This window comes from Stylophora pistillata, chromosome 11 (assembly GCF_964205215.1).
Source record: "Stylophora pistillata chromosome 11, jaStyPist1.2, whole genome shotgun sequence".
Classification (NCBI taxonomy): Eukaryota; Metazoa; Cnidaria; class Anthozoa; order Scleractinia; family Pocilloporidae; genus Stylophora; species Stylophora pistillata.
In genome coordinates, this window is record NC_142529.1 from 24,551,689 (window position 1) to 24,677,394 (window position 125,706).

Genomic DNA, 125,706 nt, shown 5'->3' on the forward strand with positions numbered 1-125,706 from the left:
TATTATTAAAATAAAAAATAAAATCAAAATAAAATAAAATAAAATGAAGTTAATATATTATATAAGAGTAACTATTAGAAAGAGGGGGGAAGCATTTAGGGTTTAGGGTTAAATTGCTAATGTTATATTAGAGTATTGGTTATAGTTAGGGTTAGAGTTATATTAGAGTTAGGGTTAGTGTTAGTTTAGGGTTAGGGTTAGTGTTAGATTAAGTTTAGGGTTAAGGTTGGTGCTAAACTATGGTTGGGTTAGGGCTAAAGTTTGGGTTTGGGTGGGGTTAGGGATAGTAATAGGTAAGGGTTTACGAGGGTTTGTGGTATGGGGTCTATTTTTTTGACTGTAGGAAGGGCAAAGGGGTTATTGATAGGATAGGATAAAAGGATTGTTGATAAAAAGAGAGTATTCTCCTTTTACAATTATTTTTATGGACAGGTGAGTGCAGGGATGGGAAGGATATAGGTAGAAGAGGAGCAGTCTTTACTCCTATTACCCTCTTGATTAGTGGTTGTGGGGATGTGATGAAAAACTGTGTTAGGCATTTTAAATTATAGATGACATATAAAGAGAATATGGTATTGTTAACACTTTTCCTGTGAGTTTACGGTGAGGGGTTATGTTAAAATGTTTTGGGGTGGGGTGGGCTAAGGGTCCAGGTTTATATCTGTTTTCAGGGGGGGGGAATAAAAAGAATAAATTTGAGGTAAATAATGTTGAACTTTGTGTAATAAGAAGGATCTGTAAAGATCTAATAAAATACATATATTAACAGAATACTATTATATATTATAGTATAAGGAGTTGGATCGAGGAGTGGTAAAAGAAGATGTGAAGTGTCTATGAAAGTTGTTCAAAGATGGAGAGAAATGGAAATCAACCGGCCGGGTGAGGAGAGAAGGGGGCATCCGCACCAAGGCTCCTAATGGTTGTGAGTCGTCAGGGGCAAAGCACAACCGAGCGAGGATGTTCCTAGCCTGGTACCAGGTCAATGGCTGACATCCTCGTGCCGAGTCCTTTTTGAAGAAAGCGAGAAAAACTACACAATTATAGTGAGAAATTAGAAAGTCATTGGAACCTATTCCAAAGGGGAAACAAAACCAAAAAAAAAAAACCAAAAAACCAAAAAGACAAAACAAAACAAAAACAAAAAACAAACAAACAAACAAACAAAAACAAATACAGAAACAAAGAAAGCTTTTTGATAATATAGAGGGAAGTAAATATGCATACTAAATAAAGAAAATTTCAGATATAATAGAAGAGAAAACTTTCTAAAACAAATTAAAAAAAAATTTTTTTCAGAGATAGTACGGAGGAGAATGCAATGTTCAAGTAGAGAAACAAAGAATGCGGTGCTAATACTGAAGAGAATACTCATGTAAATTAAAAGAATAATAATTAAATGAATAAAAATAATTCTAATTCCGGTTTCGTGACACTTCCTTTCAGTGTACGCACACTTGAAATAATTATTAATTTTGTTTTTGTTTTTTGTTTTTATTCAGTTAATTATTTTTCTTTTAATTTAATTGAGTATTCTCTTCTGTATTAGCACCGCATTCTTTGTTTTTCTACTGGAACATTGCATTCTCCTCCGTACTATCTCTAAATAAAAAATAATTTTTTTAATTTGTTTACACAAGTTTTCTCTTCTATTATATCTGAAATTTTCTTTATTTAGTATACATATTTACTTCCCTCTATATTATCAATTTTTTTTTTGTTTTTTCTGCTCTTTTTTTGTACTGTTCGGTTTTTTTTGTTTTGTTTTTTTGTTTTTTTGTTTTTTTCCCCTTTGGAATAGGTTCCAATGACTTTCGAATTTCTCACTATAACTGTATAGTTTTTCTCGCTTTCTTCAACAAGGACTCGGCACGACGATGTCGGGCATTAACCTGGTACCAGGTTAGAAACATTCTCGCTCGTTTGTGCTTTGCCCCTGACGACCCACAACCATTAGGAGCCTTGGTGCCAATGCCTCCCTCTCTCCTCACCCGGCCGGTTGATTTCCATTTCTCTCCATCTTTGAACAACTTTAATAGACACCACATCTTCTTTTACCACTCCTCGATCCAACTCCTTAAACTATAATTTATAATAGTATTCTGTTAATATATGTATTTTATTAGATCTTTACAGATCCTTCTTATTACACAAAGCTCCATATTATTTAACTCAAATTTATTCTTTTTATTTACCCCCTCCCCCCCCCCTAAAAACAAATATAAACCTGGATCCTTAGCCCACCCCACCCCAAAACATTTTAACATAACGCCTCACCATAAACTCACAGGAAAAGTGTTAACAATACCATATTCTCTTTATATGTCATCTATAATTCAAAATGCCTAACATCCCATAGAACCACTTATCAACAGGGTAATAGAAGTAAAGGCTGCTCCCCTTCTACCTATAATCTTCCCATCCCTGCAATCACCTGTCCATAAAAATAATTTTAAAAGGAGAATAGTTTCGTTTTATCAACAATCCTTTTATCCTATCCTATCAATAACCCCTTTTCCCTTCCTACAGTCAAAAAAATAGACCCCATACCACAAACCCTAAGCAAACCCTTACCTATTACTAACCCTAACCCCACCCAAACCCAAACCCTAACCGTAACCCACCCTAGTCTAGCACTAACCCTAACCCTAAACTTAATCTAACACTAACCCTAACCCTAACTAACACTAACCCTAACCCTAATATAACTCTAACCCTAACTATAACCAATACTCTAATATAACATTAGCAATTTAACCCTAAACCCTTATACTTCCCTCCTTTCTAATAGTTACTCTGATAATATATTAACTTCATTTTATTTTATTTTATTTTGATTTTATTTTTTATTTTAATAATATATAACATATATTTTTTAAAATTTTAAATTGAGTTTAGGAGCGCGCTGTTGTTACAGAGGTCGCTCCCTCAATTTTAACACCTAACTTTTATGTTTATTTTACACACTCATCCCCACCCTTGCATACCATTTTTTTCCTTTTTTACCCATTGATCACGAGATTGTTCATTAGTGGAGTGGGAACCCATTTTCATGGGATCCCATACATCAACACCAAAGGAAGCCACAAAGGTTGCTAGTGAAACTACTGATTAATATATTTAATACTACACAAACTTAGACAAGCACTATTATTCAATTGCAAACCACTGGTAATTTGCGCACAAAATGTCTCTCATAGGAGGAATATTTTAATTATTTATGATCTTTTGAATAATATTTCCATCTTAAGACCTATCTTAAGAACGGTTCAGAATATAGAGCAGGTAGAAATTGTGCAAGAACATCTTGTCACTGTGCAACTGATTCCTATTTAGGATGGTAATAAATGCAAGGCTCGCACTCGAACCCCTGGGGAAATTTTAAAATTTTTTGTGGCACAAAAGTGGATGTGAAGTTGCTGAGAAGGCGAAATATCTTTGTTATACCCAGGGTAAAGTAGATATTGATGATGCTGACTGCAAATTTAACAATATTTGAGAGACTGTGTGCCTCCTACTAGACGTAATCACCTGCCGTATCTCCTTTTAAAAGATATTCCCTGTCTTATTTCCAAATTAAATTTGTGAAAAAATTAATTGAAAAGCAAATTAAACCAGTATGCAATTACTCGCTCCTGTAAACCACTTATCTTTTGAGTTTTAAGAAGAGGGAGGATTGAAAGAGAATCAACGAAATTATGAAAGTATAAAGGGTAAAAAGGAAAAGTTGGTTTTGTGACATAATATTCAGTTCCCACCTGTCGTTTTCATTTTCATGTTTTATCATATAAGGGGAAAAATTACTGAATTGTGATTGGTCAAGACAGAGGGCATTTAATCTTAATTTTTGTAATGGCCCCGGGCAAAATTACTTGAAAATGATTGATTGAAAATCACTTAGCAACAGCTGCCAAGGTAAAGAAATTTCTGTTTGTTTTGTAATAATGGCGTCCCGTTTTGCGCGAGATCAGTAAGAAAACATTTTTCCCCTTATATTATAAACAGGTAATCACTTGGGTCCTCGTAAAATTAAGAATTAACATCACTTGTGTTTTCGGAAGTTGCAGAAATTGCCCGAGTCGCGTAGCGACGAGGGCAATTTCAGCAACTTCCGAAAACACGCGGGATATTAATCCTTAATTTTATTCTGCCCCATGCGATTACCTATACTAATTCGATTTAGATGCGATCCGTATAAAAGCTGAATGTTTTTATCAACAATTTTTTAAAGAACGTGTGCAGATCACAGAATGTTGTAAATGCTTATTCTTCTCCAATGACAGATGGTATGAGAAAGTTTTTGAGGACTTATAGTTTCCCTTAGCGAATGTTTTACCACTGAGTTTTTCTTTCGAAATTTGAAGGTGCGTTTATAAAAAAGGCATCGCATACCTCTATAGACTACCCCCTCTGACACTTAACGCTTTGGTTTCATCTGTTTTCTACCAAAATTGGCTCAGTTACTCATGAAATGCTGCTCTAAAAAATTAAATTAAGCTTTTATCATTTAATAAAAAAAATCATGCTTTTACTATAACAACACAACCTGTGAAAACTGAAATCGCAAAATATGTTTTAGTAGGAGATTTTGTGGAGTGATTATTGTAAGAAATATCTTATTGACTTTGCAGATAAAAAGGTGGGGCCATGAAATAAGTGGAAAAAGCCTCTATGCAGAACTTGGCTAAAAATTAACCCTAAAATGCCAGATATTTGAGAGTCCATCAAGTAAAATATTACTTTCTTTTGCGAGAATAAAAATCAACTTTTAGAATGGCATCCAAAAATAACCCTTGAGTGAAATGAATCACCTTTCAAATGTCAAATGGGTAACTCACTTTATCAAAATAGGGAGATAAAATTTGACTTGCATCATTTCTAAATCTCTAATAAACCTTAGTTACCCTTTTTCTTCCCTTAGCTACTCTTTATTTGTTATAGAATTTTTCTTATATATCACATTCATTTCTCCAGTTATTCACTTAATCTTCTTTTATGCCGGGTGAGTTTGATTCAGCAGATATGTTGTGTCGGTTGGGTGCCCCGTCTTGAAAGGCTCCGCTGACCGCAGGCTACCCAGTACTCTGTATCTCAATGAGATATTAAAAAAGCTTCAATAACTAATTCTCTATTCAACGCTCCACGTCCAACCTTCTATGGCCAACATTGTTATTCAAATATATATTTTTAATTGCAAACGGTAAAACGTTCATTCGACGTATTCTGGACAGCTTGCCTGAAAAAAATTTTTACCATTTTAGTAAAAACTAATTTGCGAATCTCATCATAATCAAGGGGAAAGGCAAATGAATTAGCTTTCTTTAAATCCACTGTTTAAACTCCGTTATTTGAATGCTGGAAGATCAAAGAGTTAACACAAGCAGTAAATTAAAGCAGACAATCAGACAAGAAGTGTGCTTTACCGAGGGGTAGACCTTGTTTCCACGTCTGCATGATTGAAAATTTACGGTTGAGAGGAGAAGATATGACATGTGATAAAAAGAGTAACGATTACAACGAAGAGCTACTTCGAAATAGTTTATTGTATTCGAATTATCTAAAGAATAACTGACAGGTGAAAAATTGTAGCTCGGTAGCCATAATCAAACACCATGTTTCCAATTCGCGCATATTTAATGAAGTAGTGAAGGCTATTACCATTTTGGGATTACAATGCTCTTGGGATTCTGCTATGTTTTCAAAACTGAAATGTGTTAATATGTTGTTACTGGCGCCAGGAACTCAATTTTGTCATAATTAGGAACTTTTCATTATGTTTATAATATAGTATATTACCCTTCTCAGCGAATGAAACTGTAAACAATCTTTCTTCGCTTAATCTAACTGATGATGAATTTGAACTTCTAAAGAATGGGCTAGGTTTCTCTATCAAACCTTCTCATCTCAACAAGACGGACATCCTGGCTTCCTTCGAAAAGATCCACTGCACCATGAAGAACAAACTTATGGACGAAAACTCCGCTACGCACCTAAAAAACTGAAATCGCTCATCTGGCTCAAAACTATATCTCTTCCAACCGTCCTTCAAGCAACGATCTAAAGAAACACCGCATCCTACGAACTCTTAAGAACAATTCCAATATTATAATTCTCAAGCCCGATGAAGGTAATGGAGTAGTTATTTTAGACTGTAATATTTATTCAGACTCTTGTTTTGATTTACTTAATGATAAATATAAATTCAAACTACTAGACAAAGATCCCACTTTATTAAGAGAAGGCAGACTCAAACGTTTCATTAGTTTACTTAAGAAAAAGCATTCTATTGATAATGATACTTATACCAAGATTTTTCCCAAGGGTTCACTACCAGCAAAATTTTATGGCCTTCCCAAATTACATAAGAAACGTGAAAAACATAATCAAACACCTCTTAGACCTATTGTATCTTCTATTGGAGCTTATAATTATAATTTAGCCAAGTATTTAAGTTCTCTTCTCGCCCCACTTTTACCTAACAAGTATTCGGTCACAGATTGATTCTCTTTTGTTGAAGAGCTCAGGAGTTTCGATCTTAACAACAAGTTTCTCATTTCCTTTGATGTTGAAAGTCTTTTTACCAATATTCCGTTAAATGAAACTGTCGATATTGCTGTTGATCTTATTTTCAAGCATGACCCTAAATTTTCGATAAAAAAATCCTACCTTAAGAAACTGCTTTCATTCGCTACAGCTGAGATTCATTTTCTTTTCAATGGAAAATTTTATGATCAAGTTGATGGGGTAGCGATGGGTTCTCCGTTAGCACCCATCCTAGCTAATCTTTTTCTTGGTTTCCACAAGGAAACGTGGCCAAATAATTTTAACCATTCGACTCGCCTTCTACTTTATAGGCGTTATGTTGACGACACCTTTTGTGTCTTCCACAATGAACAAGATGCGATGTCATTTTTTCATTACATTAATTCACGGCACCCGAACATAAAATTCACTTTCGAAAAAGAGCATGATGGTAAACTCTCCTTTCTTGATATATTTATCGACAACTCTTCGAATGATTGTGTTTTTTCAGTTTTTCATTAAAAGACCTACACTGGTCTCTTAACAAATTTGTTCAGTTTTATTCCAAAATTGGCCTTATCCAAACTCTTATTGACCATATCTACAAAATCAACAACACCTCTTCCGCTCTTCAAAACGATCTTAAGAAACTTTCCGACACCTTAAAACGTAATTCTTTTCCTTCGCATATTATTGAAAGAACTTTCAAGTGGTATCTTGACGGGTCCTCCTCTCAAAATAGCCGGAACATTGATGACAATAATACGCGTTACTTTAAACTCGATCCCTTTTGTCGGCTATTATTCTAAACTAGCAAACCTTAAACTCCGACAACTCACTAAACGCTTTTGTAAATAGGTCCTAAATGTCAAACTAGTTTTCACTTCTTTCAAATTTAAAAACATGAATGAATGAATGAATGAAAACTTTATTTATGTGTCAAATCGATCTAGCCGAGGGTAAGAAACCCTCTACTAATAGGGGACACCTAAACTCAATACAATAAGTTAAAATTCAACTAATTTAACTATTTACAATAGATAAAATTTAAATACGTCATTAACATTAAGAGCTAAAAATTTAAACTGCCTTATTTAATACTCATTATTAAATCAAATAAGCGCATAGAGCGTTCCCTGAGCCAGCTAATTGTTCATGTGCTACATAAAACACAGTTCTCACAATCGTATTCTAATTAAGACGAAAGGTTAGTTAAACAGATCTGTTTTTTAAAAGATCGTAGAGAAGGTGAGGTTTTTATGTTAGTTGAAAGTCGATTCCACAGCAAAGGGCCAATATATCTTAGGGAATGTTTTCCATGAGTAACAGTATTAAATCTAGGAATGTGGAAATCTGCGCCTCTGAGGTTGTAAGTGGAACTTTTCAATGAAAACAAATTTTTGACAGTCGGTGGGCACAGATTATGCCTCACTTTAAACATCAAACAAACTATATCCTGTAGCCTTCTTTCATAGAGAGATTTTAAATTAGCCTTCTTAAGTAATTGCTCATATGTAGATTTACTATCTCTGAAGACCGCACGCAAACCCCTCTCCTACGTGCGTTCAAGTTTTCTCTTGTCACTTGCTCGGAAAAAATGCCAGGTGAGATGGCAGTAGGTGAGGTACGGGCGGATAGCGGCCTTAAAGAGGTGTAGTTTAGCAACGGTGAGCACTAAGTTTGGTGTGAGTAGTCAGTGGTCAGTGCGCTGGACTCTGGGTTAAACGGCCCGGGTTCAAGTTCTGGCTGGGGCTTAACGTTGTGTCCTTAAGCAAGACACTTCACTCATATTGTTTCGTCTTCTCGGATAGGACGTAAAGCCGGAGGTCCCGTCTCTTAAAGGGTAAGGGGTAAAAGACGCTAATTTCCCATGCACGAGATTACTGTGTGCTGGATGTCCTTCCCTGGGGTGGGTTGGGTGGGAAAACAGCAGGTCCACATCAGCTTATACAGTTGCTTGAACAAATAAACATGATGATGATGATGATGAGTCTCATTAGTACACCTATCATCTGGTTAGCTTTCTTGCACGTGATGTTTATGTGCACACTGAAATTAACCTTGTGGTCAATAGTGATACCTAGTAACTTCATACTGTTCATAGAATCAATGTCAGTTCCTTGTACATTTACTTTTATCTCATCTCTCCTGTCTCTTTGTTTATTGTTAATCAACATGGTATGGTATTTGGAGAGGTTCCCCTTAAGTAAGTTCGAGTCATATCCTGAAGATGCTTTTCTTGCGTTTGCATTAAGGTTGTCATTAATCGTAGCAATGTTATCACTAATTTAAAAAATCTGATGGTCATCAGCATACATGCCTAGATTCCGTTCAATCTCATAGACTAAGTCATTTTGAAAAATATTCCACAGCAACGGTCGCAAAGCTGACCCCTGGGGGCAACCTCGGTTAACCCGTTTCCAAGAACTTTTTCGAGATGCAAGCTTCACTCTGTTAGAGCGCCCACATAAATAGGAGCGCAAAAAATTGATGAAAGTTTCTTCAAAACCATATGCTCTTAGCTTACTCAGCAGCAGAGCTGGATGCACAGAATCGAAGGCCTTTGACATATCCGTTGATGAGATTCCAACTAGGTGCTTATTGTCCCTAGCATGTCTCCAGTTCTCGATAAGATTAATAAGAGTAGTCTCACAGCTGTGAGTCTTCCGATAGGCCGACAGGGCTTGCCCAAGACGGTAATCAAACATCCCCACAAGTTCAGTGTTCAAAAACATGTTCAGTGTTAAAGATCGTACTCCTGATGCTCTAAAACCCATGGTAGTTTATCAATTATCTTGTGCGGGATGTAATTCCCGTTATATTGGCGAAACTAGTCGCCACTTCTCTACGAGGATAAAGGAGCACACAGAAAGCGATAAAAACTCGCATACTTTTAAGTATTTTAACACATATCCTTGTAAGAACAAATACTCCCTTTCTTGCTTTAGTATTCTGGATTCTGCCAACAACTCATTTGATTTAAAACTCAAAGAAGCTTTTTATATAAATAAGATCAAACCTGAACTTAACAAACAATTACAGCATTATAACACTTTTCTAGCATTTTAGTTCACACCTTTAATTTCATGTTTGTTGTCACGCTGTAATTAGTACCCCTTTTGTATTGCATCATACTGTAAATATTTTATTCATCTACCTGTCTGTAATATAATTACTCACGTTCAGTTACTCATTGATTGAAGATGGCATAAGCATGCCGAAACATGTCTCTAAAAAAAGTTGTCTACTTCTTACAATGTTTATAACGAAACTATATAAAGATGTCGACTTTGTTAACATCTGTCACTACGTCAATCACCACTACCCACAACAATCCTTCTAAGGACTATACTTTCACATGTTGTGTTACCAACATCACTTTTCTCTGAAAAGACTGTTAATCAAGTGAAAAGTTATATTCCTAAACAGATTCGAATATTCAAAATGTGAGGCTGTCACAGTCCGTGCACATACAGCTTGTCTTGTGAAAAACATCCTCTCATTTTATTGATCACGATCGAATTCAAAAGCTGCTAACACCCGCTCTTAAGAACTTAACCCCGTTTCTCATGAATTCTGTCTGTATGAGACAAACACATTGAATTGTCTTGCTTAAAGAGGTTTAATTTAAGGAAAAAGGTTAAATAGAGAATAAGAGGTTACAAAATTTAAGGTGTTGTTATTAACCTGTCTTTGATCCTTTTGAAATTTCGATCGAATTTGAAATGAAGATATAAAAACTGGAAGAGTTAGTTGGTGAAAATCACTTGGCAGTAAAGACATTGGTTTTCAGTAATACTGTCACACTTTTCGAACTCCTTCATTTCAGCGTTTTAGGTAATTGCTTTTAGTTTGGCAAAGCTGACAGAGAACATTCGTTGTCCCGAGTTCCAGCATTGCAATGAAATGACCATCAATATGTGACAATTTCATCTTTTTATGGTGAAATAACAATTATAACACCGACGAATTGATGTCTGATGTTTGATGTTAATGCACACCAAAATCTACATTAAGACGTCAAACCATACTAATATGGAGAGTTCTCGCTAACAGAACTTTTAACTGCTAAAACTTCACCCTCTATTACAAATAGCTGAAGATGATTCGCAGGAAAGTAACTGGCCCAATACAAATAATTCACCCTATTTTATAGATAGCTGAAGATGTTTCTCAGGAAAGTAACTGCCACAAGTGAAAGAGAATTTGTATGGTCAATGGTGTTTGAAGTAAACTGTTTACCGCTAGATCTACTTTCAGACCTTTTTAAGGCATAAATGCAGAGGTCACTGCAGTTTGATGGGTAGAGACCATGACGTTATCTTAAATTTCCAGTCAGGTGCGACACACAGAGAACAAAGAAAAAAATGCAAATATTTTTTTAGGGGTAACTATGCAAGTGTAACAACAAATTTATTCTGAGTAGTTTTATGTATTCAGTTTTCTGTTCTTACCAATATCGATTGACGTTTTCGAAATAGGCTTTTCACATTTAATCAAGATACTTCATGGCGTCCCAAGATTGCGTAAACTATATCAAAAGTCGATAAACCACCATATTAACAACTGATTCCTTGTTGTTTTTAAGGATCATCTGCAAAAGAGTAGAAAGTAAAGAAGGATGATAGCGGCAGCAAATGTAATGGAAAGTGGATCACAGACAGAAACGTTTGAAGGATGGCACTACTCCCCCTTTTGAGCAGGTGAATTAAGACAACAGTTCATTTCATTCACAGCTGTCAACATTCTTCTCTTCATTACAGCATTTTTTGGGAATTTACTTATCCTTCTTGTCCGTCACAAAGAATCTTACCTTCATCTTGTATCGTTGTCTGGCCATAACTGACTTGTTGGTTGACGGTTTGGTTACTCAGCCCCTCTATCCCACCCACTGGATGTCGATGGCTCATGGACACTGGAGTCTTTGTCGATACACATTCGACGCAGCCGGCGTGACAGGTTATGCGTTAAGTTCAGTGTCTTTGCCGACGTTGACGGCTATTAGTGTTGAACGACTTCTCGCCATGCTGTTGGGACTCAGATACAAAGAGATTGTAACTCTGAGGCGCACGTATATCATTTAAGCAATTGCTTGGGTCTTAGAAATATAGAAACAACCACCACCACCAACCAATATATTCTGCATATTTACTTTCATGTATAGCTTTTATTACAATTTAGTTAGTCATTATAAATTAGTTTTAATTAATTTTAGTATCATAGGCCTTCACACATGAAGAGCCACACCTTTTTATGTGGATATACTGTGAATAAACCGTTATTATTATTATTATTATTATTTTTTTATTATTATTATTATTATCTCCAGTCCCTGGTTTATTCTTTCATCTCGATTTCCGGATGACTTTTTGGTATTACTCTATATCAGTACCGTCTTGCCTGGTTTTCTCAATCGCCTCGTACACAAAGATTTTCCGCACTCTCAGTCATCATGCAGGCTTAAGAACAAGATCATGTTCAACAACAGCCGGGCCAACCAAACGTACTGAACATGGCACGATACAATAAGGCAGTTTACAGTGCACTTTGGGTGCAGTTTGCATTAGTTTTCTGTTATGTACGTACCAGCTTCCGCAGTGGTTTAGTTATCACTTTTAGTAAAAACCGATCTCCGAATTTCATTGTAATCAATGGAATGGCAATTGCCATAGCTCTCCTTAACTCCACATTAAACCCGTTCCTTTACTGCTGGAGGATCAGTGAGGTGAGACAAGCAGTCTGCTTGGATGAAGCTATTTAAGACTACGGCTGTAAGGAGAGAGTAGAAGAAATACTATTTGATAAAAAGAGTAAGGAAAACTATAAATGACCTGCTGCATTTAAATTTACTTATGGAAAACCGTCATGCGAATAAGTTGCAGTGTAGAAACCATTCAAAGAATAAACATGTCTCTCATTTGCATATTTATTATGAAGTAGTGAGGGTTATTATTTTTTAATTAGAATGCGCTGAGGATTTTGCGAGGTTATCAAAACTGGATGAGATATGTCAACTTAGCTCAGAAATATGGTTTGCAGAAGTTAAGGTGCTGTTAAAGGAACCATAGTGCTTACAACTTACTACTGAAGTAAATGTTTAGAAAAGAAGTTTATCTCGCCATTTTACATGGAGTCATCGTTTGAGAGCAACACAAGACTAGCTGCTTTTTTCAGTATGTTACCAGCATCAATTAATACTGTTTATAGAGAGCAAACTTACACCTCTTAAAAGCTTATTCATAAATTCTTTGCGCAAGTAATTTTAAAAGCACTTTTATTACAAATTCCATCGAATATTCAAGAAGAAGTGACGCTATCACAGGGCATTCAAATACAGCTGGTCTTGTGAGAAAACACTGTTTCATTTTGATGACAATTGAATACAAAAGTTGCTAGCACTCGCTTATGAAAACCAAGATCGCCCCTAATTAACTTTGAGGCGCACACAAAAGTCACTTTAGGTTTCTTCCGGATATTATCTATAGTTGCTGGTTTATTTTTTCATCTCAATTACCGCATAACTCTTAGGTGCGACTTCAATTTATATTTATACCATCTTGCCTGGTAATCTGAACGCCTCGTACCCAAAGATTTTTCGCGCATTTAGTCATCATCGGGCTTACGTGCATCATCATGTTCAACAACAACCAAACGCACTAAAAACATGGTGTGTGATACAGAAAGGAAATGCACTGTGGATGCCATATTCAAAATGTCGTTTGTAAATTTGATAAACAGGTCACTTAGACAAACACTATTGTTCAGTTGCAAACCGGTGATAACTTGCATACAAAATGTCTCTCGTGGGAGAAATATTTTAATTATTTATGATCTTTTGAATAATATTTCCATCCTTAGATCTATCTTTAGAACGGTTCAGGATATAGAGCCAGTAGAAATTGTGCAAGAATGTCTTGTCATTGAGGAACTGATTCCTATTTAGGATGGTAATAAATGCAAGGTTCGCACTAGAACCTCTGGGGAAATTGTAAAATGTTTTGTGGCACAAAAGTGGATGTGAAGTTGCTGTGAAGGCGAAATATCTTTGTTATACTCAGGGTAATGTAGATACTGATGATGCTGACTGCAAATTTAACAACATTTGAAAGAAAAACAAAAACATTTGAAGTTCTGGTTTACTCGTTATCATTGGCAGGTGGATTGCGAAAACAATAAAGTTATTTCACGGTATAATTTGGATATATCAACAAAGTTGAAGTGGTAAATTGGCCACCGAAGCGAAGGGCTAACGCTCCGACGAAGGGCTAACGCTCGAAACGTCAGCTTTTGTAATCGTTACGGTGGCCAATTTACCACTTCAACTTTGTTGATATATCCAAATTATTTCGTTACTCCCACCGACGCAGCCCCAAACAGTTTCTTTCGAAACTATCAGCCTTTATTTATTTCATGGTAGTCCACATCCTCCTCTCCCTTACGGCATTTTTTGGAAACCTTTTCATCCTTATTGCCTTTCATAAAGTAGGTTCCTCTCATCTTCCGTCCAAACTCTTGTATCGTTGTTTGGCAACAACTGATTTGTTAGTTAGCCTTGTTAGCCAGCCTTTCATTGCTACTTATTGGATGTCCTTGGCTCACGAAGAGTAGAATCTTTGTCGATTCGCATACAACGTCGCCTACATAACAGCCCATGCATTGTGTCTTTGTTGTTGTGTCAGTGTCTTTGTTGACGATGGCTGCCATAAGCGTGGACAGACTTCTCGCCCTATTGTCGGAGTTGAGATACAGACAAATTGTTACTTTAAGGCGCACATATTTTATAGTAGCAACCTCTTGGCTTCTGTTTGGCGTCGCTGTTTTATGTTACATCCTAGACTACCGAATAGATACGTGGTATGGCCGCATTATTATACCATCTTGCCTAATAATCCCAGCTGCCTCGTATAAAAAGATTTTCTACGTTCGAAGTCATCACCAGGCACAAGTACAGGCTATTATACGAGAACAACCGAGCCAACCAAATGCACTGAGCATGGCACGGTACAGAATGGCAGTGTATAGTGGACTGTGGGTGCAGTTAGCACTGGTCGGTTGTTTCGTGCCAATAGGTGTCCTAGCAGTCGTAATCGCATGGAAAAATACATACTCATCACATTTCATCGTCGCCTGGGGAGTGAAAACTGTCTTAGTTTATTTCAGTGAAATAAGCCAAGCGGTAAAGCAGACAATTAGGCAAGCACTTGTTGTCCACTTGTTGTAAATCTTTTTTTCTTTTACTCATGTGTCTGAGCTCAAAAAATGTTTTTTTTAATTATGGCTGCTAAAAGAGAAGGAACGGTTATAATCCCTTAGTAGAAGCTACAAGATCCAATGTTGTTTTCTAATGGTTAAAGAAAAAAACAAAGATTGAAAAATCAACCTTAGCTCACTAATAGCGTCATTATTATGAAAACAAACACTTGTAAGCTAAAAAGGTATAAAGGTTTTGAGGACTTATAGTTTCCCTTAGCGAATGTTTTACCACTAAGTTTTTCTTTCGAAATTCGAAGCTGCTCTTATAAAAAAGGTATCGCATACCTCTATTGACTACCCACCCCCCTGACACTTAACACTTTGGTTTCATTTGTTTTCTAACAAATTTGACTCAGTTACTCATGAGATGCTGCTCTAAAAAAAAAACAATTTAAGCTTTTATCATTTAACAAAAGAAAAATCATGCTTTTACTATAACAAAAAAAAAACTGTGAAAGCTGAAATCGCAAAATATGTTTTAGTAGGAGATTTTTTGGAGTGATATTGTAAGAAATATCTTATTAACTTTGAAGATAAAAAGTTGGGGCCATGAAATAAGTAGAAAAAGCCTCTAGCAGAACTTGGTTAAAAATTAACCTTAAAATGCCAGATATTTGAGAGTCAATCAAGTAAAAAATTACTTTCTTTTGCGAGAATAGGAATCAACTTTTAGAATGGCATCCAAAGATAACCCTTGAGTGAAATGAATCACCTTTCCAATGTCAAATGGGTAGCTCACTTTATCAAAGTCTTGACAATGGGGAGATAAAATTTGACTTGAATCATTTCTAAATCTCTAATATACCTTAGTTACCCTTTTTCTTCTCCTGGCTACTCTTTATTTGTTATAGAATTTGACTGCTTTTCTAAAAATTCTCTTATTTATCACATTTATTTCTCCAGTTATTCACTTAATCTTCTTTTATGCCGTACGAGTTTGATCCAGCAGATATGTTGTGTAAGTTGTGTGCCACGTCTTGGAAGGCTCCGCTGACCGCAGGCCACCCAGTACACTGTATCTCAATGAGATATTAAAAGGGTTTAATAATTCTCTATTCATTACTCCACGTCCAACATTATATGACCAACATTATTATTCAAATATGTATTTTTAATTGCAAACGGTAAATCGTTCATCTGCCGTCTTCTGAACAGCTTGCTTGAAGAAAAGGGACAACAAGCTTCTTCAACTTTTAATTCCTCGTGACCATAAGAAACAATCACAATGAATTGACTTGGTTTTTGCACTTATCGTCGTTTTTTTTTTCTTAATTCCAGTTCCGTGTGACACGTAAAGATAAAAAACTCAATCATATTTAGAATCACTTTGCATCTGTAACCATACATTAATTTTTTTTTCTATATTATCGGTTTTCCATTTTCCCTAAAAACCTATACTGTTAATAAAGTGGACTTTTTAACTTCAGTTTTTCTAGGCTGAAAACAATTCATGGCGTCCCAAGATCACTTGAATAAATTTCATTTACCCTATTACCTAGGTTTTGCAACGAATCCGATCCAAACAACACGTTGGTCTATGCGTTGGTCAACGCGTCGGCCGACAGAAGGTCACCTATCGGTAACCGATCGCTCACAGTATATTTGAATTTTGAAGCAAGTGTTTTTTTCCTGTCTAAACGTGAAATTATCCTATCACAAATAACTTTTTTCTTCCTCATCATTTCCAATTCAAATTCGCGGAAAAACTGGCATTTTTCTCTTCTTCCATGTGACACACCGGACACTCTTCGTAAACTGTCTACTCAGACGCAACTGATGAAGTCTTTATGCAATTGTTATTCGAAGAAAAAGGTTTAGATATATTTAAATTATCTTAAGAACAACCTTCAGGTAAAAAAATTGCAGTTTAGTAACCATAATAAAAGAATAACATGTCTTTTATTTGCATATTATTTATGAAGTAGTGAGAGTTATTATTTTAGAATCAGAATGCGCTTAGGATTTTGCGATATTATCAAAACTGGATGAGATATGTCAACTTAGCTCGGTATTATGATTTGAAGTCAACGTGCTGTTAAAGGAACCATAGTGTTTACAACAAAACTTTGTAAAGATGTGGACTTTGTTCATATGTGTTCAAATATACTGAAGTAAATGTTTAGAAAAGAGCTTTATCATCACTATTTAACATGGAGTCATCGTTTGAGACTAATACAAGACTAGCTGCCTTTCAGTATGTTACCAGCATCACTTAATACTGTTTATCGAGTGCAAACTTATATTTCTTAAAAGCCCAGTCATAAATTTCTTTGCGCACGTAATTTTAAAAGAACCCTTATTACAAATTCCATAGAATATTCAAGAAGAAGAGACGCTATCACACGGCATGTAAATACAGCTGATCTTGTGACAACGCACTCTTTCATTTTAATGACAACTGAATACAAAAGCTGCTAGAACACGCTCAAGAAAAACTAAAGATCACTCCTAACTAACTTTGAGACGCACATATATCATTATAGTTTTTGTTTGGGTTTTATTTCTAGTTGCTGGGTTATTTTTTCATCTCAATTACCGTATAACCCTTAGGTGCAACTTTAATTTATACTTATACCATCTTGCCTGGTAATCTTGATCGCTTCGTACCCAAAGATTTTTCGCGCTCTCAGTCATCATCAGGCTTACGTAAATCATCATATTCAACAACAGCCGAGCCAACCAAATGCACTGAATATGGCGTGCTACAGAAAGGCAATGCATTGTAGATGCATTTAGCTTTGGCTGTCTGTCACGTGCCAAGTAATGCAGTGGGGATCGTTATCATTTTTAGTAAAAACCAAAAACCAATTTGCGAATTTCATCATAATCAGGGGGAAAGGCAAATCAATTATTTTCCTTTAACTCCACCGTTTAAACTCCATTTCTTCATTTCTTGAAGAATCAAAGAGATAAGACAAGCACTAAAGCAGACAATCAGACGAGCAGTCTGCTTTGCCTAGGGGTAGACCTTGTTTCAAAATTTATGATTGTTGTGAGAGAGGAGAAGATATGACATGCGATAAAAAGAGTAACGACAACTACGAAGAGCTACTTCGAAATAGTATATTTTATTCGAATTCTTTAAAGAACAACTGACAGGTGAAAAATTGTAGCTCGGTAGCCATAACTAAACAACACTATGTCTCCAGCTCGCCCATTTGTAATGAAGTAGTAAAGGCTAATATCATTTTGGAATTAAAATGCACTTAGGATTCTGCCATGTTGTCAGAACTGGATAAAATGCGTTAACATGTTGTTACAGGAGCCGAGAACTCGATTTTGTCATAGTTACGAACATCCCATAACTTTTATAACAAAACTTTATAAAGGACTCTATTAACATTTATTTTACAAAGTGACCACAATTTTCCATTGTCTATTACCTTATTGGTCATAGGGACGACGACAACAATGTTCAAAACTAAGGTGAAACCACGAGTGGTTTCTCTGCAAAGTGAAGAATAGCACCAGAGAAGTGAAAAGAAACACTTCACAACGTCTCGCGTTTCTCTCTACACTTCTTTCGTGCTATAGTCGCTTTCTGCTTGATTAATAACGGAACAGACCACAGTCAAGGCTCCTGTATTTTTTAAATTGTTCTTGTCCATTGAGCGCGCGAGAAGTTCTTCAGTTGTGGTAAAATAAAGTATACTGAAATCAATTCTGTGAAAAGGAGTTCATTGTCATTTTTCATAAAAGTTATCGTTGGAGACCTACCAAATACGCAAACTATAACGGAAGAAAATTATAATAAAAAATGATAAAAAAAAACTAGCTGTAACCTTGTTGATATGACTAACTGTTTTGCAGTATGGCATCTGCATTAATTAAGACTGTTAATCGAGTGCAAAGTTATAGTCCCTAAAACCCTTTTCGCAATTTCTTTACGCAAGTAAATTTAAAAGCCCTTTTATTGCTAAATTCGAATATTCAAGATGCGAAGCTATCACAAGCCGTGTACAAGGGCTGTTGTCTTGTGAGAAAACATTCTCTCATTTTATTAATAACAATCCAATTCAAAAGCTGTTCACACCCGCTCTTAAAAACTCAGCAACGCTTGTAATGAATTCTGTCTTTTTGAGACAAACGCATCGAGTTTTCTTGCTTAAAAATGTTTTATTTAAGGAAAGAGGGTAAATAGAGAATGAAATAGGTTACAAATTGTAAAGTAAGAAATGGTATGGTGAGCTCGTTAGGTAGTGTTTGGAAGAGTGATTTATTTCTTTATTCATATATGGTAAAATTTCTAGTACAATGGCTAACAACACCGTTCTAACACATATTAGTTTTTGCTTGCCCCATATGGCTGATTCAAATTCGCAGAAAAGGAAATATTTGCTTGCAAATAGAATTTTTATGCTTCTTCTTCTCATTGTGTATTTTTTATCTCTTTGGCGGGTCTGGGACTTGGGGTGGCATTTACTTGGATTATAGCCATTACCCTTTAGGATACTTGTCCTTGCCAAGTGACCAGGCTCCCATGTGTGTTGCCCAGTAAACATAGCTCAGGCAAGGCAGCATTTTTGGTTTGTGCATATAATCTATAAGGTAGAAAGGGCATAAAGCAGTCCTTTTTTCCTTTGTTGTGACACACCAGAGCTGGGCACTTTGCATAGTCAAACGCTGCTGATGAAGCCTTATGTAATTGTCTTTCCATGTGAGGTTTGACCAATTTTGACTGGAAGGGTGCTGTTAAGACTGATATTCCTCGTTGTTACCGAGGATAAACTGCAAAGAGAAGAAAGAGTAAAGGAGGATGATGGCGGCAGCAAATATAACGAAAAGTGAAACACAGCCGAAAACATTTAGAGGATCATCATGCAACCCCTTTTGGGTAGGTGAATTAAAACAACAGTCCATCTCATTCACAGCTGTCAACATTCTCCTCTCCATCACAGCATTTTTTGGGAATTCACTTATCCTTGTTGCCCTTCACAAAGAATCTTCCCTGCATCCGCCATCCAAACTCTTGTATCGTTGTCTGGCTATAACTGACTTGTTGGTTGGTCTGGTTATTCAGCCCCTCTATGCCACCTATTGGATGTCCATGGTTCATGAACACTGGAGTCTTTGTCGATACTCATTCGACGCAGCCGGCGTGACAGGTTATGCTTTAAGTTTAGTGTCTCTGCCGACGTTGACGGCTATTAGTGGCGACTTCTCGCCATGCTGTTGGGACTCAGATACAAAGAGATTGTGACTCTGAGGCGCACGTATATCATTCTAGCAATCATTTGGGTCTTATCTCCAGTCCCTGGTTTATTTTTTCATCTCGATTTCCGGATAACGTTTTGGTATTACTTTATTAGTACCGTCTTGCCTGGTTATATCAATCACCTCGTACACAAAGATTTTCCACATCCTCAGTCATCATCAGGCTCAAGAACAAGATCACGTTCAACAACAGCCGAACCAACCAAATGCACTGAACATGGCGCGATACAAAAAGGCAGTTTACAGTGCAATTTTGGTGCAGTTAGCATTAGTTTTCTGTTGTGTACCAATGTTCACAGTGGAAATAGTCATCACAATTAGTAAAAACGGATCTCCGAATTTCATCATACTCAGAGGAATGACAGCTGTCGCAGCTCTCTTTAACTCCACCTTAAACCCGTTCCTTTACTGCTGGAGGATCAGTGAGGTAAGACAAGCAGTAAAGCAGACAATCAGACAAGCAGCCTGCTGTGCATAGGGAAAATTTTGTTTCCACGCATGGATGAAGCTTTTTAAAAATACGGCTGTAAGGAGAGAGTAGAATATATTCCATTTGATAAAAAGAGTAAGGAAAACTATAGATAGCCCGTTGTATTTCAATTATCTTAAGAAGAACTGCCAAGTAAAAAAGTAGCAGTTTTGTAACCAAAATAAAAGAATAATATGTCTGGCATTTGCATATTTATTACGACGTGGTGAGAGTTATTATTTTTTCATCAGAATGCGCTTAGGACTTTGCTATGTTATCAAAAGTGGATGAGATATATCAATGCAACTTAGCTCAGAAATATGGTTTGATGCTAACGTGCTGTTAAAGGAATCATAGTGTTTATAACGAAACTGTGTAAAGATGTGGACTTCGTCGATATGTATTCAAATATACTGAAGGAAATGCTTAGAATAAAGGTTTATCATCACTATTTAACATGGAGTTATCGTTTGAGACCAATACAAGATTTTAATATCAATTGAATAAAAAACCTGTCAAAACTCGCTCAAGAAAAACTAAAGATCCCTCCTAATTAACTTTGAGACGCACATATATCATTCTAGGTTTCGTTTGGGTTTTATCTTAAGTTGCTGGTTTATTTTTTTATCTCAATTACCGTGTAACCCTTAGATGCGACTTTAATTTATATTTATACCATCTTGCCTGGTAATCTTAATCGCTTCGTACCCAAAGAATTTACGCGCATTTAGTCATCATCAGGCTCACACACATCACCATGTTCAACAACAACCAAATGCACTAAACATGGCGTGATACAAAAAGGCAATGCACTGTGGATATATTTAGCTTTGGTTACTTGTTATATACCAAATATTACAGTGGAAATTTTTATCATTTTGGTAAAAACCAATTTGCGAATTTCATCCTAATCAGGGAGAAAGGAAAATGAATAAGTTTTCTTTAACGCCACTGTTTAAACCAGTAAATTACAGCACACAATCAGACAAGCAGTCTGCTTTACCCAGGAGTAGACCTTGTCTCGACGTTTGCATGATCAAAAATTTACGGTCGAGAGGGGAACATATAACATGTGATAAAAATAGTAACGGCAACGACGTAGAGCAACTTCGAAATAGTATGTTGTATTCGAATTATCTAAAGAACAACTGACAGGTGAAAAATTGTAGCTCCGTAGCCACATCCAAACAACACCATGTCTCCAATTCGCGCATTTGTAATGAAGTAGTGAAGGCTACTGTCATTTTGGAATTACAGTGCTCTTAGGATTCTGCTATATTATCAAAACTGGATGGAATGCCGTTAACATGTTGTTACCATGCCAGGAACTCGATTTTGTCATAATTAGGAACTTTTCATAATGTTTGTAACGAATCTATAATATAAAGATGTGGACTTTTTTAACATCTGTTTAACAAAATGTCCATGAGTTTTCCATTGTCTATCACCTTATTGACGTCAACAATGTTCAAAACTAAAGAGAAACCAAGAGGTCTGGGGAGAAACACTCGACACATCTTGTGTTTCTCCCTACACTCCTCTCGTGCCTACCCGCTTTTCAACACCGGAACAGAGCACAGTCTATGCTTCTCTGTTTGTTCAATTGACGATAGCTCTTCAACGAGCGCACTTGAATATCTACATTTATTGTAAAATAAAATCTGCTGAAGTCAGTATTGTGAAAAGAAGATCATCATCTTTTTTTCATAAAGAGATATCGTTTGAGACCTGTCAAATATGCAAACTATAACGAAGAAAATTATGATAAAAATAATGAAAGCTAGTTATAACCTGGTTGATATCACCAGCTGTTTACAGTGTGTTACCAGCATCAAATCTCACTGAAAAGACTGTTAATCGAGTGGAAAAATTATATTCCTCAATACCCTATTCACAGATTATTTTGTGCCAGTAGTATTACTGAAAAGCACTAACTTATTACCTAATTCAAATATTCAAGATGTGAGGCTATCACAGGCCGTGTACTTACAGCTTGTCACGTGAGAAAACATTCTCTCATTTTATTGATGACAATCGAATTCAAAAGCTGCTAACACCCGCTCTTAAAAACTCAGCACCGCTTCCAATGAATTCTGTCTGTATGAGACAAACACATTGAATTTTCTTGCTTAAAGGTGTTTTATTTAAGAAAAGAGGGTAATAGAGATGAAAGAAGTTGCAAAATTAAGGTTACGTTACAAATGGTATGGTAACCTTGTAATGTTGTGCTTGGTAGAGTGATGTTATTCGCCTTTCTTTGATCGTTTTGAAATTTCCATCGAATTTGAATTGAGGATCTAGAAACTGGAAGAGTTAGTTGGTGAACGTAAATTGGCCATGAAGACATTAGTTTTAAGTAATATCGTCACACTTCTCGAATTTTTTCGCTTCAGAGTTTTTAGGTAATTCTGTTTTTGCTTTTAGTTTGGCAAAGCTGACAGAGATCATTAGTCGCCTGGAGTTTATCGCAATGAAATGACAATCAATGCATGACAGTCTTATCTTTTTATGATGAACTGACAATTATAACACCTACGAATGGACGTTTTCTCGGTAAATTTACCATTAATACGCACTAAAATCTAAATTAATACGTCGAGCCATACAAAATGGAGAGTTTCCGTTAAGAGAATTATTTACTATTAAACTTCACTCTATATTGTAAGTAGCTGAAGATGATTCGCAGGAAAGTAATTGCCCCAAGGGAAGGAGAATTTGTATTGTCGGTGGTGTTTGAGGTAAACTGTTAACGCCAGACCTACTTTCAGACGGCTTCTTTAGGGCATAAAGACAGAGGTCAATGCAGTCTGATGGGTAGAGAGCATGCCATTATCTTAAAGTTCCAGTCAGGTGCGACATGCAGAGAACAGAGAAAAAAATTCAAATACTTTTTTGGCGTTACTATGCATCTGTAACCACAACTTTATTTTGAATAGTTTTATGTATTCAGTTTTCTACTTTTACCAATACCGATTAACGTTTTCAGAATGGGCTTTTTACTTTTAAAGATAGTTCATGGCGTCCCAAGTTTGCGTAAATTATATCAAAAATCGATAAAGCACCATATTAACAACTGATTCTTCGTTGTTTTTAAGGATCATCTGCAAAAGATTATAAAGAGTAAAGAACGATGATGGCGGCAGCAAATGTAAAGGAGAATGGAACACAGACGAAAATATTTAAAGGATCAGAATGCTCCCCCCTTTGGGTAGGTGAATTAAAACAACAGTCCATCTCATTCACAGCTGTCAACATTCTCCTCTCCATCACAGCATTTCTTGGGAATTCACTTATCCTTGTTGCCCTTCATAAAGAATCTTCCCTTCATCCGCCATCCAAACTCTTGTATCGTTGTCTGGCCATAACTGACCTGCTGGTTGGTCTGGTTACTCAGCCTCTCTATGCCACCTATTGGATGTCCGTGGTTCACGAACACTGGAGTCTTTGTCAATACTCAATTAAAGCAACCCGCGTAACAGGCTTTGCGTTATGTTGTGTTTCTTTGTTAACGATGACGGCCTTAAGCGTGGACAGACTTCTCGCGATGCTGTTGGGACTCAGATACAAAGAGATTGTAACTTTGAGGCGCACGCATATCATTTTAGCTATCATTTGGGTTTTATCTTTAGTCAATGGTTTTTCTTTTCTTTTTCCTTTTTATTACCCTAAAATCCCTTGGTGGAGAGCTATATTTATATCATCTTGCCTGGTAATCTCAATCGCCTCATACACAAAGATTTTTTTTGCTCTCAATCGTCATCAGGCTCAAGTACGTTATCCACATCAAGATCAACATCAGACGAGTCAACCAAATGCACTGAATACAGTGCGATACAAAAAGGCAGTGTACGGTGCGCTGTGGGTGCAGTTAGCATTAGTTTTCTGTTATGCACCAAGTTTTACAGTGGGATTTGCTACCATTTTTAGCAGAAACCGATCTCAGAATCTCATCATACTCAGCCGAATGGCAGTTGTCATGGTTCTCTTTAACTCTACTTTAAACCCGTTCCTTTACTGCTGGAGGATTAGTGGGGTGAGACAAGCAGTAAAGCAGACAATCAGACAAGTAGTCTTTCTGGCATAAGTCAATTTCTACTTCGACGGCTGCATGTACTGTTTTTTTTTTTAAAGCTGATTTTAAAATTTCGGCTGTCAGGATAGAGGAAAGGTGATGGAAATTTAGAGCCACTTATAAATAGAGTATTGCATTCAAATGTTCTGAAGAACAATTGACAGGTGAAAAATAGCATTAAATCGTTTAGTAACTATAACAGGAGAATGAACCCTGTGGCGAAATATTTTATTATGCTTTTTTATTCATGCAGATTACCCCAAGTAGCCTAGTCTGTACGTCTAAGGAATGATAAAACATAAATTCAATGAAGAGGCTAGCTAGGCTTAATTACATGAGTACGAAATAGTACTGAGCAGGCCTTAATTAGTGAAGATACTTAAGCAGAATGCGCTCAGGATTCTGCCATGCTCACAAAACTGGATGAGATATGTCTTGTCAGCTCAGAAGGATGGTTTAGAGATAAAGTAGTGTTACAGGAGCCAGGGGCTCCATTTTGTCACGATTACGGTCATTTCTGAACAATGTCCCGCGGTCTTTTCTTAAACTCCTTTTATCGAATTGGTATACAGTTGAAAACATCCAAATTTACCCTTCACTAGACCGTGCTCGACCCACATGTTACTCCTGGCCCCGTTTCTAGAAGGTTTTCCCGGTAACTTGTAGGGCCCGTAAAGCTGGCCTGTTTTCATTCAAACGGGAGTTTCAAAATTTATACAAAAAAACAATTTGAGCTAAAGATACAAAATGGAGCCGTCAGGGAGCCAGAGAGGGGCTCCTCTGTTTTTCAAATTCTGATTCTAATATGTAGCTTTAGGCCTATTAATTTGGCGGAACTTTTTTAATCAAGCCCGGGCCGCAGCTGTGGAAGGTACGCGCTCTCAACTCTGCGCATTTCCCGCATCCCATAAGTCATCGTAAGCACGGCAAATTTTATCAATAAAATAAGAATCATGTAAAATTGGTTAGCAAGTTTCAAAAATTCGTAATCATCGTGATTTCTAGACATTTCAGAGTTATGTCCTGGATACTCCAAAATTTTCATTTCTTTTCTTTGTTATGTTGAGTTATTAGCTATGCAATACTGATTCTGATCTATAAATAGAATATGACACATAAAAGGTCTCAGCCTTTTTGGGCTATTTACATATGCGGACCTTGTATTTAGCTGCTGTTGTTATCACTCGATAAGCTCTCAATAAAGCTGTGATAACGAATGCGATTGAGTACAAAACATATTTTCTCTTGGCCAGTAATGGAGCAACTTCCTACCAGAGAAAAATGGAGAGTTCGACATAATGAATGTAATCACCTGTCGTATATATAAAAACTTTCATTGTTTACGACGGAACTGTTTTGCTATCAAATAATTACTCAGCAAAAAAAATTTCACTTACCTCTTAGATAAGTTAATAAAGCAAACAATATAAAAATGGTTTTTGGTAGCTTAGTGCTCTGCACCTATGAAATGATGGAATAATTTTATTCGGTAGCAAAACCGTATTGTAGAGAATACAATTCAGTATAGTTAAATAAAAACAAAACAAAATAAATAAAACAAACGTTGGTTAAAAGAACGTGGTGTTGGTGACCATAACTTCGTCCGTAGGAAGTCTTCAAATTGCTTTCTAACCGATTAGCATCTGCAGTACAAGCATTTTGGTTTTCAATCTCCCATTCGTTTTTCAGTATCATAATTCTGACTGATCCCGACATCACAGCATTAGCATAAGCAATTCATCATCTGTCAACAGCAGTCGGTAAAGGTTTTCTTTAGTCAAACACTGATTTTTCCACCTTTTCCTTTCAAAAAGTAATATCATAGGGTATAAATTTTCCCTTGTTTTACGATGCCGTTTTCAATATTTTTTTTCATTTGATAAACTGGTCACTCAAACAAACACTATTGTTCAGTTGCAAACCAGTGATAACTTGCATACAAAATGTCTCTCGTGGGAGGAATACTTTATTTATTTATGGTCTTTTGAATAATATTTCCATCCTTAGATCTATTTTGAGAACGGTTCAGTATATAAAGCCAGTATAAATTGTGGAAGAAGGTCGTGTCGCTGAACAACTGGTTCCTATTTAGGATCGATGGTAATAAATGCAAGGCTCGCACTTGAACCTCTGGGGAAATTGTAATATGTTTGGTGGCACAAAAGACACTTGAGATCGTTCGCCCATTTCAAATGGAGTAAATGATATAGTTAATATTCTTGAATAGATATGCATTATTAAAAGCTGATATTTAAGTCGCAGTGGATGTGAAGTTGTTGTCAAGGCGAAATATCTTTGTTATATCCACAGAAAGGTAGAGACTGATGATGCCGACTACAAATTTAACAGCATTTGAAGGAAAAACAAAAAAATTTGAAGATCTGGTTTGTTCGCCATCATTAGCTGGTGGAGTGCGACAACAATCGAGTTATTTCACGGTAGTTCACATCCTCCTCTCCCTCACGGCTTTTTTTGGAAACCTTATCATTCTTGTTGCCCTTCACAAAGTAGGTTTTCTTCACCCACCGTCCAAACTCTTGTATCGTTGTTTGGCGACAACTGATTTGTTAGTTAGCCTTGTTAGCCAGCCTTTCATTGCTACTTATTGGATGTCCTTGGTTCGCAAAGAATGGAATCTTTGCCGATTCGCATACAACGCAGCTTACATAACAGCCTATGCATTATGTTCTGTGTCTCTGTTGACGATGGCGGCTATAAGCGTGGACAGACTTCTTGCTCTGTTGTTGGGGCTGAAGTACAGACAAGTTGTTACTTTAAAGCGCGCATATTTCATGGTAGCAACCTTTTGGGCTCTGTTTGGCGTTGCTGTTTTATGTTACATTTTAGATTACCGCATAGATCGGTGGTATGGCCGCATTATTATACCATCTTGTCTAATAATCTCAGCCGCCTCTTACATAAAAATTTTCTACGTTCTAAGTAATCACCAGGCACAAGTACAAGCTATGATACAAGAACAGCCGAGCCAACCAAATGCATTGAACATGGCGCGGTACAGAAATGCGGTGTATAGTGGACTGTGGGTTCAGTTAGCACTAGTCGGTTGTTACGTGCCAATAGGTGTACTGGGAATCGTAATCGCATCAAGAAATGCATACCCATCACATTTAATCGTCGCCTGGGGAGTGACAATTGTTTTAGTTTATTTTAACTCAACGTTAAATCCTTTCCTTTACTGCTGGAGGATCAGTGAAATAAGACAAGTAGTAAAGCAGACAATTAGACAAGCACTTGTTGTCCATTGAGATAAATGTTTTTGCTTAACTCATGTATCAAAGCTCAGACAGCTGATTTTTTAAATTATGGCTGCTAGTAGAAGCTACAAGATCTATTGTTGCTTTCAAATGGTTAAAGAAAGGGCAAAGAATCGAAAACCAACCATAGCTCACTAATAGTGCCATTATTATGAAAACAAAAAACTTGTAAGCTAAAAAATCATATGTTGTAGAAACAAAATTGATGTCTGATTTCACTCTCTTGACTAATCTTGTTGTCAAAATAATGTAGTAATTGAAGAAAATTTTTACCACATCACAGAGAGACAGCTTAACAATTAGCGATTTCACCGTGTTACTTAACCATAGGGAGAAAAAATTTTGGGGATGTTTTGTAAACATCCCTGGTTTCAATGGGCAGCTATCAGGGTGCCTTCTACTAAACGTAATCCGCTTGCCATATCTCCTATAGAGAGACTTTCCCTGTCTTATTTCCAAATCAAATTTGTGAAAAAAAATTAATTGAAAAGCAAATTAAACCAGCATGCAATTGCTCGCTCCTGTAAACCACTTAGCTTTTAAGTTTTAAGGAGAGAGGGTGGAAAGAAGATGAACGAAAGTATGAAAGTATAAAGAGTATAAAAGAAACTTTGGTTTTGTTACATAATATTTGATTCCCACCTGTCGTTTTCATTTTCATGTATAATTCGAATCGGATGCGATCTGTATAAAAGCTGGAGGTTTTTATCAAATTTTATATAAATAAACATCTGCAGATCACAGAATGTTATATACATGGGTAATAAATAGTCATTTTTATCCAAAAGTGGTAGGAGTCGGGATGTTTTCATCCAGCATCATTTGAAAGGCCCAGTTGTCAGTAGTACTCCTCTACTAGTAAAGTGGACGCTTTTGGTAGATGGATTACGTAGTACGATTGGCAAGATTTATTTAATCTCAGGAGTGTTAAGGATAAATTTCACTTGTTCTCTACAACAATACCGGAAGCAATGGACCACTTCTTCCCTTTACAGCGCACAAAGTGTTGTACTTCTGACAAACCGTGGATGACTTCCAAGCTCAAGTCCGTAATCTCACGGCGTGATCCTTTGTGTCACATGGTAAAGATTCTACTGCTTTTAAACATTGGCGAAACATGGTTCGGCAGGAATGTAAGACGTGCACAATGAACTTCTACGAAAGGAAAGTCGCGGCCTTGAAAGATAGCAATGTGAAATGGTGGTGGAAGGAGATTAAGGGCTTGACAGGACAGAGGAGTACTACTGACAACTGGGCCTTTCAAATCTCGGATGAAAACATCCCGACTCTTACCGCCTTCGCTGATTGCTTCAACAATTTCCTTGCGGGATTGACTGCTCCTAATATTCTCCTTGACTTGACAAACTGTGAACTGGACCTCGAGGACGTCCCTGAGGAGTTCCTTGTTGATCAAAGGTTGGTGTACAATGCTTTGCGACAAATAAAGCCCAACAAGTCCCTAGGCCATAGTCCAATTCCCAACAAGATCTTAAAGGAGTTTGCAGCAGAATTGTGCCCTGTACTCACTGACATTTATAACTCGTCGTTAAAACAGGGCTACTTTCCAGCTCAGTTGAAGGAATCAATGGTCCGGCCCATGCCTAAAGTGTCGCCTCCCAAGTCTGTGGACAGTGATTTAAGACCGATTACTCTCACCGCTCAGATAGCCAAAATCATGGAAGGTTTCACACTTAGCTTCCTGTACAGCCAAGTCATCGATAACATTGACCCCTTTCAATTTGCCATACTCTGAAAATCAACGACAGATGCCTTAATTTACATTTTACACTGCATTTTAGAAGCCCTAGACTCTGGATACTGCTATGCTAGAAATTTACATACTGACGTTAGCAAAGGGTTCGATCTTGTGGACCATAATGTCCTTTGCACTGAATTGCGTAATCTTGGCGTACGTAATGTCCTAAATGCCTGGATCGGATCATGTTTGTCATATAGATCGCAGTTTGTTAAAATAGCTGGTGCTACCTCGGGTCGTGTCGTACCCAGGGGTGTTATTCCCTAAGGGACCAAATTGGCCCCCTTGCTGTTTGCCTACCTGGCCAGGCAATGGAAGATCAGGGCTAAATATGTTGACGACTTTTCAGTTGCAGAGATTATACCTAGGTGTTCCACTAGTGTTTTTCCGTTCATTGCAAGAGATATTTACACTTATGCTAACGAGCGTGGCATGCGCCTTAACCCTGTGAAGTGCAGGGAGATGTTTATCGACTTCTTGCACTATAAGTCGCACCATCCTCCTTCTTTACAGCTTTCTGGGTCTGAAATCGAGCGTGTCCACAAGTACAAGTTGCTTGGGGTGTATGTTACTGATAATTTATGCAGGAATACGCACTGTGAGTACATCGCGTCTCCTGCATCTATTAATTAGTTAATTTGGTTAGGCAGGGGACGTTGAAGAACCCCCTCACGAGATTACCGTAATGTGGTCTGGCCTGTTTACTGGGAATTGGGGGGGAGGGGGCATCTTCAAATAAGTTTCCTTCGATTGTTTGTAAACTGCTGATGCAGTCCGGCCAAAGTCCCCCGAAAAGTGTTGTGATACGCATTTGATCGTATTCACATGTTAATTTGAGCAATATAAATATTAAATTATTATTATTTTGGCTCAATTACTCATGAAAAGCTGCTCTAAAAAACCTACTGAGGCTTTTATCATTTGATAAAAAAAAAAATTATGCTGTTACTATAGCAACGCAACTTGTGAAAACTCATCGCAGAATACGTTTTAGTAGGAGACTCTGTGGAGTGTTATTGTGAGAAATATCTTATTGACTTTGAACATAAAAAGGTGAGGGTATGAAATAAGTGGAAAAGCCTCTATGCAGAACTTGGTTAAAAATTAACCCTATAATCCATCAAATATTTTTGCTCACGCGCGATTGTTTCAAATGCCCGTGACCAAATATCTGGGAGATATTTGAGGTAAGTATAACTTCCCCAGCAATTATAGATATACACGTGCTTTGATTGGTCAATGATTGCGTCATATCTCGCTGTAATCACCTCGCACGGTTATTATAGCATTTCAATATGGCTGCCCCGCATTTTGTCTATTATTAAATGTTATGCAGAAAGTGATAAACGCGATAGAACAAAATACAATTCTGAAGAACACAAAAAATACGAGTACGATACAAGTGATCAATAGAATTGTGACCGATTGATATCAACAAAGAAACGAAATTACTACGGAATTAAAAAGCATCTGAGAAATTATACAAGAACAGTTTTTCTCCCCAGGCTAATGATCCGTGAATGTTGTTGAATAGTCCCTTCGACTTAGTCTCTGGGATTATTCGACAATATTTTCTGAGCCTGGGGCGAGTTACTACTTAACATACCGCAACTGATATTCCCCAAATTTCAAACAAACTTCCGTTATACCATAATAGTCTTTGTTTGAAATTTTATTTAGGATGGGAGAACGTTTTGTGGTTTTTTCGAAGAGGGAATATGTTTTTTGTTCATAGATTCGCACAAGAATACATTGAAAAATAAACATCCCACGCAGTAAACGGTAGGCTTTCGTAAAGACTTTTTTTGCCCATGCGTTGCAAAAACATTCGAAGGATGAAAAACACAATAGCCTCCATTGGTACGAAAATATGCTCATATATAAGTGTTGAGACGTTGTCTGTTGGTAGAAGCTCACAGTTTTCTTCGAGCTTCGCTTTCGGAAAGCTGTTCAGAGCTCAAAACAGATAATGTCAGCGGATGAGTATCCGAGCATATTTTCGCGCCAAAAGCTAAGAAGGCCATCATTTAAATAAATTTGCTTGTTATGGCATGGTCACTTGAGAATGTGGGCTAGTCTATTTGTTTGCAAAATCATATGAGAATACATTAAATAGCTGTAGTTTTTTGTGCTATACGATCTGTTAGAAGTATGTGCTCCAAATGTATCCAGACTTCCCTAAGGGAAGTCCAGAAAAAAAAAAGCGTCGTAGAGCGAAATAATGGTTACAGATGATTTAACATATTTTCCGTCTAATGCTAACTCATTTTTGAATTAAACCTGGGGAGTCAAGTTGATTCATAGTTGTAGTTCACATTATCATTTAAGTAGGTAAATTTCTCCCAGATAATTAATAGTTCTTTACTATTCATCGAGCTTTCAGGCCCTCAGTTGGTGAAGAACGGTGAAAAAGCGAGCGCGCGAAAACTTGGCAAGCTTGCACAACTGTAGATATGGTGCATGCATTTGTCATGGAAACAGACTGAGAGCCTGTTGTTCCAAGCGATTCGTTACTATCAAATATATAGTTCTCTTTAATATTGAAAAGGGAATCACAAAAGAAAATAATGCAAAAATTTTCGTCCACCTGCCGCTTACGTGGCAGCTTTGTCGTAAAGGTTATCACAGGATTTCAAGTGCAATTTGGAATAGGTAGGCACAAGAAATTCTCTAAAAGACCAAAGAAACTGCACAAAGCTAGCTATATATAGGGTGACTGCAATTTGTGCTTTTAAAATATTAGGGGAGCTTAGTTACTCCAAATTGCGAGAGAAAAATTATGCGTTCATTTATCAATGCTATGCATGAAAAAGAAGTTAAGACATATATACAAAACAAGGGAAGCACATGTACAAATTAAGTCAACGTGCGTTTGGTCAACACAACTGTGTTCGATCAAATCAATAATTTCCTGATATTTTTGTTTAGTTTGGCTGAATAGCTTGTCACACAGTTGCTTGCATTGAATTTTTTACTCTTTGTACTTTCTCTCACGTTTTTTTTTCTCTCGGAAACATACTCTTACCTCGATGCAGCTAAAAGTTTTTATTATATCCGCTCGTCGAAGCTGATACTAATTAGCTAAAAGTTTTTTTTTTTTCCGTATGCCGAGGCTAATAATAATTAAACACCTTCGAGAATACACAAATGATATTTCACCTACGATGTCAATGGAAATTTACCTGAATAAAGGGTAGTTTTGGTCACACTATAGAATGTTATTTCATACCTGAGGTGCACTCAATCATAAAAGGGAAAAACTACATGCTTGTGTTATTAGAGCACAGGAGACAGTTGTCTTGCGCATCTGAAATGAATAAACGCTATTGGCTTTGTTTAATATGATTATAAACATCAGGAAAGTAAATGTTACAAGACAGGTGGGTGTTGGTGATATGATATCTCTCCCGTTGGGAACGGCGATAGTCTCCAGGGAAAGAAAATGACTGAAAGAGCGATTCTTACAAAAAATTCAACAGGAAATGGAATACCTTCGAATACATTTGTAGACCTGGTCTGTTCTCAAACATTAGCTGGCGAATTAGGACAGGAATCAATTTCGTTCTCAGTGGTTAACATTTTCCTCTCCATCGCAGCATTTCTTGGGAATTTTCTCATCCTTGTTGCCCTTCAAAAGGATTCTTCCCTTCATTCGCCGTCCAAACTGTTATATCGTTGTCTGACAACATTACGAAAATTGGAAGCTTTGTCAAAAATTATTTGACGCAGTCCACATAGCAGGGTTTGCCTTGTGTTTAGTTTCTCTGTTCACGTCGACGGCCATTAGCGTGGACAGACTTCTTGCCTTGTCATTAAGGCTTAGATACAAACGAATTGTATCCCTAAAGCGCATGTATATTATTGTAGCTACCTTTTGGGCTTTATCTGGTTTTTCGGCTTTCTGCCACATCTTGGATCCCCGTATTTCCTTTTGGCTTAGTCGTGTCTTAACACCATCTTGCCTACTTATCTCAGTAGCCTCGTACACAAAAATTTTCCGTACCCTCACTTACCATCGCGCTCTGGTGCAAGATCAACAGCCAAGCCAACCAAATGCATTGAACATCGCGCGATATAAAAAGGCTATATACAGTGCACTCTGGGTGCAGTTAGCATTCGCCGTTTGTTTTGCACCATATAATATACTGGCAAATGTTATAGCTCATCGAAAATCACATCCATCACATTTCATCGTCATCTGGGGAATAACCGTTGTTTTATTTTACTTTAAATCATCTTTAAACCCGTTCCTTTACTGCTGGAGGATTAGCGGGGTCAGACATGCAGTAAAACAGACAATCAAGCGCGCTCTTCGGTGTGCGTCAAGCTAAAAGTTCTTTGATTCCGCGAGGATAACAGTTCGACTTGTCATTATTATCAGTTGTTTCAGTTTGAATCAAAAGTATTTAAAACAACTACCATCAAGCGTTTTCGTAGTTCTGTCGTTTGCTGCTAATATAATCAAATTGAACTTGCCTTATCAGCCGATTTTTTAAGCATTGGAGCTTAATAGAAAATGAACGATTTTATAGAGTAGAAATGAAGTAGAAGAAACATTTTTTTGGGATACCTAATGACTTGCACCTGTCCTATCCTGTAAAGATTCCTTAGTATTTAATTTTCAAACTCCCCAGTGAACAATAACACGAACTGAACTTGAACATTCTATGAGAGACTTAGTGAACTTCGCTAAACACTCACGTCTAAAAAACCTTACCTTTCGCGGAAACTTCGCGCTCAACAAAACTGTCAATAAAAAAGGATATTTAACACGAAAAGTTACTACTCCTAAGGCCACGTACTATTTCTCATAGCAAGCTCAGCTGAATTTCTCAATCACACTTCTATTAACGTGGCGCCCTTCAAAAGTAAAACTATGTGTATAATAATTAACACAATATTAATAGACACGGCATTTTAATTTAGTCAATCTTGTCGAATGGAAAGCATACAGCTTTGAACCAGCTAAAGTCTGCATATTCTAAAGCTGATTCAAACATTTATTTATTCAATTAAAATAGGTTGGCCGGCGTCTCAAAGTCTCTCTGGATCTGTCTTGTAGGATATAATATAGCTTGAGGCACAAAATCCCACGCAATTGCTCGTCGCTAAGAAATTCCATGTTTTATCATTGGGCGATTACAAAAATTTTAAGACAAACACAAGAAGAAAAAAAAGAAGAAAATTTGACTTGTTTTGACAGTTCAGTCACACACTTCAAATGAATCAACAATACTCGGGAAGTTTTATGAAATTTTCAGTTCATAAAGAGTAAAATTTTTACTGACCGTGGCCTGGGAGGTACTTTTCTGTAGTGTTAGAACAAAATGTATTCTGTTACAAGTACAGAGAATATGCGAAAAAAAAAAAAAAAAAAAAAGGAAAACGACTGCGCTTAAGGCGATGATGTGATAGCGATAGGAAACTCAACAGAAAGTTGGCAGATCACACAATGATTTTAGCGATTTTAACCGCTATTTTATATAATCCAATGACGGTTGGCGTGAGATAATTCTTGTTTAGTCATATTTAACAATTATTCGTCGAAGACGAGGTGAATATCGTCGAATAATCCCCGAGACGAAGTCGAGGGGATTGATTCGACAATATTCACCGAACCTGAGGCGAATAATTGTTCTAGTATAATTTCAGAGCTGAACAACAGAGAAATTTCTAAAATCATAACATTTTAGTAACATTTATTAACATTTCATTTTAAATTTATATTTTCATTTATATTATCATTTATATAACCTGAGGGTCATATAAGGAACCGCTCGACTAATCAGATTAATGGAAACTCTTTGCTCAGCTCTGAAATTTAATACTAATGCAAAATAATTCATGGCTACAGATGTTAGTGCGTGTCTGCCTCCAAAGGCTAATTCAACTTTAAGAGCTGAATAAACTCATCGTTGTGGTTCACACATCGTCCTGTTAGGTAAATTCAGTTGTTGAAAGAGTCAAGAGTCAACTCAACGACACATCTAGGTTCTCAATTAGTGGGGACGGGCGAAAAAGTCAGCGCGCAAAAAATTGGTAGGTTTGTGCAATCGTGGATAAATATTCAAAAGAGAATAACAAGAGAAAATAGTGTAAAACGGATACATTCACTTGCCGTGTCTGTGGCAGCTTATTTCGCACAGGCAATGACACAAGCAGTCAAGCGTAATCAAACCAGCACTTTTGTAATTAATATTGTAGCTTTTAAAATTTTTTTCAAAGCCACAAAAAAAAATTAAAAAGTCAGGTTAAGTAGATTGTTACTTCTTCTTGCGCAGAATTAAGAGTCTTCTTCACTGTATTACCTCCTCTCTGAATCTTGTTTCCTTATAACTGAATTTCTCTCCGCCAATCAGATTGAAAGAACATTTTATTAATTATTCAACTGCATCAAACAGATCACGACTTAACTACCAGGTAGACTACACATAACAAGGCCTACTCTGGGACCTTAAGTTGCCTTAAGTCACTATTGGTTAAACAATGTTATTAGGGTTTATAATCATAATTTATAATTTACCAATTTATATAGCACATATTTAAATGCGCTGATCAATAGCGCTTATTACATTTTGTTGTCAAGGTTGAGATCGGACGTCAGCATATCTGGCACCTCTGGCAGCTGCTTCAGTCCGGGTAACAATCTCACCTTCCCACTCATCCCACAAATACCCACCCATCCTACCCCAGGGAAGGACATCCACCACACAGTAATCTCATGCATGAGAAATTAACATCTCCTACCTATGACCCTGCAGGAGACAGGGCCTACAGTTTATTCGTCCTTATGAAGGAGACTAGAATATCTATCCATTTCTTGATTATTATAAAAAGGTAGCAAATACTCCTCAGTTATTTTAAGACCATTAGTATTGGTCCAGCCGGGCATCGAACCCTCGACCTCTCGCACATCACAATCCGGTGCTCTAACCAACTGAGCTTACCAGAAGGAGGGTTCCACCCTAATCCCAGTTGACCCCATTCACTACAGTCTAATCATAAGGATCAGTGGAGGAGGCATGGTGCTGCATGGTTAGTGCACTGGACTCCACATTAGTCCAGTTTTGGTGTCTAGTGTTGGAGCATTTCATTATGTTCTTGGGCACGACACTGTAACCTCAAAGTGCCTCACCTTTTCCAGGTGTAAATATGGGTACTGGTTGGTAGGGGGGGGGGAGGTAACCCTGCAATGGACTATGAGTTTAATTATTGTTATTGTGAGGTGGGTAATGGCTTCCATATACATAGAAACCGCATGTGAAAATAGTCATGCACCTGTCTAGCCCCTATGCTGGCATGGGTAACTCCTACATGTAGACAATCCTGCTGTAGGAAATCTGACAATGTATACTCTTCCACCTTCTTACTAAAACAGCTATTGGCAAGAGTTTCATTTAAACCCATACATTAATTATGCATAGAGTGTTGCAAAGAAACCTTTTCATTATCCAACTACACTTAGACAAGTACAAATAACGCCATTGATGAGTACAAATATTATGCGGTATTTGTACTCGTCTACTGTAGAGTACCAGTTAAACAGGTTTTCTCACATCGTGCAAGCGAAAAATTGGATTATAGTTACGAAAAAAAAAGTGGTGGACAATTTGAATCATATTTCCAACTACGAAGAGTCAGAGTGGCTGGCAAATATAGATCCAAGTTTAATAGACGAATCGAACGAAGAAAAACAGCTAGATGACCAGGAAATTTCTTCATTAACTGAATAAAATAAAAACAACAACACGACAATGCACCAATTCCATTCCGCTTCGTATACTTCTGTCACGCACTCCTCATAGATAAATATCTGTAAAATTCGCCTGCACTGAAATAACAGTTTGGTGTGTTGGATAATAAATAACTTATTAGACGTTTTGTTGTGTAGTATCGCTAAGTATTTTTACTCGTTATTTGTGTTTTGACAGCGCTCGTTAAAATACGGCATAACTCGTAAAAATACTCAGTGATACTACATAACAAAACGTCTAATTGACAATTATTCCACAAGCGCGCATTGGATATACACCGAATCGAAATATGGCATCCACTTTGAACTGCCATTGTTCTGGACTTACTAGTCTCTCACACATGTGATAATCCTTTTGCATTTCCATGTGAAGACGAGGCTAGTAAGTCCAGAACAATGGTAATTCAAATTGGTCGCCATATTTCAATTCGGTGTATGAGATGATAGACAGCCAACGGGGAGCGTAGCGCCAAGTTGGCTATAATCATCTCATATCCAACAAGCACGAGTGGAATAATTGTTTAATTAAAAAAAAAAAAAGCCCCCCAGATATTAGGTAAATCTTCTCGACTTTATTCTGTAAGAAGAAACTGGATATTACAATTAATGTACAGATATTAGATTATGGTATATTGGCTCATATACCATAATGGCTAAGCCAATAAAAAGTCTTGAATTGCATTATCCAATGATCCAGTTTTTAATGATATATATATTTTGTCTTTATGAAGTGAATGCATAATTAATGTATGGGGTTATATGGAACTCTTTCCACAGCCATCTATTTCAACAAAATTTCTCTCTTGTATTTCACGATGAAAAAGTTGATAAAAGGGTTGAGACTGCGTATCATCATCAGGATATAATAAAGATTGAATCACATTGATTTGCATGTTCAGTGGAGCACGTAGAAAGAAATAGAATTAATTATCGTAATTACAAATTTGCCTCGACTACGCGCGGCGGGAAAATCAGGTCATGTGACTTGTAATTTAAAAGGAACAATTTATGCTGTAAGATTCATTCGAAGCTAGTCATCAACGGTCATAAAAACGCTAACATCAAGGGATCCAACTACGCAGAAACACAAATTTTGACTGCGACGTAACCATGGATGTAACAAACCGTGTCTTACATTAGTACAAATAAAATCTAACAACGTTGATCCCTGGGCTAATCTTCAGAATAAGTAGCCCCTTCAATCATAGGAGCGAACCACACATAAAACCTACAGTTTCAGATCATCACGATAAAACAATAGAAATTAAGGTATTCTGGAGAAAGGCTCAATTCTTACCACTCACTTATACCTTGAGCAGTATAAATAACATTATAAAAAGTCAACGAAACATAACTGAAGCTAAATTTTATCCACTTAACCTACCCAGAGTAAAAGAATGACAAAAGTGGGCCATTTCTCCAGCATAAACTTATTGATCTGTTCTAGCTACTTCTACCATAGTGTAGGTGGTTTGCAACCAATCTCTAGAGATACAGGTAACAATGGTGAAAGGAAAAACTGCTGGTGGACGAACAAAAGAAGCTAACGAGATATCTATTGTTTACGTCCACCAACATGGCGGCAATGACTTAACGTGCAAACCACCTATGCGACCAACTGAAAACATTTCAAATTTGTAGCTCGACAAACCTACTAAAGGCGTAAATATTTATCTATCCTGAGGCTTTGATAGTCTTTTTGTACATTTCTTCTTCGTCAGTTGGATGACAACACACATGAACTACTTCTGAGCCAAGAAAAGCCTTTTACTGCAAACATGGCTGCCAGAAATATTTAATCACGTGACTTAAGGTTTGTGGCGTGACCAAAGTGCACGTGAGAGCAACACTCACGCGAGCCTGCTTAAAAGTATACAGAGCAATTTATCAGCGCGAAAAAAAAAATTATCAAAGGACTTTAAAAAAATTCACTCAGAAAGTTAAACTGGGCGACCGCTTCAATGAAAACACCACGCAAGTGCTTTTCCCTCATGGAGTAGATTGTCATTATGGCCTGCATTCTTTCCAATCCGTACCCACCGAAAAATCCCACCTTGTGTCTATTGGCTGGTTACCTGCTTTGATTGCGTAAAGAAATGGCAAATTCGAGGTGTGGGATTAGCCCTTAATCCTCTTACCTACCAACCGCGCTCGACTTATAAATATCCTGATGTGATTATGCAACAGTTCAGTTGACCTCAGGCCTTGCTCTTGTGAGCTTCTCTGCTCATTAAATATATAGCTTTGAATATATACTTGGCCTCCACTCTTTCTTTCGCCTCCGATAATCGCACACGAGGTAAAGTAATGGAAATGTTTTGGTAATAGCAGATAGCATGGTATAGTATAGACTGGAAGATGAGCAAACTGATGAAAGTTTATTTCAAGGTTTTAGTGTAACACAACAGTGTAACTCATGCAATCATCGAAAAGTTATCACAAAATATAAATAAATAATACAAAATTTCCACGGGCTCGGACTTCGCAAAATCAAGGATTGCTATACTGATTCAAAGAGCTATGCCGGTCGTAGTATTGCAACTTACTGCTAAATGATCTTTTTACATGAATGAAACGAACTATTGACCTCAAAACATAGCTCCTCGACTGTGGCAGTCATTGTCGTCCACGAAAACAACATGCATGACAGCCGATTACGTGACCTGACAAGTTTCCATGTATCACGTGATAAACGATAAATTATCGCGCGATAATAAATATTATCGCGCGACAAAAAAAAATGTGTCATGTCCCCTATGGACCACCGTAGAGACAAGTTTACCAAGATAACAATTTTTATAATTTGTGAGGCTTTGTGAAATAATTAATAATCAAGTTATTTTTAATTAATTATGTGGGAAATGTATTGATAGTTTTATGTAAATCATGTCTCTTTTCTAAAATTAAAAGTGTGTCTTTATGTGTATATTTTTGGGTCATCCTCGGTGTAAAAACCTGACGAGGTTTTCTTAGTTTCAGGAGGTATTGTTTTGCTGTACGCTATTGTTATCTTTGTTTTACGTCACTCGTGAGCTTCACAGGTTTTTACACCGAGGATGAGGTGATAGGTTTGTTTGATGTTAGGCATATAACCCATAATGTATTCCTGGCTATTTATTCACTAGCTTCGACTGCATAATTTAACAATAACTGTTGTGGTAATTCTGTCTAAACATTTTAAGCTAAATTGGTTTCCTGGCTATTTATTTGGTAGCTTTGACTGTTTAATTCAACAATAACTGTTGTGGTAATTATGTCTGAACAATTTAAGCTAAATTGGTTTCCTAGCTATTTATTCACTAGCTTTGACTGTATTCTTTAATAACTGTTGTGGTAATTCTGTCTCATTATTTTTAGGTAAATTGGTTTGAAATCTGGATATTTTAGATTAAGGTGACTTATGAGCATACAAAAGTAACCAAAATGACTATTGTGTATATTGCAAGGGATTCTGTAAATATTTTCAAGGTTTATGGAGAGACTTTTTCAAACTTTGATTTTATCACTTCAGTCAAGTAAAATCACTTTAAGTCGCCTTAAGTCACCTAAAGTCGCGATGTTTTTTCTGCTAATTTTGCGTAAGTCGCCTAAAGTCGCCCAAAGTTACGGCGACTTAAGACCCCAGAGTAGGCCTGATAACACGCCTATCGCCGGAGTACAAATATCCCGCGATATTAATATTTCACTAGGAAACAAGCTCTTATCCCGATTTAGCCTTAAGCTTTTTCCTTTCAGAGTGGCGAGAGCGATAATGATAAAATACCTCTTGAGATCACGTCAACGGAATGCTGTTGAAATGACAAAAGCATTTTTCTTTGTATTATTAAATGTTAACCTATTACCTGAGGTACACGCAAAAATTAAAGGAAAAAAAAAATTATGCTTACTTTGTTAACACGCAATAGACAGCTGGCTGGCATATTTTGAAGAAGCGAGTAAACGCTACTTCTGTAATCTTGATGTGTGAGTTATTACCAGTTACGAAAAAAAAAAGATGAAGTTATCGTAGATAGGCGGGTGCTTGCGATACAAGATTCCTCTTGTTGCGATTGCAGAAAGCCGGCCGGAAAAGGAAACAGGCCTCAGAATGATTGCGACAATAAATTCAACGGAAGATGGAATACATTCGAAAACTTTTAAAGAACTTGTATGTTCACATTCTTTTGTTGGTGGATTACGACAAGAATCAATTTTTTCCTCAACGGTGAACATTTCGATTCTCCATCGCAGCATTATTTGGGAATTCTCTCATCCTGGCAGCGCCCTTCACAAGCAATCTTCCCTCCATCCACCGTCCAAACTCTTGTATCGTTGTCTGGCGACATCTAATCTGTTGCTTGGTCTTGTTAGTCAGCCTCTCTATGCTGCCTATTGGATGTCGTTAGTTCACGAGAAGTGGAATCTTTGTCCAAACCTTAATGATGCATTTCACGTAACAGGCTTTGCGTTATCTTTGGTATCTTTTTGCACATCGACGGCCATCAGCGTGGACAGACTTCTCGCCTTGTTATTGAGACTTATTAGATACAGACAAATTGTAACTCTGAAGCGCGCATATATTACAGTGGCTACCTTTTGGATTCTGTCCGGTTTCACTTCTTTGTGGTTCATCTCAGATCTCCATATAGCCTTTCTGCTAACTCATATCCTAACAGCGTCTAGCCTACTAATCTCCATCGCTTCGAACATAAAAATTTTCCGCGCTCTCATTAACCATCGCGCTCAAGTACAAGATCTACGGCAAAGCCACTTAAATGCACCAAACATTGTGCGATTCAAACTAACGGTGAACAGTGCACTGTGGGTACAGTTAGCATTGGTTGTTTGCAGTGTTCCATATAGTGTAGTGGCGAATGTTATCAAAGACAGTAAATCATTCTCATCCCATATGATTGTCATATGGGGGGCAACGGTTGTTTTAATATTTTTCAAATCACCTTTAAATCCGTTTCTTTACTGCTGGAAGATTAGGGAAGTGAGACAAGCAGTGAAGCAGACAATCAGACATGCACTTTGCTGCTCGTGGAGTTAAATCTTATTTGACTTCCACCAGCATGACAGCTCGTATTCCAACGATTTTTTTTAATTCTTGTCTTTTTTTGTTTTGTTTTGTCTTTTGTTTTGTTTTTATTGTTTTTAAGTTGACTTACTCTTTGAAAAAAAGTCGATAGTGAAAGCTTCCCTCATGAGTAGTCGTAGTTCTCTCTTCTGTTGCTGGTTAAACAGTTTGTATGAGCGATCATCAATATAAATTTGCCTTATTTTAAAAGTGGGAAATGCAGCTGACTTGTTTGAAGTATAGCAAGGTTGATAGAGATTGACAGCTACCATAATATTGAAATTAGTGTGGCTCATTGTGTTCGCTTACGTAATAGCTTGCTCTTGTCATATTTTGTTAGCCCTTCGTCGGAGCGACGAACGAAGGGCTAACGCTCGAAACGTCAGCTTTTGTAATCGTTACGGTGGCCAATTTACTACTTCAACTTTGTTGATATATCCAAATTATTTCGTTACTCCCACTGACGCAGCCCTAAACAGTTTCTTTCGAAACTATCAGCCTTTATTCATTTATATTTTGTCATATTATGTGATAATTTTTGCGACCGACCAACATGCCATTTTTCACCGCAAAACCATAACACAAATTCCTAGCCGTGTTTAAAACACATCACTATGAATGCGAAAGTAATACAAAGCCGCTATCACGCAATTCTGTGCTTTTTTCTACGCAAATTGATATTTTTGAAAACCCGAATCAGAGAACCTGTACTGCCGTATTGGTAAGGTTAAAAGCGAACTTAGTACGGAGAGAACTTGCAAAGGTGTTTGGGGGAGAAACTGCTGTCCAATTTGAAAATAGATTCTGAAAAAAAATTCTGAAGACAGCCAAAAGTGGACGAGGCCGTAGGCCGAGTCCAATTTGGCTGTCAGATACATTTTTTGAATCCGATTGTTTCAAGAATTGGAGAAGCATGTAGTCCTCTTCCTTCTTAAATATAGAGCTAATCAGTTGTAATTTGGAAGTCAGTCAAGCTATCATCATTTTATTTTTAAAAACTGTCCAATTAAGTTTGAAACTATCTAAATTAATCCTTACATGGACAGTATAAAAAAAAATTAGAATAGCAGCTATGCTGAGAATTAATTTTAATTTCGGATTAACCCGCCACCAGTTATAAAATTAAGATTTTTATTTCCCATCTCACCAGGGCGACGATTCTCTATTACACCAACAAATTGTCGAATGTATTGTAACATAGAATTACCTTGCAGGCTAAATTAAACTTGCAGGCTAAATTCTCCCTGTTATCATACAAGGGGCAAAATTACTGAATTGTGATTGGTCAAGACAGAGGGCATTTTTTCTTAATTTTTGTAATTGCCCCGGGAAAAATTACTTGAAAATGATTGGCTGAAAATCGCTTAGCAATGGCTGCCAAGGTAAAGAAATTTCTGTTTGTTTTGTAACAATAGCGTCCCGTTTTGCGCGAGATCAGTAAGAAAACATTTTGCCCCTTATATTCTAAACAAGTAATCACAAGGTTCCTTGTAAAATGAAGGATTAATATCACTTGTGTTTTCGGAAGTTGCAGAAATTGCCCTCCTCACTGCGCGACTCGGGCTATTTCAGCAACTTCCGAAAACAAGCGTGATATTAATCTTTAATTTTACTCCGCCCCATGCGATTATCTGTACTACTCTCAATCTGTTTATATTCCCTTGTTATCAGTCCCCCAATGGGTAATAAGTTAGCGGGACCGCTGTCTCTTGGCGACCCACATACCCCTCCCCAACAATCGAGACCCACATACCCCTCCGCAGCAATCGAGACCCACATACCCCTCCCCAACAATCGAAGAAAAAAATCCCGCCGTGCGCGTTGAATATCGGGAAAATTTCGAAATATTATTAGTTTTGAGACGTACAAACTAGAAGTGATATAAGCTGATCAAGTCATCCTCAAGAGCAGGAAGTTTCTTTCGAAAGAAACTCTTTTGTGTGTTCTGTGCTTTAGTTGTGAGCTTAAAGAGAGATTCAAGACTGAAGAGTCTACTGCCGCTCATCTGTTGTCGCTGTTTCTTGAACTGCTATGATGTTCAGCTGAAAACATCCGGTAAATACTGTTCGTTGCGTAAGAAGATGTTACTAGCTAACACGGGATTATAAGTTTGGTTATGAACTTACTCCCGAACTTTTAATCAGAGAAACATCGACAAACCGTTTTATTCTCTTCAGCAATGAGTAACAGAGTCATTTTACCGGCCGTTTCATCAAGATCTGCGCGTCATCTTGCCAGATCTTGTAACGGATCGGCACCAGGCAGTTTTAGCTCTGGGTTCGATGACTTTACCGAACCGCTTCTTCATGGAACTAGCTTTGAAGGTTCAGTCCACTATCAATCGATTTATGATTCCTCTGAGTTCAACGGTAGCCAGAGAAATCGCATCGAAGTCATGAGAAAACGACTCAAATCGCACTTTATGACTCCGTATCAAAAATACAAGTATCGTGGAAGGAAACCGTGGAAGCTTTTGTTGCAACTGCTCAAATTGATCATGGTTACTGTCCAGGTAGGCTCATGAACGTTGTTTGCAAACGTTATTAATTCGTATTCCTTTGTTTGTTGAAATGTATTGTGGAAGTAATTATTTCCCTAGTTCGTTTATGATCTAGATAATTCCGATCACCTTAAAACCTTATTTATGGCTGTGGTAACTTTTCAGTTTTCAATCCAAGCCATGATAAATTGTTTAACACATAACTGAATTCTCAACGTCAACTTATTTGTATTACAGGGAACATTTAAAGAATCATAACTGCTCATGTATTCTGATCGTCCGGGTTAGAGAAGCCTTGCAAAGTCGTAGTTATTATTAATTTAGCACCATGCACCGATATCAGCGATAATTCTCGACTACTCTATAAGACCATACTCGATGCATTGTATTTCTCTGAAGTGTTACTAGCTATGCCGCATCGTAATTTCCAGTATATGTTGGCAAAATAAATTTCTTCTAAAGCAGCATCTGGTGGAAATTGAACAGTGGGGTTGAAATGTTTAAGTCATGTGATTGTTATGATCACTTTTGGTTACTGGTTCCTGATCATGTGGTGAACCACAATTCCTTTTCTAGTTTACATGTAGTTTGTTTTTTGTTTGATTTTTACTTTTTTATTATCATTGTTGGTGCTTGGAAGGATGAAGGAGTTTTTTTTGGAGAGGAGGGGAGTAGCTGGGGCTAGGGTGGAAAGGGGAATACTTATCTCTGAGTTAAAAACCCAAAATTAGCCTGTCATGTGATGGATGCATGTAAGGGATTTTTTATTTTAGCTAGACACCAAATTAGCCTGTGATGTTGTGGAAGCATGTACGAGATTTTTCATTCTAGTCAGACACCAAATTAGCCTGTCATGTGACGGAAGCAATAAGAGGACTTTTGAGTGTGCCATTGTAATATACTTGAGGCTCAACATGAACGGTAGCCAACTAGCCACAGACTTGTACAAATACAGTTTTGGCAAGTGGTTTTTTATTTCCACCCGCCAGTTTGGCTACTAAACAAACTGAAATTGTTGTAACATTTAAGGTGTCACTAGCCACTTGGCTAGTAAGTTGAATAGTTAGTGATGTTGAGCCCTGATACTCCTTACTCTATTTTTTCATTTGTGGAAAAAAATTTTCCCCAGATATTTTTTAAAGTTTTAGTAAAATATGCAAGTTGTTGATAATTGCAAGACCTTGGAATCAAGTTTTGTAAGGTCATCTTGTAAATGTATTGCATGCAAAGCATAAAGATTTATTGTGTAATGAGCTAGAATCCAAGGCTGTGCTCTAAGAAAAATTGAAGTGAGCCCAGTGCTCTGAAACTGTGGAATCCAGGGAGCCCAGCACAAGCTTTGTATGAAAAAACTAAGATCCTGAGTCACCCAAGAACAAAAGTAAGGCGCCAGGGACCACCGAGCACTGGAATCAATTTGCAATTTAAGGATAAATTGCTGCAATAGGACTGCCAACCAGGTTTTTGACATCATAAGGAATGAGGAATTTGATGTCTCTTTTTTATCTACATTTTGTTTTGACAGGTGTACCTTTATGCCTCCGAGCTTTTCTCAGTTGTCACCTTTAAGTATGATAGTGAGCAAGCATTTAATTATTTGTTCCTTCTCAACCCCAATCAATCAGACTACTCCATCTACACAAAGAATCAGTTTTACTCTCAAATCCGTCACACTGTGAGACAGGTTAGTGAGGAACTTATTCTTCATCTGGAAAACTATGTGAGATGTACAATGGCCTAGCTTGTGGTCAGGGCTTTAAATTATGGCAAGAGGTCATAATTTGAGCCCTTTTTGTTTCAATGTGTTGCATAGTTGGTTAGCAAGTCAGTCTTGTGCATGTATGTGTGTAAGGTCTCAACCAGAGCATGCCACTAATTTCTGTTGGTTGCTAGGTTGTCAAGCTGCCCCCTTGTCTAGTCTCTGTCCCTCTTTTCCCATTTTACTGTTTGCCCCAAAGTTTCCTCGGCATAACCTCAATTTGTGAGCTGTTAGGAGTCCATTTGAGGGCAACTCTGGGCAGGGCTATTGGTGAAATTTGGAGCACTGGGCCAATTAATCTCCATATTCTTTTCACTGTGTTGTATACTTTGGCATGATACTGCATACAGACATGCTCTCTGTTGAGGAGTGTAAATGGGTACTTGCAGTAGGTCATCAAAACTGGACAAAACACTGGGGAGGTAATTAATGTATAATGGCAGTCTCGTTAACAAAATTTTAAGCAATAGACCACACTTTTTATTGGTTTACTGGCATAATAACGTACATGGGATGTTACGGGGATGCAAGTGAATTACAAACTTTTCAAAAACAAACTTTTCAGGTAGAACGTTTGGTGTGTTGCTTTTATGAAAGAAATTTAAACAACATAGCACTAACAGTATGTTTCAATGCATTATGGGTTTACTAGTGCAATAAATGATACTTTTATGGTGTACATAGTATCTTAGCTATTTTATAAAAAACTATAAAAAAACAATAATGGGCACAATTTTTTTTTTTAATTTATGATTCATTATACTGTGGTCTTAATTTTAAAGTGGTCAGCTAGGTTTCACTTGGTGTTCTACTAAGAATACTCAAACTTATCTTGAAAGCAGAAGTTTTTATTGTGATTTCACACTGAATTGTTGTAACTTTAGAATTCATTAGGAAATGTGTAGCAGCCAGAGGGGAGAATTAATAATCATATCATGGGAGATAAACTGTTGTTATCAGGGTTTGTCTAACACTTAGATTTTTTCTTTTCAGTATTATCAAATCCAAGACATTGCTGTCGGGACCTTCGGGTTTCGGGAAAAAGGTGGTGAGGTTAATCCACCACGCTTTTGTACATATCAGTATACCAACAGTTCCATGGACCCAGAAAAAGAATCTTATTATTTTTCAAGGCAGACAAGCTATTGTATCCTTACCATTATTGCATTGATTCCAAATATCAATTTACAATAATAATTTAATGAAATCAAGGCTGGAAAATCTGTTTTTCTTTTTGTGGAAATCCTTCATATTTACGTTGGTCTCACCTTCTCTAAGACCATATTTAACCTTCAAGTCTCCTCTACCTCATTTTTATAGTTGCTAGTAGTCCTTACGTGTGTCAATAATGTGTCCCAGTAAGTTTATGAGTGATGAGAATTAGTATAGGTAATTGCATGGGGCTGAGTAAAATTAAGGATTAATATCACGCGTGTTTTTGGAAGTTGCTGAAATTGCCCGAGTCGCGCAGTGACGAGGGCAATTTCTGCAACTTCCCAAAACACAAGTGATATTAATCCTTAATTTTACGAGGAAACATGTGATTACTTGTTTATAATATAAGGGGCAAAATGTTTTCTTACTGATCTTGCGCAAAACGGGACGCCATTGTTACAAAACAAACAGAAATTTCTTTACCTTGGCAGCCGTTGCTAAGCAATTTTCAGCCAATCATTTCAAGAAATTTTGCCTGGGGCAATTACAGAAATTAAGAAAAAATGCCCTCTGTCTTGACCAATCACAATTCAGTAATTTTGCCCCTTATATGATAAGGGATTTTATTACACGACTCGGGAAGGCAGAGGGCCAATAACTAAAATCAACCAATCAAAATGCTATATTGCCGGTCAATATTCTCTCAGTATTGGACTGTCCCGAATGGTCCTGAATGATACCACACTTGTGTCCCTTTGAACTTCAGTCATGTAATAAATCTCTTATTATCCAAGCTTGCTCGGGACCATACTGGAAGAATGTCGGCCCTCGGTGTACGGACCTCACTGTGCTCGGTCTGTACTGTCAAGACCTTGGGTCAATATTCTCCCAGTACGGCCCTCGCCCTTGGTTAATAAGATATATTTATTGACTCGATGTAACACATTCAGGTGATGTTTTTTTTTTTACTATTAACCTGTTTTCTTGGTAATATTTCAAAATTGCGAGAAGTTGCTCGTTAATCCTTTCTCTGTGTTGAAGGGTTGAAAGGAAGAGTAAAGATTTGAAAGGAAAGTGAAAAACAAAAATAATTATATGCTACAGGATAGTATTCTGCAGCTAAATTTTGATGATTTGAGCTATTTTTTGTGCAAATCTGGAGAATATTCTCTGATTGCTCAAAACACCATCCTCCTGGTATCACATTTCTTTAGTGGTGAAGCAAAAGATGGGGATGGGGTTTGGTTATAGTGGGGTGGGTGGGGTCTACACATTTTACTAACTTTTCGCCATTATCATATGCTGTCAGTGGAAGTGGATTTTATCTGCCAAATAATCTCAATGACACAAATTAAAAGTAGTATTTACTTTCTTAATGCTTCTAGCAGAAATTAGAATTTGGCACTCCCTAGTTAATTTCGTTAAACATAAGATATTTTTCTTCTTTGCCACCACTATTTATTTGAATTTGTATTTTTTTCTTGATCTGAAGGATAAGAGATTATTTTGTTTATTGCATCCAATGAATTTTCCTTTACACATGAATATACAGCTTGCCATTCTCTGTTAAAGACAAAGGCATCAGATCAAAACATCACATACTTTTTGAAAAGAAATAAGCTTCCTGAAACATTTGAAGGGTAATTTAACAAGTTCAATGTTAAATGGTTCTGTCAAAAACTTTACATTGTTTTATATTTGATATTGGCTTTTCCTGTATTTTATTTAGTTACATGATTTGTATCTTTGTCTACAACGAAAGCATACATAAGTTAAACTGGTTGGAAAACAATAAGTCTAGAGGAAAAGAAAAAATTGAATTGCGTTATTCTTTTCTATCAATTTATAACTCAGGGCTGTCATCGATACAAAGTAGCAACGAAGATTCATTTGGTGTAGCACAAAGAATCATGATGAAGCAGTGGTAGTGCTGTATGCAAATATGTGCAGCACTTCTTGATAAACTTTAGACCATGCATAATAGTGTAAAAATTATATGGGCTAACACCTGACTGCCAACAAGGGTCACCAATTTTGCTGAAAGTTTAGTGGTCAAACTATTTGTGGTGTAAAACTGTTGCAGTTTGGTGCTTGTACATGTATGATGTGCATGTATGATAATTATGCATGTAGCCAGAAGAATTAGACCTGGCCTTGTGTTGCTAGTGCGATTGTGTAGAAGCATGCATAGGAATTAATGCTCATCATTTTTATGTTCCTTTTTTTTTTTTTAGCATTATAAGTATTACTCTGAACGTTGAACTGCGTTCTCTCCATGTGCAAAAGCCTCCCAGAAATCCAGCATGTTACTTTTTCAATATTAGTGTAAGTGCAGTCTCAAGTGATTGTCAGTAAACTTGGTTATATTTGTTTCAAATTTGTGGGAAAGTTCAGAAGGAAAAAATTAATCAGCATACCAGAAGATAGATCAACAGAGAACAAATAGACAAGTTTGAGGGCAGATAGTTAGATGAGGTAGGCATCTAGAGTAACTGTGATGCTACATCAGTGGGGGGTATTAATTGCAAGACAATTTAGGTTTATTGATAAATGTAAATTAGCCACTAAGCTGATGTTTCGTCCAAGTGAAAGAAGGCCAATAGACAGATACAGTAAAACTTATGAAGAGTATTGAAAATTCTAGATTATAATTTTGTGGATTTTGCTGAATAGTAGGCTGGGACATTGTGTTGTGTTCCTAGGCAAGACACTTTATTCTCACATTGCCTCTCTTCACGTAGGGGTAGCGGCACTGGGGGGTAACCTTGCAGTGGACCAGCATCCCATTCAGGGGGGAGTAGAAATATTCCTAGTGGCTTCATGCTACTGAAACCAAAGTAAATTGCTGGCCTAATGGGCCACTTGGTTCATAAACAGAAACAGACTTAGGTGCAAGAAATTCCCCTGCATGTAACTCTAACTTCATCAAGGAGGAACTGAATGACTGACCGTTAATTTACATTTCACAATCCAATGCTCAGCCTTAAGCTTGAGCTACAGATAATTTGATGAGCCACATCATATCTTGGGCACATAAGTGACAAGTATTGTGCATACTGGTGGCATTAGTACTGTCTAACAGAAGGTAGATAGGAAATTTTGAGCTCAATCATCGCATAAAGAAATTTGGTAATCATTTTTTTTTAACCCAAGCATGGGACAAGGAAAAACATCTGAGTCTCAAATCAAGAATTGAACCCTAGAGCACCAGATATTTTGAAAACTTCTTTTTAAATTTTGCAGATACAATTTGATAACAGTAACCATGATGGAAAGGTGCCTGTCACATTGACTTCTGATGGAAAGAAGGATAACTGCTCTGCTAGTAATTTAACACATCTAAGATTTGAAGGTACCAATTACATTTTTGTTCCCTTAATGCAAACTGCGGATGTACAAATGTACTGTAAAGCTATGCCTGCCAGGTCTTACGCCTGGGAGGGATCAAAAACTTCAATCATATTATGTTAAAATTATTGTGCCAATTCTTGCTTGAACCGAGGAACTCTGTTTTCGTCTAAGGCATTTTCCTACTTCGAGAGGTTTTAAGGAGAAATCTAATTTTTGAAAATTTTTAGGGAGTGTACCAAGTTTTTGGAGGTTGTTTTGTAAAAGAAAAGCGGTGAGGAAAACGCACCTCAAGCAACAGAATAGGAAATCAACCATGCGAACGAGTGAAAATCCGTGTTTCCGCGGCAAAACCTAGCGCATGCGTATACGTTATTCAGCTCTGTCGGGTGCATCATATTGTAAGGATAGGTTAGAAGCTAGTCCCGGGCCTCCTAGGAGTTAACGGGTTTTAGAAGTTTAAACTAGCACCTTTTATCACCTCTAACACCAAAGAATTCTTGGTGAATACGCATGTATACCTTCTTTTGTTTTCGTTTGATTGTTGTTTAGGTTCTCAAGAATCCAAAACACTGCATATATTTGTGGACATTTTGACAATAATCTTGTGCATTCTCTCAGTAACTCTTTGCTCGCGTTCAATCTTCCGCCACTTGCAGCTTGTGAAGGTAAAACATTAGAATTAGTGAAATCATTGTCTAAGTATAAAAATAGGAAGTCTAGGACTGCATGTGGCTACTTATATAGCTCAGTTTACATAGATTTGAAAAGAATTAAAGTTTGTATAATTACACCAGAAGGTAGTGTTGCAGAGGAATTGTATTCACGCGCAGAACCAAAACCAGCCACATTCCAGAAGAGAAAGATGATTCTAGAATACAGTGATTGACATTCAGTCATTGATTTAAAATTATCATATTAACAATAGTCATTATGATTGCAATAATAATTATTATAACTGCATTTCAAAATGTAGTGATGTTTGGCTATTTTTCAGGCAACCCGAAGGTTCTTTTCTCAAGAAATTGGAGACCACCTGTCCTGGTACGACTGTTTGGACCTTATGAACTTGTGGTTTGTGTTGATTGCAATCAGTGACACCTGTGCTATCCTTGGATCCGCGATGAAATTTCTGATCGATGTTAATGTAAGTAGTTTCTTTTGTAACGATAAAAAAGACTTGTCACCTTTCGTGTAGATAACTCAGGTCCCACTTTTAAGCCCCCTCTCTTACACACAGGCTTATCTTTTTATCTTTTAAGCCCCCTCTCTTACACACAGGCTTATCTTTTTATTTTTTAAGCCCCCTCTCTTACACACAGGCTTATCTTTTTATCTTTTAAGCCCCCTCTCTTACACACAGGCTTATCTTTTTATTGGCGATATTTTCATTCCGTCGATTACACTTCTTTCATAGATTTTCAAAGGCCATGATAATTATGAGAAATTTAGCTTGTAGTATTAAGGTCACGGGAGGGGGGGGGGTAGGTGGGGAGGCAATGTACTCCTGTATGCAGCATGGTATTGCAATTTAGTCAGAAGGCTCACGCAACTCTACCATTGTGTGAGAACGAGAGAGTCTTTTTTGTTATGTTTTGTCTCAAGGAGACAGTTATAGGAGACAGTTATACGTTATATTCCAGACGTGCTTTAGAATACGCCTTCCCTCAGCGTGTGGTAAGGGGGGGGAGGTGAAACTCCCAACTCCCCCCCCCCCTTTGCATTCTTGCAAACTAGTAACTTTATCCAAGAAAAAATTTCAAACATTCCTCTTCATTTAATTATAAGTTCATTTCTGATTTGACGAATGTGTTGGCCCCGTTTTACGCTTTCCTTCAACCAGTTACACTTTTACAGAGCAACTGAATGTTCTGAATATGCAAGTGTCATTTATTGGGAATTGATAAAAAAGATTTTTGTGTTGCTAACTAGTGTTCTGGCCCGTACATCTTTACTGTAGTGTACGCAAGAGATATACGATCTTTGCAGCATATTCCTTGGGGTTGCAGTTTTGCTGACATGGTGTGGATTGTTAAGATACCTCGGTCATTTTAAGAAGTACAATGTAAGTTAAATCAAGATGACCAATCTACCAATATTGGCGAAAGGAAAAATTGGTTTCCCTCCCGGATCGTGACATGTATGTTTGACTTTTCGTGAGCAACGGTAAAGCGGTGGTAAGACAGAACTAAGATCCAAGTAATGCAAGCCTGTATTGAAGATTCATGACAACGTCTGTTCTACATAAATTTGAAACAGTTTCTCACATGAACCGAGTCATTCTTTTTTTTTTTTTTTTTTTTTTTTTTTTTTGCCGGAACATATGCGTCATCTTTCGAAATAATTTCCTTGCAGCGAAACGGGAAGCGTTAGGGTTTACATGCGGTTGCTCGCAAGTGAATATTACTTTGTGAATTACCTCCTGGTCAGCCAATCAGCGTGCGAAAACGGTCATAGCGTTTTATAACACTTTTCAACTACAAAATCTGTTTGATTAATTGGCAAGTACAACTAATCTACAAGCGGTTCTGCTTTTCGACGAAGTGCCTCACTCCCAAAGTTCCATACGGCGCCCTAACATTCATTTGTTTTGTTGTTGGTGGTTTTATTTTTTTGTTTTTTTTTTGTTTTTTATTTCAAGTCTAGTAGTTCAACATTTAATCAGTCTTGTCTTAATTAAAAACAATGTAACTTCGTTGTAGATTCTTTTGGTTACACTCAAAGCTGCGGCACCCAGCGTGCTACGTTTTACTGTGTGCGGTTCATTATTGTACTTTGGTTTTCTCTTCTGTGGTTGGATCGTTTTAGGACCTTATCATGAGAAGGTATGTCACGAATTATTTTCCTCGCAGTGAGTGCGATATCGGTTTTTCAAGTGTTACTTAACACGGAATTCACAAGTCAGGATTTTCCTTGAATTGCATAATTGAATAAAAATAAAAAATGAAATGAAAACAGCAATGATACTGGTTTCATCCTGAGCGCAAAGCATAAGATACAAAACAATATCATTTAGCCTCGTTTTCAACTCGCAATTCCACGCTTAATACCTCGCTTCGTTAACCAATCAGGATACAGGATTTTAATCAATTTTATGTTTCTATATTAACTATTAAGCATCATGGAAATATGAAATTTTCAATTGCCCTGTCATGTTTCACCCTCTCCATTTTTCTCAGTTTCGCAACTTGTGGACCGTATCAGAATGCATGTTCTCGTTGATCAATGGAGACGACATGTTCATGACGTTTGCTGAGATGGATCGAAAGAGTTACGCCGCCTGGGTATTCAGCAAGATTTACCTTTACACCTTCATCTCGTTGTTCATTTACGTGGTCCTCAGTTTGTTCATTGGTATCATCAGCGATACATACGAGAGAATGAAGGTAAGAACGAATACGTTACTCATTCTTGGTGCTGCCAAAAAAAAAAAAAAATAAAGCCTGTATAAAGAGCTAAGTGACCCATCAGGTCTGCGCTAAGCTACGGTTTCCGTTGCATGAAGCGATGAGGAGTATTTCTACTCTCCCCTGTATGGGATGTTAGTCCATCGCAGGGTTACCCCCAGCATTAGATTTGCCGGTACCTACCTAAACACCTGGGTGAAAAGAGGAATCGGGAGAGTAACGTGTCTTCCCCAACAACACAACACAATGTCCTCGGCTAGGGCTCAAATCGTCGCTCCGCTAGGTTGCGACTACTAGAGGACGTGTTGGGGAGTATGCATGAAGTATAGAGAAGGAGATCTGAAGCAAAAACCAGCCCTTTCGAAACTATCAGCCTTTATTCTTTCGTTTATAATACTATTGTAATGCGTGTGATTTTAAGAACTAAACGGTGAGTATGAGCACTGACAAAGACATTTACAAGTATTCATGGGAAGGGGATCTGAAGCTGGCATTGGGTGACCTGTGCAGTCAGTGGGCGTTCGAAGTCCTTAACTCGTTGTACTCAGCCGCCGGTTTTTTTTTTTGTTTTTGTTTTTTTTGACAATATTTTCCTATATCCCTACACGTATTATGCATTCAGCTCTTCCACGGATAAAGAAAGTAATGGCGAAAATAACAAATTGCCATTGAGACTACGGCTTTGTTTTAGAATAGCATGGGGTTTCTCAAGATTCTTTCTTGTTTTTCAAGTGTGGGATTTGGCCGATTAAAGCCTACTTTTCCAAAGGCAAACGTATATATCAGTGTGAAACAACCCTTTTCAACGACTGATTTTGGAAAGCTAATTTTGACCCCTCTTACAAACAACCTAACTTTACGATCCTGACCAGTCACAACTGACGAGGATGAAATGAGTCATATAGGCAATGACGATACGGCAAAACCGATCAATCAGTGTTTTCGAACCAGACTTGAAAGATCCGACCATTAAAAAAAACCCTTACTTTTATAATGTCAGGCACTGGAAATAACAACATTTCAGACTTCCGAGAGTCAAGTAATTAATTTTCACCCTTTCTAAACGTCATCTCTTTCAGGATTGGGGCCACCCTCCTTGCACGAAGCTACAGCGATTCGTGCATGGTAGTAACTGCCAGCGGTGTAACACAGAATACAGAGATCAAGCTGGAGAGAACGATGATTTAACAGGGGGAACATCAGACTAGGATCTCACTAGTTCAAACACATAAAAACAACAAAATCAAATTTACGAAATGATGTACATAGTATTGACAAGAAGCATGGCTTTTATTGGAATCTAATTTGATGTATCAATTTTACAGTGACCCAAATTAAGTTATATTTTTTTTCTAAGGAATCGTTGTTGACAATCCCCTTTCTGCCTGTTCAGCCCTGGTGTAAAAAATAAACAATTTTGATTGGAAATTGTTTTATCCAAAAAGTACAAATAATCTGTTTCGGATGTCATATGAAATATTTTATGGTAGCCAAAAGTTCAGAATACATCCTATTCCAGGCGTTAAATCAAGCAGAGGCAGAGAAGGATCGCTCTCTCTTTGTTAACAAAGTAAATATGAAAGCAGGAACAAATAATTAAAGGGGATTCTTATTTCTGTTTGCAATTTTTTTCTTACCAAATAAAATTTTCAGACAGAAACTTAACCACATCTTCGAGGTTTGCAGATTATTTTTCTCATGTTTGTTGGTCGTTACGGTGAAAACAAAATTTATAGAAAAAAAAACAGCCACTTGTCGAAATTGCTTGTTTTGTTGTTGTTGTTGTTTTAATATTCCAGGTAAAGTTGGCGGGGTTCAAATGCACATATTTTTTTTCCAAAACTCGCTGGCCCAATTCGGTTGTTCATCGACTCGAATTCGAATTCCCGATATTTACCTTTTGACTTGCTTATTTCTTTATTAGTAGATACTTTTTAAATTTACATGCACTTGTCGAACTGTCTAAAGAAACAGAATCGTGCTGATTGACTAGAAAGACCAGTATGCGACTCCTCACATAACCACTAAGACAAGTTGATAAGTTGTGTCAGTACACATTATGTCGTGAATGGTCAAAGCTGTTTGCTACTCTCGAGACCGAAAAGGATATTTACAAAATGACGCTACCAGTAACATACCGAAACAACTCGACTGAAATTCCCACGATTAAAACTGTACCCCCCTGGGTGCACCACAGAATATATCAGCTGGCCCGGCTGAACGATGGTTAGCAGATGTCAAATTTCATATCAACGCTTCGTAGAGTTGTCACGGAGGGAGCGTTGTCTTGGGTACTAAGACTAGATAAATGGGGCCTAACTCCCTCCTTCGATAGTTTGACCCATAATCGAGTTATCGACGTGGAGCTCCCGCGGTGTACTCGCCTCGATTGATTCTTTTGGACTCGCGCGACGGACCTCGCCGAAAAGGAGGGAGTGCTCATTGTCAAATCAATGTGGCACTCGACTGAAGAGAAGACTCTACGGCACTGTAATTTTAAGTTGAAAATTATGTTCCACTGTTTTTCAAACAACGCTTGAAATAGCGGCACAAAGACCTCATTCTTTCTTTTATTTCTCATTTTTTTTTTTATTTCTCATTCTTTCTTTTTATTTCTAATTTTTCTATCTTCTTCCTTCTCTTAACTTAATTTTTATTTATTTATTTATTTACATATTTCTCTTTTCCCTTTGTTTACAATATTAATAGTGTATAAATACCTTGGTTAGTGTAAATATAGAATTAAAGTAAAGTAAGTCTTGTGTAAATGTTAAGATACACTAGTTAATTTCACGCGTGACAGTGGCCAACTCGAAAGCTTACGCTCCTTTGGGCACTGTGCACATTTTACTTTAGATTATTCATGTAATTTACTGTTCTTATATATTCTGACTTTTGTAATCTATAGCAATCTCTACTGTACCCTCTTGAAATAGTGCGAATAAATACATGAAAATGAAATGAAATGAAACTCGATCCCACTCGAACTAAGGTCTAGTTCTTCAAAAGACAATTTTAAAAAACGTTTTAAAACGTTTCGTTTTAAACAAGTTTCTTTTAAACTTTTACTTTTTAGATGAAAAATATGTTTAATTATCTTAGAATTTTAACTTAGTTTATTCCTATAATTTTTTTCCGTTCTTTCCATTCTTTTAGCTTTTTAATAATCTAAATGTAAAACGCCGTGAACAATTAGTGGAGTAGGTACCATATAAATATTTTAATCTATTTATTCATTGTAATTAGTTCAGAACCTGAATGATGAATAAGTCTCCTATTTCTCAAGTGTACTCCGGTTCAACTTACGATTCTTAGCCAGAGTTATACGTTTCTAAAGGCGACACCTTTCGACCGGAAATGGTAAAATCAATTGAAACTTTCCGTCGTCGATCAACTGTTAACCTAATTGGTCTGCCCTTTGGTCCGCCTACGCAACGCCCTCCTACACGCCTCTCTCTAGGAGCGCGTAGACTGGAGACGGCCCTACTTTTCCCGCCGACTTCATATTATTCAACATGGCGGAAACAGAGGAGCCCTCAGCGGACATTACAGAAGTTGGCTCGCAACTTGAAGAAAATCCAGCGATCCAGGATGAAGATCAGCGAACGAGAATGACACAGTTTCCTCAGACTAGAATTCGCAACATGATGAAGATCGACCCAGACCTTCATTTGGCCAACAGAGAGTCTGTATTTCTTCTTACGAGAGCCGCCGTTAGTGTCTTTTCGCACCTTCGTGTTAGTTCACTTTAGTTTAAGTCGGCTTAGAGTCGACCTTGTAGGTGCGAGGTTCTGATTAACGCTTGGTTTTCAGGGATCTCGATCTCTGTTTAACACGTGGTTGCCGAAATAATGTATACAGTGAATGATGGTGTTATGATCGAATGGAGTCCTTCAAGAAGACTGTAGGCATAACGTATTTAAACTGAACTACCTACTGCACCATTCATTTGCAACCATGATGTACACACTTCCCTATTGGTGCTAAAATGAGGCTGATGATAACCATCATGTGCAGAAATTTGTTAAACTGTAGGTGTGATTTGGAAAGAAATCTTGCACAGATGGTGGAAGGAATTAAGCCTGAGTTGGTGTTTGTGTGGGGGTGGAGGGGGGAAGCTGTTAAAACCGTGGGTAGGGTGAGTAGCATCAGTTTTTGCCAAACCCCTACCCTTCTTTAGACCAAAATACATGTTGCTCACTACAATGTTGTAGGTTTGAATAAAGGTTCAACCTTACATCAGACAAAAAGACGTTTTTAAAAACTTTAACATGTACATAACAAAAACTGGACACAAATTTTTAACCAAGTATCTCTTCGATGTCATGGTTTTAAATTATTTTGACACTTTCAACATTATAGGAACTGTTTGTTGATCATGTTGCCAAAGAAGCATACAAAAGAACAATTATGGGAAAGAGAAAAACAATACAGAAAAAGGACCTAGGTAAGAGTACACAAGAAATGATTAAAAATAACCCTCTAGTTCACAGAAGTGATTGACATGTATCTTCTCATTGTAATTCTGATATGTTATCCTGCAACAGGTTCTGAGAACAGATATAATAATCAGCTAGCAAGTGTTATGTTGATTTAACACAAAATTCTGTTGTCTAATGTGCAAGGATATACATATGATGCACGATCCTCGCAGTAGATATGCAAGGATATGTTAGGCAGTATATAGAGGGTTGATGTAGACAATAATTTGAGCTGATGAAGACGTGTTTTTTTAAATGAGAGAATGGAAACACACAGAAAGATTCCTTTGATGCTAAGAAAGCATTTTTACATAACCTTTTACAGATACTGTGGTTGATGAAAATGAAGAAATGGCATTTCTTGAGGGTGAGTATACAAAATTTCTTTTACTCTCTCCTTTGCATTTTAAATTTCCCATTTTTCTTAGTTATTTGAAGATTTTGTCTCTGCATGTATTCTCGTCTAAAGTAATAGCTGAGCATGTGTTTTCCTGAAAAGCATAAATCTAACTTTTTTCCCACAACTTCTATAAAATGTGCATCAGCACTTACACAATAATTTGGATATATCAACAAAGTTGAAATGGTAAATTGGCCACCGTAATGATTACAAAAGCTGACGTTTTGAGCACTTACACAATATGACTTAATTTATTAAAAGTTTATAAGCTAAGTGGTTTACTGGATTTTTTTTTTTATGGAACACTAGCAACCAACTGACTGTACATCAACTGCTAAAATTAACAATAATAGTTGATAGAACATTCTGAAAAAAATTTATTTTTCCAGAACTCAAAAAGTGCTCTTAACTGTACATACCTTGTTTCAAGTTTTCTTAAATCAATGTCAATAAAACATATCTTGTCTCACCATTCAGGTCACTTATAGTTTGTTTGTTTACTTTTCTTTTCATGTGTAGGTACCTTGGACTAATCTTTGTGACTGATCTTGCAAATCAGCTGTTACTGAACACTGAATATCAGGTAGCAGTTAAGTTTAAAAAAAAAAATAAAAAAAAAAGGATCATGCAGCAGTTTTTGGGATTACTTTGTCGACCTGAGAATGAAGAAATGGAGGGAGATGCTTTACCTTCTGTAGTATGGCTTAGGGCTCCAAAGTGTAACCTTTTCTTTTAATCAACATTCATTCTTATGAAAACTTAACTGCTGTGTTTGTATCAACTGGCAAGACTAGCTAACAGAGTTTGGACTACCAGTAGTCTGAGACCTTTGGAAAGTTGATGGCTCATGCCAAACAATTTTCATGAAAAAATTGTATCTTGTGCGACTGTTGCAGTTCAACAGTCATACGAAATGCCTGGCTCTTATTACAGTCAGTAATTGACCAGCAACTCTTAGTTCTGGTGAGACACTGTGTATGCTAGTGAAAACTTGAATTTTCTTTCATTGATAAAAAGCAATCAATGCATACCTAGTACCATATTGTTCAGACATACTGAGTTTTCTTATGAAATTTTGTAAATAATGTAATTTTGATGTTTGCCATGACATGAAAATGTAATAAAGAAGTACATTTTGTGCTTTTCTCCTACTTTAAAAAACAATGTTTTAGGGTACCAGATTGCACCTAAAACATTACTACCAGTATTCTTCAATTGACAAAACTGACCAGATCAAAAAAAAAAATCATACATCCCAATACTAATCATTCGTCAGTTTCTTTAGTTTACCGATAAAAATTGAAAATCCCCATAAACAGTTTAAGCAAAGCAAGCACCAAAACTTTTCTTACAAAACCACACATTCCTTTGATGGAAAATTACACAGTCATGGCCTAAGTCAGCAGCTGTCATTGCAGACTATAGAGTGCCTAGGAAGTTTAAGCTAAACTTGTCCTCACTGTATTACATGCCAAGCTTTCCCAGTGTTAGTGCCTCATGAAGCATATTTTTCAGTGGTGGTGTTGGGGGGAGGGGTGGGGGTAAAGGCAATGCTGAAGGGCTTGTTTATAAAGGAGCATGTCATTTATATCGAGGCTCCCACGCGCGCTTTGCGTGTGTAGGACAGAGCCCCATACCCATGGAATATGGTCAACCTCTTTTCGTTTGGTTGTCACGTGACTGACCGAGCGTACAATATGTACCTATGTGCCCTCAGATTGCATGGGTAGCGTAGGGGAGACTATCAAAACGAAGGGAGGGGTGACTCAGGTGAGTCTTGGTAAATGTACATCTGTTATGTTATCATTAATATTACGAACTTGGGAGCTCTGCTAATTTAGGCTTGGCTAAATCTATATATTACTTTTTACCTGAAGCATGGTTGATTTTTTTCCCGTGAATCGTGATTTTACCTTTTTTATTCGTAAACTGTGATCGAAGATAAAAAGATATTTTCATGTCCACGTGAACGATTTTTTTTTTTAAAGGTGGACGTGAAAGAGATTTATGGATATTATATTATTCAGTTGTAATGCGTGGGAATTAAGGCCATATATTTTTACGTGACTATGTCTTGCAAAGCGGTTTAAGGGACCCTCATTCATCTTGTCACACGCGTAAGACAAAGAAAAATCTCCTGATGGTTCTTAGTTTTCATCATGTCCTTAGAACCCTGAACTTCAGATTGCGTGCTGATTTTTCTCTTCAATCTTATCTTTTTTCACGTACTGCGCAAATGCGGAGCAATTAAGCTAATTTTTTTGTCTCGCTGATCACGCTAGAGCAGGAGAATTAATCGATTTAATTTACTTCGCTACGTGAAATTGTTGACCCAAATCTATCCGCCTCAAAAGGGCATTTGAATATGAATTGTTATATACATATATATCTTGTCCATTCTCTTTCGAAGATTTTCCCCGTGTTTCTGGTTCTCGAGAGAACTCGCGCGAACATTTAGAGGGAAACATTCAATTAGACGGCATATTTACCCTAGAAGTGTTTATCTCGAAATTAAACAGTCTTCATTAAGTACTTGACGATCCGAAGAACCTTTGCACACGTGCTTTTGAAGAGCTAGTGTGTGTAAATTCCGTCCTTTGTTTTCGTGCATGATGAATTCATGTCGCGGAAGCCATGTCCATATTTGCAGAAATGCACTTTCCATATTTGTCGATGGCTCCCATAACCAGAATTCGCGTCGTAAGAGGTTCATTTCTGGCTAAGGACAACCTCAGTTGCCCAAGGCTACTTCACGTATGTAACAAAACCGAGGAGCCTTTCAAAATTGATTTGTGTTTTTCAAAATCTTACTTTGAATCATGTACCGAACAGCTTTTCGCGCGGGAAAGCGTTTGTATGCGAGCAGTTTATGGAAGGCAATCGACAGTGATTTTACTGCGAAGTCTACGGGTAGAACGATCAAAGCTTCGCTGATGGTGGCGCGATGTTCTTCAAGTTCAATTCAGAAATTCAGTTTAAGCGAGATTGCTCCATCTTCAGATGCATTTTGTCGTCGACACATAGGACCCGATGCCGAGGAGGAAAAAGAGATGCTTCGAACACTCAACTTACAGGTAGAAATACCACAAAAGCAGTTTCGCGCCGGCGTTTTTTTCTCTTTCGCCTGGAGCATAATTACTGTGGTGTTTATTAAGATAACGAAGTTCAGTGTTTAACACTTAACAATATTTTTCAGAACATAGATGAGCTGATCGACAAAACTTTGCCATCCGCAATTAAATACACCAGAACCCTTGAAATGGACGAAGCTCTAAGTAAGTAATACGACCACATGCAGGCAAGTTTCGCGTAAAATACCGCGATGTCGATTTGTTTTTTTGTGCTTCAATTATTCAAGTCGTGAACTGTTTTTCTAAAGATTCCCTAACATTCCCTACCAAACTACTGTATGCCACATCTTGTTAAAAGATATCTCATAAAACGTTATTGTCGTTATTGTACGGTTGTCGTGAAATATTGGGCGCGTTGTCTTTCCGTTTTTACTCAAATTAACTCACGTGAAAGTAAAATTCTGGACTTGCCCATGCAAATCTTGACACTTTGTAAAATAAAAATGAGTATTACGTCGAGGAAAACGGTCACTGTGGTGTTATATCCGCGATGGACTTACTAACTTTTCTCGTCGGAGATCAAATTAAATTTTGACGCAGTTAAAATGAAACTTATACGATTTGGTTCGCAGTTTGTTCGTCACGCCAATGTCAACAGAGGCGATTTGGTCACGGCGTGTGACCATTTGCAACCCTGAATTGTTTGGTGCGGAAGGATTGTCATCAAAATGTTTTTGAATTTTTTTTCTGCCTTAGCTAGATACGTCTAAACCCAACGAATTCTCAAGAGACAGAAATAGGGACGGACAGAAATTAATAAAGCGCAGCGAAGAAATTAATATTGAAGGCTTTCGTGCAAAAAAAGGGAATACATCGCTAATTTAGTCCGTGAAACCGCAACACGCAAGCTCTTTTGGCAAATTTTTGTTGATAGTGTAAAAATAGATTATGAACGTCAAGTTCTTAATTCGTAATATGAGTTGAGGCAAACAGAGTTGGACGGAATATTTTTTTAAATTTTCATTTATTTCCACACATTCATGTATTTTATTTTGTTCACTCTTTGTGTGACTTATTCTCATCATAATTTTTAATGCCATGCAGACATGCAAAATTTGCTGAGAATCTCAAAGTCAACAAGATAATTTTTTGGAAAAGTAGAAGTCAATAAAGCGTGCATATATTTAAAACGGCTAGAAAGAGAACATACTTCTAAGTCTGTTGTGAATGGCATCCATTGTTCAATGCAATGTACAGAACCATCAAAATGGAATCTTGGACAGTTTAATGACAGTTTAATGATATATTACAATATTGCAAAAAATATGCACTGCCCGCAGTTAGCAAAGGCTAGCCGAGGCGGGCAGTATTTAATACGTATAATATAAAATAAAAAGATTTACAGAGGAAGAGATTCAAAATTCTAGACAAATTACAACCACATTTAATTTAATATATTTAAGATACGGCAAGAAAACAGAACAAGCTAGGGTCTTATAGTTGTGCTATTAAAGTAGACAAATCAATATAATCGTCATTTTTCGAGTCTCTGGAGGAGGAAATCATGAATTTTACTCTCACAATTGTATTTTGATAGCTGGTGCACTTCACAAGACAAGCTAATATACCAGATTCTAACACCATTTCTTGAAAATTCAAGAAATGGTGATCTTTTTTGGATAGAACTATTGCAAACCTTCTAAAAGACCTCATTAAAGGCTTGGGGTTTCCAATTTGCCCCTGCCTAAACCCTGCCCATTTCAAGTAAAAACACTGTGAAAATATTAAGGGGTCGTACCATAGTTTGGTCATCTAGGTTGGTTAACAGTACTAAAAACACCTTTACTTGAAAACTTGTATTAGTTACTATTTCTAAAATTGTAGGTTTGTAATCAAATCAAGCTCATTTAGAATGAAGTATTCATTTGAGCTGTGTAGCAGTTGAGATGAAAAATGATGTATCAGAATGAAATGTCTCTCAACTAGTTTTTTAATTAGGTCCCCCTCTAATTAATCCTGTCTGTACACCCTGGAAAAAAATTTAGCCCTAGCTCATCTACTGAATGGCAAACCTTAAAAATTCCTTTTTTTTTTTTTTCTTTTTTAATTAGAACTAGCAGTCATGTCATGAATCCAATAGTACAAAACTGCGAGGCCTAGCTCCCTTAAAGTGCTTGCCACAACTTGATATTAATTCTGTTCTGGTACTGCTATTCAGGTGAACCAGATCTCTTGGAGAAGTTACGACAATTAGCAAAACACAATCAGATCTGGAGGTCATATATTGGCATGGGATACCATAACTGTCACGTACCAACTACAATCTTGAGAAATATTTTGGAAAATCCTGGCTGGTATGTTTTTTTTTTTATCTTGGAATTAATATTTCATCACACAAACTGCAGTTAATTTGGCATGCTTAGATTGACAAATTAGACTCCTGCTTTGGGGGCATCTGATTTTGTTTAATCACTTGTACAGGTATGATTACGGACTGTACTGGATTCACTTGGTCCTATTACCATAATGATTACAAATAAAATGCTACATCTACAGTTATCATTAAAGATTTAGAAATGCAAAGACTAGCAAAAACTAGCAATAAAAACCGACATTTCGGTGTCATCATGACGCCATTGTCAAGGAGAAATAAAAATAAAGTTTGTGGCAAGGGGTAACACTAAATTAGCATAAATATGTTACGAGCTAATTAAACAAATACTTTTTGTTTCATATGTTTGTTGTTGTTTAAACAAATACTTTTGCACGAATTGAATCGCTTTGCACGTTCAGTTGTACATGTAATATAGTTACTGAAGCAAATTAAAAGTCAGTCAACAGAATTCATTTAAATTATGAATTCCTGGACACATTTCCATCTAATTTTCTTTTGTTAAAACACTCTAACAATTGGCATTTTTTTTCCTTTTTTGTATTTAAATGGGAAATGAGGAGGATAATTAGAGAACTCTTAAATGTTCAGCCCCTGTTATTATTCAATAGCTGGATTTTCATATGTCATTAGTTTGTAAACCTTGACTCCTGAAGGTACACATCGTATACCCCATACCAACCTGAACTGGCTCAAGGAAGATTGGAGTCCCTGTTGAATTTCCAGACAGTGGTCAGTGACCTCACAGGGCTGGATATTGCCAATGCATCACTACTGGATGAAGCAACGGCTGCTGCAGAGGCTATGGCACTTTGTTACAGGTAACTACCAATGTCTGTTTTTTTTTTTTTTTTTTTTTCTCAATGATTTTTAGTTAAGAGACAGATTTTTGTTTCATCTTCAATTACATTTCAGTACTTTGTGTAGTACATGAGGAAGCTTGTATCCCACATTCATCAAACCAGATTAACAATGATAATAAAATGGGCTATAAGCCTCGATTATGATCTTTGTGGATACCAATTTCTTTGGACCCGTATATCCAACTTTTGCAATTTTTTCCCTATTTGACAAAGTCAAAAGGAATAATTTGCAACGTTTTTGACAAACATAAGAATCAGTTCAAGAGAAGTTTTTAATTAATAGCTGTATCAGCAATTCAAATGGTGTATAGATTTTATCTGTTGAATTAGACAAAAATGAAAATTGCTTTTGCAAAAAAGTGATGGTGTGAAGATTTCTTTATTTCCTGTTTCAGCATCTTAAACCTTGACTTAAACCTCTTGAAATTCAACCTCAACCTCCAGATCAAGGATCTAGTTTTTAGGGACAGGCAGTCAACTTAATTTTGAACAGTACTTTAACTACCACACAGTATTAGCATTACAACCAGCAAACTGTCAAATAAACTGGACAAAATTTCATTTCATTTCATAAAGGGTGATAGACTAGCATCCTATGTAGTGGGAGGGCACATTAACCCCCTTCACTGTGAGGTTGCTTTGAAAACCCCAGATAATTTCCAGCTGTTTGACTGCCATTGGGTCTCACGCAAGTAGAAGATTGTATTATTTGATTGACATAAGCTATGCTCTCTTATAAATTACATATGAGAACCTGCATGTGCTCTTTTGTGCTTTAGGCATAACAAGAAGCCTAAGTTTTTTGTGGATAAGAATTGTCATCCTCAGACTATTTCCGTTGTGCAGACTAGAGCAAGGTTAGTCCAAGTGATTTATTAAATATATTTATTCTTTAATTAGCTAGAAATGTAATTCTAAATTTGTTTATTTCTCATCAAATTTTAAGCTTCTTTGGTTAGTGTCATAGAAAGGTTTCACTGGCAGCTTAAATGACAGTACATATGGATCAAAACTGATCAATCATGACTAATTTATGCCACTCAAGTCCAATTGGCAGTAACTCATCTAAACTGACCAATCAGTTATTTACACAAACAGGACTTAATACACTCAACTGAAAATAACTCTTCACTCGACTTTGATAACAGGTTCTCCGAATTGCTCATGTTGTTGAAACAGCAGTCAATACTACCTAAAACAGTCCTTCTCAGAGGCTTTTCTCACACAGACAATCAGACTACAAAATCACATAACAATTATTGTCAATTAAAATGAAAATCAGCTTCAACCATTCAACAACAACCACCTCCTCAAATCTTGTGGAATTTTAAACCAGTGACAATACTTTTCAAATATTTTGTTAGATTAAATGATTACTTTTTTTGTCCCTTCCTCTAGCACCCTAGGTCCTGATGGGGAAGGTTTACAAATAATCATTGGTGACAAAGAATCATTTGACTTTTCCAATAAGGATGTCAGTGGAGTACTCTTCCAATATCCAGACAGCAGTGGCAATATTGATGATTTCTCTGAACTGGTGGAAAAAGCTCATGATGTTAAGGTGCATCAAATGTCGTGATGTACAATTTGTATTCATGTGTCCAACTTGCACCCCAGGCCAGCTAGGCAGTGGGAGAATAATTGGTGACTTTTGTTGCTCAGAACCTTAGATCCAAAGGGCCTGGTTCAAACCATGATCATTGCAAGGATCAATGTTCCCTGAAAAATGTGGCAAACAAATACCTTAGTCTCTAACTACCTAACTGATCTGTTCACTAAGAGTTTGGATGACCTATGGTATTTCTTTTATTCACTGACAGACAGAGAATATTCTCCTTTTATTTCACATTTATATATTCACATTTTACCTTGTACTATTTTTTGACTTCCACATTTCCAACTGAAACTCCTACAATACACATTTCCTTACCTATAGGCACCTGAGCAATCCTTAACAGTAAGGTAACAAGAATTAAGTGGAAATGATCTCTATAAACTAAAGAAATTGAACAAATTCTCCTTGTCAGGAAATATTAAGAGAACAATACAGGGAATGTACGCAGTGACATTAGAGTGTAAAGGGTAAATAAATTTGACATGCACTGGTGAGTTTCTTGCACTAGACTAACAATTCCTGTACGGGGAAAGCAGCAAAACCACAAGTTGGTTTGTGCCACAAATACATGTACTGCAGTGTAGTAAGTAGGCTGTGGAAACTTTGCAAGTCAGTCTTGAAAGCAGACTTAAACTTTGTAATTGACTCCCTTTAGGCATTAGCAGTGTGTGCTACAGATCTTCTTGCCCTCACAATTCTAAGGCCTCCAGGGGAATTTGGTTGCGATATTGCCATAGGATCCACACAAAGATTTGGTGTACCCCTTGGTGAGTTACTGAATATGTCTCTGTTAAAGCTGTAAGTTTCGTTTCCACAGAACACATGATCATCTCATTGACTATTTTGATATTAATTTTCAATTTTGATTTGTTTCTTTTCTTACTTATTTTAACTAGAGAAAAATTTTTTTGGGGGAAGTTACACTGTAAATGTCATTATAAACAAGCAATTTTGCTGTTAGTAATACTGTAGCAAGAAAGGAAAAAAAAAAAAAAAGTCTTTTTATAGGATTACACAATTACTGGTGAACCAGTAGTTTCCATTGTGGTCCTTGCAAACAAATGAAACAAATGGTCTAAATTGAACATAACATCATTAAGAACCCCAACCGGCCCGAGGCAAATCAGTTGGCTATTTACAAGCGTGGCCAAGGATCTGAACTCGGGGATACCGTGAAACAGATCCAGTGGTCAGGGTGGGACTTGAACCTGGGAGCGGCAGATTGCAAGTCCGACACTCTAACCACTCGGCCACACTGCCTCCTCAAAAGGAGAGGACAAATAGCTCATTACTTCAGGCATTTTTTTTCCTTTCTAGTCCAATAGATCAAAACACATGTGGTAGCCATCTGAATACGAGGCTTTTCCTTTTTTTTTAACTTTCTTTATTCAGGTTATGGTGGACCTCATGCAGGCTTCTTTGCTGTGCGCAACAAAGGAAACTTAAATAGAATGATGCCTGGAAGAGTGGTTGGTGTAACCAGGTAAAAAAAATCATTTTGTTAGGGGTTCCTGCTCTTCATTTGTCACCAACATAGTGCTTGACAGTACAGTGCTATTTTAAAAAGACTTCAGTTGAAAGATATATTGGATGACTTTGTCAGAATGTCTGGATCAGCATTCATTAATTGAACACTGATGTCACATACAATTTAATTGTTTTGTAGAGATTCACAGGGGAAAACATGTTATCGATTGGCACTTCAAACACGTGAACAACACATCAGAAGAGAGAAAGCTACCAGCAATATTTGTACAGCTCAGGTATGATAGAGTCATACTACTAATTTACTAGTCTACGAACATATTTAAGTACATTGCACTTCTCACCTCGTGGTATCACTCCACTCAAGTGAATAATAATACCCTTAAATATCAGTCGCACATTGTTATAAGACACCACTTCAGAAGTCCAATTTTTATCCTTCAGAATAATGATTAAAAAAAAATCTGCTTTTCTTTATAGGCCCTTCTTGCCAATATGTCAGCAATGTATGCAGTCTACCATGGGCCAAAGGGATTGAAAAGCATAGCCAGACGGATGCATAATGCAACTCTCTTGTTAGCAGAAGGTATCAATTGAGTATTTTCTTAGATTTTTATAGTTAAATTTGTATATATTCAGTTCTCCTGATAAAATTCACCCTTAAAGAATTTGTCCCTTGCAATCAGTGATAGTTGAGTATGTCTGATTTTGAAATATTAGGGTTGAAACGTGCTGGACACCATGTAGAGAATGATCTCTTCTTTGACACTTTAAAGGTAAGCTTCAACCTTTGTTAGCTGTTACCTTTTTGTCTAAAATGTATCATAAAGATATGATACTAGTGAGAGGATTAAAACCTTTTTTCGTATCCGTTTTCTTGTTAGGTGACATCTGGCATTGGAGACGTCTCTGACATTCTTGAGAGAGCTAACCAACGACAAATTAATCTGAGAGTGTTTGATGACAAAGCTGTAAGTAACATGGGTTTATGCGGATAATTCATGGTTCTACACTGAAATTTCAGAAGGGTGTAATTGATTAAATATTAAATATGTTTTCCTGGTAGGTTGGTGTATCATTGGATGAGACAGTCAAAGAAAAGGACTTGGTTGATCTTTTGTGGGTGTTTGGCTGTGACAGTTCAGTTGTAAGTATACTACAAATGGTCAAACCTCTTTTCCCAGAGAACTGTTGTTTCAGGGAGTCTGGTCTGTCATGGGCAGTTCATAGATGAGCACAATTCTGTAATTACCAACCAAAATGATCCACTAAGCTGTTTTATGTACCTTGAACAAAGATATTGTATTGGATTTTTCCTGTCAGATAAGAACAGATGTCCTCAATTTTTTTGAGGGGGGGAAGGGGTGGGGCAGAGGGGGTAGGTAGGAAAAGGAGAAAGAGGAGGTTTTGGGTTTTTGGGTGTCCAAGACTAATCCCTGAGAGGTCAGTTAAGTGTAATTTTTTTTCTTCTTTTTTGGGCGGGATTTGAAAATACACTGTTGGGTTGTACCGGGATCCTTTCTTTTTCAAAAAAAAAAAGTAATTATCCTCTATCCTTGCTATGGACAAAAAGAATTCATGAGTAAGTTCCACCACATGTGCTTGTTAATAAATCAGTGATCTAGAATTACAGCCAGTTAGTTGAGAGGGGCAATAAATCCAGCAATTGAACAGTACCTTATTAAAGCTTTAGCCTTCAAGAGTGACCAGCTTCTAATTTCTCCTTACACTGTCTGCCTTGAATCAAATGTAAAGGTCATAAGAATAAAGGCAATTATCACCAACTAGAGAGGTTCTTGATTGGTGTGTAAATTCTCCTTGTCAACACTTTGGGAAATGTATAGAGATTTTCTATGGAGAATATGCATACTGATGTTAGGGTAAAAAGGGTTAATTCTATCTACTCCTTGCTGGTGTGGACTTAATGAACATTAACATGTTAAAGGCCTTTTTATTACCTTAAATGCTTTTCTCTGTCTTTGTTTTCAGGAATCTTTAGCAGCCAATATGGATGAAGTACCAGAAAAAAGTATTCTTAACAGCACATACAAAAGATTGAGTGACTACTTGACTCACCCTGTTTTTAACAGTTATCACTCCGAGACAAACATTGTTCGATACATGAAGCTTTTGGAAAACAAAGACATTTCCTTGTGCCACTCTATGATTCCTTTGGTATGTAATGTTTCTTTACCTCAATGTGTTTTTCATGGAGGTTTCTTTTCATAATTATTTTTGAGAGTTTATGTTAAATAAAGGCTGAAGTCTGCTTTAAGTTGTTGAAAGACTTTATTTGATTGTTTGTTTGTTTGTTTGTTTTAGGGTTCTTGTACAATGAAGCTTAATGCCACAACTGAAATGATGGTAATTTTTGTTCTTTTTTACAAAACATGAAATTGTATCCCTTGTTTTGATGATAATTAATGATTTATGTTGGGTCTCACTAAGTCCCAGAAGTTATTACCAGTAATATGTAAAATATGTAACTTCTTCCTTTGTTATCCATACACATTAGAGCAAGCAGGTAATAAGAATAGTGAAACTTATCTGGTAGAATTTGTACCAGATTCTTCACTTATCTTGATCTAACACCAAATTCTCATAACTAATTTACAAGGAAATGTGTAGCAGCTAGAGGGGAGAATTAACCATCAGATCTTGGGAGTTAGGCTTAAAGGCTTTATTTACATTAATTTTGTGGCAAAACATGTATTCCTGGAAGCTTAATTATGATAATCACATTAGTAAGAATTTGTGTAGGTTAGTCATTACAAGTGTTGGTTTTCATCTCACCTAGCCTATCACCTGGCCGAAGTTTGCTGACATCCATCCATATGCCCCTGTGGAACAAGCCCAAGGTTATCGCCGTCTCTACGAAGAACTGGAGAAAGATTTGTGTGAAATCACTGGCTTTGATGCTGTGTGTTTCCAATCAAACAGGTATGAAAGAACATTTATTTCGATGATTCTGATTCATGCTGGTCGTGAGGAATACAATGAAATCTTTGTAGTGCTCAAGACTAGCTTCTGCCCAGGAATGTAATGAATATATTTTAGAAAATTTAGTGATGAAACTCAGACAACTGTCAAGACTCAAAATATTTCTGGAATGTTGTTGTATTTAGAAGAACAAAGCAATCAATTGCAAGAAAATTAACCCGAACATAATAAGGCAAACTGGCTTGCATTTCTGTGGTTTGCTTATGTGTCCTGAACTTGCATTTGATTGGACCTAACACATATTCAGGGGTTCATGGTTCTTGGGTGCAACAGAAGTTAGGTCAAAGGAATGCATTGGTAACAATTTATGTGATCAGTCTGGGGTTCAACCAAGACACAGCACATGCACTACACACAGTGCCTTGTATAGTTCATGTTGTCTAATGACTAATGTTTGTTTCAGTGGAGCACAAGGTGAGTACACTGGTCTGAGAGCCATCAGAGCTTACCATGAGCACAATGGAGAAGAGAACAGAAAGGTAGGACATTTGTCATTGATACTTCACCACCTGAGCTTTCCTGTATCGAGTTTGCATCAAGGCCAGCCACCAAAATGGACATGGAATAATGCTAACTGTGGGAATCAATTTAAACAACAGATAACTGCCAAAAAATCCAAAGAAGAGATCCTAATTTGTACATTTTACAATATTCTTTACTGTATGTGAAGTGCAAACTTAGAAATGTATTCAAAATGGAATTTTGTGCATAATTATAGGGGTGTGGGCAGCAGTGATTATGCAACACTTTACATTGTAATTAAAGAGCATTTAACAGAGAGTCAAGGAAACATTGAAAAACAAGTTGCACTTGCAATAAAAATCATAATCTTAATTTTCCTCACTAGACAGGTGTAGTAGACAGCAGCATTTTCCATCAGGAATACTGAGGTCTTACTTCGTTGTCTCATTGAGAATTAGTAGTATATTGGAGTGGGTCACCGTACGTACATATACACCCAAACAATCTATTCCTCCCCTCCCCCCTTCTCACTTTTTAGCTGATGCCTTCCTGCTGATAATAACATCCTTCCTATCGTACCCTTTAGGTATGCCTTATCCCTGTGTCTGCACATGGCACAAACCCTGCAAGTGCTCAAATGGCTGGTTACCAAGTGCAAGTTGTCAAAGTTGAAGATAACGGAAATGTCAGCATGAGTGACTTGAGGATGCAGGTAGAAGATTTAAGAGACAATGGTCTCGTGTGTTTATAGAAGTTACATTGAATGTCACTGACGGCGATACGTTGGTGGTTTAACTTTTGGTGGAAATATCGTCATGAAGCAGAACAAATTAAAAGATTCACAGTTATAATTTAGAGAGAAACTGGTGTACTTTATTTTGAATTTGATGTAGAGTAAGCTTCATTTTAGCACTGTTATATGAATATTATACAGAGATCGTAGGAATGAAGGGGTTAAGTTTCCAAGGAAGTTATGATGCTGTGTCTGTCGGGGTATTGCAATATGACTTGGTTTTATCTTCACCACCGTAAACAAATGCAAACCACTGTATAGAGTTACTAAAGCTGACGTGTCGGGCTTTGTTCTGACAAAGGGGCTAACGCTCGAAACGTTAGTTTTAGAATCTCTAAACTAAGATCATACCCGTAATTAACAAAAGAAGAATTATAAAGGAATTACAAGGGTTGAAAACAAAAGCAGGATAGTTGGGGTTTCTTTCACTCAGACTGAACAATTGACTGGTTTCATCGCCGTAAATTTTGGTCTCACGACTCAAAGTTGTCTGGTGTTCCTTCGTGGTTGTTTTTCGTTCATGCTTGAGAAAGAGGCCTTTTAGATTGAAGAAAACCGACGACTTACCTTTGAAATGACGATTTTGGTTTATCTACTCGCGAGTGGTCATACTGACGCACCTCGCCGTGGGAAGCTGGGAAATACCCGCAAGTCTTGACTTAATATAGCAATAAATTTCATCCAGCTTCTTTGTATTGACAAATGGTAAACACCACAGCGTACGCTATTGAGTTATGGATGCACGCGGGAGGTTGCTAAGCACGAAAGAAGCGTAAGAGTCGCTCGAGGCGATAGCCGAGAGCGACTCTGGCTTCTTAAGTGCTTAGCAAACCTCCCAAGTGCATCCATAACTAAATAGTGTACGCTGTGGTGTTTACCATTTGTTTTATAACATAACACTGATACATTGTAGCTAAAGAGTTCCCTTTTATGTAACCAATAATAAACATGAAAACATTTCTCAGTTCTGATTGGTTAAGATGAAAGCAGTTTTCAGTTAATTCAGTGCAGAAGAGAGTTAACTCAGTGCAGAAGAGTTAATTCAGTGCAAAGAAAGAAACAAACCAGACATTCTGATTGGTCAGAATGATTGGTCAATGTCAAGGTCAATGTCAAGGTCAATGTCACTTGCAGGGTTTGAATAAATTATTTTTGCACGTGATGCGCGCGCTTTTCTTCTGCGTAGTAATGAGAAGCTACCTCGTATTTTTTTCATGTATATTATTAATAGATAATCGCATGATTTTCTCGTGCAATTTGGAATAAATAAGCACTTGTAAATTTTTTCAAAGACCACAAATTGCACTCGACCTACGGGCTCATGCAATTTTGTTAGTCTTTGAAAAAATTTACTCGTGCTTATTTATTCCAAATTGCACTCGAAATCATGCGATTACCTGTACAAATCTTACGTGACCAGAAAAAAACAAGCGCGCGCGCAAAAATAGTCTTTGCATTTGCTCAAGTCAGCAGCGTACACCCATGGGCAAATGGGGGACGCTAAATTGACCAATCAGAGCGCGCGCTTTACTTTGGTTATGTTATAAATTTATTTCGAATTTATTGTAGCAGAATCATTACTGATATTAAAGAAGTGGCTTGTATGTATCGTGTATGTTCGCGAAACAGAGCAGTGAAAGAATTGTCTCTAAGTAACCTTGTTTAATACGAATGATTAACGCTTTGACTCCAAATATGTCTTGTCAGGTTGAGAAGCACAGCAAAGATTTAGCCGCCATCATGGTAACATATCCTTCAACTAATGGAGTCTTTGAAGAAGGAATCAGGTAGGTGCAGACCATTTTCATATTCATAAACTTTCGAAGTGTTGGGTTTAACAACCGTGGCAAAGTGTTACAATGGACATTTGCCGAACTAAGTTAGGAATGAGAAATCTATTTATGTTTGCCCTCAATTATATATCTTCTTCCTGGTTATTATCTTGATTGGGTAAGTTTGAGGGTGGGTCTGGTCAGGGGAGAGGGGTTGGGTAGGACAGTAGATCACGGAGAGTGGGACGGCTGCAACAAATTAGTTTTGCAACCCCTCTTCTAGACACCATTGAGAATTCCTCTTCTAGCTTGGTTGTTTTAAATTTGATAGGGACATTTGTGACTTGGTACATGAGCATGGTGGACAAGTCTATCTCGATGGCGCAAACTTGAACGCTCAGGTTTGTTTGTAATAATTTTTTTATTGTATTTTTGACTCCCTCTGAACAGAAGATGGAACAAACCCTGAGTTGTGATTGACTTCTCAGGGAGACCCATCTTGCCTGACTTGCTTCCACGAAAAAGAGCTTGAAGCCCCGGATCTCGTCTAAATAACTTCCTTTATTTACTGCGCTTTCTCAGCTTAGTCGAAGGGCAGATCGTAGACGCCAAAATGAACATAATAATGTGTCAACGGGATGAAACAAATACGCATTAACGTCGGCTAGAGAACGAGTACAAGTCGACAAGGTGGCTTGGTTCGATTGGGGCAAGATGTATATTAGATCATGATAGGCTATTTTTTTCTCCTTGCATCTTCTGTGTTTGAAATTAACTTCTACCATTTGTTGTGTTAGGTTGGAATCTGCCGGCCAGCGGATTACGGCGCAGATGTTATGCACACCAATCTCCACAAAACCTTCTGTATTCCCCACGGGGGTGGGGGACCTGGTATGGGACCTATTGGAGTGTAAGTGATCTCACTATTCTTGGATTTTTCTCAAAACGAATCAAGACTTCTGGAATTTTTTTTAAATGGCAGTAACTAGCTCTCCGTATAGTGTCTGCAGAGGAAGTATTTTCTAAGTGGGATTGTCTGTTGATTGTCGTAGTTTGCTCATCTGTAAATTCTAGATAATGGAAAAGTAAACCGGATAATGAGGAACACATTGATCGAGTTGGCCATAAACTCCTCTAAAGATACTAAACCGGGTGAATATTACTTTCGCTTCCAAGTTTCACCGTTTATTAAATGTATCCACAGGAAAAAGCATCTGATTCCGTTCTTGCCTTCCCACCCCGTCGTTGCACCTCAGAGTTCCAGAGGTGAACGTACCCATCCATTTGGAGTCATCTCAGCCGCTCCATATGGGTCCAGTGCTATTTTACCCATCTCCTGGTCGTACATCAAACTTATGGGCCCCAAAGGACTCGCACATGCAACTAAGGTTAGAATCATTTTTCCCTTTATTTCTTTATTTTTTGTTATTATTCAGAAAATTTCAAGTAATGAATTAGATATTTCCTCAAAGTGGAGCCATCTACATGTAATCAGTATGACGTACTGTTGGACCAGTTTTCTTATGGCATGGTTTAATTTGTTTGTAATAACGTCAACTAGGATAGCATGACATTGTCCTCTCTGTAGATTATCATTTTTGTGACTTTTTTTTGTCTTTTTCTTTTTATAGATTGCTATCTTGAACGCAAACTACATGGCCGCCAGACTGAAGGATCACTATGATGTTCTGTTCATCGGAAAAGACGGTAATGTCGCTTTGGATTTGGATAGCGGATTGGAAATATTGTGGGTCTTTCCCTCAGGGAACTCTCTCGGGTCTGGAAAAAATGTCCCCTGAAAAAATATGTCCTTTCATGAAGGCCTAATGTCAATGGAACTTAAGTTTGTGTCCCTGAAAAGAAGTGTCCAAAAGGTCTTTGTTTCACTGTCGGTAACTTTCAAACGTTTCTTAACTTTTTTTTTATTCCAGGTTATTGTGCCCATGAGTTTATTGTTGACGCCAAAGATTTTAAGAAATTTGGTATCGAAGCAATTGACATTGCTAAGAGGCTTCAGGATTATGGTAAGGACATTTGACGACTATTTCGATGAACAAATAGACCCAAGGAAAAATGAAACCATCTTTCACGTCCAAAACACAAACCTGAGAGGAACCAATAATACTGGGAAGCATTATGCTTGTTGCGTGTTAAAACGAGGCTCTGATAAAAAGCGCGGGAAAATTAGTAACGGATGCCAAGTCGTGAAAGAGTTTACTGAGGGCGCTGTGATTGGTCAAAGGTGATGAAGTTATTTCATTTTACGAATCAGTGTTAAAACTGCTCTTTTGTATAGAGATAACAAGGTTTATTCAATTTTTCAATTTCACTGCAGGTTTTCATGCACCCACAGTATCTTGGCCAGTGAGCACCGCCCTGATGATCGAGCCCACAGAGAGCGAAAGCAAAGCTGAGCTGGACCGACTCTGCGATTCACTCATAAGTAAGTAAATTCAACGCATTTTTTTAAAGTAAATATGAATCTTTTGGGAGCACTGTTTTGTCATCAATTATTTCATCCAAAGAGTCGACTCGTCAGCAGATGAGGCTACTTGACCTTGAAATACATTCATGGCCAGTTTTGCTTTCCTTTATTACTGTTTTCCTCCCAGCTCCCCTCTGGACGTCTCATATAGGGAGGCAAGTTTACTTTACAAGATAGCGATAGTCTTTCCATTTCACTACTGTTCGTCCGAAGTAGCCTGCAGTACAGGCGTCTTATTAGGGCGAGTTAACGATATAAACTTGAAATCTTTTATCCGAACGCATTGTTTCATTTGGAGTCAGAGTGAATGGTAAGGGACTAGGGGCGAGGGAAGGGCGAGAACATTCACTCTCCCCAACCGAGTCCCTCTCCTTATTTTTGACCGTCACTCCTTTTCTTTATCCATGTCTTCATAGTTTTTTTCATTTGACTTTTATGGGATAATGACAAAGAATTTGTATTTTTTTAACCTGCAGTGATCCGCGAAGAAATCCGTTTCGTAGAAGAAGGTCTGATAGATAAGGCGAATAACCCAATAAAGGTACATCTTGTATTAAATCAAACAAAAGTAGAGCTCTTCCTCCATGATGTCGAAAGAGAGCCGAACTACTATGAACGATTTCTTGACTTGTCTTTTAACAATTCACGGACAAGTTCTTTCGTGAAGATGCTCCTTTGAAGAACGATTGGTATAATCTTAATTTCAATTGTTTGCAGAATGCCCCTCATACGCAGGATGTAGTCACAGCAGATGTATGGGACAGGCCTTACAGTAGAGAAGTCGCTGCCTTCCCCGCTGTGAGTACAGAAAGTTAAATTGTTACAACTTTACTTTCATTTCGTGCAAATTTTTCGACGCTATACTTTACGCAAACTTGGTTGCTCCGTGACTTGTCACGCTTCTTTGTGCCGCAGCATTTCTCACCTCAGTAATTTTGTGCGCAGTCAGCTGTCACGCAATCTTGACCCGCTGTCAATTATTTCACATCTTTGCTTCCACGAAAACTGTGTGTGTGGATCAGAAGCGTGCTGTAATACTAGTGTCAAGTGGAATTGTTTGTCACTGTCGCAACCAAGTTATGGCATCGAAGATGTAAACATAAAAGAGAGAGAGAACTTATCCCTGTCACCTCTAAAACTTCTAGTTTCTCCTTACAGAGTCACCTTTGAATCATTTGTAAAGGTTATAAGAATGTTACAAAGTTAGAAAGGAAATGATCCCCGATTTAACAAGCTCCTGATTGTCGAAAAAATACATTTTCATTGTCTGTATCATAGGAAATGGAAAGAGAACAGTGTAGAGAATATGAATTCTAATGTCGAACGAGTTAATTTAGAGAGACGCGTTGACGCTTGAATCGTGAATAAACAGACGGCTATCAAGTTCTCTGTTGTTAAATCTGATTGAAGTAACCTCTTAGCCTGCGTCTCAGATTTTCTGGGTTGTTTGGGGGGAGGGGACAGGAAAAGGGTTACCCTTCTCTATTTCCATCACCTGCGAAGAGTTTGCAACACATGTTGACATTTTGTGTGCTTTGTTTCGCCAGCCTTGGTTAAAGGGAACTGCAAAATTCTGGCCAACGTGTTCACGAGTGGACGACAGATACGGCGACCAACACTTGGTGTGTTCGTGCCCACCACTTGAGAGTTACGATTATGAAAAAACCAAGTCTTTTGCTTAAAAATATTAACAATTTAGAGATGCCATCCTTTGCGAGCTTCCTTGAAACCTGTGGGATATATTTCTTGCCGTTATGTACCTGGGAACGCCTGGTTTGGGCATCTTGAAGAAAGCAATTGGACAAATAATATCGACATATTACTCTAAGAATTTATGCAATTTCCAGAATTATCAATGGCACAGACATGGAAGCGTTAATTGTTCGAAAAGTGAATTGAACACATCAGGACGATACCTAGAACGTAGTTCAATGCGAACACCTCACCTCTCATGTTCTTTTATGAGGTTCTACACCGTATAAAAGCAAAGGATTGTTTCGGTGGAAGAAAGCCTTCGTACTCAAGCTTTTCAGCTGATTTTTCTCCAAAAGGTGAAGCTACAATTGCCAAAACAAGAGGGAGCTACGACACACCACTAAGTTATTTTTGCAACGTTCAAAGTTATGTTTACATCAAAGGAAAGCTTGCAATATTATGTTTTTAGGGTAAAAAGCGTGGAAGTGATGAAAATAAAAATGAGGAAACAGGGATGATTGATAACGGAGTTACAAAATTGAAAAATTGGTCTAAATTTTTCAGCTAATCTTTTCCGCTCTTCTCGCATTACTTTCTTTATCTTTGGCGGAGTACCATGCGCCTGCGTTTTCTTTGCCAACACTGCTATTAGGCACGTGACGTGTGTTGCCCATTATGACGCATTGTGTGAAGAGTCTGCTGTCATTTGGGGAAATGACTCTTCGTGTTTTGATATATTGTAGGAGAGGATAGTCATCCTCTTCTATTTTCATTGATTATAGATTTTAACGGTTGCATGCGCTAATAAGACTAATATGACAATGGAATTAATAGAAAAGAAAAGATTCTTATATTTGAAGCTAATTATCCTTTTTAGAAATACTTAAAAATAGCACCGGACGATTGAGTCATTCACCACGCGGTCTGTTATTTGATATTGCAGTGAATGATATCCATTCGCTGCCATGCTATAGGTACTATTTTAAGCTATCCTAAATATCTTTCAAAAGACAACGCTTGCTGATTATAAGATCTTGGCGAAGATCTTATGGCAAAAACCCGGAAGCACTAAATTAAATTCCCTGTGTCACGGTTTATCAACTGATATTAGAGAGGTAATTAAGATAACGTTTCGAGTTCGCTCTGACGAATGGCTAATATACGAAACGTCATCTTAAAAATCGCTCAGCGGTGGCCAATTTACATTATCAACTCCGAGAAAACCAAAACTATCCAAAGTTTTTCAATCCTCTGCCATGACCGCTATATGTTCCTTGAAAACACAATATGACAGCACAAAATGCAAGTTGTTGCGTAATGGAGCTATCCGCTGACAATGTCCCGTGAGATTGCTTTGCAAATTGCTCGTTGTTGCGTAATGGAGCTATCGCTGACAATGTCCCGCGAGATTACTTTGCAAATTGTGATATACATAGCATCACCTTGATTTCACGTAAGAGATTGTAGGTGAAATAGCTCCCCAACTCCTCCCCCTTCTAGTAAGATACCGTCCAAACATTTTAAAATTAAGCGCTGAAGAGTTAGCTATGATGAAGACAGTTACTGCCGGGACCTCTGAGTAAGAGGAAATTTGGGTGATTTTATGACGAGATGACGAGAAGAAACGTATGGGAAAGAATCTCTTTGATGTTATTTTATTGATATCAGTCGTTTCTAACCTAAGTTCCACAAACATATGAAAATAATCAGAAGCGCGAGCATACAGGCATACACCAACATCTACTAAATAGTAAGTGGAAAGGTCTCCATAACCAAGATTTTTACAATTTTTTTTTTTTTATGCAATAATACGTCATACTAAACAAGCACACAGTACTATCTTTCTAACAGAAATTCTCTACATTTGGTTTTTTCCATTTCTTAAGTTAACAATATTTGAACAACTACAATTTGTAAAAGAAAATGAACGAGAGGCCATGGTTTACAAACCATTATCAGCTCAGTTGAAATAAGCGTCATCCTTCTCGAAACTAAAAACCTCCATTTCACTCACCTTGAAGTTCCGATTTCCAGTTAAAAATGATTCAGTAGATTTTCTTGATGGACATTGGTAAGTGTGATTCAAAGATGCAGAGCTGTTGTTAGACGTAGCCTTAAGCAACTCTAGTTCTTGAGTTGTAACATGGAACCTGGATAAATTATAACCAAACATAATATTTTATTTGATACAGGTCAAAATATGTTATTAACAATAGGATAACACATGTTCATCATGGTCCGTGCATGTTACATCCTGCACAATTTTCCTAGTCTTCTTCGGAGCCTTTATTTGGTCTCTTCACGCAACATGCTCTCTTCCTTGGTGGAGAGAGGGGGTGTTGTGTGACTACTCCAAACTGACGATTAAGAAGGAGACTGACTTCTTTCGGTTTCGTCAGTCTTTTGCATTCTCTATATATCAATCTTTGTAATCCTTTACTATCCTCGTTCCCTCCTACCAATCAACTAGTTTTCACGTATACCCCAACAAACTTTTACTTCATAGTTTCGTACTATCTATGCGACGCTTAAGTTACCTGGATCTTTCTCACTGGATAGAGCGCTGGACTGATGTGCGGGAGGTCGAGGTTTTTTTTTTTTTTTTTTCTCTACATTTACATTTATACAGCGTAGACTTCTATGTGGATATATTCAGTCGCGCTTAACAGTATCGTAAGGTTGAGATCGGACGTCAGCATTTTTATCAGACGCCTCTGGCAGCCGCTTTAGTCCATGTAGCGATCTCACCGTCGTCTCCCGCAGGGTTAGGGGTAGGAGACGTTAATTTCCCACGCACGAGATTACTGTGTGATGGATGTCCTCCCCTGGGGTGGGATGGGTGGGTTGTTGTCTTGCGTTTCATATATGAGCCTCTGGCTCGGGCAATATGGGTAACCATGCCCCACGTAAAGACATAAAACTCTGATTACTATTACGCGAAAAGGTGGCCTCCAACATTCAGTTTTATTATCTTCGAGAAGTGATGTTCGAACTTCTTCGCCACCTCATCAGACGCTACACTTTCCTGGTGAACTGTATTCGTTGAGGCCTTCAGCTTGCTTGCATATCGCTTCAAAATCTGCATTGCTGAGTAAATCGCGAGCTTCTTCAAGGTCTAGTGGCGAAGACATCTTCCTTTGCTAAAACAAAGCAGGACACAAAGGCGCAGATGTTTTTTTAGAAGAGGAATAAAGTGATTACCCGGAAAGATGCACGATGAAGGTATCACTTGAGTGGTCATTTGGCCCGTAACATACCATACTTCATCAAATTAGCACCCACGTTTTCATAAGCGCTCTTCCCCGGGTGAGCCTTCACCCCCGGGCTATCAAACAAGCGCCCCTCTCGAAAGAACGCCCTCTCCATCGCTTCCTCCCATAATACTAAGGGATGCAAGGAAAACCTGTATCTATTGACACTTTGTTAATTCTTTTTTAGCTTTAACTCGAGATTAATTTCTAATCCGTTACTGTTCAGTTTCTATCTCCATGTCCTTGCAGAGTTCCTTCATGTACGTTACCTGTTACTTTAATTTTCTGTCCTATTACTGCACTAACTAATTATTAAGCGTCCCCTTCGATTAAGCCGAGGAATACCGGAAAGCTCACAATATCAGTTTGTTAGGGTAGTAGGAGTGGAAGTGGCATTTGATCTAATAAAAGAAATTAAAGAAGGTAGAAGCTAAAAATTGATTTAAAACGACAACAGAAAGTATAAACATAGGCGATGCCTCTGTAGATTTTTGCTCCTCTGACATCTTTTTCTTTTATTGTCTTTAGCGGAGTACTTTGGCGTTTTTTTTTTTAGTGCGGCTATCAAGGCTCGCGATGAGTGCTAGCCTTCATGACGTTATTGGGTGAAGAGTCTGCAGTCCTTTGGATTTGAAAGTAATTAGGGAAATGAGCCTTCGAGTTTAGATATTTTTGAAGAGAGGATCGTCATCGTCCTCTGTTTGATTTCACTGATTGTTAATTTTAACGGGTGTATGAGCCAAGAAGACTAATATCGCAAAGAAATAAAAGGAAAAAAAGAAAACATTCTTATGTTCGAAGCTAGTTCTCCTTTCAATATGTCCAAACGTAGTTCCCCGCGGTTGCATGACATTCTTCATGCAATCTTTTATTTGATAACGAACAGAGTGACTTGTTTCATTCTTTGTCATGAGAAAAGCCTGTAACCGATCGTGGATTTCTGTCAGAAAACAACACTTGCATCCAAGTATCTTTGCGATACCCACTAGGGAAATATCTCAAAACGACTTATAGATGAGATGATTAAAATCACCGGATCGGCATCTGTCAGTGGTATTGGTTTCATCAACTGGTATAATGACGAGAATTGGCCACCGTAGAGAGGTTCAAAAGCTGCCGTTTTGGATTCGCTCTAACGAGAAGCTAATACTTCGAAAGGTCAGCCTTAGAATGTCTCAACGGTGGCTGATTCACACAATAAAATAAGTTGAGAAAACTGAAGCTATCCTGCTCGGTAGAGTTGCGCAACTCGCCGATGACCGCCAAATGTTTCTTGAAAATGCTCGTCGGTGCGCGACGAAGTTATCCGCTGAATATGTCCCGTGAGGTTGCTTTGCAAGTTGAGAGAGCATCATTCCGATTCCATGTAAGAGAATGTGAGATTAAAAATTTCCTTCCCCCCTCCTAGTTGGGTACAAAAGAGTTAGCTGTTGTGAAAATAGAGTGTCGGGGTGATGTTATAACGTCAAGCGTATGGAAAAGAATCTCTGCTGCTAATTTATTGATGTCAATCGTTTTAACCAAAGCTACAAAAACATATGAATATGATCAGAAGCGCGAACACATACAGGCGCGCACTGTCATTCTAGTCATAGACATTGTAAAAATCTTAATAATCATGACTATAATAACCAATCGATAGATACAGTTATAATACGTCAAACTAAACCAACACACAGTACGTTCTTCTAACTCAAAGAGTTTAACAGTTTTGTTTTTTCCTATTACTGAATTCAACAGTACTTGAGCAACAAAAACTTAAAAAGGAAACGAACGAGAGACTATAGTTTGCCAACCAAGAGAAAACATCGTTTGTGTTTAGAACCGAAAAACTTCCATTTCACTCACCGTGAAGAATTGACCTCCTGCCAAAAATGTGTAACAAGGTTGTCCTGATGGGCATTGGTAGTTATACAGATATGTGCTGCAGTTATTAGAATTTGGTGCATTGCAAATATAAAGATCATAATAACTTTCACCTCCAAATGTTGGCCCATAGTTAGCGTTACAATACATAGCATATCTTTCCTGTCCACTCCTTAAAGCCATCTTTGTTGGTGACAGACCGCTCGGGTTGACAAGACTGAACAGAAAAGAGTTTTGTGCTCTTTTGCAGGAATTACTACCTAGAAATAAAAACAAAGAAAAAAGCACGCCAACCATTTAAAGTCAACGCCTGACATTTGGGGGGGGGGGGGGAGTGAACATTTGGGGGAGGGGAAGTGGACATTTGGGGGAGTGGGGAGAGGGAGGTGACACGCGAATAAAATCTTACAGGTTCAATGAATGGAGGAAGGAGAGTCCTTTGGTTTGACTTATGGTAGGGCGTCGCCAAAATTTTTATCAACGCAACCTGAAAACCTTCGATTTAGAAGGCTCCCAAGGCTAACCGCAATTAGGCTCAGATAAGTTATGCCGGTATAATCTCGGACATAATGCTATAGTCAGAGCATATGATAATGACGAAAATTCTCGAAAACAAACACGTTAAACTGCGTTGCTAGTACTTTTATAATGAATTTTTCAGGGTCGTTTTCAGCATACACGTCTCAAATGCTGTTTCTAATACTTTTCTGTTCCTTTTTCAGTCTAGGTTACTTCGTCGAAGGCCTGGTTACTACCTCAGCACAGCGGTCAAGTTATTACACATGCGAACTTAGATGGATAATTTGCCATTGTAAACATGGAGAATCTAGGTGAGACGTAGACCGACGGAAATGTGTGTAAAAAGGAAGAACCAGAGTGATAACAGGTCTAAGCAGGTCTATGCGGCGACGATAACAGGTTTATGCGGACAGCAGACTGTGCTGGCAGGGCAGAAGAAAGGTTCTCTCACGAAACGAAACGTCCGCGTTAAAAAAAGTTGGAATGTCATAATGAAATAAGACCAAGATATAATCTTTCTCCAAAATCCACCACTCATTTTTCTCACGCATATGTTAGAAATTTGAGCTTTTCTTCATCATTTCACGCTCAACACATATTCGGAAATTCCTCTTATTGTTTTCATACTCTCGTGCATGCGCTGTGTTTGACCACTGTGTTTAGTACCTACTCAATAAGCCAGATTGATTATATTTTTACATTGTACAATCAATTTTAAAAATGATTTGTATATAAAATAACTGTAAAATATTTGATTCAAATAGTTAAGCCTCGAAATTCATATCAGATTGCTTTAAAACCTCTCTAGTTTTCCGAGAAAGTTAAAATTTTCCTCTCAATATTTTCAAAAAGGCGAATTTTAGCATATTCTGACCACTATAAATCGCCATCGGCAGATGGCCGTAAATAACCTTGATTTAGACGTTAAGTTTTGGACTTGGGACCTGATTGACAACTCTATTCTACACAGCCATTAAATTTAGACCTTTATAGACAAAAAAGTGCAAAAACCCTTGTACGTTTTCGACTTTTCCAAAGTTATGAGCGTTTGAATGCGCACAATGTTACAAAATATGCCTATTTTTCAATTTTCGAGACGTTACGACGGTCCCTACAGACTAGGGAAAAATTATGACCCCTTATGCAGTCAGAAAATTATTTCTTTCTTTTGACAGTTTCAGACAAATTTACTTTTGATGTGAAATTGACTGGGTATATATAAGAGAGCCTCATAAGTATCACTGTCGTAATTTTCTATCAGGAATTTAAGAAAAACTGAGAGAAGAGAACAAGGTTATTATTGTTAAGAACTCACCATCCCAACTTTGCTCAGTATATCCTCCAAAGATGTAATTTCCACTCTTTACCACTGTAACTGTTGGTCCCTTGTTATCACAACAGGAGTGAAAGTTGGAAGCAGCCCAACCGTTTCTAGAAGCTCGGTACAACAACTGTTCATTGGTGTTAGGAAAGCCCGAGGTGTTCTTTAACCAACTCATCAAAGTCTGGCCCTGACTGGACAAGAGAATCACTGAATCTTTGAACGGTTGAACTACATTCGGGACTAGATCTGCCGTTGGCTTTGGTTCCAGCTCGTTTATCATTCCTTCAACTTGATAAAATTTAGCTTCTGCCAGTAGCTCTCTGCGAATGATCTCATCATTGGGGACGATAAGTTCCCCCGTGCGAAGATAATTTAGGATGTATCGGAAGTGTGTTCCATCTCGATCAATGAAGTAAGATCCATCCTCGCCGGGTTTTGTGTCAAATCTTCCTGAAAACATGGCGTTTAACATGGAACCTGTGTCAAGGAACAATAACATATCATATCTGATCTTCGAGAAGATATGCTACATGACACTCCCACTGTTGTACGAGAGAGAGGGGGGGGGGGAAATGGTTGGAACTTCCCCCTTCTGTCTTTAATGTGTTTGAACATTGTGTTACCGTACAATCATTAAATAGTTTGTATAAAATTATGTCATGCATATTTTGAAAAAGTACGTTGCTAACAACTCCATTTACGTCTCCAAATCGCTTCTTGTGCCTTACAAACCCGTTTTTTCCTCGAGGCAGTAGATTGACTCATTGAATTTAGTCCAATTAAATCGACCACATTTGCTCCATGAAAGATCTTATTTTTGAAAAATTTCCTCATGAATCAAACGCAATGGTCACGAGAATAAATTAAATGATCGCCAACTAAAGAAGCTCTCGATTTTTTAACAAAGTTTTGTTGTCAATGCCAAAAGAAAGGCATAGAGAACTTAGAAGAAAATATGCATTCTGATTTTAGAGTAGTTATAAATAGAGCTGAATTTACGTATTCGCTTAGTACCATTCTCAGAGAAAGTCCTTCTTTACTATCAACCAAATTGAAACTATCTCTTGGAATTTATAAAAAAGGCAATTCAAACTGGATATTTGAAAAGCTTGGCAGCACATTTCCCGTTAATAGTCGTTAATTTGCGAATGAGTGATTCCTTGATCAAAACCCTTTAGAAGTGAAAGTGTTAGCTTCCGTTACGAATCATCTAAAAAATGTCTCCGTGGGGCTTGTTTATCCTTTCCTCGTTAGTGTTTGCATGCCCTACCAAACAATCGAACTTTTTACCCAGGCCATGCTCGTTTTCTGAGAATTGCGCAAATAGTATCTAAATGTGCCTATTCTACCGGCAATTCCTCTACATAAACCAAGTCTTTCCTGCCTAGTGCCACAAATGCAACTGGTTTTCGCAAGTAAATGGTAGGCACCTTTGAATACAAGCCGAAGTTTGAGCTGTTCGTTTACACATGAGCAGAACCTTCTTAAAAGCGAAAGTTTCAACTTCCGTCAAAGTTCTCGAATCATGTGAAACAACAACAACAACAACTTTTTTCACCCCAAAATATACAAGAAAGAAAAATTTATAATAATAGTACAGACAATGATAAGGGCGCTGGCTGCCTGAAATAACCTAATAGTTAAAAATGCCAGGCAGCCAGTTAAAAGAAAAGATGTTTAAATGTTTAGGTCAGGGACACAAAAACAAAGAAACACAGAGACACACACAAAGATAAACACAAAGATAAACTACCAGTATATTAAAGAGACTAAAATTCATACATTGCAAAACAGTATTATTTCCATTTTAAAGTTACATAGACAATACAGATGTCTAGTAATCTTTGATAAATTGCTGCTTCACTTTCTTTTTAAACAAAGAAAATGAAGATAATTTTATATCTTCGTCAATGGAATTCCATACCGATGGACCTTGAAATCTGATATTGAATATACCATAATTTGTTCTTGCTTTTGGAAGATAATAAGACTGTTTTGTACCAAGCCTTGTATTATAGGTAAGGATTTGCGAAATTTTACTGAAAAAAAAAAGAATTAAAGACTGATGGCAATAATTGATCATGACATTTATACATAAAGATTGCTAAATGAAAAGTTACTAGGTCTAGGAATTTTATAATTTCAAGATATTTAAATAAAGGACTAGAGTGCTCATCCAATCTAGAAAAGGTAATCGCATTGCTCTTTTTTGTAAAATGAAAATTGGTTTGAGAGTGGTCTTATGGGTATTTGCCCAGATAATTATTCCATAGGTCAAAAAAGGATATATAAGTGCATAATATAAGCTTAATAAAATATCTAGGCCAACGTAATAACGAAGTTTAGAGAGGATACCAGTGCTTTTTCTAATTTTCTTAACAATGCATTCAACATGGTGTTTCCAGTTCAAGTGTGAATCAATTAGGATGCCCTGATACCTTATGCAGAACTCTTGCTTAAATTGCTTATTATTTATTGCCAGCATGAAATTTGGACATTCAAGTTTCTTTTGAGGTGCGTGGAAAATTACAAAATTTGACTTTTCTACATTGAGTGAGAGCTTATTAGCACAGAGCCACATGTGAATATTATTTAATTCAACATTTATGTTTGATTCTAGTATAGAGAAAGTATTACTTTTATAAAACAAATTTGCATCATCTGCAAAGAAATGAAATTCAAAGATATCTGAGCAACAATAAAAATCATTTACATATAGTAAAAACAACAGAGGGCCAAGTACTGATCCCTGTGGTACTCCACAACTTACATTTTACATTTTGTGGATGTTGCATGATTGACAGTAACAACTTGTTGTCGGCCACTGAGGTAGGAAATAAACCAATCTTTGGCAAGACCTCGAATACCGTAATACCCTAGTTTGTTAATCAAAATTTGATGATTGACGGTGTCAAATGCTTTGGTAAAATCAAGGAATATACCACAGGAATAGCTTCGATCATCAATTGCTTTCTGAATTTTGTCAATTATGCAAAGAATTGCATGGTCAGTACTGTGCTTAGTTCTGAAACCATATTGGTTTTCAAATAAGACTTTTTTTTTTTCTAAGAATCTGATTAGTCTATTATATACAGGTTTTTCTAGGAGCTTACTTAAGACAGAGATAAGGGAGATGGGACGGTAATTGCACAAGGATGACTGTGATCCTTTTTTGAACACAGGTACAACATTTGCTATTTTAAAATCACTGGGAACAACTCCAGTTAAAAAAGAAGCATTAAAAGCTATCTCCAAAGGCTTTGATATATAGGCCTTTAGCCATTTGGATGCCTACAAATTATTTTACAGAGTAAGTTTGAATGACAATTATTATGTACCTCAATCCATAAGGCTTCAAAATCATCAGCAGTGATTGTAAATTCAAGTCTTATGTTAAAATTTAAGTTAATTTTTATGTAGAAAGCAACTCCCCCAGCATTGGAAAGGCTTTGCTGGGAGAGATACTGATATCCACATACGTCAGTGTTAGATATAGGAGGCTGATCAATTTTCTGTTTGATTTCAGTAAGACCAATGAATGAGAGAGGAAAATATGGCTCTGATAACATGTTTGACAATTTATCACAGCATTATTAGTTTGCTCTTCTGATGGAGTAGCAGCGACAGCGATTCCTTGGATTTCTACACACTCTCTACAAGTGTACTGCTCCAGATCATAATGATCTTTGTTCGCTCTCGTAACTGATTCCAGTGAACTTTCAATGCTGCGAATTGTTGCCTTCAAAATCTTATTCTCATCGTGCAAAATCTTATTGTCATCTTTCAAAGCCTTTCTTTCCTCCTTTGAGCTCTTCATCACCTCCAGCAATTCGTCATACTTCGCATTCACAAATTCGAGAAAACTCATCGCATCTTTAACTGTTTTTTTTAACTCGGAGATTGTCGAGTTAAGTGGATTGAGTTTCTCGTCTAAAATTTTGGTAAATTGGTCGCAATTAATAGCCGGCATACTGGTAGATACTCACAAAATTAAACAGATACAATATATCACACGCTACAGAGCACTAGACTCAAACTGACTACAATTTTCTCAAGAGCGAAGAAATAAGAAGCCGTCTTGTCCACTAACCGCTGACCATCCGACCAAGTAGTTGGAACTAGCAGTTGTTCTTCATCTCTCATGTTGGTTCTCTTTTTTTTTTTTCAACTTTACCTCATTAATATTTGCTTGTCCGACCAAAACCCAAGCTCAACTAGCTTTTTGTTTTCATATGCTAAAAGGCCATGTGCTTACGAATATTGACCTCAATATTTCTTTACTAAACGACTTTCATGACCTATCGAAGATCATTTAACAGACATCAACTTGTAATTTTTTAAATAACAGTAGAATTACCTGGATCTTTAGTCATGGTTTCTAGACTTGTCGCAAACATATGGCCGCCTACATTGAGTTTCAACATCTTCGAGAAGTGAACATGTTCAAGCTTCTTCGCCACCTCGTCAAAGGCCTCCTTCTCCTTGCGAAGCTTGTTCGTCTCCCGCTTCAGAAGGTCATGGACGTCATTAATGTGCTTGTGGAGTTCCTCAAAGACTCCTTCGTCAGGCGAATCCTCTACATCCTTCGAGTTACGGGATGAAGACATCTTACTTGTAGCAGAGTCAAATTATATTAAGGCTGCCCCGACTAAATCGAGTAAACTTTGCTTCACGTCGTGCTAGACCTGAACAATAACTGACCCGTCGGTTCTTGAATTACTAATCATGAGTGAATGATGCAAACTGCTTACTTAATTTCACGGTTCAGCTCATTCGTCAGGCCTGTAACGTCGCGTTACAAAACACGCAAGGCAACGATATTCCGCTGAGATTTCAAATAAATTGTGGAATAGAGCCAGTTGATCACAGGTGAAAACCTAAAAAAATCTCTAACTCGAGTGTCACCCAAAACAATGCTGCAAAGCTATCTTTCAATGCAAGGAGACCTAAAAATATCAATTGGTTGGCAAGTAAATATTTGTGATAAACCACAGAGGAGTTAGGATGGCAAAGAATTAATACGATTGCACTGATTTACAAATGATAGACTTGGTAATTAACGGGTTATCCGAGGTAAATTCTTGAAGTCAAACAGGCCTCGAACGTAGTTCTTCTAACGTTCAAGAAGACCCAAGGGGAAGCGATAAGCGCTCGATGCAGCAAAAAATAACGTAAATCAGGGAGGGAAGAGGGGTTCATTTAATTTAATTATTTTATCAACTTCGCCAACTTAATATGAATGTAAATGGTACAATACAGGCTGATGCACTGCAACAGCTTACGCCAATTGCTGCGGGACCGGAACAAAAAATTGAAATAAAAATTGCAATAAAGATTAATGAGTAGTTAGTAGCAACAGTCTATGTTTCTTGTCAGAGTAACGGCTTTGTTGCAACTTGTGCAGATAAACTTAAATGAGCGAGGATCTTCAGGGACATACGATTTGTATTACAGAGTGATTACTTATAGTTACTGAGTGGGTATGCCTTGAATGAACTGAGAGAGATGCCGGAAAGACCAATGTCATCAGCTATAGCGTTCCATATTCTCTGTGTGCGGATGGAAAGACCTCTGATGTATAGTTGTTTTTCAATTTTTGGGAACAAATAGCGTTACATTTGTGTTGCTACTGGATCTAGTTGTTCCTGAAAGGGTACGTCTAGTGGGGAACAGCAACATACATTACGACACTACATTTACCAACATACATCAACTACAACACTTTGCTCGTCATGGGCTGCTTACAATTAATTTCCTATAATTTAAGAATGTTAAAAGCACAGGAATACGAAAACGTTTAATTCAAATACATTCAAGGTAAATTAGTGCTATGTCAAATCGCGAGGCTTATAACATATGATGCGTCTCAATTATAATATTATAATTTAGATTTATTAAAAACTGGATCATTGGATAATGCAATTCAAGACTTTTCATTGGCTTAGCCATTATGGTATATGAGCCAATATACCATAAACTACGATATGGTAAGCGTACGCATAAGCTTAAAATTGAAAGGGAGCTAAAAGTGTAATACAATATACTCATTTAATGTAACGTTTTGTAATAAAACAATTATTCCACTCGCATTTGTTGGATATGAGATGATTATAGCCAACTCGGCGCTACGCACCTCGTTGGCTATCTATCATCTCATATCCAACGCGCGCTCGTGGAATAATTGTTAAATATCAACAAAGTTGAAATGGTAAATTGGCCACCGTAATGATTACAAAAGCTGACGTTTCGAGCGTTAGCCCTTCGTCGGAGCGAATAGAGGAATTGTGGGTTGTGTGTGCTTTTAAAAGCAGAAAATGGAGCTACGTTATTGGTGGGAACATGGCAACGAGAGAAACACGAATAAATTAGTGCAATGAAAAGCGTTCCTTGAGTAGGTAAATTAAAATGTCTAGCGACTGGTTTCGATGTGTCCTTGTCATTGCTTTCCACGTCAGAAGTTCTTTTCAGACTAATGACCAACCAGGCACAATTTAAATGCGCTCGTACACGATTTAAAACGTGTCCTTTCATTCACAACACTGATAAAATATCGGGACCTAAACGATCCATTGAGATCACCGATCACTTCACGTGCACCTCCGCCAACGTTATCTATTGCATGACTTGCACTTATTGCAAAAAGATATACATCGGTGAAACAGGCAGAAGACTAGGTGACCGATTCCGAGAACACCTTCGAGACGTGGAAAGGAATGACAAACACACATCAAAACCATTCGCTAGACACTTACCTAATCATTCTAAGCGACATATGGCAATCTGCGGTCTTTCCTTACACTTAGGTAGCACGGAAAGCCGTAAAACTCTTGAACAAAAGCTCATCTTTCAAACCGGCAGTCTAAATCCCACAGGTATCAACGAACGCTTTTCATTCCACTAATTTATTCGCGTTTTTCTCGTTGCCATGTTCCCACCAATACCGTAGCTCCATTTTCTGCCTTTAAAAGGACACAGAACCCACAATTGCTCTATTCGCTCCGACGAAGGGCTAACGCTCGAAACGTCAGCTTTTGTAATCGTTATGGTGGCCAATTTACCATTTCAACTTTGTTGATATATCCAGATTTCTTTTCAGTTTTCATAGTTTCGATTTATAAGCGTGTGACTCGAAACAATGTGACGCCAAACCGTCTTTCTTAGTTTAAGTGTTAGAAAGTATTGTTAGTTAGCCTAAGCTATCTGAATCTTTTTTCATGGTCGACAGACTTGTCGCGAAAAGGTGGCCTCCAACATTCAGTTTCAGTATCTTCGAGAAGTGAACATGTTCAAGTTTCTTCGCCACGTCATCTGACGCTTCCCTTTCCTTGTGAACTTTATCCGCCTTTGTTCGCTTTATAATGTCGTAAAGGCTTTCAACGTGCTTGCATACCGCCTCAAAATTTGCATTGCTGAGTAAATCGCGAACTTCTTCCAGCTCTCGTGGGGAAGACATATTTTACTAAAATAAAACAGCACACTTAAGCGTGGGAGTTTTTAGATAGGCAGAGTGACCGTGGACAATGGCTTCCGGGAATGTGATTGCACAGAAAGATGTTTTATTGTTTTATTTTGAGATGTTTTATTGTTTTATTTTAAGATGATTTATTGTTTTATTTCGACGAAGGTATTACTTGAGTGGTCACGTGACCCGTAGCATACCATATTTCATCAAATTACCGCCCACGCCTTAATGAGCGCTCTTCCCCAGATGAGCACTCGCCCCCGGGCTATCAAACAACTGCCCCCCTTGAAGAAACGTTTCCTCCCTCACTTTCTCAAATAATACTGAGAGATACAAGAAAAACTTGTTTCTATTGCTCCTTTATTTAAACTTTTTTAGCTTTGACTGCAGCGGGATCTACACTAGAGATTAATTTCTAATCCGTTCCTGTTATTTCTATCTCCATGTGCTTGCATAGTTCCTTCATGTGCGTTGCCGGTTCTTCTAATTTTTGTCCTGTTGCTGCGTTAACTTATTAAGATTATTATTACTTATTATTATTATTATTATTATTAGTTATTATTATTACTTATTATGTTTCTTCGATTAGGCCCAGGAGAGCCAGAAAGCTCACAATATCATTTTGTTAGGGTAGAAAGCGTGGACATAGTAAAATATAATATAAGAAAAAAGATAAGAAAGGTTGAAAATCACAACATCGAAAAATTTACCTTAAATTTTTACAAGAATTGTAAACCTTTGCTACGCGTATGTTGATCTTTGTTACTCTAACATAGACCTTTCCCGATTGCGCACGTAAAATCCTAAAAAAGTGCCGGCAAAAAGGGCTAAAAAGTACTCAAAAGGAGCCCAAAATCTCAAAATAGTGCTCAAAAAGGGCTAAAAGTTGTGAACAGTTACCTCTAAGCTTTTCGTAAATATGTCAATTTTTTCCCTCTTTTGCAGGCATTCTTTGATAGACTGCTGTTCTGATTTATTTCTCTCAATATCAGCCATGCCCTTCTCATGTTTCTTTGATTTCGTTTGTCTTTCAATAGAACCTTTCTTATCACTGAAAACTTCGCTGCAGGCGTTACATCTAAGCTTTCCTTTAACCACGGCAAAGTGTTGGTTTGGGTACTCTTTGAGAAGATCCCGTGTACTCACATTGGTGGTTTTGACGCTTCCTCTTTGCTTGTTTTTCCCTTTGTTGAACGGAACTTTTCGCTTTCGTGCTATCGAAGCACTTTCTGGAGCACTAAGGGGATGCTCCAGCATTTACTGTTATTGTAATCACTTCTTCGTCTTCATTTCTATTGTTTTCCTACTGATTTAGTGCTTCCATTTGTGCTCTTAAAAAACTAAAGCCGGTTACGATTTGTAAATGAATTCAGCACTACTAGTGTACATCAGATGATTTAGAAATTTGAGATGACACACACATGATACATCAGCCAATCAGAAACTTCTGTTTTCACGCTCAGTAGGGATAAGTCCACGTGCCTTTCCATGACAACGGTCTTTTATTCTAGTGACAGGTACATCATTAGTTATTCAAATTTATGACCTGGAACACGATTCTCGTTGCGAGCGGCACACAGTTTTTGCTTTAAAATGTTTTAGAAGACATATGTTGCTCGAAATTTGCTCGAAATGTGAAATATTGCTCAAATGTTGCCCAAAGTGCGGAAAAGTGCTTAAGGGTGCTCAAAATGCAAAATAGTGCCCCAAACTCAAAAAAGTGCTCAAAAGGTGCTCAGCGCAATCGGAAAAGGCCAACTCTAACATCCTTTTCTTTTTCTTTAGCGGAATATCTCGCGCCCGCGTTGTTTTTGTCAGTGCGGTTACCAGGCACATGATGAGTGTTAGTCTTTTTGACGTCATTGTGTGGGGAGTCGGTAGTCGTTTTGGTTTCACGGCGGTTGGAGAAATAAAAGCCTTCGTGTTTTGATATACTGTAAGTGTGGGCCGTCATTCTCTTCTGTTCGTTTTCATTGCATTGATCGTAGATTTTTAAGGTGCACGAGCCAATAACACTAATATGACAAAGATATTGAAAAAAAAAAAAAAAGAAAACATTCTTATATTCGAGGCTAGTTTTCCTTATTAAATAGTCCAAAAATAGTTCCACACATTCATCATGCAATCTGTTATTTGATAACAAACGGAGTGATATTTCATTCTTAATTTGCCATGTGTGTAACGTACGCTGCATTCCTGCCAGAAAATTAAACGACACTCGCATTAAAGTATCTTTGCGATACCCACTAGGGCAATATTTCAGAGTGACTACTAGATGTGATGATTAAAATCGCTGGATCAGTACCTATCGGTAGTATTAGCCTGCGTGCAGGCGTAGAAAGGGGAGGGGGTGGGGGAGGACGAAGATCAGCAAAAAAAAAAAAGGGGGGGTCGGGCGGGGGGAAAGGGAACGCCTGCAATAAAGGCCCCTATTGTTTCATTTCTGCGGTCGCTGGCGGCCGCAAAATTCTCATTGGTTAATCAGACAATAGGACGTGTTCGTGGAGTATTGCAGTATTGCGAAAACAACAAAAATGGCGGCCGAAGTAGACGTGTTTGCAAGAGCTTTGGCTGACTTGAACGTCGTCGCTCGTAGTGAATTCAAGTTAAAACCGGAGCAAGAAGTTGCAGTAAAATCTCTTCTAGATGGAAAAGATGTATTAACGGTGTTGCCCTCAGGATACGGCAAAAGCCTCATGTATCAAATGTTTGTTCGTGCGAGGGATTTTGAAATGAATAGTAAAGCAACGATTCTCGTGATCTCTCGTTGGTTAGCATCATAAAAGATCAGATACTGGACCTGAAATCAATAAGATATTCTGCAGTCGATAGCAGAGAAATGATGGTCTAAGAAATTCGGATATGTAATTTTGAAGTTCTCTATGCAATAGCTGAGAAAGTCAAGGAGAAAGCCTTCAGAGAAATGCTAATTTACCATAGTTCATCACTTAATTAAAACATTTGGGCAATTGTAATCGACGAATCTCACACAGTTGAAACGTGGACAGGTAAAAGGTGAGCGTAATTTTGGTTTTTTTTATATGCATATGATTTTTTTTTAATTGCGAAATTCCAACGTGTCGATATCACTGATCAATTTTTCAAGTTCCGAAGAATGACTCGTTGTCAAGCTTTCCGAAAACAAGGCTTTTTTGGAATTAACATTTCCAGTACTTTTTTGGTTGTGTTTACCGTCTGTTCTGATTACCAGCTTTTTGGTATTGTTTCTTTCAAGCGTGACAGTGGTGGGAAGTTGTCTTTTACATCGATCTTCCGAATCTTTGCAGTTTGAATCTTCATCAGCGACTCTTGTGCTGCATACAGCTCGCTCAGTAAAACTGTTCAGTTCAGCTGCATTTCGTATTTTGCGACCACAAGATCTACAGACCCGCTCTGAAAGGTTTTCGTCTCTCGTTAGTGGAAACCCAATCGAGCCGCAACGTTCATCTAAAACCAGCCCGACACTTCCTTCTCTGCCCGATGGCGAAAATAGATTTTCAAATGACGCTCTTCCTCCTCCAGAAGTAAAGTTAACTCCACAAAATCCGCAGCTGCTGTTTTTTTTTTTTTAATGTTTATCTTTGGTTTTCTTCCTCTTTAACAAACCTTTGTGGGAGTTGCTGACATTTCACGGCTTGAAGATTTTCTCACAATGCTAGAGCTCGCTGCTATGAATATTTTTTTTTACGCCTTCCCGCGTAAAGTGACTCACGCAGAAAAGCGCGCGCCTTATTCTGATTGGCCATTGAACTGACAGCTCTGTTAATCCGATTACCGTAAAACAGTAGGCGGGCGGAGATGTAAAAGAAGCGGCTTTTGTAGCAGGCGTTCCCTTTCCCCCCGCCCGACTCCACCTTTTTTTTTTTTGCCGATCTGCCTCCTTCCCCACCCCTTAATACGCCTGCTACGCAGGCTAGGTAGTATTAGTTTATCAACTGATTTAATGGCGAGAAGTTGGCCACAGTAGAGAGGTTCAAAAGCTCCCGTTTTGAGTTCGCTCTGACGAGGAACTAATACTTCGAAAGGTCAGTTCTAGAATGTCTCAAGGGTGGCCGATTCACACTATCAAATCAGTTGACAAAACTACAGCTATCCAGCTCAGCAGAGTTGCGCAACTCTCTTGATGACCGCTAAATGTTTCTTGAAAACATACTGTGACAGCGCAGAATGCTCGTCGGTGCGCGACGGACCTATCCGCTGGCAATGTCCTGCGAGATTGATTTGCAAGGGGAAAGAGCATTCCCTGTAAGAAAATGTAAGATAAATAGCTCCACCCCCCCCCCTTACCGTTTTTGATACCTTCCCAATATTGCAATTAAGCACGAAAGAGTTAGCTGTTTTGAATACAGAGTCCCAGAGCCTCTGAGTAAGAGAGGAAGTTCAGGTGATGTTGTAACGAGAATAAATGGTTGGGAAAAAATCTCAGTTGGATGCTGATTTATTACCATCAATCGATTTTAACTACAATTACAGAAACACATGAATGTGATCAGAAGGGCGAAAATATACAGACGCGGACTGTCATCCAAGTTATAAAGAGGTCTTAGTGATCTTAGTGATCGCGATTATAATGATCACTCAAAAGATGCAGTTATAAAACATCAAACTAAACTAACACACAATACGTTCTTCCTGATCAAAGAGTTTTACAGTTTTGTTTTTTGTTTTTTCCTGTTACTGAAGTCAACAGCGTTTGAGCAACAAAATATTAAAAAGGAAATGAACGAGAGACTACAGTTTGCAAACCGAAAAAAAAGAATCGTTTTGCGTCTAGAACCGAAAAACTTCCATTTCGCTCACCCTGAAGTTCGGACTTCCTGTTAAAAATGTGTTACAAGTTTGTCCTGATGGGCATTGGTAGCTATACAGATGTGTCCTGCATTTGTTGGAATTTGGTGCATCGCAAATATAAAGATCATGATAACTTTCACCTCCAAATGTTGGCCCATAGCTAGTGTGACAATACATAGCATATTCTTCTTGTCCACTCTGCAAAGGTATCTTTGTTGGTGACAGACCACTCGGGTTAACGAGACTGAACAGAAACGAGTTTTCTGCTCTTTTGTAGGAGTTACTACCTAGAGATAAAAACAAAAGAAAAAACCATGCCAACCAATTAAAGTCAATGCATGATATTTGGAAGGGAAAGGGAGGGAGGGAGGGGAAGGGATGGGACACGCGAATAAAAGGCTCGCAAGGCTAGCCGCAATTAGGCTCCGATAAGTTATACCGGCATAATTTCGGGCATAATGTTATAGTCAAAGCATAGTGCATAATGACTAAAATTCCCGAGCTTAAAAATGCCTTAAACTATGTTGCTAGCAATTTTAAAATGATATTTTTTGGGTCGTTTTCAGCATACACGTCTCAAATGCTGTGTTAAGTATTTTTTATCACTTCTAGTCTAGGTTACTTCATCGAAGGCCTGGTTGCTACCTCAACACAGCGGTCAAATGATTGCACACGCGCACTTAGATGGATAATTTGCTATTGTAAATATGGAGAAACTGAGACGTAGACCGAGGGAAATGTGTGTAAAAAGGAAGAACCAGAGCCACACAAGATATCGTGACGGCAAAGGTCTATGCGGACAGTAGACTGTGCAACAAGGGCAGAAGAAAAGTTCTGTCACGGAAACGAAGTGTCTGTGTTAAAAGCAGTTGGGATATCCCACAATAAAATAAGACCAAGAAGTTATCTTTCTCCTAAATCCATCACTCATTTTTCTTACGCATTGTTTAGAAATTTGACCTCGACAGGTGTTTGGAAATGCCTGTTATCATTTTCATACTTTCGTGCATGCGCAGTGTTTATTACCTATTCAATAAGCCACGTTGATGATATTTTTTACCTTGTATAATCATTTCCTGATGATGCCGTAGATCGGCGAACGTTTGGAAAACTAAATTATCGTAGGATACCTGGTCTCACTTGATTTACTCGTCTGACCATGTTGTATAATCAATTACAATTTTTTTAAAATAATTTTTGTCTGGCCCACAATGTAAACTATTGGGTCTGACAGTAACTGTGATAGCCATTAAAGTCTGTTCATTTAATTTTTACTAGTTAGGAACATAATATGGGCCTAATCCCATATTTTCAGGGGTGACGCTCAAAAGCATAATGCTCGAAACAACGTTGTAAATAGTTTATCGTGCACGGCCCGAGCACGTGTATGTATCACGTGATATGACTTCAATTTTCAGTGCCCAATGGGATCTAATTGTTGACTTTAATTTTAGTCAAAATTTTGATCTGCTTCAAATACTTAAGGCGAAAAATTTGATCAGATTTATAAATCTGGTGTACATTTGGATGTTGGAGGAAATTGTAACTCCCTAAGAGGTCTGAGTCACACGAAATGGCAGAAAAAATTCGGAGAAAGTCAAGTATCATTATAATTTTCTGACAGGAATTTAAGAAAAACTGAGAAAAGAGAACAAGGTTAGTTTCAAGAACTTACTTTCCCAACTTTGGTCAGCATATCCTCCAAAGATGTAATTTCCACTCTTAATCACTGTAATTGTTGGTCCTTTGTTATCACAACAGGAGTGAAAGGTGACTGCAGCCCAGCCATCACGAGAAGCACGGTATAACAACTCTAGTTTGGCGTTGGGGACTTTTGTTACGCCTTTTAACCAGCTCCCCAGAGTCTGGCGTTGATCGAACGACAGGATCACCCTATCCTGGAGGGGTTATGGTGTCAACGCTTCTATCATTCCTTCCACTTGATAAAATTTAGCCTCGATCAGCAGCTCATGACGAACAGTCTTATCATCAGGGACGACAAGCTCCCCTGTGCGAAGATAATTCAGGATAAACCGGAAGTGGGTTCCATCTCGATCAATGAAGTAGGTTCCATCCTCGTCAGGTTTAGTGTCAAACCTTCCGGAAAACATGGCGTGTAACATGGAACCTGGGTATAAGATAACCACATATCAAATTCAACTTGAATTAGAGAAAGCCCTCTCTTTTTGTTCTTTTTTCTTTATCTTGCCTCAATTAGTAATTTTTTTTTTATTTTCCAGTTTGATGTCCTACGAGCAGTCCCTCGGAAGTAAAAGTTCATGTCTGTGAGGGATCTGTGTCATGGTCTGTGCATCTGGGATCGTGCCCACAAGTTCGCAGTTCGTCGCTAGAAATCAGAAGAGAGATTTAGCACCGCATTTAGGAGAAACGGCAAACGTCAGCTTGCCCTTGCACCATTCACGTAAAATAGCGTGAACCTTGCTGCTTTAGCTTCGCGTGGGCCCTCGTCATAATGCATTTGAAGGCGCCCTTGTTTGACTTACGAGAAGTAGTTTTGGCGGCCTTATTCCGACAATTAAATTCTAACTTCTAAGAGAAAGAGTGAAAATGTCTTATGTACAGGCAAACGCGAAACAGGTTATTTTCTCGCAGAAACGGCAAAGCGCAACAAGCAAACGCGAAAAAATGGCGGAAAAACAAGGTCTCGTGGTCTCTCTTGCCGTTTACGTTTCACGTAAATACGGCGCTAAATCTCTCATTTGACAGGCCCCGCCTGTCTTCGCCATCCTTGCTGCTTTTTGTTCTCTCCCATCAGCTATTTTTTCTACCCCAACAGATTTCGATCCATCTCAAAGCAATCTCGGTGGCACTCAAACTGACTCTAAACATTGTGGCGTCATGCCGCATGTTTCGAATTAATTTCACGATCCCTCAACAGCTCTTACTAGTCAATTATTCTTAGTTGTAGTATTTGAAAAGTAAGATACATGGCCTAGGTTACCTGGATCTTTACTCATAGTCGACAAACCTGTCGAGAAAAGGTGGCCTCCAACATTCAGTTTCAGCATCTTCGAGAAGTGAACATGTTCAAGCTTCTTCGCCACGTCATCGAACGCTTCCCTTTCCTTGCGAACTTTATTCGCCTCCTGCTTCAAAATATCATAGGCACCTTTAATGTACTTGTTTACTTCTTCAAAAGCTTCATCGCTGGGTAAGTTGGAAGTTTCTTCGAGCTCTTGTGACGAAGACATCTTCCTTAACCAGGACAGCAAGTATCTTATGCGCAGATTACCATACCTTTATGGGTATCACTATGAAATCAAAACCCATGAACATCTTGTGAAATTATTCATGGTAAATTCACAGATTTTTCACTGGATTTTCATGGTTAAATCAATGGAATTTTCATGGTCTCAGTGCCATGAAAAAGACATGAAAAATCCCGTGAGAAACCTGTCAAAATTTGTAATATTCACGACCCATGAAATACTCTGTAAGGTGACCTAGAAGTCATGAAATACCCATGAAAATGGCATTTCATGGCCTTTTCAGAGGTACTGAAAAACCCATGAATTTCATGTCAAAAAAATTCATTGCAGCAAAGCATGACCCATGAGTATCTTGCGAATATGTAAAAAATCCATTGACCATGAAAATTTTCTCTGAATTTTCATGGCCTCTCCATGGTATTTTCATGGCACATGAAAGTTAAGAGTGTGTCTCTGTAAAAGCGGTCCGGTCAATTTTGCTTGAGACACAGATTTTCCTCATATCTTTTGGGTTGTAAGACATTCATGTGCCTATGCTAAAACCACAATCCGTTTGATCGGATCTCTTTATTTTTCAAAGTTTTACGGAAATGAAATTTCACTCGAGCGAAGGCCTGTCGTGACACTTTTCCAAGACTTTAATTTGAGACAACTTTGGAGGACAATTTAAAAAAATCTACGGAACTCAGCAAAAAAAAAAAAAATACCACAGCCATGTATATTAATTCTATCTTATCCATCAAGGCGACTTTCGTGAACATGACATTTCAATCAAGGAAACAGGAAGACTTGAATGACACCTTATCGGTTCGCTTAAGTCACACACACGAAAACCGATCAAATTCAAGGTAAATTTTTGAAAAAGTGAGGCATGATCCAAAACTGATCCAATTAACATAGTTAGGAAGTAGATGCCATAGAAAAGGTAACTAAAGAAAAAACTTTGCGGCCCGACCTTTACGAAAACTTTATAACTCCACGAACTTACCTAATTTTCGGCAATCTCCAAGTTTGGCCGCCATTTTGAGGGACTTATCAACATAAAGCGTTGCAAACACAAATCGAGCAGGTAGATCTAAAACCGTCAGAAATACATGCGAAGGCAATTCAAGTAAACTTTACTTTCTATTCAAGCGGCAAAATGTGAAATTATTCGTAATACTTACTATTCCTACATTCCCATGCGACCATTTCTTCCAACAATTCAAACACAACTTGTGTTCAAATTCCCCTCGTCAGTCCACCATAAGAAATAACCTCTGTCACCCAAGCTTGGACTCAAATGTGAAGTACGAATCAAATAACATAACTGCTTCTTCTTCGAGGCAATATCATGCTGGTATTTTGATTTTCTGATCGACAAGAATGGTGTTCAGTAAGGGATCGCCATGTTTACCTCATACACAGACCGCTGACCAGCCGCCGAGTGAAAACAGAACGCTGTGGGGTGGGGTAGGTGGGGAGTTATCGTCATAAGATATTAGAATACATGCTTAAAAAACTTTGGGACTCCCAGTCTAAACCGTGAAGGCATGCTTAGTGGTACGGACTACTTTTATTTTGTTCTCGTAACTTTTTCCTTTAAATCGGAACTGGTATTAATTAATAGAGTTATCGATGTACTTTTAACCGGGGTACCCATATTACTTTTTGCTTGTCTTCTGTGGTATAAAATAAGGTGTCTATTTTATGAGAACCTTTTATTTATGCCCCATTGCACGGAATGAACACTGTACTTAGAATGCTTTTTCTAAGTCATTTCTGCTTTTCCCAAGAATGCACCCAAAATTATTGCTATATATACAAAGCTGACTCTAAAATATGATTTTCCGCAAGAGTAAGCAATGTCATTTACGTATGGCGTTAATAAAACTAGCAATGTACAATTTTTAGTGTTTCCCACTTATAAGCTCGACATAAAATTGTTAAGTGAACCATTTTAGTCTCAGCTCATACCTTTAATCGATCTGACCTTTTTTCACCAAACCCTATTCTTTTTGAAATGTTCAGCAAGCAACCGTGAGCGAGAATCCTACTCTTGTACGTTGGATCAGCCATGATCTAATCGGCCCAAAATAACAAATACAACGCCTTCAGGCACCAGAAGAACTTCGGCCTTCTTCAGGCACCTGAGGAAGGCTGGTTTGGTCAGCCGAAACATAGTGCTCCGTCTTAAAACTTATCTACGTTGTATCGGTCTTGCCTCTATATTCCTATTCCGTTTTCATTTTCAAATTTATTGTCCATCTTTTTTCATACGACAACGACAAAGAGTTTTATAAGTAAACCAAATGTTTTGTGTACCACTCTTGTATATACAAAAACATGGAAAAGGCCGGCTAGTAAGCTCCTCCCCTCGGCCTGCTCCTAATTTTTGGTTGCTTTCGCCCCATGCCTCTGCACGACTCCCTGTTGGCTAAAAAGAAATTTGAAAGACTACTATGCAGGACGCCTTTTCTTTTTCATTTCAGTTACCCTCTACAATTCTTTATAAGTATGTTTCGTGTGAGATTTGGAGCAAACCTTCTCCGCTAACCTTTGACCATGGGTCCACGAGGGATCACGAAGTTTAGGAGGTGTGGCCTGAATGTCATCAAAACAACCACTGGGCAAATACATGGGACGTAAGTGTTCTCTGTTAAAAACAATACAGGTGTGGTTGGACAACAACGGTGTTTAAGGAGGCTCGGAAAGGTTTTCTGTTGCCGTAGTGTTTGTGAAACGATGACAGGTTACAAGAAAAGAGCTTAATCGTGTGGGCAAACTATAAACATCTTTGCAACTATATTGTTGGGCAAGACGTAAGGTCCACAAACAGACACTCAAATTCTCAGTTATTGTAAATTATCTGAAAAACTAAGTCAGTTACCTACCACTTTAATTTCTTTGTAGAAAAGCTCCCGAATTTCTTTAACTTCTCAGAAAGTATGAAACAAATTTATCTAGCATATTTTAAGACTTGTTCTTGTAGTTATAATTGTTGCCAACGCGATACGAGTTCGGAAGGTCTAAAGGAACTCGCTCTAACTTTGTATACTCGATACGATTTCACTGATTTCCGCGCCAAGGGAGTAATTCATGAGTGGTCTGTGATTACGCTCGCTAGGCAAAGAATGGGTTTGTGACTTTCTCACTCAATTGAAGAGACTCACGTCACTCCTATGAAATAGTTATACAGAATAGAGACTGCGAGCAGTTTCTTATTTTTCTTAAATATAGTGAGGTCACGCGTATCCTGTGAGCATGGAGAAGCCGCGAGATTGGTGACTCTGTGTCGCGTCTTTGCCGCTCCACGCTCTCGGAGTTGAGCAAAGACAAGAAACTTTACCCCTGAGGCGATACAAGAGGTTCAGTGGTTATCTCGATTATCTGAACACATTTATTTACATTGGTAGAGATTTGTTTATAAATATATGAACTGATGCCGATCCTTTTTGGAACGAAATGTATTTACGTATATGTGCACGATCCTTCGCAGTAAAGCACCATTTAAGCAATAGTGAAAATCAGACCTGAAAAAAATTCAGGCCTGTACGGGATTCGAACCACTGACCTCTTCGATACTAGTGCAGCGCTCTACCAATTGAGCTAACAAGCCAACTGGGAGCAGGCCATCAAATTTATTCGACATAAACCCGTAGATGACAAATCAAACAACAACAAACATATGAAACATATGTGTGAACTGCGGTTATGAAACGTATATGAGAACGATCCTTCGCAGGATCGTGCACATATACGTTTATCATCTACGGGTTTATGTCGAATAAATTTGATGGCCTGCTCTCAGTTGGCTTGTTAGTTCAATTGGTAGAGCGCTGCACTAGTATCGCAGAGGTCAGTGGTTCGAGTCCCGTACAGGCCTGAAATTTTTTTCAGGTCTGATTTTCACTATTGCTCAAATAGTGCTTTACTGCGAAGGATCGTGCACATATACGTTTCATAACCGCAGTTCATACATGTTTCATATGTTTGTTGTTGTTTGATTCATCATCTACGGGTTTATGTCGAATAAATTTGATGGCCTGCTCCCAGTTGGCTTGTTAGCTCAATTGGTAGAGCGCTGCACTAGTATCGCAGAGGTCAGTGGTTCGAGTCCCGTACAGGCCTGAAATTTTTTTCAGGTCTGATTTTCACTATTGCTCAAATAGTGCTTTACTGCGAAGGATCGTGCACATAAACTTTTCATAACCGCAGTTCATAGATGTTTCATATGTTTGTTGTTGTTTGATTTATCATCTACGGGTTTATGTCGAATAAATTTGATGGCCTGCTCCCAGTTGGCTTGTTAGCTCAATTGGTAGAGCGCTGCACTAGTATCGCAGAGGTCAGTGGTTCGAATCCCGTACAGGCCTGAAATTTTTTTTTTCAGGTCTGATTTTCACTATTGCTCAAATAGTGCTTTTACTGCGAAGGATCGTGCACATATACCTGTCTATGTATTGTCGGGATAAAAACACAAAATACGGCGATGAACCCTTAGGAAGGAGGGATGAGATTTTTCTAATTGCAAATGGAAAACTTGTCTAATTAATTTGCGGCAAAGTTATTTAGGACTACCTAATACGGTTGCGAAGCTAGATTACTTCCATAACTTATGATCCCTTCCAAGATAGGAAGAATTTTCTTCGAGGTTCATTTACTCATATTACATTGGTACAATGAAGAAAACTGGTATCTAAGTCTTAACTTTATTTTAACAAGCTCAGTAGTCGTATATTTTCAACGGGGACTTGTTTTTCCGCTTAATGTCAATCTTTTTTCCTTCCAATTTTTCCTTATGTACATAATAGGGACATTTACCTGAATTGAAATTAGGATTGGTACTAGCATATATCCACCACGGGGTCAAGGGGGGGGGGGGAAGCGAGGGGAATTATAAATGCCAATGAGGGGTTATCATTAGACTACTAGTGTCCTTACGAGGGAATTACGCAGTTTTTATGGCGACACAACTAAAATACTACGACCCCCCAGGCGATAACTGATTGGTCCCTAAACTTACATCATCCTCTTGACTAATCAAACGAAAAACCAAATCCAAACGCGACTTGTTTACCGCTTCGTTTTACGGCGCTTTTAGGAAGGCCACGTGTTCAATTAAAGTGTTCTTATTGGCTTCTTGTGATGGTTCCCTAAGTTCTGCATGGCTGTTGTGTTAATCTTTGACACTCATTTGAAATTCGCTTCATGATGCGGGTTTTTTGACGACTAAATGTTATCATCTCCTATTTAAAGTTAATTTGCGTATATCCCAAAGTGTAGTCATTTCCGTGTAACGATGAAGAATACTTTATTCACTTTTTGAATTATTAATTATCCACACATTTAACTGAAACTATTGGCGCTAATTTGACCCCATGTACAACATGAAAATTTTCAGAACACCATGCTACAAGAATTTTCCCCTTTTAATAACTGACTGCGATTTTACTTTCAAAAAAATACACCGCTCTTGCTTTGGTTTTCACGGTTTAGTTTTGTCGACTATGTAAGAAAAGGAAGGATAACATCAATCCATCATCATATTTATCATTTTTATTTTATAAGGAGGGTTTTTTCTACGCTCTGTCTATTCAGTTGATAATTTAAATGTTTGATTATCAGTCTTTGATCTGCCTCACAAAGTGTACTATGTTGGAATCCATAAGCTGTGGTGAGCCTACAGTAAAACAAAACTTATCCAAACCATCGATAACAAGATGTGATCCTTAACAAACAGACACTGTTATATATTAAATGTCAGTCTCGCAACAAAGTATAGCCGATACGCCTTACATTTTGAAAGCAAAACATATCCATCTCACGGACAGAACAACGACTTCATTATCCAGCGAGACAACTCAGCAAAGCTTTTAATATCTGACTAAGTAAAACAGGGAAAGAAATAAAAACTGAAGGAGATATGATAAGAACAGTCACTGATCTTAGTTCACTTTCGATTAGTTTTGCTTCTTGAAACCAAACACCTCCATTTCACTGACAGAAAAATTCCCACTTCCCGTTAAAAACGTTTGAGCATCCTGACCTGTAGGGCACTGATAAGTGTTGCCAAGGTTTGCATAGCAGTTGCCACAATTCGGTGCATTGGCGACATAAAGATCGTGGTTTCCTCCAAATGTTGGCCCATAGTTACTATGGCAATAAATGGAGTTTGATTCATTTCCAGGTGTCAGAGAGATCTTTGTTGGTGGCAGACCACCTGGGTTTACAAGACTGAACAGGAACGATGTTAGTGCTCTTTTGAACGATCCAGAATCTAATGAAAAAGAATACATAAATGGATAAATGAGCGATAGCTTTCATCTGGCGCCAATATTTGCATGGATATTTGTTCGTGGACATCATTTGTTCCGATATTTTCGCACCAAATAGAGGCTACTGTGTTTATTATCATTGTAATATCTTTGCAAGGCGCGAGAAAAAAGTGTTTTTGAGGTCTAAGAACAGTTTATAATATACTGTTAGCTGCGCGAGAAATTCACTTTTCTTTTTCCAACAAACGCTTCTCTTCTTCCGACAGCAAAACGATCTCTCATCTTGACAGGGTGAGATAAGAGAGACAGAGAGAAAGAGAGAGAATCTTTCTCAGACGAACATCCGACTGTATTTAAGTCCTAGATGAGATACAATGAAATATATGAAGTTCATATATTTTGTACTGCGGTATTAGATATATATGATGCACGATCCTCGCAGTAGATAGCGCTATTTAAGCAATAGCAAAAATCAGACCTGAAAAAAATCAGGCCCGTACAGGCCTGATTTTTTTCAGGTTTGATTTTCGCTATTGCTTAAATAGCGCTATCTACTGCGAGGATCGTGCATCATATGTAAGTCCTAGATCTTGAGTTAATTCCTAAATATAGCTTAAATACCTAAGACCTACCATGCGACTTCCACGGATGTTCAGAATACCCTCCAAATATGTAATCTCCACTCTTGATCACTGCAACTGTTGGTCCTTTGTTATCACAACAGGAGTGAAAGTTGGAGGCATTCCAGCCATCTCGAGAGGCGCGGTATAATAATTTATCTCTGAAGTTGTCCAGGGCTGGAGTTTTCTTCAACCACTTCATCAAAGTTTTTCCTTGGTCTCTTGAGAGGATCTCAGACCCCTCAAAGGCAGGCTTTGGTGTCAACGCTTTTATCATCCCTTCAACTTGATAAAATTTGGCCTCGATCAACAGTTCATGACGAACAGTCTTATCATCGGGGACGACAAGCTCCCCTGTGCGAAGGTAATTCAGGATGTAACGGAAGTGGGTTCCATCTCGATCAATAAAGTAGGTTCCATCCTCGTCAGGTTTGGTGTCAAACCTTCCCGAAAACATGGCGTGTAGCATGGAACCTAAAAAAGTAATAATCACAAATCGCATTAAATTTGATTCACCTCGAAATATTTCTGAATTTTTCAATGGATTAGTAAAGAAAGCCCTCTCTTTTTCTTCTTTATTCTCTTTGTTCTTGAAGTTAAAATACGCTTCCAAAGCTTGATATTTTCTTTTCATTTTTCGATGTTCAGCTAACCTGGGAAAAGTTTGATTTCCAACGAGCGATCCCTTGAAATTAAAAGTTCACAAGTCTTCAATGGATCTACTCAATGGTTCGCAATTCGCAGATTGTAATCAGTACCAGTCTCCGCCATCCTCGTTACTTTTCGATTCCTCCCTACCTATTAGCTTTTTTAATACTCTAACAGACTTCTATTGCATCGTTTAGATTCTCCTTGGCGCTCATAGTGACTCGATATATCATGGCACCATAGCAATGTTTAGAATCAATTTCGCAATCCTCTAACAGCGGGTAAGATACACGGTCTAAGATACCTGGATCTTTATTCATGGTCGACAAGCTTGTCGAGAAAAGATGACCTCCAACATTCAGTTTTAGCATCTTCGAGAAGTGGACATGTTCGAGCTTTTTCGCCACGTCATCGAACGTCTCCCTTTCCTTGCGAACTTTGTTCGCCTCCTGGTTCAGTATGTCGTAGACTCCTTTAATGTACTTGTTAACTTCTTCAAAAGCTTCAACACTGGGTAAGTCGAACGCTTCTTCGAGCTTTCTCGGTGAAGACATCTTCCTTTACCAGAACAGCCGGTCACTTATATGCAGAACAGAATAATATTACCATGCCTTTTTAGTTATGCAAAGTTACCGTGAACAATTGAATCCGGGAATCATTGAATTTTCTGGAAACGATACATAAATTACTTGAGTGGTCACACAACTCGTAACGCATGTCTTAATATTGCAGTACACGCAATTTAAGCGTTGCGAGCTCGAGATTAGATGACTTTTCCAAAAAGCTTCATGGCATAAATTATTTTTTTTATTTTTATTACCGTATTTACTCGAATATGCGCCGCGGCGCTTATTTAATTTTTCGCGCCACAAGTGAGGCGCTTCAGTTCGAGGGCGGCGCTTATTTAAAAATTGTACCAGACCAATTTACTTTTTCTATATTATTATTCAACGGTACCCTTTCTATCTGTCAATTTTCCTATGTACTGATGCTAAACTGATAGTAAATCTAGAATTACGAGAAAAATTCATGCGGTGAAAAATCCCGAGCGTTTCATGATAACCCGAGCAGAGAAATACAGTTACTTTGAACTAAAGAACATCACATTTAAGAAATATGAATTGCCGAGGCTTTGTTAAAATTGTTTTATAGCGTTTTTCCTGGTTATAAGGAATTCCTCGAATAAGCGCCGCATCGGGGGTGCGACGCTTATTCGAGGGCGGCGCTTATTAACTTTTTTTGTCCCAGATGCGGCACTTATTCGAGGGCGGCGCTCATTCGAGTAAATACGGTATTTTTTAATTACAGAAAAATTTCTCCAGCTTAGTAAAGAGGGGGCGGAATAAAATGATGGAGTATTCGTTTGTGTCTACCCCTTCCTCCACCCCCCCCCCTCCCCCGCAAAAAGGCGCTTTTTGTCAGGGAAAAATCCCCTTGAAGTGAGTTTTGGGGAAATTGTTACAAAGGTAGATTATTTCACAGAGGATCCAATTACATAGTTTAGAGGTTATCCACAAATAAAATTTTAGTTACAAATTTAGTAAAAAAAACCAGAGCACTCCTGGCCATTGTTTTCTGACTACATTTTTCAGTGTAGATTGTAGATTGTAGATTTATTTATACTCGAAATTTATGGAGCTTGTCAGGCACCTAGCTTAGATAGCTAATGAATCGAGTAGAAAATAAATGAAACATAATACTAAAAAGTTACAATAAAAGTCCAGAATAAGTAAAATATAAGGTTAACTAATTAATTAATTAATTAATTAATCAACCAGTTAATAACATTATAAATACACTAATATAGCTATATACATGCTACTGAAAAGATAGGATACTAAAACTACATCCAGAGTAAAAATTACATTAAGTCTAAGAGCTACAAAGGGTACAGTTACATACGTCAAAAGTAATTTTCCTGATACGTGTTACAAACTCTTTTAGTGTTCGTGAAGTTCTTAAGTCATTATTTAAAGAGTTCCAGATTTTTGGACCAAAGTACCTGAAAGTATTTAGCCCGTGCTTAGTAGTATTGACTCTGGGTTGTACAAGAATCAGTTCGCCACGTAGGTTGTGTGAGTTGTTTCTAAGCGTCAGCAGAGTGCGAAGTGGATTTGATGTTGTTCCATGAATAACTTGATAAATAAGAATGCATATGTCCTGGACTCTTCTGTTGTGCAATGTAGGCATATTTACTGTTTCAAGTAGAGTACTATAGGTACTAGTGCTGTTGTTAAGGACTGATCTTAAAGCACGCTCGTTGAGTTTTTCAAGTTTAGCCGATGTTGTTTTTCCACAGTGCATCCACACTGTGGAACAATAGGTAAAGTGAGGAAGAATGTAAGCCTTATATAGTGTAAGCTTGGTTTGTAAGCTAAGAGGTTTTCTGCAGGTGGTAGAGGGTTGTATAGATGTTCCATCAATCGTGAAGCTGATTTTGTCTTTTTTTGCTTGGTTACGTTGGAGGTTTGATTTTTGTGAAGACCAAGGATTCACATTTCTTAGCATTAAGGAGTAGGCCGTTGTCCTTGATCCAGCTTGAAACCACAGCTAGTTCAGAATTTAGGATCCTCTGTACAATTCTCGCGTTTGCGTTACTTCAGTAAAGTTGTTTGTCGTCTGCATATGCAAATAGTTTGGCTTTTTTAATGTTGTAGAACAGGTCGTTTATAAAAATGTTGAATAACTGCGGGCCTAATACAGACCCTTGTGGAACACCTGACCTTATCTTTTCGGTGCGTGAACGAATGACATTTAGGCTAACACATTGTGTTCTGTTTTTCAGATAGTTTGCCAGTAGCTCTAGGCTTTCTAGGCTGACACCGTACGCTGCAAGCTTTTTAAGTAGTAGATTGTGAGGGAGGCGATCAAAGGCTTTGCTGAGGTCAATTAGTGTCATTCCAACAGTGTTGTTTGAATCTAGTTCAGTTTTCCGGTCTTCAGTCAGTCTCAGCAAGGTAGTACAGCAGCTGTGGTTCTTTCGGTAGGTAGTTACGGTGGCTGGGAAGATAGTTTCAAAGTAAGAGGTTAACTGGGGACATAAGTTTTTTTTAAACACTTTGCTAATTGCAGGCAGAATAGTAATTGGTCGATAGTTTGTTTTGTCCATTGCGTCACCATTTTTGAAGGACGGTAAAACCTCCCCGTGTTTCCAGGTGCTGGGTTTCTCCTTTCTCGTGATCAGTTGGTTGATCAGAGAACAGATCGGGTGGCTGAGACTGGGATAACCTTCTTTCAAAGCCCTAGGAGGTATTAAATCACACCCGGTAGCTTTTCTGATGTTAAGTGACTTTAACAAGTCTGTTATTGTGGATTCGGTTACTGAGGTGAAGTTAAAGACAGCAGTAGAAGAAACGTTGTTCACGATGGTGGAAATACTGGGGTGAAATAATATGCATATTAAATGTAACATTGTTAAGAAGGCACCAAACTCTGCAACAAGGGCAATAACAAGAAGTATGCTAGGTATGACCAACTGGATATTTTAATGCTTATCCCAGGGAGGGTTAACATCACATAATTATTCCACTAACCTCCTCACGGTTAGCTCAATTGGTTAAAGCGCTGGACTTTTGTGCGTGAGGTCGAGGTCGATGGTTCGAGTCCCGGCCGGACCAACACTCAAGGTCTTAAAATAACTGAGGAGAATGCACTACCTTTCTATAATCAAGAAATGGATAGACATTCTAGTCTTCTCGGATAAGGTCGAATAAACCGTAGGTTCCTTCTCCTGCATCTTTTAATTAGTTAATTTGGTTAGGCAGGGGTCGTTAAAGAACTCACTCACGAGATTACTGTGATGTGTTCTGGCCTGTTTAATGGGAATTGGGGGGGAGGGGGCATGCTCAAATAAGTTTCCTTCGATTGTTTGTAAACTGCTGATGTAGTCCGGCCAAAGTGCCCCGAAAAGTGTTGTGATGCGCATTTGATCATATCCACAAGTTAATTTGCGCAATATGAATATTAAATTTTTATTATTATTATTAATATGCAAGGAATATGCAAAGAAAGGCTGCTTTTATTCAGGTGCCCAAACCATTAAAAAACTATCATTGCATTTGAAAGAGGTCAATTCACTGATAATTTTTAAAACCAGACTAAGGGATTTATTTGCATCAAATTTTTAAATATGCCTATTTAACCACCTACTTTAGTTTTTATATGGTAACTTAAGGTGGCTCGATAGGCCAAAAAATCATAAAAACTTCATATTTTTGGAAATAAGTTTCTGGGCACCAACAGTCATTGTAGTTTCAAGAAAAGTAAGTCTTTTGTAATTTTTCCCATGGCTATTGTATGTTTTTCAACTGTTTTTGGATCTGTTTGAGCGGTTGCTATGGAAACCAGCATTGTTAACGCGTCGTTTTCCACCAAAAAAAGCCAATGATTTCAAAGAAATCTTCACAGGAGTGACCAGAATAGATTTCAGGGGCCTGGTAAATAGTTAGGCCCTAAATGAGGACATTGTGTGCTGATACATGACGTACTTGGCATGAGAAAAACGTGTTCGCTTGTTTACGATCTATCTACTGAGAGTTGAAGCGAATTATGCCTCCAAAAAGGAAATTTAGGAACGTTAGAAGAAAAAAAAGGAGGTTTACAGGCAACAAGTATACTAAGAAAAGAAATTCTGAAGAAATGGAAGGAACTGATGATCAGGAATCAGTGAAAGAAAGCGAGGAATCAGACATCACCGATATCGAAGATGAAAAGATTCCGAAAAACATCACACGGAATTCTGATCGTACTAAATCGATGCCTGCTACCCTGAGAAAGTTGGACGATAAGTCTAGCGATTCTGGAGACCCTGAAAACGATGAGGAGGAAAAGATGGCAAGTATAGAGGGTTTTCGTTTGATTGATATCTCTGTACTTGCTTCAGTCTTCGAGTCATTTTGGTGTCCGATGTGTAAATATGGCCACGTCACGTTCGAGGAGGATTGCAGCGCCAAGATGGGTTTTGCTACTCTTTTTGTGCTAAAATGCACATCCCAAAAGTGCAAATACTCGAAGAGGTTTTTTTCCTCTGCTAAAATCGAAGGGAGTCAGGCTTATGAAGTCAACCGAAGAGTTGTCCTTGCTACAAGGAACATTGGAATTGGACACCAGAGTCTTGTAAAATTCGCTGCGGTGATGAACATGCTACCGCCCATGAACGAGAACTCTTATCGAGATCATGTTGCCACAATTCGCAATTCTGCGGAGACTGTAGCCAAGGAGAGCATGCAAAATGCAGCTGAAGAGGCAAAAGAATTTTATGAGCCAGGAGAAGATGGGGTCTTTGACATTGGAGTGTCAGGGGATGGAACTTGGAGAAGAAGGGGGTACTCTTCAGCTTATGGGGTCGTCACTGCAATATCCACAGTTACTGGTAAAGTTCTCGATGTGGAAGTAATGTCCAAAGAGTGCAAGGAATGCATGGTTTGGAGAAGCAAAGAAGGAACTGTTGAGTTTCAGGAGTGGTGGGAAGGACACCAGCATCTTTGCCAGGCAAACTATTTTGGTTCTTCGGGGTCGATGGATGCTTCTGGAATGCTTGCCATATTTGAACGGTCTGTTCAAAACTACTCTGTTCGTTATACAGAATTTCTTGGGGATGGAGACAGTAAATCCCACAAACTTATTGTTGAAGAAGCCGTTTATGGGCCTGTTGAAGTAAGAAAATTGGAATGTGTGGGCCATGTCCAGAAACGTTTGGGGTCGCGACTTCGCTCACTGAAGAAGAGAACTGGTCAGACACGTCTTCAAGATGGAAAGTCAATTGGCGGAAGGGGCAGGCTAACAGACAATGTCATTGATAAACTGCAAGTATATTATGGGAAAGCCATTAGGAACAATACTCATGATATCCAAGCTATGGAGAATGCTGTAATGGCAATTTGGCATCATACACAGTCAACTGATGATAGCCCAGATCACGACCTGTGCCCCCCTGGAGAGAGTTCATGGTGTGGCTTTCAAAGGGATGTTGCACAGGGGACCTCTGATTATAGACATAACCATCCCCTTCCAACGGCTGTGGCTAATGCCATCTATCCCACCTTTGAAGCCTTGAGTGAGCAAAGTCTGCTTGCACGCTGTCTACATGGTGGTACGCAAAACCAAAATGAGGCCATCAATGCCCTTATCTGGCAGCGTGCTACAAAGGAAACCCACTCTGGGCTAGCAGTGGTGGAACTTGCTACCTTCTTGGCAGTCTCACATTTTAACAATGGCACTATTTCTATCATTTTAGTTCTTCGAAACCTGGGAATTGACCCAGGATTTCATTGCATCAAAGCTTGCCGAAAGCAAGATCATAATCGAATTCGCCATTCTCGCCGTAAAAGCTCTGAGCAAGCCAAAAAAAGGAGAAAACAGATCAGAAACTTCAAAAAAGGTTACAGTGACACTTTAGAGGCAATAGAAGGACAACAGTATGGTGCTGGTGCCTTCTAACATTGTTTTCAACTCTTGACTGCTTGCCCAATGATCTTGTGAACTTTATTTGCTATTTTCTAATTTTCCGTATTTCAGAGGTTTTGAAACCTTGTGACAATAATATCTCAAAAAATATTTACGATAAGTAGATCAAATTTTCACAGCATCTCAAGTGTCAATAGCTGTGTGCAATGACCTATTTTTATAGTGTTTGGACTTCTCACTCATGGGTTATGCCTTGTAAATTGAAGTGTAGTCAGGGTTATTTTTTGGTCTTTCTTTGTTGAGAGCTAATTCATGAATGCAACATAGTACTTACCTCAAAGTAGGTCATTGCACAGCTGTGATACAGTACAACAAGCACCTGAAGTTTTAGCTCTATAGCATAAAGCAGAGTAGAGATATCTTTGCCAAAAAACATACCTATTTTTGTCTCTCGGAATTGGGTGTGGCTAGAATAAATGGTGTGGCTCCTCTGAATTTTATGGAATGCTCTCCTAACTTAGTGGAAAGTAATGGGTAAGACCTATTTAAGTTTGTGGCACAAGTATAATGATATGATTTAAAGTTTAAGTGTTGGTAAAATTGTTGCCAAAATGAGCATTTTTAGACTATCGAGCCACCTTAAATAGGACATTTTTCTTATTCTCACTTATTTTTATTCCTCATTATTTTTAATTATTATTTCAATGCCCAAGACGTCCATTCTTAACATAAAGGGTTTACCCTTGCAAAACATATTTTTATTATTAGTACTGATCTTATAATTATTGTTATTGTTATTATTATCATTATTGCTATTATTATTATTATCATTATTATTATTATCATTATTACTGTCATTATTATAATTTAAAAACTTCAATAAGAACAATCCATAGGCATAATACCATACAGACAAGTGATGATACCTCAAATCTATTGTCTTTTCATTAAGATAATAATTAACCCCTTCCAATAAGCTGCAATGTTTGCTATACATTTCTTATAGAATCAGCACTGCGAATTTAAACTTTATTCAAACAGTTGCCCATAACTGATATTTTACCATATTCTCAATGCCTTTCTGCTCACAAATATATTAATAGTGTAAGGAGAAACTACTGTTTGGTCACCATTGGGAGTGAATAGGCTGGGCAACCTCTTACTTTTCAAAACCGAACACTTCCATTTCTTGGATAGTAAATGACTGAGCTCCTGTAAAAAATGAAGTAGCATTCTGACCTACAGGGCATTCATAAGTGTTGTTCAGGTTTACATAACAGCTGTTGGAATTTGGTGCGGTGACAAACCGAAGATCATGTCCTTTTCCAAATACTGGCCCATAGTTACTGTGACAATAAATGGCTTGACCTTCTTTTCCAGCTTTCACAGCCATCTTTGTCGGTGGCAGACCGCTATGGTTGACGAAACTGAAAAGGAAGGAGGCTGGAGCCTCTCTGTAAACCCCTGAAGCTGTTAAGAAAAGGGAAATAAAGAGGAACTGTTTCTATAAGAAAGGCATACTACAACTACAATAAGGCAACAATTAAGAGGAATACATTTGATAATAAAAATTAACGGTAAAAAACTACGACGTTTCGAAGTCTGCATGACCTCATTATCAAGTAAAATGTTAAAACTGATGTAAAATTGTAGCTCAGAGATTATATACAAATAAAATGTGATAACTTCATAAGAATAATGAGCGTTCATTGTTATTGGTGTTTAGCATGTCAGATCGTGCAGTATATGTTTAAATAAATACTTTTGCACGTATTGAGTCAGACTGCGTGTTTAGCTTTGGTTTTTGTTCGCGAATGAATAGCATTTCGTGAATTAGGCAGTCCATTTTTCCGCGGCAAGCTGTTACTGATTGTCAGTCTAATTTGGGGTTTTTTTATTATTGCAAAAGTGGCACTTCCTGACCAATTCACGTTTACTTTCTTGTTTTGCTCTATATTTTCCCAGCAGTTCCCGAGCAAAATACTTCTCCCTTCCGTGAATAATTTGTAAAGGGAAAGTAAAACAGCGACTGTACGTGCAAAATGTTAGGATAGGATACTCTATCATAGAGGGAAAAAATAGTAAGAGATTTTGATGGGCTAATAAGAAGGTCGCTTACTTAGCGATTGCCATGATTGCGCAGTATATCCTCCAAATATGCAATCTCCACTCTTGATCACTGTAACTGTTGGTCCTTTGTTATCACAACAGGAATTAAAGTTGGAAGCAGCCCAGCCATCTCTAGAAGTGCGGTATAAAAATTGATCATTAGTGTTAGGAAAGCCTGGGGTGTTCTTCAACCAATTCATCAAAGTCTAGCCTTAACTGGACGAGAGAATCACTAAATCCTTGAACGGTTGAACTACAATCGGCTGAACTACTGGAACTGCCGAGGGCTTTGGTTGCAGCTCGTTTATCATTCCTTCAACTTGATAAAATTTGACCTCTGCCAACAGTTCTCTGCGAATGATCTCATCATTTGGGACGATAAGCTCTCCCGTCCGAAGATAATTCAGGATGTAACGGTAATGTGTTCCATCGCGATCAATGAAGTAAGATCCGTCCTCGCCGGGTTTTGTGTCAAAATGCTTGAAAACATGGCGTGTAACATGGAACCTGCATCAAGGCGGAAGAAAAACATATATCTTATCATCGGGCAAATTTTTCAAATGACACTATCACTGTTGTGTGAGAGAGAGGTGGGGGTGGTTGGAACATACCCCTTCTGTCTTAAATGCGTTTGAACATTGTGTTACCTTACAATCATTAAGTAGTTTGTATAAAATTACGTATTATGCATATTTTGAAAAGGACGCTCCTAAATTTTCACGTCGCCAAAATGGCTTCTTGTGCCCTCCAAAGCCGTTTTTCTCCCCGAGGCATGCGCAGTAGATTGATGCGTTGAATTTAAAGTCCAATCGAGAACATTTGCTCTATGATAAAACGTATTTGTGACAAATTCCAACATGAATTAAATAAAGGAAATGATCGTCAACTTAGGAAGGTCTTGATTTTCGAACAAGGTTTTGTTGTCAGTGCCATAAGAAACGTATAGAACCTACAACTGTATAGAGAAAATGCATTCTGATTTTAGAGTGTAAAGGGCTAAACGTAACTACTTTGTATTCTGCTTAGAAGAGTCATTCTTTACTGTCAAAAAAAGTGTCTGTAACTTTTTTTCTTGGAATTCATAAAGACAATTCAAATTGGATATTTCAAACGTTTAACGACATTTATAAGTTAAACATAGCGGGCATGTTGCCCAATATAAGTCCTATTGAACCGCTATGAACAAAATCTTTATTTACGCACGCCCGAGCGTAAATAATAAGATGAAGTGAGCTTTTTTTTTTGTACCTGGCTGCCGTCCTGTAAGCAGCAGTGCAGTTTTCCTTCTGTTTAAAATATGGAAGAAACCAGCGAAGAACTGCCCAATTTTTACTAAAGGCATTGACCTTTTATTTAAGTCCTGATCCAAAAAGTAGCAAATACAAACCCTTGATAACTGTTCGGCCCCGTGTCTTTGACTTTTAAAACATTTTATAGTGACACTTGAGTTAATTTCTTTTTGGTTTTATCCATTTTATATCCCATTAATTTTGAGCTTTTTAAATATATTCGCAGTATTGGTTAACTGGATCAATTGTACTCGCTCAAACCAAAGTATAAAATGTGGCATGGTTTTTACCAGCCATTATTATATGGCTGTGTGTCTCACAAGGACTGGGAACTACCGAATTCACGAGTTTGATTGGCTGAAATCAATATTGAAAGCGGTCTAGATTTTCCCATCTAGACCGGCATCTAGACCGGTCTAGAAAAAAAAGGTACGAAGACTATAAAAAAATTGGCATATAAGACACAGCCATATAATAAACATATTAACCCAGCTAGGTCGGTCTGTGTGAGAAAATCTTGACCTCGGTCGCTGGTACAGACCGAACGCAGTGAGGTCTGTACTGGCAGCCTCGGTCAAGATTCTCCCACACAGACCTCCCGCTCGGTTAATGAGAACTAAATAAAGACGTACTTTTTTGTGCGTCGTGAGAATTTTGTACTCTATCACAATAGTAAAGCTTCTTCGCGTAAATCCTTGTTATCGCTCTGTTATAAAAGAATTTGCTCATGCTTTCAACTGTACGTATATTGAGTTACAGTGCACGCGGGAAGTTTGGAGAGCCCTCAAAAAGCTAGAATAGCTCTCGGCTGCGCCTCGAGCTACTCTTACGCATTTTTCGTGCTCTCCAAACTTCCCACGTGCACCATAACTCGATATACGCACGCTAAGCATGAACAAATTCTTCAATAGCCCAGTAAGAGTCGTTAGTTTGCGAATGAGCCATTCCTTCAGCCAAACGCTTTAAAGTGAAAGTGTTAGCTTCCGTCACGAATCATGTTAAAATTTCTCGCGCTTGTTTATCTTTACCCCTTTAGTGTTTGTATGCCTTGCCAAATAATTGAACACCGGCAATTTCCTTTGCCGAGCCTTTCCCGTCTCCATTAATGGCAAAAGCACAGCAATCAACAGGCTTCTTAACTGAATTATAAGCGCCCTTGCGCACGAGTGATTTCTCGAGCCAACTGTTTCAAAGTGAAAGCTACAGCCTCCGTCAATGTCCTTGTATCATGTAAAATCTGTTAGACCCGCAGTTGTTGTTCATTCTCCACTTCTCTCGTTTGCACATCCCTACCTCTAAGTGTCTACATTTCCGGCTACCAAACAATAAAATCACTAACTTTTGGCATTTCCGTGTGTTTAAAAAACATGTTTCATCTTCACTTAAAAGACGACTAAAACTTTCCTGACCTATCGAAGTTCGTTGATTTTTAACAAGCTTTATACTCTAGATAATGGTGAAATTACCTGGATCTTTAGTCATGGTTTCTAGACTGGTGGTGAATATATGGCCGCCTACATTGAGTTTCAACATCTTCGAGAATTGAACATGTTCAAGTTTCTTCGCCACCTCGTCAAAGGCCTCCTTCTCCTTGCGAAGCTTGTTCGTCTCCCGCTTCAGAATGTCATGGACGTCATTAATGTGCTTGTGGAGTTCTTGGAAGGCTCCATCACTGGCTGAATCCTCTGCATCTACAGGCTTGTGCGATGGAAACATCTTTCTTGCAGTAAAGTCAAGTTGGATTCAAACCGCTCGTAAGAATCGAGTTGAGTTTACCGGCCTCACGCCGTTCTGCCTCGGTTCTTCAGCTACCTGACCAGTTGGTTCTCGAATAATTATTCACAACGAAGTTAAAGATGCATAATTTTAACCATTTTTCACGGTTCAACTCATTTGTCACTTGTCACGTCAAGTTGCAACTGAAGCAACGATAATCCCGATTTAAAAATTGAGGGAGTGTGCGAACGGGTCACTGAAGAAAACTCAAAATAAATAGGGGTCATTCTAAAAAAATTCAACAAAATTTTCTTTAATTAAGAAAATCAATGTATATTGTCGAGATAAAAACACAAAATACGGCGATGAACCCTTTGGAAGGAGGGATGAGATTTTTCTAATTGCAAATGGAAAACTTGTCTAATTAATTTGCGGCAAAGTTATTTAGGACTATCTAATACGGTTGCGAAGCTGAATTACTTCCATAACTTATGATCTCTCCCAAGATAGGAAGAATTTTCTTCGAGGTTCATTTACTCATATTACATTGGTACAATGAAGAAAACTGGTATCTAAGTCTTAACTTTATTTTAACAAGCTCAGTAGTCGTATATTTTCAACGGGGACTTGTTTTTCCGCTTAATGTCAATCTTTCTTTCCTTCGAATTTTTCCTTATGTACATAATAGGGACATTTACCTGAATTGAAATTAGGATTGGTACTAGCATATAACCACCACGGGGTCAAGGGGGGGAAGGGAGGGGAATTATGAATGCCAATGAGGGGTTATCATTAGATTACTACAGTGTCCTTACGAGGGAATTACGCAGTTTTTATGGTGACACAACCAAAATACTACCACCCCCCAGGCGATAACTGATTGGTCCCTGAACTTACGTCATCCTCTTGACCAATCAAACGCTAAACCAAAACCAAACGCGACTTGTTTACCGCTTCGCTTTACGGCACTTTTGGGAAGGCTGCGTGTTCAAACCAAAGTGTTCCTATTGGCTTCTCGTTATAGTTACCTATGTTATGCATGGCCGTTGCGTTAAACTTTGACACTCATTTGAAATTCGCACCATGATGCAGAATACTGTCCCACAAGAATTTTCCCCTTTAATGACTGACTGCGGTTTTACTTTTAAAAAAGTGTACCGCTCTTGCATTGGTTTTCACGGTTTAGTTTTGTCGACTATGTAAGAAAAGGAAGGATAACATCAATCCATCATCATATTTATCATATTTATTTTCTAAGGAGGGTTTTTTTCTACGCCCTGTCTACTCAATTGATAACTTAAATGTTTGATTATCAGTCTTTGATCTGCCTCACGAAGTGTACTACGTTAGAGTCCCATAAACTGTGGTGAGCCTACAGTAAAACAAAACTTATCCAAACCATCGATAACGAGATGTGATCCTTAACAGACACTGTTGTTTATTAAATGTCAGTCTCGCAACAAAGTAGCCATACGCCTTACATTTTGAAAGCAAAACACATCCATCTAACCGACAGAACGACTTCGCTATCTAATGAGACAACTCAGCAAAGCTTTCAATATCTGACTAAGTAAAACAGGGAAAGAAATAAAAAGTGAACGAGATATGATAAAAACAAACAGTTACTAATCTTAGTTCACTTTCGATTAGTCTTGCCACTTGAAACTAAACACTTCCATTTCACTGACAAGGAAATTCATACTTCCTGTTAAAAACGTTTGAGTATCCTGACCTGCAGGGCACTGATAAGTGTCTCCAAGGTCTGTACAGCAGTTGCAAGAATTCGGTGCATTGGCGACATAAAGATCGTAGTTTCCTCCAAATGTAGGCCCGTAGTTACTATGGCAATAGATGGAGTTTAATTCTTTTCCAGGTATCAGAGAGATCTTTGTTGGTGGTAGACCACCTGGGTTTACAAGACTGAACAGGAACGATGTTAGTGCTCTTTTGAACGATCCAGAACCTAATGAATAAGAATACATAAATGGATAAATGAGCGATAGCTTTCATCTGGCGCAAATATTTGCACGGACATTTGTTCATGGACATCATTTGTTGCGATATTTTCGCACCAAATAGAGGCTACTGTGTTTATTATCATTTTAATATTTTTGCAAGGCGCGAGAAAATAGTTTTTGAGGTCTAAGAACAGTTTATAATACACTGTTAACTGCGAGAGAAATTTACTTTTCCGTTTCCAACAAACGCTTCTCTTCTTCCATAACAACAGCAAAATGATCTCTCATCTTGACAGGGTGAGATAAGGAAGACAGAGAGAAAGAGAGACAATCTTTCTCAGACGAACATCCGATTGTATCATACAATTGGATTTAAGTCCTAGATCTAGAGTTAATTCCTAAATATAGCTTAAATACCTAAGACCTACCATACGACTTCCACGGATGTTCAGAATACCCTCCAAATATGTAATCTCCGCTCTTGATCACTGTAACTGTTGGTCCTTTGTTATCACAACAGGAATGAAAGTTGAAAGAAGCCCAACCATCTCTAGAGGTGCGGTATAACAATTGATCATTAGTGCTAGGAAAGCCTGGGGTGTTCTTCAACCAATTCATCAAAGTCTGGCCTTGACTGGACGAGAGAATCACTGAATCCTTGAACGGTTGAACTACAATCGGCTGAACTACTGGAACTGCCGAAGGCTTTGGTTGCAGCTCGTTTATCATTCCTTCAACTTGATAAAATTTGGCCTCTGCCAACAGTTCTCTGCGAATGATCTCATCATTTGGGACGATAAGCTCTCCCGTCCGAAGATAATTCAGGATGTAACGGAAATGTGTTCCATCTCGATCAATGAAGTAAGATCCGTCCTCGCCGGGTTTTGTGTCAAATCTGCTTGAAAACATGGCGTGTAACATGGAACCTAAAAAAATGATAATCACAAATCGCATTAAATTTGATTCATCTCGAAATATTTCTGAATTTTTCAATGGATTAGTAAAGGAAGCCTTCTCTTTTTCTTCTTTATTCTCTTTGTTCTTGAAGTTAAAATACGCTTCCAAAGCTTGATATTTTCTTTTCATTTTTCGATGTTCAGCTAACCTGGGAGAAGTTTGATTTCCAACGAGCGATCCCTTGAAATTAAAAGTTCACAAGTCTTCAAGAGATCTACTCAATGGTTCGCAATTCGCAGATTGTAATCAGTACCAGTCTCCGCCATCCTCGTTGCTTTTCGATTCCTCCCTACCTATAAGCTTTTTTAATACTCAAACAGACTTCTATTTCATCGTTTAGATTCTCCTTGGCGATCATAGTGACTCGATATATCATGGCACCATAGCAATGTTTAGAATCAATTTCGCGATCCTTTAACAGCGGGTCAGATACACTGTCTAAGATACCTGGATCTTTATTCATGGTCGACAAGCTTGTCGAGAAAAGGTGACCTCCAACATTCAGTTTTAGCATCTTCGAGAAGTGGACATGTTCGAGCTTCTTCGCCACGTCATCAAACGTCTCCCTTTCCTTGCGAACTTTGTTCGCCTCCTGGTTCAGTATGTCGTAGACTCCTTTAATGTGCTTGTTAACTTCTTCAAAAGCTTCATCACTGGGTAAGTCGAACGCTTCTTCGAGCTTTCTCGGTGAAGACATCTTTCTTTACTGGAACAACAAGACACTTCAGTGCGGAACAAAATAATGCTTTTAGTAGATAAGCAAAGCTACCATAAACAATGGATTCCGTTAATCATTTCATTTTCCGGGAACGATGAATGATTTATTACTGAGTGGCCACACAACCCGTAACGTATGTCTCAACATAACAACAAACGCGATTAAGCTTGCTAAAAGAAAATTCTGTTTTTCATCACAGAGTAGAGGACTTCCTCAAAGTGCTTCTGCACACTTTGAGCAGATTGTTCGTAAGGCAATTTGCGCCTAACTCTTAAAACCTAAGCGGCATGGTCTTGATTTATTTTGTAAAAAAAAAAAAAAAAAAAAAAAAAAAGAACAGTATAGCTAACATATGTTGTTAACTTTTATTTTGGGATATTAGGATGTTTTTCTTTACATATATCTTCTGCATAGCTGTACCAGAGGCATAAAGGAGAAGAAAAAGTATGATTTACGTTTTGGACGCGGACAGCTCAATTCTGCGTGTAGAGCTCAGTTATTTATTTTAGAAATAGCTTCGGGCAGGACGAATAGTCTCAGGTAAAATAGCGTGAACCCTGCTGCTTTAACTCTGCGTGAGCTCCCGTCATGGTGGATTTGAAGGCACCCTTGTATGACCCTTGTATGACCCTTGTACGACCCTTGTACGACCCTTGTACGACCCTTGTACGACCCTTGTACGACCCTTGTATGACCCTTGTATGACCCTTGTATGAATTACAAGGATTATAGTTTTAGTGACCTTTTCCATAGCCATTAACTTCTGCTCTGTAAGAGAAAAAGGAAAGAAAATCTTCCGTACATGGCAAACGCGAAACAGGTTTCATTTACGTGGAAACGGCAAAACGCGACCGGCAAACGTGAAAAATGGCGGAAAACAGGGTCACGTGGTCACTCTACCGTTTATGTTTCACGTAAACGCGGTGCTAAATCTCTCTAATGTTAATAGGCCACCGTGGAGATGTCCTAAAACTGGCGTTTCGAGTTTTCTCTGACGAAGGGCTACCAGAAACGTCATCTTAAAAATATCTTAGCGGTTCACAATCCAAATTAACAACAAAGTTGTGGGAACCAAAGCTAACCGGCGTGGCAGAGTTTGGCAATTCCTGTAATACACGCAATGTGACAGCGAAAAATGTAAAAGCGCAATGTAGCAATCCGCCGAGAATGCTTCACAAGTCGTGAGAGCATTATTTGGATTTCATGTGCGAGAATATAAAAGAAACAGCACCCCTTCCCCCTCCAACTCCTGGTTATATACCTTTCCAATATTTCAAAATAAAGCACGAATACATTCAGTAGCTGTGGTAAATACAGGGTGCCGGGGCCTCAAAGAAAGGGAAGAAGTACAGGTGATGTTATAACGGAAAGAAAGGTATGGGAAAGAATCTCTGTTTGATGTTATTTATTAGTAGTATAATTTCAGAGCTTAGCAAAGAGTTTCCAGAAATCTAATTGGTCGAGCGGTTCCTTATATGACGCTTTATTGTATGGTTGTGTCTCACAAGGACTGGGAACTAACGAATTCAC

The 125,706-nt window shown here is 37.9% G+C and overlaps 11 protein-coding genes and 2 pseudogenes across 15 annotated transcripts in view; 8 read left to right on the forward strand and 5 right to left on the reverse strand.

Annotated features, from left to right (window-relative positions):
• Positions 1 to 19,048: 19,048 nt before the first annotated feature.
• On the forward strand, positions 19,049 to 20,914 carry LOC148720770 (melanocyte-stimulating hormone receptor-like; annotated as a pseudogene).
• A 1,613-nt stretch (positions 20,915 to 22,527) lies between these two features.
• Positions 22,528 to 24,729, forward strand: LOC148720771 (melanocortin receptor 5-like). Of its 3 annotated transcripts, none has more exons than XM_088739361.1 (2): positions 22,528 to 22,662; positions 23,554 to 24,729. In XM_088739361.1, exon 2 carries the CDS (start codon positions 23,589 to 23,591, stop codon positions 24,540 to 24,542), a length of 954 nt encoding a protein of 317 aa, XP_088595487.1. In that variant the 5' UTR covers positions 22,528 to 22,662; positions 23,554 to 23,588; the 3' UTR covers positions 24,543 to 24,729. The 3 variants fall into 3 exon arrangements, with proteins under 3 accessions (XP_088595487.1, XP_088595486.1, XP_088595488.1); XM_088739360.1 differs by lacking the exon at positions 22,528 to 22,662 and adding an exon at positions 23,046 to 23,196; XM_088739362.1 differs by lacking the exon at positions 22,528 to 22,662 and adding an exon at positions 23,183 to 23,308.
• Positions 24,730 to 25,894: 1,165 nt separating this feature from the next.
• On the forward strand, positions 25,895 to 28,023 carry LOC148720772 (melanocyte-stimulating hormone receptor-like). The gene has a single exon (XM_088739363.1). The coding sequence runs from the start codon at positions 26,855 to 26,857 to the stop codon at positions 27,794 to 27,796; it is 942 nt and encodes a 313-aa protein (XP_088595489.1). The 5' UTR covers positions 25,895 to 26,854; the 3' UTR covers positions 27,797 to 28,023.
• Positions 28,024 to 28,922: 899 nt separating this feature from the next.
• On the forward strand, positions 28,923 to 29,558 carry LOC148720773 (uncharacterized). Its single transcript, XM_088737669.1, has one exon. It carries the CDS (start codon positions 28,923 to 28,925, stop codon positions 29,556 to 29,558), a length of 636 nt encoding a protein of 211 aa, XP_088593795.1.
• Positions 29,559 to 44,216: 14,658 nt separating this feature from the next.
• LOC111345122 (mucolipin-3) lies at positions 44,217 to 56,212 on the forward strand. Its single transcript, XM_022952399.2, has 12 exons — positions 44,217 to 44,885; positions 46,399 to 46,557; positions 47,626 to 47,779; positions 49,340 to 49,427; positions 50,022 to 50,112; positions 51,031 to 51,139; positions 51,688 to 51,803; positions 52,133 to 52,282; positions 53,096 to 53,200; positions 53,838 to 53,960; positions 54,315 to 54,521; positions 55,622 to 56,212. The coding sequence occupies exons 1-12, from the start codon at positions 44,553 to 44,555 to the stop codon at positions 55,748 to 55,750; spliced, it is 1,764 nt and encodes a 587-aa protein (XP_022808134.2). The 5' UTR covers positions 44,217 to 44,552; the 3' UTR covers positions 55,751 to 56,212.
• Positions 56,213 to 58,027: 1,815 nt separating this feature from the next.
• LOC111345125 (DNA polymerase epsilon subunit 4) lies at positions 58,028 to 60,587 on the forward strand. Its single transcript, XM_022952402.2, has 4 exons — positions 58,028 to 58,255; positions 58,905 to 58,989; positions 59,349 to 59,390; positions 59,943 to 60,587. The coding sequence occupies exons 1-4, from the start codon at positions 58,058 to 58,060 to the stop codon at positions 59,954 to 59,956; spliced, it is 339 nt and encodes a 112-aa protein (XP_022808137.1). The 5' UTR covers positions 58,028 to 58,057; the 3' UTR covers positions 59,957 to 60,587.
• Positions 60,588 to 61,831: 1,244 nt separating this feature from the next.
• Positions 61,832 to 79,909, forward strand: LOC111345123 (glycine dehydrogenase (decarboxylating), mitochondrial-like). The gene is made up of 28 exons (XM_022952400.2): positions 61,832 to 62,497; positions 62,620 to 62,698; positions 64,713 to 64,848; positions 65,543 to 65,707; positions 66,529 to 66,606; positions 67,148 to 67,310; positions 68,020 to 68,131; positions 68,757 to 68,847; positions 69,031 to 69,127; positions 69,330 to 69,435; positions 69,570 to 69,625; positions 69,734 to 69,820; positions 69,916 to 69,996; positions 70,839 to 71,024; positions 71,172 to 71,213; positions 71,647 to 71,789; positions 72,253 to 72,328; positions 72,898 to 73,023; positions 74,812 to 74,891; positions 75,208 to 75,277; positions 75,674 to 75,786; positions 76,081 to 76,264; positions 76,508 to 76,583; positions 76,808 to 76,900; positions 77,212 to 77,319; positions 77,838 to 77,902; positions 78,079 to 78,159; positions 78,909 to 79,909. The coding sequence occupies exons 1-28, from the start codon at positions 62,243 to 62,245 to the stop codon at positions 79,041 to 79,043; spliced, it is 3,084 nt and encodes a 1,027-aa protein (XP_022808135.2). The 5' UTR covers positions 61,832 to 62,242; the 3' UTR covers positions 79,044 to 79,909.
• A 3,870-nt stretch (positions 79,910 to 83,779) lies between these two features.
• On the reverse strand, positions 83,780 to 90,742 carry LOC111345121 (uncharacterized). Its single transcript, XM_088738189.1, has 3 exons — positions 90,374 to 90,742; positions 86,008 to 86,493; positions 83,780 to 84,433 (listed from the first exon to the last, which is right to left on the reverse strand). Exons 1-3 carry the CDS (start codon positions 90,621 to 90,623, stop codon positions 84,126 to 84,128), a joined length of 1,044 nt encoding a protein of 347 aa, XP_088594315.1. The 5' UTR covers positions 90,624 to 90,742; the 3' UTR covers positions 83,780 to 84,125.
• Positions 90,743 to 97,900: 7,158 nt separating this feature from the next.
• Positions 97,901 to 102,898, reverse strand: LOC111345127 (uncharacterized). The gene is given in 3 exon segments (XM_088738195.1): positions 97,901 to 98,556; positions 99,945 to 100,397; positions 101,232 to 102,898. Coding segments are annotated over 3 exon segments (1,011 nt in total). The 5' UTR covers positions 101,482 to 102,898; the 3' UTR covers positions 97,901 to 98,248.
• Positions 102,899 to 106,775: 3,877 nt separating this feature from the next.
• On the reverse strand, positions 106,776 to 109,655 carry LOC148720774 (uncharacterized). The gene is made up of 3 exons (XM_088738192.1): positions 109,329 to 109,655; positions 108,389 to 108,850; positions 106,776 to 107,758 (listed from the first exon to the last, which is right to left on the reverse strand). Exons 1-3 carry the CDS (start codon positions 109,576 to 109,578, stop codon positions 107,442 to 107,444), a joined length of 1,029 nt encoding a protein of 342 aa, XP_088594318.1. The 5' UTR covers positions 109,579 to 109,655; the 3' UTR covers positions 106,776 to 107,441.
• Positions 109,656 to 113,198: 3,543 nt separating this feature from the next.
• Positions 113,199 to 115,924, forward strand: LOC148720775 (uncharacterized). Its single transcript, XM_088738179.1, has one exon. The coding sequence runs from the start codon at positions 113,573 to 113,575 to the stop codon at positions 115,460 to 115,462; it is 1,890 nt and encodes a 629-aa protein (XP_088594305.1). The 5' UTR covers positions 113,199 to 113,572; the 3' UTR covers positions 115,463 to 115,924.
• On the reverse strand, positions 115,478 to 120,654 carry LOC148720776 (uncharacterized; annotated as a pseudogene). The gene is made up of 3 exons (XR_015993084.1): positions 120,294 to 120,654; positions 117,549 to 118,045; positions 115,478 to 116,899 (listed from the first exon to the last, which is right to left on the reverse strand). The product of XR_015993084.1 is annotated as an uncharacterized LOC148720776 (transcript).
• Positions 120,655 to 121,774: 1,120 nt separating this feature from the next.
• Positions 121,775 to 125,706, reverse strand: part of LOC111339877 (uncharacterized) — a 50,578-nt gene continuing 46,646 nt past the window's right edge. For both annotated transcript variants that reach the window (XM_088738187.1, XM_088738188.1), the window contains 3 exons: positions 123,906 to 124,159; positions 122,930 to 123,427; positions 121,775 to 122,506 (listed from right to left, as the gene is read on the reverse strand). In XM_088738187.1, coding sequence (XP_088594313.1) covers positions 122,190 to 122,506; positions 122,930 to 123,427; positions 123,906 to 124,155 — 1,065 coding nt within the window. In that variant the 5' untranslated portion in view covers positions 124,156 to 124,159 and the 3' untranslated portion in view covers positions 121,775 to 122,189. The remainder of the gene's footprint in view (positions 122,507 to 122,929; positions 123,428 to 123,905; positions 124,160 to 125,706) is intronic.

What these genes read in the sequence shown, in the direction of transcription:
- LOC148720771 (XM_088739361.1), top strand. Translation starts at nt 23,589, where the DNA reads ATGATGGCGGCAGCAAATGTAAAGGAGAATGGAACACAGACGAAAATA.
- LOC148720772 (XM_088739363.1), top strand. Translation starts at nt 26,855, where the DNA reads ATGATGCCGACTACAAATTTAACAGCATTTGAAGGAAAAACAAAAAAA.
- LOC148720773 (XM_088737669.1), top strand. Translation starts at nt 28,923, where the DNA reads ATGGTTCGGCAGGAATGTAAGACGTGCACAATGAACTTCTACGAAAGG.
- LOC111345122 (XM_022952399.2), top strand. Translation starts at nt 44,553, where the DNA reads ATGAGTAACAGAGTCATTTTACCGGCCGTTTCATCAAGATCTGCGCGT. An exon ending in CTTCCTGAAACATTTGAAGG is followed by an intron (nt 49,428 to 50,021) that starts GTAATTTAACAA and finishes TTTTTTTTTTAG; the next exon opens with CATTATAAGTATTACTCTGA. An exon ending in GCCACTTGCAGCTTGTGAAG is followed by an intron (nt 51,804 to 52,132) that starts GTAAAACATTAG and finishes GCTATTTTTCAG; the next exon opens with GCAACCCGAAGGTTCTTTTC.
- LOC111345125 (XM_022952402.2), top strand. Translation starts at nt 58,058, where the DNA reads ATGGCGGAAACAGAGGAGCCCTCAGCGGACATTACAGAAGTTGGCTCG. An exon ending in TTCTTCTTACGAGAGCCGCC is followed by an intron (nt 58,256 to 58,904) that starts GTTAGTGTCTTT and finishes TCAACATTATAG; the next exon opens with GAACTGTTTGTTGATCATGT. An exon ending in AATACAGAAAAAGGACCTAG is followed by an intron (nt 58,990 to 59,348) that starts GTAAGAGTACAC and finishes AACCTTTTACAG; the next exon opens with ATACTGTGGTTGATGAAAAT.
- LOC111345123 (XM_022952400.2), top strand. Translation starts at nt 62,243, where the DNA reads ATGTACCGAACAGCTTTTCGCGCGGGAAAGCGTTTGTATGCGAGCAGT. An exon ending in TGAAATGGACGAAGCTCTAA is followed by an intron (nt 62,699 to 64,712) that starts GTAAGTAATACG and finishes ACTGCTATTCAG; the next exon opens with GTGAACCAGATCTCTTGGAG. An exon ending in ACTCTGCGATTCACTCATAA is followed by an intron (nt 77,320 to 77,837) that starts GTAAGTAAATTC and finishes TTTAACCTGCAG; the next exon opens with TGATCCGCGAAGAAATCCGT.
- LOC111345121 (XM_088738189.1), bottom strand. Translation starts at nt 90,623, where the DNA reads ATGTCTTCATCCCGTAACTCGAAGGATGTAGAGGATTCGCCTGACGAA. An exon ending in AACCATGACTAAAGATCCAG is followed by an intron (nt 86,494 to 90,373) that starts GTAATTCTACTG and finishes TCCTTGACACAG; the next exon opens with GTTCCATGTTAAACGCCATG. An exon ending in TACTGAGCAAAGTTGGGATG is followed by an intron (nt 84,434 to 86,007) that starts GTGAGTTCTTAA and finishes TTTTATTTCTAG; the next exon opens with GTAGTAATTCCTGCAAAAGA.
- LOC148720774 (XM_088738192.1), bottom strand. Translation starts at nt 109,578, where the DNA reads ATGTCTTCACCGAGAAAGCTCGAAGAAGCGTTCGACTTACCCAGTGTT. An exon ending in GACCATGAATAAAGATCCAG is followed by an intron (nt 108,851 to 109,328) that starts GTATCTTAGACC and finishes TTACTTTTTTAG; the next exon opens with GTTCCATGCTACACGCCATG. An exon ending in ACATCCGTGGAAGTCGCATG is followed by an intron (nt 107,759 to 108,388) that starts GTAGGTCTTAGG and finishes CTTTTTCATTAG; the next exon opens with ATTCTGGATCGTTCAAAAGA.
- LOC148720775 (XM_088738179.1), top strand. Translation starts at nt 113,573, where the DNA reads ATGCCTCCAAAAAGGAAATTTAGGAACGTTAGAAGAAAAAAAAGGAGG.